This window comes from Rhineura floridana, chromosome 3, assembly GCF_030035675.1.
Source record: "Rhineura floridana isolate rRhiFlo1 chromosome 3, rRhiFlo1.hap2, whole genome shotgun sequence".
Classification (NCBI taxonomy): domain Eukaryota; kingdom Metazoa; phylum Chordata; class Lepidosauria; order Squamata; family Rhineuridae; genus Rhineura; species Rhineura floridana.
The window spans coordinates 127,425,508-127,558,299 of NC_084482.1; the positions used below are offsets into that span (position 1 = coordinate 127,425,508).

General features: G+C 42.9%; 3 protein-coding genes across 8 annotated transcripts; 1 reads left to right on the top strand and 2 right to left on the bottom strand.

Moving 5' to 3' along the window:
- Positions 1 to 37,477: 37,477 nt before the first annotated feature.
- TUSC2 (tumor suppressor 2, mitochondrial calcium regulator) lies at positions 37,478 to 48,277 on the bottom strand. Its single transcript, XM_061617857.1, has 3 exons — positions 47,973 to 48,277; positions 44,379 to 44,499; positions 37,478 to 40,712 (listed from the first exon to the last, which is right to left on the bottom strand). Exons 1-3 carry the CDS (start codon positions 48,110 to 48,112, stop codon positions 40,647 to 40,649), a joined length of 327 nt encoding a protein of 108 aa, XP_061473841.1. The 5' UTR covers positions 48,113 to 48,277; the 3' UTR covers positions 37,478 to 40,646.
- On the top strand, positions 47,469 to 54,469 carry LOC133380494 (uncharacterized). Of its 5 annotated transcripts, none has more exons than XR_009761452.1 (2): positions 47,469 to 47,903; positions 54,200 to 54,469. XR_009761452.1 is itself a non-coding variant. In XM_061617854.1 (2 exons), exon 2 carries the CDS (start codon positions 50,466 to 50,468, stop codon positions 51,159 to 51,161), a length of 696 nt encoding a protein of 231 aa, XP_061473838.1. In that variant the 5' UTR covers positions 47,472 to 47,903; positions 48,657 to 50,465; the 3' UTR covers positions 51,162 to 51,355. The 5 variants fall into 5 exon arrangements, 4 of the variants coding, with proteins under 4 accessions (XP_061473838.1, XP_061473837.1, XP_061473836.1 ...); XM_061617854.1 differs by lacking the exon at positions 54,200 to 54,469 and adding an exon at positions 48,657 to 51,355 and having other exon boundaries at positions 47,472 to 47,903; XM_061617853.1 differs by lacking the exons at positions 47,469 to 47,903; positions 54,200 to 54,469 and adding exons at positions 48,234 to 48,553; positions 48,657 to 51,355.
- A 3,889-nt stretch (positions 54,470 to 58,358) lies between these two features.
- RASSF1 (Ras association domain family member 1) lies at positions 58,359 to 116,110 on the bottom strand. Of its 2 annotated transcripts, XM_061617850.1 has the most exons (6): positions 115,271 to 116,110; positions 97,793 to 97,917; positions 69,972 to 70,076; positions 69,303 to 69,600; positions 68,409 to 68,524; positions 58,359 to 59,991 (listed from the first exon to the last, which is right to left on the bottom strand). In XM_061617850.1, exons 1-6 carry the CDS (start codon positions 115,599 to 115,601, stop codon positions 59,845 to 59,847), a joined length of 1,122 nt encoding a protein of 373 aa, XP_061473834.1. In that variant the 5' UTR covers positions 115,602 to 116,110; the 3' UTR covers positions 58,359 to 59,844. The 2 variants fall into 2 exon arrangements, with proteins under 2 accessions (XP_061473834.1, XP_061473835.1); XM_061617851.1 differs by lacking the exons at positions 97,793 to 97,917; positions 115,271 to 116,110 and adding an exon at positions 83,675 to 84,479.
- Positions 116,111 to 132,792: the final 16,682 nt, after the last annotated feature.

A 132,792-nucleotide genomic window follows, 5' to 3' on the forward strand; every position in this document is an offset into this window, starting at 1 on the left:
CCACATGCACAACAGGATGCCCAACCAGCACGGTGCTGAGCATGAGCAAGCGATATCTGGTTAATAGTGAGAGGATTCAAAGCTCTAAGGCTTACTACACAGAAAGAGAATTACAATACAGCTCTATGTATGTTTACTCTGAAGTAAGTCACATTGGGTTCAGCATTTACTCCCTAGTAAATACATTTAGGAATGCAACTTTAACATCTTTTTTTAGTATGCAAAATATTCAGAATTTTTGCAGACTGAGAGCAGCATGATGCATAGTAATCAGAGAAAAGAAGCAAACCTTAAGCATGGTGCAGGCCATAGTTTGGACTGCAGATTGTGATCCCATGGGCTTGAATGGAACATGCTGTTGTGAAGAGTCAGTCCCAGCCTGGCTTCTCCAGAGCCTGGATCAGCAGAAGAGGAAACTGGCAACAGAGCACAGCTCTCTGGAGCAGTTGTGGGGCTCAACTGCATGGTTCAAAGGCAGGTCTGTCTTCTGGGTTTGGTAGGGGAGGGGGGAAGCAACTGTTCCAGGAAGAGCTAAATTAAGGATTTTCTACTGGGAGCTGGAGAAAAATCTCCTTCATATATCTCCTTTGCACATGATCGCCAGGATCCAAAGAACCATGCACAACTAGTTCTGCACACCTACGAGTCTTTCTCAAACTGCAGAAACCCCCCCCCATGCCATCTCACTGGCAAACCACATTCAGGACTGACAGGGCTATAAAAAGCAACTTGGGATAGAGCATGAGGGTCTGTGGTTCCAAGAAAAGCAGACAAAAGTCAAAAGAATATGAGAAGAGTCCTACTTAATCAGACCAACGTCCAATCTAGTGCAGCATCCTGTTTCCCATAGTGGCCAACCAGATGCTTATGGGGAGCCTGCAAGCAGGTTGTGAGGATAACAGCAAGCTTTCACAGTTGTTCCCCCCACGACTGGTATTTAGAGGCATGCTGCCTTTGATTCTGGAGGTATCACATAGCCGCCATGATAAGTAGGCATTGATACTCTTCTCCCCCATGAATCTAACCCCCTTTTAAATCCAATACTTGAATTACAAGAAGAAAGCAGAGATGATCCAGCCCCCTTAGGCTGAAATCCAATACATGTCTACTCAAGCTCCATTGGGTTCAATAGGACTTACTCCCAGGTAAGTGATTGCAGCCTTAGCTACTGTTTTTGGAAGGTTATGGGGGACTAAAATTGGGGGTGTCAAGGGGTGGATCTTCTAGATATGAGTTCCCTACCTCTTCCCCCCCCACACACACACTAAGTTTCAAACATATGAGTGCCTACGGAATAAAAAAAAATTCTCATGGGAAGCTGGGTTTGAGAAAGGCCGTTTAGGAGATCTGGCTCTTTGATGGCCCAGCAGCAGAAGGCAGGGTGAGAGGAAGACAGAATCAGAGCTCGGAAGTAACTAGTTACAAGTAATGAATTACTTGTAATTTATTACTTTTTTGAGTAACGAGTGGGTAACTTCATTACATTTTGCTGGTAATAGAATGAGTACTAACTTCAGTACTTTTGAGGAGTAATTGTAATGTTTCCAGCATTACTTTTGCGCATTACTTGGGGGGGGGAGCCGGGGAAGTCTTCTGCTCCTCTGATTTGTGAATAAAAATCATGTGCTTCAAATGGGGCTTCTGTGCAGCATTGTTCTTCCTTCATGCTCTATGGGTGCTTAGGAGGCGACAAGGGAGGAGGTGGAGAGCGAGACGGCGTGGAGAAAACAATTGTTTAAAAATGGAAAGGAGTGGAAGGAAAAAAGAGCTGGAGGCAATATATATATATACAAAAATATGTGTGTCATAATTGCTGGGGGTGGGGTGAGATTCTGTTATGCCATTCTGTTAATCTTACGGATAAAAAAATTTATTCTACTACCCTCTGTGTGTGCAAACTTATTTTTAATGTTGTTTTAGGCTACTTAGATGTGCAGCAGCCAAGGCCAACACCCTGTAGGCAATTTTTTTAAAAAAAGTAACTAAAATGTGATTGTAGCAATTACTTTTGAGTAAAAGTAAAGTAATCAGTTACTTTCAGAGCGATTGTAATTGTAACAGTAATTACTACTTTTTTGGGGCCATATAACTGTAACTTATTATTTTTTAAAAGTAATCTTCCAAGCTCTGGACAGAATGCATCTAAAGGGCAGGGGCAAGTGCCCCACATTTGGACCTTGCCTGATGCCAGAGTATCTGAATGGCAAGGTGGTTATATAGGACTGGAATGGTGTTCAGGAAAAGAAATAGCCAGTGAGTCACCCCTTCAGAAGGTCCAAGAAGGAACAGAAGGAACAGCTGTTCAAACTCAGTTCCATGCCAGCGCTGTGGGTAATGTGGAGTGGCAACACTGGACAACATATAGTCAAACAAGGCATAAAGTCAAGGAGCAGAAAATTTGCTGAGGCCATATTACATCTTTATTAGGACTAACCAAATCTGAAAATGTGGTACACACTTTTTGAGTTACACAGAACTTTCCCTTAAACTGTTTTTTTTAACTTTTACAGAAAGACAGGGGAAAACATGCTTCTGGGAATAGGGATGATGTTAAACCCTGGCTTTCAATTTGTTTCATTCTGTCTTATTTATTTTGGAGTAGTTAGACTGCAGCTACAAACCAAAGGTCTGGAAGCAGCTAACCATTAAATAGAATAAAATAGACAATGGTACTAGATAGGGCCAAAGGTGTATATAATTCATACACACACACCCCAGTTCTCTAATTTTCCAGCAAACACTACTCTGCAGCTGAATCTCCTGGCCAGGAACTGATGGTTGAAGCAGCTAGATATTGTCCCTTACAGCCTCGGGTCAGGTTTCCTCACTGGGTGCTGATGTCTCTCAGTCTCTGGCTCTGGTGGCAAGTGCAGGAGGTGCTGGGGAAGCCAAGTTGTGAGAAGCCTCCCTTATATCTTCCAACTGCTACTGTGGCAATTGATGGTTATGAAGGAAGTTCTTGAAGGGTGCCTTGTGGAGGAAGTGGTGCACTGCTATGTCATTCTTCTTTATTATCAGAAGCTGCATCTGGGTGCATTGTCCAGGCAGCTGAAGACAATGACTGCAAGTATGTTGTAAGAGTTGATAATTCCCCAAATATTCCAATAGGAAAAAAACCCCTTTCTGTGGGAACCAGTTATGCAGGTCCTCTAGCTTCCTACCGTCTCCTGAAGATGAAAGGTCAATTCCGGCACACAGTCAGCAAGTGACATATTTGCCTTCCTGACAACACAGAACAGGACAGCACAGGACACAAAGATGACAAGGAAACACCCACCCAACTCTCTCTCCCCAAACTCCACCTCTCTCAAAATGGGTCAATATGAAATTTACCAATGGCACTGCCTGCAAAAGCTCAGACTATGATGGGTTGTAGAAAATCTCTGATCTGGCCCAAAAATTGTTTGTTTGTTATTCCTTTCATCACACAGCAATCCAAACGAGTAGGTTTAGGCCACATTTCACTGTGTCCTGAATTGCGCTAACCCCCCCCCCCACCACCAATGGGCCCTAGATCATTTTCAAAGAAGTGCATATGTTTACTTTATAATGTATATTATAAGCAAATCCATTTAAGTCATATGATGTTGCTACTTAAAAGGCTCTAATGGTAGATGTGTCTTTTTATCTACCTCTTTGCAAATCCCAGTCTGAATTTGAAATGCAGCTGACATCTTCTAGGTATTATTTTCCTTGTTGTATTTAACTTGCAGATTACTTCCTGTAAAAGACCCTTGTTTGAAGCTCAACTCTTACAAGTAGATTGTTCAAGAAACACTTATTAAAGAAAAATAAAATTCTGCATAGCACTTGGAATAGATTGGGATGAAAGAAAATTGGGAATTCACAGATAACATTCAAAAGCTGTAAATGTCCTAAACTTAGTAGCCTGTCCCCTGAAAGAGCTGAAGTTGACTACTGTTGTGCTGGGTGCAGATCTAATATCTCACCTTCAAAGTGTGAGTCAGTGATGCAGAAGCCATAGCAGCATGCTAATATATAGATGAAAACAGATTAGCACTTGTAACATTTATGGGTACTTGCCTGATCCACTGTAGTGTATTGTGGACCTTGTAGTCTTTGGGGGGGAAAAACCATCTACATCTCTCATTTTATCTCTATTCAGTAATAAGAAGACAAATGTTTGATGAGCCCCCAAATAAACAAGAAATGTATTCAAACTATGAAGTGAGGCCTGAATATTGAAGAGGGGAAAACAATGAGTCAAACAGCAGTGGTAATGCAGTCTTCGGTATAATGGACTCAAGAGGCTTTTATACATTATGCTAAACAATATCTTTGAGCCTTTCATTATTTATGCCACGCACAAATATTGTTTGCTGTTGTTTTTCACACTGAGATTTATTTTTTACTGTTACACCCATCGCCATCATCACAAATGAGGAACAATCTCATGGTCTGCCCTCTGGTCCAAAAAGAGCAGATGTGAACTGCAGCCCTGAGGAATGGAAGTCAAGAGGGGAGTTACATTCCTCTTTTTTGGTTTACAGAAAAGACTTGGCCTTGTGGGAAGAACCATACCTTCATTCTATTCCATGACAATTGTGGCAGGCGGGGGGGGGGAGTCAAGTACAAAGTTTGTTTGTCTGCTCAGAGATGCAGTGAAGCCATTGAAAAAATATTTTGATTTTATGAAGAATCAAGGTATGTTGTCTCAGCCCTCTCTCTCCTCTCAGGAACCAAAGGAAGATGCAAAAGTTGAGAATCAAAGTAACTGCATACAAATATTGTTAATGCTGGATAGATCTTGGAAGAGAAATCAGACATACATTCTAGACAACATAGGTGATCCATAAAGGAAGCCACAGACCCGAACTTAAAAGATCTGAGCAGGGTGGTTCATGACAGTTGCTGTTGGAGGTCGCTGATTCATAGGGTCGCCATAAGTTGTAATCGACTGAAAGGCACATAACAAAAAAAGACTGGTCTGAACCTCACATGACAACACATTTTCTTTATTATTTACTTCTTTAATACATTTGTATTTTCTCTAAGGAGCTCAAAGTGGTGTGCATGGCTCCTTCCCTTTCCATTTCATCACAACAGGTAGGTTAAGCTGAGAGATAGTGACTGACGCACAGTCACCCAGGGTAGAAACACTCACTGTTCTGCCAGTTTCAGTGTGTCTCCACCCGTTTCTTCTGACAACAAAGGCACATGGTGCTGGTCAAACCCCACCCCTTTTTACTGAAAAACCTAGTGGGATCAGCTTGAGTGTTTTCTTTACTATTCAGTTTCAAATACATTTCACAACAGATCAACTCTTTCCCCCTCCAGATTATTTATTTATTTATTTATGAATTGCTTTCCATGAGGCATCTCAAATTAGAATATTCTCGGATATTAGATTAGCTAATAGAAACACTTTGATATGGCCTCTAATGTGTTTAAGCCCCAGTGAGCCTCATAGCTGAGTGAGGATTTGAACCCTGGTCTCCCAGGTCATAGTCCAACACCCTACCCATTATACCACATGGGGTTTCACTTGCATTATGAATCCTTGTCCTCTCTGCCCCCAGCATCCCACCAAAGGGAGCTCAGAGCAGCACACACATATTTTCCCTCACTTCATTCTGATAACAATTGCTGGTTGTAACAAAAGCTGAGAACTAGTCCTCCCTGATCCAACACCAATCTTCTAGCCACTACACCACACTGTCTTTAACAAGGAACAGAACAGGTTGGAGCTTTGGATTTGCTAGCAGTTATTGACACAAGCATGACATCATACATATCCAATGAGGAAATGTGACCTTTAGAAATTTAAAAAACGTCAACAGCCAAGTCAAAGTAGCCTGGAGAGAAACAGTAGGGAGAGATGGGGAAGGAAGGGAGGAAGGAAGGAAATGAGCTCAGGAGGGGTGAGATGGGGGACGAGGAGCAAGCTAATTAAAGCGGATGGGGAGCAGGAGTGGTGCCAGGGGAGCCCCGGCCTGACTTTTATTGTTCAGAGGTCATCACAGATGGAATAACCAGAAAGGGGGAAATAACATAAGATGAACAAATTGGAGATTGGTTGAAAAAACAGATCCTTGCTCAGCATGTTCCAGCACTGCCCAACCCCCATCCCAACCATAAGCATTCCACTGCTCGTGTCTTCCACTGGCCTCCTCCTTTTACAGGGTCCTGGGTTACCTTCCTAAGGCTCAACTCACATAAAAATAAGAGCAAGGAAACAGCAGGAATTAATAACCCAAGCAAGGAACTGTAACAAGTAGGCAGCACAGAGGTTGGCGTGGAAATGAGGAATGGAGGCTGACTGAGATTTTATGACCATGTGTGCAAATGCACTTGGCAAGGTATATTCAGTTCAAAACTTGACATCTGCATTAGGCAACACACATGACTGACTATAGAGGCAGCCAGGCTCCTCTCAGTATTGCTGTAGCTCCACACACATCCTGCAGAAATGGACTATAAATGAATAACGTGATCCTCAGAGTAAATGCAAAACTCACTTCGGCAAACTAATCTTTTAAGTGTCTTGTCAGTATACATAAAAACATATCCCTGGGCTACGTCATATTGGGGTGTCACACTACAGTGTGACAAAGTAACAGAACCCACACAGACAGGTGATGGTTCAATTTTCAATGGCTCCCACTGTTTTTTATGGATAAAGGTAGTCTGCAATTTCAGACACTTGGGAGTGCAAAAGCTGTCTGTGCCCCAGGCACTGGAGTAACTAGGGACAGTCACCCAGTACAGTTTCCATCCACTTCAGTGGTGTCCCAAAGTGCGGCCTTACCTTTACCTATATGGAAAAAAGAAAGTGCTTTGCTTGGGGGCAGTGCCATTGTTCAGTGAGAGTAAACCTGCTCGCCAATCATCCTTGACACAGGGACTCCATGGTGTGTGTGGGTGTGTGTGCACTGTGATTTTGTGAACAAGAGCACAAAGAGATACATTGCACTTCCCCAAGGATCCCTGTATGCAGGCTCTCCCACTACATACATGTCCATCCTATTCATCATGCTGGATTTTGCAAGTACATAAAAGATATTGGTCAGACCTTGCTGGTTAGAAGGTGGATTTGTAATCTGAGAGTGACCTTGTTATTTCATCTTATGTTATTACTGGACATATTCTCATATGCTATCCATCACTCAGCAGCACATTTTCTGCCTTGCTCCAATAATACTGCTTGCGCGGACAGTCCCTGTGCAAGGGAATGGACACAAATCTTGGCTTAATATGTGCTCAGGGAAGCCATGGCCATCTGTCTCTCTGCAAAAAAAATGTATGTATTAGTGGTAATGAGACCATTTCCCTGAGCCCCCGTTTGGGAAAACCAGAAGGGAGGATGCTACACAAAAAGGGGAAAAATTCACATGAGAGTTTGTAAAGGAAGCAGGTGTGTGGCCCTCAAAAGGAGCCTGGAAATGTATCTGAGAAAAGACAGGAGGGGGACAAGACCTCCTGGGTTATGAAAGGTTGCTACAGTTGCTGTTGAGACAGAGCCATGGCAAGAATAAGGGATTCAGGCCTGGCAGTTGAAGTAGCCAGACATTTTGGACGGGTTCCAAGAAAAAGGATCAGAAGCGATCAGGGGCTTGGCAGGACGGACATAAAAGGCAAGAATGGGAAGGGAATGTGCATCATGCCTCTGAACAATGGCCAAAGGGCCTAAAAGTTGGGTGGGTAGGAAGGAGGAGGGTTGATGATTGCAAGTGCCTTCTGAGTGTAAATACCACAGAAGCAAAGGAAGTACATAAGGGAGGGACCCAGTGGGTAGAATTGGACATGACACGGAGACAAAAATAAAAGCTCAATCTCAGGAAGACCAACTAGACAATAAAGCCCAGGAGGCAATGGAGGCAACACCACCCCACAGGAAAGTGGTGGTGGGGAACGATAAGAACAACCCTCCAGAAAATGGAAGGGTAACAATGGCTGTAATTGGGTATCTTATAGACCCCCTAAGCCAAGACTAAAGCCTTGTTATGCCAAATTTGTAATAGACAGTCTCTGTCCAAAGAACCAAGACAGATGGTAATAAGTACAGTCTGGCTTCTCCCATCAGTCAAAGGATCAAAGGTCACTGAGAGTCAGCACCCCTTGCCTTCCAGGAAGAACATCATAGCAGCGGGAAGAGCAACCAGGTCCATCCATCACTGAGAGAAGGTTGCTTCCCATTCCCTGCCAGAAAGAACAGTTGGCTCCAAATGCCTACTGTCCTGGGACTACAGAGCTGAAAGGAAGCACATATGCTGGACTCAGCCACCAGACAGGGAATGAAGGCTGCTGGATCAGTCCAAGCAAGACCTTCTCAGCAATGGAAAATCAACTGGCTCCAAGTGGACGTAAATGACAACTCACTACTTTGCCAAACGGATCTCTTTCCTCTAGCTTTCCTTCAACTTCCATTCCCTTGTAGGCATAAGCGGTTCATGAAGTTTTGGGATCATGAACTGTGCTAAGTTTAATAGATCAAACAAACACTTTTAATTGGGTTTCAGAAACAAATGGGGCAGTCAGAAGTGATGTTATATGTTTACAATGCCTCCTGGTCAGCTGCAGTTTTCAAACAGTCTTCAGATATTGCCCAACATTCAATATATTGCAGTAATCTAGCCTAGAGGTTACCAGGGCTTAGATCACTGAAATTGTGCTATCCTAATCCAGATAGGATTGCAGAGGGTCACCAGCTGAAGGTGAATGATGGCACCTCACACCACAGACCACTGGTGCCACTAATGACAGTTCCAAGATCCCAGAGTACTCCTAAGTTGTGTGCCTGCTTCTTCAGGACCCTGTCTAGAATAGGATGCACTTCACCTATCTGGACTGGGGAACCACTCACTAATAATGCCTCTGGTTTAACTGGATTGAGCGTCAGTTTATTGACTGCCATGCAGTCCATTACCGAGGTGTAGTATCAGTTCAGGACATCCACCACATCTGCTTGTGATGCGAGAAACAGAGTTGCATTTCATCAACATACTGATGACAATGCACTCTAAATCTCCAGATGACCCCACTCAGTGGTTTTATGTTGATGTTAAACAGGGATAAGCAGGGCTGGCTCCAAAGGGCAGCTAGGTGGAGCCCTGACTGAGGGCCCCTGGGGTTACAAGAGCCCCTGAGGGGCCCCTTCCACAATCCACGGAGCTTCTGAGCCGCCCGCCATTCCCGCGCTCCACCTACCTTTCTCTGCTGACTTCTTTTGCCGCTGCCATTAACCAAGATGGCGGCTGCAATTTCCCTAAGGTGCTAATGCCCCTACTGCCATCTTGGTTGATGGCAGAGATGCGAGCTGTGATGCGTCCTTCCCTGGCTCTCCCTGTCAGGTTCCTACCTGCTCATGGTTACTGCCTGTCACTAGGCACCACCAGGGACTCCACCAGTCCGGACCGCACTCTCTTATGGTTTCTCTCCCCGCTCTAGCACAGATCTCAACAGATCCCCCTGCTAGGCAACCACCAGTAACGTCCCAATACTAGTATTCCCAGAGACTCTGAATACTGGTATTGTTATTCTCCTCACCGCTGCCACCATTTGTTACAGTTCCCCTTCAGCCTTGGTCATTACCTTACCCTCCCTTCTGGTCTGTGAAACCCCAGCCAAGGATCAGGCCTTTGGTAAACCAAATTAAGTATTTATTACAGATAACAAAGCTAACAAGATTAACAAGATTTCTTCTTAAGGCACATAAGCATATGGTTTTACTCAATACTAATCCGAACTCCACCTCCCTCCTGGTAAACAACTCTCTAAACCCCACCAAGCAATCCACTCTTTCTCTTCTCCCCCCAGATTCCACTCTCACTCTTCCTTTTATACATTCAGCCATTTTAAACACTCAGCCAATCATCTCGCATTCTACTGCCCAGTCACTCCCCCTCTTTCACTCCACTTACCATGTATCTTCTAAAACAACAACACTTACCATATATACATTAATATAGGAACATCACATTTCCCCCCCCCCTTAAACAACAGCAGAGTATTATTCCTGTTCCAGGATTTATACGTCGCGTTAACAAATAAAAGTTTCTATGGGGAAAATGTCTTTCTTTGTTCCTCTGTCTGGTCACGTCACTGCAGTCCCAGCCACTTGCCTGGAAAGTCCATCGGCCAGTACATTGTCCTTGCCTTTGATGAACTGGAAGTCCACTTAGGGCCCAGGACCACCTCTGCAGCATAGTGTTATGGTTTTTCATAGTCTGCAACCATAACAAGGCCCGATGATCCGTAGTCACTGTGAATCTTCGTCCCCACACGTATGGGCGCAACTTGTTCAGTCCCCACACGACTGCTAGGCACTCCTTCTGGACCGACGAATAGTTTTTCTCCCTCGGCGTCAGCTTGCGACTCAGGTACGCCACTGGATGTCTAGTGCCTTCTCTCTCCTGTAGCAAGACGACTCCCAGCGCCAGGTCCGACGCATCTGTAGCCACGATGAATGGTTTCTCATAGTCTGGTGCTATTAATATGGGTCCTTGGCACAAGGCTTGCTTCAGTAGATCAAAAGCCTTCTGACATTCATCCGTCCATACCACACGCTCAGAACACTTCTTCTTTGTTAATTCATGCAAGGGGGTTGCTATTTCCCCAAAATTTCTCACAAACTTCCTATAAAATCCAGCCACACCCAGAAATGCCCTTACTTGTTTTTTGGTTAAGGGGATCGGCCACGCTTGTATTGCCTCCACCTTGCTCCATAAGGGGGTGATTTTCCCACTCCCCACCTTATGTCCTAAATAGATTACTTCCTTTAGTCCAAACTGGCATTTCTTAGCTTTTATTGTGAGGCCTGCTTTTCTTAAGGCCTCCAATACTGTTGTCAGGTGTTGGACATGCTCAGGCACCGACTTGCTAAAAATGGCCACGTCATCAATATAGGCCACTGCAAAATCTGCCATGCCTCGCAACACAGTATTGATTAGCCTCTGAAATGAACTTGGTGAGTTCCTTAGTCCCATGGGTAAGGTCACAAACTCATATAACCCATCTGGTGTACTGAAGGCAGTTTTGGCTCTGGATTGCTCGTCTAGTTCCATTTGCCAAAATCCTTTACAGAGATCTAGTGTAGAGATAATGGTTGCTGCCCCCAATAACTCTAACATTGCGTCTACCCTAGGCATAGGATACGCATCTGGGACAGTAATTTTATTGATTAGCCGATAATCAATGCAAAACCTTGTCGTTCCATCTTTTTTCGGAACCAGGACAATACTTGAGGCCCAGGGACTGATGGATTCCCTGATCACTCCGAATTCCAGCATATCTTCCACCTCCTTTTTGATCTCATTCAAAACTTTCCCATTCACACGGTACGGAACAGATCTGATTGGGGCATGGTCTCCAGTATCAATGGAATGTATAACTATACTGGTTCGGCCAGGTTTGTTGCTAAAGAGATTCCTATAGGTTTTCAAAACTCTCAGAATCTCTTCTTTTACTTCCTCCTCTACCTCCTCTGACCATTCCACTTGATCTACCCCTCCTTTGTCTTTGCTTTCCTGTACCAAATCTGGAAGTTCAGGCCCACTTCCCTCAGGGAATAAGGTAACTTGCAACACCTTTGCATCCCTGGTATGGTAAGGCTTTAACATATTTACATGAACCACTTTGCTTTTGTTTAATTGGTCTGTGGTGATTACATATGTCACTGTGTCAAGCCTTTCTCTGATGGTATATGGTCCTTCCCAGTTAGCCTGTAATTTGTCATGTTTCCTGGGTATGAACGCCATAACCATATCTCCCACATCATACACACGTTCCCTGGCTGTTCTGTCATACCAGTAACGTTGCTTCTGCTGAGCTTGACTCAAATTCTCTTTCACTACTTCCATCATTGATGTTAATTTATTGCGGAATTCCAATACAAAATCTACTACAGAAGTTTTGTACTCTCCCAGAGTTCCTTCCCATGAATTTTTTAGCAGTTCCAAAGGTCCCCTCACTTTTCTAGTAAACATTAGTTCAAAGGGTGAGAAGCCTGTTGACTCCTGAGGGACTTCTCGGTATGCAAATAAGAAGCATCCCAAACGTTCATCCCAGTCTTGTGGGTGATCTTGAACATAGCTTCTTATCATGCCCTTCAAAACTCCATTGAATCTCTCAGTTAGCCGATTAGTGGCGGGATGGTAAGTAGTGGTCTTTAGATGTTTTAGACCACAACATTTCCACATACATTGCATCACTTCTCCCATGAATACACTGCCTTGATCCGTCAGCACTTCATGAGGGAAACCCAGCCTCATAAAGATTTTTAATAAAGCCTCTGCCACTACAGGGGCTTCTACAGATCTCAGTGCTTCTGCGTCTGGGTACCTGGTGGCAAAATCCACCACCACCACCAGATATTTCTTGCCATGCCTTGTGAGTTTGGAAAAAGGGCCCACCAAATCTATTCCCACTCTATAAAAGGGTTGTCCAATTATAGGAAGGGGCTTTAAGGGTGCCTTGGTCTTTACTCCACTCTTTCCCACCTTTTGGCATATTCCACAAGATAGACAATGTTGTTTTACATCCTTCGAGATATTTGGCCAATAATAATGTGCAGCCAATCTCCTCTTGGTCTTTTTTATTCCCAGATGTCCTGCACATGGGACATCGTGGGCTACCTCTAGCAATCTGGTTCTGTATTTGCTAGGTACTATCAATTGCTTCACTGGTTCACATTCATCCTTTCTCTCAGCAGGCATCCACAGTCTATATAAAATCCCATTCTCACACACAACTTGATTCCTCAGTTTGTCAGTGAAAGGAATCTGTTGGGTCAGGGTTTGTTCCTTTATCTGCTTCAAACTGATATCTTTATGCAGCTCTTCCCTGAATTGATCTGCTTCTTCCCCAGAGACCACTTGATACAGTTTGTCTTCTTCAGCAGGCCTGCTTGTGGTTGCTATGGTGACCTGAGGCTGGTTAACAGATTCCACCCTGTTTGTTTCAGCCCCCCTTAATATGGCTTCTTTTTCTGTGCCAATTTGCTGTCTGGTCACTACATAGATCTTTCCTTGGGCGCCCATTACATCCCTTCCCAGTATTACTGGTTCTTGTTGCTGGGCATTAATGCCTACTTTATATCGGCCCTCTCGGCCTCTCCAAGTCATATCCACTAGGGCCACAGGCAAACTTTCTGGTTGACCTCTCACTCCTTGGATAGTCACAGTTTCCTGAGGTAATATTACCTCAGATTTTATTAAATCTGGCCTCAGTAATGTCTGAGCGGCACCAGTATCAAGCAATGCCCAATAAGTTGCCCCTTGTACACTCACTTCCTCTCTCAGACTTGAATCAAGGTCTGTTACTTCTGTCCAGTTTATCTGGCAAAACTGAACCTTTTTCGCTGTTTCTAAAGCCTTGGGCTCTGTTTTCACTGCCCTTGTCTGAGCAGGATTACTACTGGGGTTGGCAACCTCACATTGAAAACGTAGGTGCCCCGGTCTACCACATTTGTAGCATAATTTCTCCTCACTTTTAGGGTACACAGATCCACTCTGGGGTGTCCTGTGCCCTTCAGATTTTAATGGAGGACTCACTCGCTGTGGTACCACATCCCTTCTGCCAGCACTATATGGTCTGGGTTTAAACTCTCTTGATGTTTTCCCCACCCAGCCAGTTCTATTGGAGGTGAAGTGATCCGCCATCTCTGCGGCCTCCTGCACAGATGTAGGGGAACGGTCTTTGACCAGGAGCCTTATTTCTGGTGGTAACTGATGGTATAATTGATCCAGTATCATGAGGCTTTTCACCTCTTCCACTGACTGAGCTTTGGCACTACTCATCCACTTTCCAAATATATCCATCAACTTTGCTCCCAGTTCCACAAAAGACCTCCCTGTCTGTATCTGGCAGTTTCTGAAAAGCTTTCTAAAATAATCAGGCCCCAGTCTGAATCTTTTAAACACTGCTTCTTTGAATTCAGCATAGGTGACGGGCCTGTCTGAGGGGAAATATTGGTATACCTCAGCCAATTCCCCTTTAATCAGGTTTGATAAATACTGCATGTATTTATCTTCAGGTAGCCCCCACAACTGAGCTGCTTTTTCAAAGGTGCTGAGGTAAATTTGAGGATCTTGACCAGGCTCATAGACAGCAAAGTCCTTTGGAGTAATTTTTATTTTTGCTCCATCTCTGTCTTTCCTTGTCTCCTCAGAGTGAAATTTCTCTCTATCAAATTTTAACTTTTCTACTTGTAATTCAGCATCCAATGCTCGTTGCTTCTCCCTCTCCTCAAACCCCAATCTCATTCTCTCAATTTCCAACTCCCTCTGTTTTTCCTTCTCTGCACCTTCCATCCTCAATCTCTCAGCTTCCAACTCTGCTGTTTATCTTTTTCCTCAGCCTCAAAGACCCGCTGCTTTTCTTTCTCATCAGCCTCCCATCTTAACTTCTCTCTCAAGTACTCTATATAAGCGGGATTGCTTAAATATCCTTCTGGGGTCTCTTCTCTGACAGGTTGTTTTTGCTGGGCAGTTGCAAATCCTATAAGTGCTACCCTCAATTCATCTACCCCTTTACCCTCGTGAGGTAAATTGAATGTTATGCACTTCTCCACCAGCTCCTCTCTTTTCATTTTTATGTATTCAGCCATGGTGTTTGAGTTCACTCACTCTTTGCCACACACTCTTTGCCAGTCACTCTCACAAGAAATCTTGTTTTGTTATTTCTGTTTGCCACACCACTGTTAGGGATTCTCTAGTATTCGTATCTGGATTCTCTGTTGTTCGTATCCCACCGCTACTGACACCACATGTGAGGCGTCCTTCCCTGGCTCTCCCTGTCAGGTTCCTACCTGCACGTGGCTACTGCCTGTCACTAGGCACCACCAGGGACTCCACCAGTCCGGACCGCTCTCTCTTATGGTTTACCTATCCGCTCTAGCACAGATCTCAACAGATCCCCCTGCTAGGCAACCACCAGTAACGTCCCAATACTAGTATTCCCAGAGACTCTGAATACTGGTATTGTTATTCTCTTCACCGCTGCCACCATTTGTTACAGTTCCCCTTCAGCCTTGGTCATTACCTTACCCTCCCTTCTGGTCTGTGAAACCCCAGCCAAGGATCAGGCCTTTGGTAAACCAAATTAAGTATTGATTACAGATAACAAAGCTAACAAGATTAACAAGATTTCTTCTTAAGGCACATAAGCATATGGTTTTACTCAATACTAATCCGAACTCCACCTCCCTCCTGGTAAACAACTCTCTAAACCCCACCAAGCAATCCACTCTTTCTCTTCTCCCCCCCCAGATTCCACTCTCACTCTTCCTTTTATACATTCAGCCATTTTAAACACTCAGCCAATCATCTCGCATTCTACTGCCCAGTCACTCCCCCTCTTTCACTCCACTTACCATGTATCTTCTAAAACAACAACACTTACCATATATACATTAATATAGGAACATCACACGAGCGCATAGCATGCATGAGTGCCATCAATCAAAATGGCGGCGGGGGCTTCAGCCCCTTAGGGAAACCTTGCCCGCCATCTTGGTTAATGGTAGTGCTGCGCATGCAGCCTACATAGCTGCAAAAGACAAGAGACAGGTAGGTGGGGTGCATGAGTGGCTGCACATGCCGGTGCCCACGGGCCCCAGCATGCCCGGGGCCGGCCCTGGGGATAAGATTCCTGTGAAACCCTACACTGGAGGCTCTATAGGGCTGAATGAAGCACCACCTTTTGGAGCTGACCATTCATGTAAGAGTTGAACCACTGCAAAGCAGTGCCCCCTTTTCCAACTAGACAGATGCTCTAGATGTTAAAAACTACGGAGAAGTCAAGGAGTATCAATAAGAATACATTCCTCTGACTCTCTCCTGACATAGATAATCATAAACCAAGGTTCTCTCTGTGCCAAAACTGAAATGCTAAAATAACTTGGCAGCCTTGGTTTGGGTACTATGTAACTTGGCAGCCTTGTGTCAAAACTTGCAAAGATGCAATTTGCTGTCCTGCCTCAGGCAGGAAATGTCTTGGGCTGGCCCTGATGCCTTCTCTTTATGAAATCAGCCCTGGCCCTAATTTATATCTCTTTGGTAGCAACTTTTGTTCTACAACACAGCTCTGCCATGATCACATGTAGTTATACCTCAAGAGCACTCTAAGCAGTACCTTCTGAAAACTACCCAAGAGGCAAGAACAGAATCACTACAGAACAGTGTCATGTATTTCCAATCCTGCCTGGTGGTCCAGAAAAATGCCATGGTCAAGGGTATTAACAGCCACTGAAAAACCTTAGAGAATCTTAGAGAATACTCTCTTTCCCTTCCCATCTCCCAGCAAAGATAATCCACCACCAGCATGACCAATGTAGTTTCTGTCCCAAAACCAGGCCTGAAATCACTCTGAAGTGTCCCAAAAAAACAGTCTCTTCATAAAGAACCTTGAACTGGTCTATAACTACCCTGTCACCTTTCCAAAAACAACAACAGCAGCAGCAGCAGCAGCATATTTGAAAGAAACTGGCTAGAAATCTCCTGGGTTCAGATGGCGGGCTATTTTAGAAATGGCTGCACTATAGCCTCTTTAAGAGACAACTCCTTTTCTCAAAGAGGAGTTAATCATATACCTAATGTCCCTGGTCAGCCTCTCCAAGTTAGCTGAAAGAAGCAGGAACACAGAGTACATATAGGTGGCTGGACCTCAGCTTTATAGGAAGTAATTGAAGCTATTTAAAATATATTAATATGATTGTACCTTCAGAAAGGGGAGAGGGAGAGACAAAATGATGCAACATGCTCCAGAGTTTTTACCTTTACCTGAAAATAAAAGGAAAAAGTGAGCTAGAAGTCAATGAAGAATTATAACTACTACTCTGAGAATTATTTGTTAGAGTCCATCAAACGCCTCTGCACACAGGAGTATAACTAGATGTTTGTTATTATATAGTCATGATGTACCACTGATGCTAGAATGGGATACCATTTCTACTCCTATAATATCTGACATTTTATGGAAACAACTGCTAGAGGAAAATTCAAATATCAGATCAAACCTGCATGAAATGCAGGTGTGAGAAAGGCAGTCTGTACTGCATGGTGCAGAATGGGGCATGAAGGCGGCAGCCATGGAAGGACCTGGGTGAGGAACAGGAGTGGCCAAAATATAGGAGGGAACAGTATCTGTATCCAATAGAAATGCAAACTCATTCCTGAGGGCCTGTTGTCCACATTTAGGAGCTGAGTGTGTAAGTAGTCTTTCATGTAAGATTGCTGTGATGAGGAGGGATCTTCTAGAGGAAGGAACTGATCAGGTATGGAAGGGCCTAAGCTCAGGGGCTGAACACATGCATCCCATGTGCAATGTCTATGTTCACAGATTTTAGGTAGGAGGTCTGAAAAAGACCCTTCTCTGCCTAAAATCTTGAAGAGTCACACAACCAACCAGTAGACAACACTGGCCTAGCTGGACTATCTAACAATATAAGGCAGCTACATACATTCAGCATTGGGGGACATCAGGAAACTGGAGCTACGTGACCTCTACCCATGCTATGTTTTATTAGTTTCCAGCTCTGCACTTCTGTTGTGAAGCAGCTTCACTGTCCATAATATGCTTCAACAACCACCACCAAACCTATGCAACTTCATAGCATCAGTGCCCTTTCACCAATATGAACTCCTTTCTGGTACTGACAAGGGATCTTGTGCTGGCAAATTTCAGGAGGAAATCAGCCTTGATTTATTTTTGTTAAGCTTCATTCTCAGCTGTTCCATTCTCTCCTGGGCGTAGACATCCTCTACTTTGTGATTCCACATACATGACTCCTTCTTTCTAGCCTGATGGCAGTGATAAGGCACTGAAGTTTACAGAGGGCACTGCCCCTTCTTTCTTTTATATTAAGCAGTGCCTGTGCTAAGGCATGGCACATGGCCAGGTGAAATCCATCACACTACTTTCAGAGTTTATCTCTGAATAGCATGTGCATATTTAATTGGAGCTGACCCGGTAAGGCAATCATTAAGAACTTTTCCACATCACAGGGTAGCGGTGTGCTTTTTGAGTGTAGTAAATGGGCATTTTTTTTCCTTTTGCTATACACAGAATGCATGTGTTTTTACAAGGCTGTGCACTAGTTGCAGGGCTATTGCATTTTCCAAGCACTAAAAACTGTTTTTTTGTACTGGGGATACCAAGATACTACCTCCAAGAGAAAATGAGTTCTTGAAGTACTAGTTCCCCTCTATTTGGCACTGGTTAGGCCTCATCTTGAATACTGTGTTCCGTTCTGGACACTGCACTTTAAGAAGGCACAGACAAACTGGAACAGGCTCAGAGGAGGGCAACAAGGATGATCAGGGGACTGGAAACAAAGTCTTATAAGTAGAGACTGAAAGTAATGGGCATGTTTAGCCTTGAGAAGACTGGGGGGAGATATGGTAGCACTCTCCAAGTGCTTGAAAGGTTGCCACACAGAGGAGGGCCAGGATCTTTTCTTGATCATCCTCTTTCAACAAGCCTTTTAAGTTGAGACCTGTCCCAGCCTGCATCTGTGTTGGAATTGCTTTTTAATATGTTCTTAAACGTTCTTTTTTAAAATGTTTTTAATCTTAGCAGATGTTTTCATAGCTTTTTTTAAGTAACATTTTTGAAGATGTTTTCTTTTAATGTGTTTTAAAGTTTGTTTTTATGATGTTTTAATATTTTTAGTGCTTTAGTTTGCCACCCTTGGCTCCTGCTGGGAGGGTGGGATATAAATCAATAATAATAATAATAATAATAATAATAATAATAATAATAATAATAATAATAATAATAATAATAATAATAATAAAAGTGCAGGACACGGAATAATTGGCTCAAGTTGCAGGAAGCCAGATTTTGGCTCAACATCTGGAAACCTTCCTAACTGTTAGAGCAGTATGACAGTGGAACCGATTACCTAGGGAGGTGGAGGGCTCTCCAACACTGGAGACATTCAAGAGGCAGCTGGACAGCCACCTGTCAGGTATAATTTAAGTTGGTTTCCTGCACTCAACAGAGGGTTGGACTTGATGGCCTTATAGTCCCCTTCCAACTCTACTATTCTATGATTCTAATATTGTATGTGGAACATGATTGCGTGACCCGATAGTACTACCCACAGTAATGGAACATTTGCTGCTGAAAATTTTTGCAAAGTTATACCCAGAGAGACAGGACAAGACAATGAATCTTTTAACAATAACAAGGCTATTGTTCTATATTTTGTTCCCAGAACCATTCCCCCTATACAACAACTTAGTTACATTTAGGTTCCTGTCATATATCATATTTATAAAACCATTTATTTATTATTGCATTTATATTCAACCTTTCCTCCAAGGTGCTCAAGGTGGCACACATGTTTCTCCCCATCTTCATTTTATCCTCACAACAACCCTGTGAGGCAGATTAGGTTGAGAAGCAGTGACTGGCCCAAGTAGGGTTGCCATATTGCCCGGTTAGCCAGGTTTTACCTGGAATCTTTGCATGCCACCTGGCGCCCGGTTAGCCCCTTAGGTGGCCCGGATTCTCAGCTTTAATTTTTTAAAAAAATTAAGTTTCTAGGTGGTCCGGTTCTCGAGATATACATAAAACGTCAGCCCCCCCAACTATTAAATCTTTCTTTAAACAGTATTGTATAGCTCTTTGTAGCTTTAACCCCGCCCATTCAGGATTGCAGCCAATCAGTGAAGCCAGGGTTGTGTTTCAGTTTGATTGACCTGAGCAGCGTCTAGAAAACGTCATTGCAATGCCAGAAAATTGTGGTTTCCCCCCGTTTATCTGAAAAGCTCATAAATTGGGTAAGTATATACATTTCAGTTTTTTCCCCTCTTGTGTGCAGGAGTCAGATCCTGGGCAGTGTTTTGAAAACCTTCCCAATACTTGCTTTTGTAAAAGCAATGTTAATCCCATATGCCCAGAGTAAATCCCATTGAATTCAATAGGATTTACTTTTGAGTAGACATGGTTATGAATGTGCTGAAAATCAATGGGACTTTGGAGTGAATGTAAAAAAGAATTGTGTTTGTGTTCTAACTTTTTCTGTCCCCCCCTCCAGTCCTATTTTAAAGCAAGTAGGCGGGGCTTATGTAGGTATTACAATTTTTATTCTGTAAGAAACTAATACTGATTTTTTAAAAACTAATACTGATTTTTCTGCAATGACCAACTGGTTTGACAATAAACTATTATATGGGCTGTATGTATTTATACATCTGCAGTGTGTGCATGTGCGTGTATGGAGTATTTCCAACAACCCTGTGAGGTAGGGTTGGAAACCAAAGCAGCTCACAAGAAGAAATAAAGCCATTTAAAATCCAATAACCATAAAAACAAGTATAAACAGTTGCAAAACAGCGTAAAGTGGCATGATTCGGAATTTTGGGTTGTGTGAATGAAGTTGCTTATCACTTGAGGTTGCATTTCTGTCCCTGTTTGAGTAAGCCCCACTGAATACACTGGGACTTGCTTCTGAATAAATAAACCTAGGATTGCACTATAAATATCTTTACAGTTTGCGTAAATAATAAATATATTTGATAGTCATGCTTATATAAATATTTCTTCATTTATCATATTTTTGGTTTTTGGTTAGGAATCCTGACTGGTTGTGAGATGCTTCGTTTTCTGCCTTACTCATAGGAATCTTGTTGTGGTTAGTATGGTATTGTATATAAGAAATCATGGTACGAAATGGCCTGAATCAGTATAAGGCAGATTCCTTGGTTCCTAAAAGTGGGAAGAGACTCAAGGGCCACAGTGACTCCAACATTTATTTATGTATTTTTATTTACAACATTTATATACCACTTTATTGTAAAAAATCTCAAAGCAGTTTACAGAAAGAATTAAAACAATAAAATTATTGGCAAAAGCATTAAGGACAGATACTTAAAAACATTCAAAGTAATAAAACCAACAAAGAGTTAAAAACAGATTTAAAAACACAATAGCTTCCACATGCCTGGAGAGGCTGGCCTCAAGAAAACTGATTTTAGCAGGTGCTGAAAAGAGGCATCTGCTTAATGTCAATAGGCAAGGAGTTCCAAAGCGTAGGTGCTGCCACTTTACAGGACTGAATTCTTACAAGAGCAGAACAAGTACTATGTGGCACCCATAACATGGAAAGCACAGCTTGAACTTGGCCTGGTAGCAAATCAGCAGCCAATGCAGATTTCAGAGCAGAGGTATTATGTGCTGATAGGATCTCACTCATGTCAGCAATTGTGCTGCAGCATTGTGCATTAACTGCAGTCCCCAGGTCAGGTTGTGCTGCATGGGGATTTCTGTGACCTTGGCTGACTGGCTGGTAGGATTTTTTTAGTTTGGGTTTTTGGTTATGAATCCTGACTGGTTATGGGATGCTGAGTTTTCTGCCTTACTCATAGGAATCTTGTTGTGGTTGGTATGGTATTACATTTAGGAAAGTGTTACTGCCTTTTGTGTTTTTTTTTCCTATTTGCATTTCACTTATCTTTAACCTCACTCAGTTACAGCCATAGAAGCAACAACAGCATATGCAAGATAATTAACTCCTATTAGTGATAAGAGCAAGCATATATAATTATTATTTTAATTAAAACAAGAGGCTTATCAGTACTTTGAAGGGGACCAGATATTTATTTTCTTTCTGAGCCCAGGACTGGGTCTTTCATGATGCCCGGTGGGGGGGGGAGCGCAGAAGAGAAATCGATAAGACAGACATCCTGGCATTGGTAATCTAATTAGCAAGGTATGTGTGGGGTTGTTGCACACTTCCAGGCCCAGTGGAACCTGTGTAGATGTGGTTGATCAAAGGGAGAATAAATTTTGAGTTAAGCAAAGGTCTGCTTTTATAAAACCTAAGAAACATACAGATACTTTGAATGTCTGAGTGCCTGCACCAGTGGAATACTGGAGGAACTTGTAAAACTTGCTGCAACAGTATTTAGAACTGAGTGTGTCGTATGAAAGACTCCTTTTCCTAACATTTTGGCTTCTTGTTTTTCTCCACCCACCACATCTCTGAAATATATTGTATATGTAATGGTTAACCGTACTGCTGCCCTCTTACTTTATGTTTGTTGCTATTTTGTGTTTTTATTATGTTTTATATTGATTGTGTATTTTTATTGTTTTTATTATATTTGTAAGCTGTGCTGAACTCTGTTTTTAACAGCAGAAGGGCAGGATATAAATCCTCTTAATCAATCAATAAATATTCCATAGTGTTGGAAACTAGTCTAGGCATTTAAGGCTAAAAATGTTGCTTTTTAAAAAAAGATTTCTCACATCTTTCCCAAGTTCTTGGTGGTAATTCCTAGGCACAAAAAGAAAACAACTGGACAATCCAAATATTAATATGCAAATAATATGCATAATATGCAAATTAGCCTGCCCGGATTTGTGGAACTGGAATATGGCAACCCTAGGCCCAAGGTCACCCAATGAACTTCATAGCCAAGTGGAGTGGGGCCAAGTGGGGGGACCTGAGCTCCACTTTCTGATTGAAGGCAGAATAGCACTGTTCAGTTTTTCAAAAGTCTTCTAGCTTCCCCTTAGCTTTAGGGAACAGTTTTTTTCTGCCTTCATCAACTTTGATTGACCACTTGCATTCCTCCTCAGATCTTCATGCGGTTGCTAGAGATAGGGCAGTTAAGGCAACGTCTAGATCTACTCAAAGGAACCCATCAGGCAGAGCTGGAGACACTGATCCAGATGTAATTGCTCTTGATGAGGAGTGGGGTGGAGACTCACAGACTGAAGAGATCACTTCCAATTGCAAGTTCACATCTCTGTGGCCCCTGTGAATGTAAAGATTACAGCAATGGCAGTTGGTGCCAACCCCTCTTCCTCTAAACCCTATTCATAGGGTTGCCATAAGTCAGAATCGACTTGAAGGCAGTATATTTACACCACAGTCAGGGGGAGGGATTTTGAAATTTCTTGAATGGTTCCTGGAATGCCTTGCCCTTTCACCTTGGCTAGCTCTGGAGCAGCCTTTTCAATGTTTAAATGGTCTTGGGGGCAAAGACAGCTGTAAACATCAAGAATCTAAAGCCAATATTATAGGCTTTTGTTTTACTACTGAAGCAAAGAAAGCATTTTGGGAAAAGAGCGAAAATTTTCTTACATATCCAGAGTGCTGTATCTAAGGCTATTTATAGTTGGCTAATGATAAAACCATACAACTAAGCCCCCCCCCCCACAATCTTGGACTTTGTATTAAATGAATCAAAATCCTAAAAAAAGGCATAGTGTCATTATGTCTTAAAGAAATTGGCTTAAGCCCAAGCAGCTGCAAGCCAGGTCAGAAACTGAGTTTTTGCCTCTGAAAACCAAGGGCCTATTGAGTAGGTTTGCCAGGTCAGAAGCATCCAAACTCCTGAGTTTTTAGGAGTGGGCCCTAGTGATGTCACAGGGACGGGCCCTCGTGATGTCATTAAGCATGATACATTAAGCATCAACCAAAGTTGCTTGGAGCATACTATTCAAACAAAAGAAATTCTCTGATTGGAAGTTAAGATAGAAATCTTAGCTAAAAGAGGGTGTTCCCAGGTCCAGCTGAAGTGATGGGATCATTTCTTCTTACTTAGGGAGCTGGATAGGGAACATTTAATCTAGTCTACTTGCTTCTGACAAGAAGAGTTTAAGTGCCCTAAGGCCAGGCTTTAAAAGAAATGGGGGTGCCACAGCATCTGATTGTCCTGATGCGCAACCTATACTCTGGACAAGAGGCTACTGTAAGGACAGAATATGGAGAAACTGATTGATTCCCAGTCAGAAAGGGTGTGAGACAGGGGTGTATTTTATCACCCTATTTGTTTAATCTGCACACAGAACATATCATACGGAAAGCGGGATTGGACGAAGATGAAGGAGGCATGAAAACTGGAGGGAGAAATATCAATAATTTAAGATATGCAGACAATACCATACTATTAGCAGAAACCAGTAATGATTTGAAAAGAATGCTGATGAAAGTTAAAGAGGAAAGCACAAAAGCAGGACTACAACTGAACATCAAGAAGACTAAAGTAATGGCAACAGAAGATTTATGTAACTTTAAAGTTGACAATGAGGACATTGAACTTGTCAAGGATTATCAATACCTCGGCACAGTCCTTAACCCAAATGGAGACAATAGTCAAGAAATCAGAAGAAGGCTAGGACTGGGGAGGGCAGCTATGAGAGAACTAGAAAAGATCCTCAAATGCAAAGATGTATCACTGAATGCTAAAGTCAGGATCATTCAGACCATGGTATTCCCGCTCTCTATGTATGGATGTGAAAGTTGGACAGTGAAAAAGCAGATAAGAGAAAAATCAACTCGTTTGAAATGTGGTGTTGGAGGAGAGCTTTGCGCATACCATGGATTGAGAAAAAGACCAATAATTGGGTGTTAGAACAAATTAAACCAGATCTGTTACTAGAAGCTAAAATGATGAAACGGAGGTTATCATACTTTGGACACATAATGAGAAGACCTGATTCACTAGAAAATACAATAATGCTGGGAAAAACAGCAGGGGATAGAAAAAGAGGAAGGCCAAACAAGAGATAGATTGATTCCATAAAGGAAGCCACAGACCTGAACTTACAATATCTGAACAGGGTAGTACATGACAGATGCTCTTGGAGGTCACTGATTCATAGGGTTGTAATCGACTTGAAGGCACATAACAACAAGAAAGGCCAGGCCAATCACCAGAAGACCATTGTAGGAAGAAAGGGGCCTAGTGTTGTGGAGATGTTTGATGGGAGCACTCAGGAGTAAAGATGGATGCCCCTGAAGGCTGCAATTCTAAACACACTTACTAAGGGATCAAGCCCCATAGAACTCAATAGGACTTCTGAGTAGATATGGTTAGGATTGTGCTGTTGGTAAGGCTTGACTAGGGATCCTCTTCAAAGATATCCATATCAAATCTGGGTTGGCTACTCCCTACCTGGAATGTTCTGCCTGCCTTTTAAAGTGGCTGCTCCAAACTTCTTTACAGATGTGACCCTTCACTGAAGAGAGAGGTTTGAGAAGTGAGTAAAAAGATTCTCTGCCCTTTCCTGCCTACCCTGTTGGCTGCTATAAACTCACTTTGACATGCCAACCCAATTCCAGTGTGTAATAATTGACAGAGAAAACATACATGTTTTGGTCTCCCTTCACAAACAGTAGCTTGGGAACAGCAGCAATTGAAGCCACACTTCCCACTATGTGAATTCTCTATTGGACAAGAAACAAACCATCATGCAATCAATAAGGTGCATGATCAGTGGATTTAAGGGGGCTGGACTGAGCGCATGAAACCATGTTGTTGCTTCTGTGGATGTAAGGGAGTGAGGTCAGAGGTAAAGGAAATGCAAACAGAAAAAGAAAAACAAAAGACAGTGATGATTTCCTAAATGCAATACTATACCAATCACAACAAGATTCCTATGAATAAGCCAGAAAGCTCAAGCCATCCCACAACCAGTCAGGGTTCCTAACCAAGAACCAAAACTAAAAGAATCCTGGCAGCCAGTCAGGTCACAGAAATTCCCACAGCACAACCTGACCCAGGGACTGCAGTTTGTGCAAAATGCTGCATCATGACTGCTGACATGAGTGAGACCCTAATAATAGATAATATCTCTGCTCTGAAATCTGCACTGGTTGCCGATTTGCTACTAGGTCAAGTTGAAGGTGTGTTTTCCATGTTACAGGTGCCACATAGTACTTGTTCTGCTCTTGTAAGACATTGATCTTTTAGTGTGGCAGCACCTACACTTTGGAATTCCCTGCATATTGACTTTAGGCAAGTGCCTTCATTGTACTCTTTTTGGCACCTGCTAAAAATATTTTGTTTAGGCAAGCCTGTCCAGGCATGTAGAGGCTATTATGTTTGTTACCTGTTTTTACTCATTGATTTTATTATTTTGAATGTTTTTAAATATTTGTCTAACTGCTTTTGCCAATAATTTTATTTTTTAAATTCCTTCCGTAAACCACCTTGAGGGTTTTTTTTACAATAAAGCGGTATATAAATGTTGTAAATAAAATACATAAATAAGTTTCAGAGTCACTGTGGCCCTTGGGTCTCTTTTTTATTTTAGAAACAAAGAAATCTGCTTTATACTGACTCAGGTATATCAGGTATTACACTGTCATTTAGTACCATCTAGCTCAGTACTGATGACATGGACTAGCATTGGCTTCTCCAGGATTCCAGGCAACAGTCTTTTCTAGAGATTGGATTTTGGACTTTTGCATGGAAAGCATGTGCCCTGCCATTGAACTACAGCCCTTCTCGTTTAAAAATTATATTTTAGAATTGTTCTTTTCAGTTCACTAATGAATACACAGCATACCTAGGACAGATCCACACCATGCATTTAAAGCACATTCAACACACTTTGAAGCACATGAATTCCACCACAGAATCATGGGAACTATAGTTTGTTAAGGGTGGTGGGAACTATAACTGCGAGGGGGAAACAACACTTCTCAGGATTCTTTGAGGGAAGTCATGTGCTTTAAATGCAAGCTGGATGTGCTTTAAATGTATTGTGTAGATCTGCATTACTTCATAACCTTTGCCTGAATATAAATCATTTGAAATAATTAAAAAAAAATCAGCTACAACGTTTACTGGGTGACCATGGGCTACTCACATCTCTCAGCCTATTTTGCCCCTCAGAGTGAAAACAATAAAAGGCGACCATGTCCACCCGAAGAAAAAAGGGCACACTTAAAATTGCTTCAAAATTAGGATTGGAAGGAGAAAGATTTATAGCACAATCCTTTGCTATGTTAACTCAAAGGCCATTGATTTACAGCACAATCCTAACCATGTCTACTCAAAAGTAAGTCCTATTGAAGTCAATGGGGTTGACTCCCAGGGATGTGGGATTAGCATTGCAGTTTTACTCCCAGAAAAGCGAGTATAAGATTAAAGCTTCATATTGGGAAGGTTTTCAAAAGAGGCTATGAATTAGACAAATAAACTGCCCTCTTCAACGGCCCAGGAAAATTTAAACTTGTTTGACTCCTTATAATTAGAAAAGTATAACACATTATAATGGCATCATAAGATGCATGCACACTTTTTAAAATTTCTGTTCAAAAATTATTTGAAAGATAAAATGTATGATATACTATTTTTGCACGTAATTAAAAACTGTACATGTACACTTTTATTATAATCATAACTGAAATTGTTTTCTGTGCATGCCTACCAAGATCCTGCTGTGATCTTCTGTTCTAGATTTCCTGAAAAAGGTACTCTTGCTGCTGCTGAAAGCTGTAAACTTAATCAACTAGTGATATGAGATAAGCAGGAAAAGGTCACCATTTTCAGGACTTGCAATGGCTTCTAAGCTATTGCCTGGAGGTCAACAAATCCCTCGTCGATCACAACCCTGACTTTGGCTAAAAACCTGAAAGGGCGGGGATTAGATCAGCCGGGCATTTAACAGAAGTTGTGGAATAGGAGTGGCTGACATTTTGGTGTATATCTCTTGAACCAGACCACCAAGGAACTTAATTTTTTTTAAGTGAAAGTGAAGAGTCCAGAAATTGGGGTGACTCACCCAGAGACCTGGAGAGTGCCCCCCAAAATATCTGGGTGAAAACCGGAGACCTGGCAATCCTACTGTTGAACCATCCTACAATTAGTAAAAGATCATAAGACACATAAGAACAGGAATACAAAAGCAAGTATTAAATCATAGAACTGTCACGTGATTAAAAAATTTTTAATCAATCACGACTTTAAAATTTTCAATTAAAATATTTTCCTACGCTGTTATGCCATGTCACGGGGGGGCAGGAGTAAGGGGAGGGCATGAGGGAATCAAGGATGGCTGGGAGAAGACTGAGCAGGCGGGGTGGCCAGGTGTTGGGCGAGGCAAGTGAGTGGCTGTGGAGTGGGTTGACGAGGTGAGGGGGCAGGTGTGGAGCTAGCAGCCAGGTGGCCAGGGGGGACAGCAAGCAGTCAGGGGGCAAGTGGTGGCGGTGGCACCTTGGGTGGGAGACAAATGCCCGAGATGGAGAGGTGGCCTTAGCACACTGTGTGTAGCTGTGCAGCAGTCAAGGGGGAAGTGGCAGTGCACGGACAAGTGGTGGGGGCAGTGACGCAGTGCAGGAAAAGCAAGGAATGTTAGTGGGCTCATGATAGCTGGCGCATGACAACACTTGGAGGCACTGAGGGGAATTGTGAGGGGGTGAGGGTAGTGGGGTGTTTAGGGTTATTTGTGAGTGCCTGAGGGGCGTTTGCGAGTGCCTGGGGGACGCATTTGTCAGAGAGAGAGAGAGACAGAGAGTCTGTGTGTGTTTTTGTCTGAGAGTGTCTAGTGTGTGTGTTTGGGGGTGGAGGTTGGCAAGCAAAGCAAGCAGGTGGGCAGAGCCCCCCTCGTATTTACATAAGAATAAAGTGTTTTGAAGAAAAAAAGCATTCTGCTTTTAGACGATGCATTCATGTATTACAGCAAGCACCATATCAGCATTCCTTCCTTTGTGTGAGAGAAATTCCTCTTAAAGCATCTGTTACCCATGGATTTATAAGTAGGTGTCTGTGTGCAAATCAGGGTCACCTTTTTAATTGACCAAAAATAAAATAAAATCAGTTGAATAAATGTTGCAGCTGTATAAAGGGATAAGAATCATAGTCATAGAATCATAGAGTTGGAAGGGGCCTTGTAGGCCATTGAGTCCAACCCCCTGCTCACAACAGGAAATCCACAGCTAGAGCATCTCCCGCAGATAGCTGTCCAGCCTCTGCTTGAAGACATCCAGCGAAGGGGATCCCACCACCTCCCTAGGCAGTCGGTTCCATTGCCGAACTGCCCTTACTGTCAAGAAATTCCTTCTAATGTCCAATCTGAATCTACGCTCCTGCAACTTAAAACCATTAGACCTAGTCCTACCCTCTGGGGCAGCAGTGAACAAATCTGTACCCTCCTCTATGTGACAGCCCTTCTGGTACTTAAAGAGTGCAATCATGTCACCCCTCAGCCTTCTCTTCACCAGACTGAACATGCCAAGTTCCTTCAACCTTTCCTCATAAGACTTGTTCTCCATACCGGCTATCATCCTCGTCGCCCTCTTCTGAACCCGCTCTAACTTGTCTATATCTTTCTTAAAATGAGGCGCCCAGAACTGAACGCAGTATTCCAGATGAGGCCTGACTAATGCAGAATATAGTGGGACTATTACTTCCCTCGACCTGGAAACTATAGCTCTGTTTATGCAGCCGAAAACCGTGTTTGCCTTTTTTGCCGCAGCATCACACTGCTGGGTCATGTTCAACTTGCGATCCACTACAATTCCAAGGTCCTTCTCACATGCACACTGCTAAGCCGGGTATTTCCCATCCTGTACCCATGCATTTTGTTTTTGTGGCCTAAATGCAGAATCCTGCATTTGTCTTTATTGAATGTCATTTTATTAATTTCAGCCCAATTTTCTAGTCTATCCAGGTCTCTTTGGATTTTATTCCTGTCTTCCATTGTGTTAGCTATCCCTCCCAGTTTCGTATCATCCGGAAACTTCATAAGGCTTCCCTCCACTCCATCATCTAAGTCATTGATAAAAATGTTGAAGAGTATCGGCCCCAGGACAGAACCCTGTGGCACTCCACTCGAGACCTCCTTCCAGTCCGAAGCAGAGCCACCGACGACCACTCTTTGAGTACGGTTTTCCAACCAGTTGTGAATCCACCTGACAGTATTTCCATGTAGTCTGCATTTGACTAGTTTGCTAATCAAAAGGTCGTGGGGGACATTGTCAAACGCCTTGCTGAAATCTAGATAGATGACATCTACAGCATTTCCAACATCTACTAAGCTAGTGACCCGATCAAAAAAAGAGATGAGATTAGTTTGACAGGATTTTTTCTTGACAAACCCATGCTGGCTCCTTCTAATCACAGCATTGTCATCTAGATAGTTGCCAATGGACTCTTTTATTATCCGTTCTAATATCTTTCCCGGTATTGAAGTCAAACTGACCGGCCTGTAATTCCCCGGATCTTCTTTTTTACCCTTTTTAAAGAGCGGGATGACGTTTGCCCGTCTCCAATCCTCCGGCACCTCTCCCTGATTTTCCATGATTTCTCAAAGATGATGGCAAGAGGTTCTGAGAGTACATCTGCAAGTTCCTTCAATACTCTGGGATGCAGTTCATCAGGCCCTGGAGATTTGAACTCATTTAGGTTAACTAGGTATTTCCTGACTATCTCCTTATCAATCTTGAACTGCAATCCCGACCCCTTACTGAGATTGCTACCGATGCAAGGTTGCACACTGTTCCCTTTTGGGGAGAAAACGGAGGCAAAATAGGCGTTGAGCAGTTCTGCTTTTTCCTCATTATCTGTCAACATTTTGCCATCCTCATTGAGCAGCAGTCCCACCGTTTCCTTGGTCTTTCTCTTGCAGTGTAGTGGTTAGAGTGGTGGACCTGGAGTTCAGTTGGGTGACCCTGGGCCAGTCAGTCTCTCAGCCTAATCTACTTTACAGGGCTGTTAAGGATATAATGGAGAGGGGGAGAACCATATATGCCAGCTTGAGGTACTTAGAGGAAAGACAAGACATTAATGTAATAGCAGTAATGATAACTATAATAATATAGTAGCAGTCACTCATTAAGCTTACTCCTAGTGAAATGGAAATGGACTGCCTTCAAGTCGATCCCAACTTATGGCAACCCTATGAATAGAGTTTTCATGGTAAGTGGTATTCAGAGGTGGTTTACCATTGCCTTCCTCTGAGGCAGTGACTGGCCCAAGGTCACCCAGTGAGCTTCATGGCTGTGTGGGGATTTGAACCCTGGTCTTCCAGGTAGCAGTCCAACACCGTAACCACTACACAACACTGGCTCCTAGTAGATGGTGGTAAATGTTTTGAAGTTAGACTGTCTACCTAAATTAACTGACTTTGCACAAACATTGCTTAGTATTTTATCAGGAAACAACTGCCCTCTGCATGATAAAGAATCCTATTTACATGTAAAAGCTTGCACAAAAAAGTTTTAAAAAAAGAAAAAAAAGAATAGCTAAGTTGTCTCCTAATTCGCTGGGACCAGTATGGCAACAGTAGCTTACATCAAAATAACAAACATTTTGCTGGGCTACTGAAATCTAAATGTGCTTCAGACTACTTGATTAATGACAAAGCAGAATGGAAGCTACCTCAACAGCTGTCCCATTTGTAATGCCGAGTGAAAGCTTTTAATAGACATAGTAGTAACTTAGAAGGTACTGTTGTTGTTTTGACAAGAGTACTCTCCTGATCATAACTGTGTTTTGCTCTTGAGTAGTGAGCCCACAACTTGATTATAGAGCTACCCTGGCCACAGCAGCCAGAAACTGATGGGTTTGGTTAGCAGAAGCTGGTCATATTTCACAATTCCAAGGAAACCTCTCAGCAGAGGGTGAAATACCACAGGACACAGCAAAGTTGGAACAAATCGCTCATTGTCTGGGCTGGGTGGGCCAAACCACAATCCTCACTCCTTCACATAACCCAGAAATTAAACTGAAAATCTAAACAGCAGCAGCCTGGGTTGTTTGAAGTTGGAAGAGCACATTCAGAGCAGCTGAAGACTGCCCTCTCATGGACAGCAGTAGCATTTTAGCATGATGCGCTGCAGCTATTTTAGATGTTAATTTTTCACACTTGCAGATGCTTCCACAAATCATCTCCCCAGAGGAATTTATGCAAACACACACACACTGTACCATAAGTCTTGGAGTGCCTTCATATACTGGCATCACCTCACAAGATACTATTGCTCGCATTAAAATAACCTCTGTAAGGAAACTGCATGAATTGTTTGTAGTTCATGTGTGACAAATGAACACAGCGTTTTTTGTGTAGGTACATAAAACAGGTAAGTGTATTTGCCATTCATGATAAACCACATAAAAAATTAAGTTTCATATATTGAGGTTACATCCCCAGAGAAACTGTCTTATGAAACAGATTGACTTATTAACTTGTAAGTGTATCCATTTCTCAGACTGACCTTACTCATGACCTGCAGCACATGAGTATGCAGCACACACGATACTGGAAGCAGTTTTAAGGTAGCATGCTGTTTACCATCATTATGTGATATCAAGTCTTAAAAACCCATATTGGCATAAGTCAGATGTCATCCTAAGAATCCTAGCAATTTGAGGTGTGGGATATAATAAATAAGAGTTGGAACATTGCAGGAATGTGAGTAGCTGATGGAGACTATTTAATTTATTTATTATTTGATTTATATCCCGCACAGCAGGAGCCCAGGGTGGCAAACAAATATCATAAAAACAAACTTTAAAGCACATTAAAACAAAACATCTTTAAAAACGTTTCTTAAAAAAAGCTTTCAAAACATCTTATAAGATTAAAAACATTTTTAAAAAGGTTTAAGAACGTATTAAAAAGCAACTGGTGGTTGGAGATTTACTAACTGATTGGCCAAGGGGCACTCTTGTCCACTGGTTTGCATTTAACATAGCTTCTGGGTTATTTATTACTTCCAGCCTTTCAGAATTTTAATTAAAAGCACTGCACATGCTACAATTCAGTAGCACCAGCTTGTTTATTTTCAAGATACTGAACTGCTATCCTCAGGTTCATTGATAGGAGCAGCTCTGACATACAGACGTTCTTTCAGTGTCTCCAGACCCAGCACGGCAGGTTCTTGGTTTTCTATTGGGTCAATCATAGGAATTAAATAATTCAGCATAAAGTATTCTTCAGTGCAAAAACGAAAGAGGTGGCAGAGCTGCAGTTTATCTGATGTATTATGCTTCCTGGCCCAAGAGTACAGCAGCTCCAATTACCCATCTCTATTCCAGATAAAAACAAGAACACCTGATGAACTCAGGTCTTGATTTTAATTTCTAGTCCGATCTCTTTGGGTTGTATTCAATATAGCGCTAAGCTGAATGTCCTAGTAATCAAGTTTTCCCCCCTCGCCTCCTCCCATGCACCCCTAAACCTATTCTGGGTTTTCCCCCTATCATCCAAGGCAATTTGGGGATGGTACAGCGGGTGGGAAGTCCCACTGTGCATGTGGAAGTCATTTTGCTCACACATTTATTTAGCTGAATAGGCTATAATTCTCCTAAAATACTGTCTGTCTGTCTCTGTCTGTCTGTCTCTCTCTCTCTCTGTGTGTGTGTGTGTGTGTGTGTAAAACCCACAAATATCCTCATAGTTTTAACACATCATTGCTTTCCTCTTCGCAATTTTAGAATATATAACTGAAGTCCTTATTTAGAACTTTCAGGCCTTTTGATTAAGTACCATCATTAGCACTGATGAATTTCCATCTAGCTATATTTCAGTATTTCATGATTTTAAACTTCAATATGTCTACATATAGTGCCATTTTATGGATATTTTTATTTTATATTTTTAACAAAGTTTATATACTGTTTGTATAGTTAAAAACAGAAAATTAAAACATTTGAAAGATAATTAAAATCTTAACAGTAGACTAAAAAGATTAAAATACATCAACATGTATGTGTCTGAATAGGCTTGCCTAAACAAAAATGTTAAAGGAGTACAGCGGAGGCTCTTGACTGGTGTCAATAGGCAGGGAGTTTCTAAGTGTAGGTGCTGCCACACTAAAAGACTGATTTCTTACAAGTATGGGTTATTATGTGGCAACTGTAATAGTGCCAGTTCCAAAGATGGAAGCAGTTGAGTGGGCACGTATGGGGTAAAGGAATCCTGCAAGTAAACTGGTCCCACACTGTTGTGGGTTTTATGTATCAATAGTAACACCTTAAACTTAGCCCGGTAACAAATTAGCAACCAGTGCAGGTCTTTAAGCAGAGGTGTTATATGCTGACAGGGTCTCAGTAAGCTACTGTGCTGCAGCATTCTGGGTTAAGGGCAACCTTACAGAGTGCACTATAGTAATCTAGTCTTGAAGTCACCAATGCCTGAACCACCATGGTCAAGCTTTCCTGGTCCAGAAACAGTCACAGCACAGCTGTGAAAAGGTGCTTCTAGCCAGTAAGGCTACCTGGGCCTGCAGTGACAAAGCTGGATCCAGAAGCACCCCCAGGCTGACTAGCTACTCCTTCAAGGGGAGTGCAACCCCATCCAGGGCAGGCAATTGACCAATTTCTCAGATGCGGGAACCACTCACCCATAGTGCCTCCATCTTGCCAGAATTCAAGCTCAGTTTATTTTCCTTCATCCATCCCACCACTTATCCATGTACTGGTCCAAAGCCCACTTGGCACCTCCTGATTCTTCTGTTACAGAGAAATAGAGCCGAGTATCATCATCGTACTGATGGAACCTTGCTCCCGAATTCCTAATGACTGCTCCAGTGGTTTCATATATTAAATAGCATTGGAAATAAAATAGTGCCCAGCAACACCCCATAACATTATTGCCACGGGGCTGAAAAGCAATGTTACTCTCTAGACTTGGTCCTATAGGTAGGACTGGAACCACTGTTACACAGTGCCCCCAATTCCCATTCCACAGAGCAAGTCCAGGACAATACCACAACCAATGATAATGAAAGCAGCAGAGAAACAAGAGCAGAGTTGCGCTCACCTTGTCCTGCTCTCTATAAAGGGCATCCATCAGGGTAACCAAGGCCAACTCAGCCCCATGGCCAGATCTGAGCCCTGATTGGAATGGATCTAAATAATCAGTGACATCCACGAATACTAGCAAGTGCCCCACCACAGCTACCATACTACCTTCCTTAAGAAGCAGGTATTTATGACTGGACGAGTGATTCCGTGCCACCTCTTTCAAGGTAGCAGGGTCCACCCGCTCACACAATGAAATATTAACCAGGCTCTGGACCAAAGCAATCAAACTGCCTCTGCTAGCTTTAATAAGCCAGGAGGGGCAGGGATCAAGAGAGCACGTGGTTGGGTATTTAGCCACCAGCATGTTGTTGACATCAGCTGACTGCATAAACTGAAACCGATCACACATTACATCACTAGCTCTGCATTCAGTTTTTCATTATGGGCTCATCACTGATACAGTGAATATTTATTTTCACCTTAGCTAATCTAATGCAAATTCTAATGGTGCATGTTTTTGTACACAATCAAAAATGGGTGACATTTATTAATGTATGACCTTGTACGGTAAGTAGGGAGTGGAGGGGGAAAATGGAATGTTAGGAGTGTTTGGCGTGAATGTTTCTGATTGGGTGATGGCTTCTCTGGTTGGGTGGAAGGAATGAGTGAGGAATCTTTTTAAAATTTTACGTTTTCTCAGTTAAAGGGAGTTCCATTTGGTTGTGTTCCAGGGTTTAGATGAGAGTGGCTGTATACTATAACCCCCCATAAGCTAATTTCAAAACACAATCTTACAAAACTTAGTCCTGAACTCAGGAACACTTGCATAACAACCCTCTAAGTTTTCATGGTGATACACAAAACACCCAGAGAGAATCTAGACTTTAAACACAAGTAAAAACATGCAGACTCCTGCTGGATATTTTTCTGTCAGTGGTCTCATAATTTGCTGAAATTAATTAAAGATCAGCCATGTTCACAGAGTACCTGTAATCCTATTACTGACCTTGCTCCATACTCTGATCTTCATCTTCTGCAGTTTAAAAGTTAAAAGAAAAAGGAATGGCTGATTTTAATTAATTGAAGAAAATTAACATTGGAGTCTATGATAGCACAGGCATACTCTGTAAGAACCAACTGTTAGGTGTTCTAAAAATCAGACTAACAGCTGTTTGGCTTGGCTAATCAGGGGGCCACACCCACACCAGACATTTAAGCCACTTTAAACAGTCATGGCGTCCCCTAAAGAAACGTGGGAAGTGTAGTTTGAGAAGGGTGCTGAGAGTTGTTAGGAGGCTCCTATTCTCCTGACAGAGCTCCAGTGGCCAGAGTGGTTTAACAACTAGCCCTTCTTCCCAGACAATTCTGGTGATTGTAGCTCTGTGAAGGGAATAGTGGAAATATTGCACATAAAGATTGAGAGGTAGTGTACATGTGTAAAGAGTAAGAGACAGGCAACTCCCTCATCTGCTGCAGGAAGGCAGGGATAGGTGGGTGGGTGAGTCATGTCCACATATTACAGTTCCAGGCAATTACTATCTACAGGAGAAGACTGAAAGATAAATATTCATTGAAGCCAGATAAAAGATAGTATCTTTGAATTCCATCAGAAGTAAGATTGCCTTCATATTTCAACAAACCACATGAATTGTATGACCTATGTTGTACACCTAAAATCCAGAATGGTTGTAGTATAAGGCTATGTACATACCATACATTTAAACCATACCCCTCCCCAGATTCTTGAGGAGATGTGCTTTAAAAGTATGGGGTGGTATTCAGTACTAGTCCTACTCACACATACATCCACTGAAGTCAATAAACATGACTAACTTAGGTCTATTAATTTCAATGGGTTTACTCTGAGTAGGACTTAGTTGAATACAACCCATGGTGTGTATGCAGCCTTATTCTGTTGCAGCAAACACAAAGAATCCTACAGCATTTTAAAGACCTACAAATTTATTACAGCATAAGCTTTTGTGGACTACTGGATTCTAGATTACACATTTATATGAACAGTTTCATCCTAGAGACAAGTTTGGATCAAGGAGACTGATACCCCTATGAACTGTTTAGGCTGATAAGTTCTTTTATTTGGTTTTCGGTACTGCAACTCAGTTTTCTGCAAAACCATTGAAAGCATTTGCAGACTGCAGTAATCAACAGGTTACAGCCAAGGTTTGTGACTGGATGTTTTGATTTCAGCACTGAGCACTGATCCAGCCTATTACACTTAATTGTTCAGTATAACTGAATGCCTGCTTTTCTAACATTCCACTACATTCTGTTTGAGACCAGTAATTAGCTACTCCAAGTTAGGGATGGAAAATTGTCTGGCAATTATCTGGAAAATTAGAGTAAACCCCATTTACAGGTTTGTACATTGAGATAAAATATGTATTTAAATAGGCATTTTTTATCATATATATAAAAATGATTTTTGTACTGATTTTTTAAAATAAAATTCACAGATTTTCAGAAATGGGACAGAATGGATTTATGAACACATGTGAAACCAACATGGACCAGAAATAGACTGATTTGTCCATTGCTACTGCAAATGGAACTAGGAGGACATTTGTCTTTAGAATGAGAGTACAAGCAGCTGCTTCTTATGCACTGGTAGCACAGTTGTGTAACGCTCAAATTTGCAGAAAAGCTGAAGGAGAACTAAGTTACTGGCTGTTCTATTTACAAGCTGGTTTTTAAGCACAACTCAGTGGGGCTTGAACTTAAACTCCTAAATGTTCAAGAGACAATTTTCACCAATAGAAAAATCAGTTCAGAGTCTTTGAAATTGGTTTATCCTCAGAGCCACAAACCAACCATTTAAGGATACTTGTTATCAGAAAAAATAAGGTCAAGCCTCAGGGAAGATTGCTCACGTTAGCTTCCTTGGCGCAGCAGTGCAAAAAAAGCCAAGATTTACACCCATTTAGACCCATATGTCTACCAGTCTTTTATTTTAGCAGGTAATGATCCACTACTGATCCACAATTAAAAAAAACAGAGAAATTAAATTTCCAGGACTTATAAATCATTTTATTGAAATTTAACAAAATTCAACAAATGCACTTCAAGGAAGAGAAACGGACCATAAATATTTTACACATTTGCCTTCAGGATTCCTATCCATATACTACAGGAGCAGGAAGTGTAGTGCTAGTGGGTTCAGGTCTTCTACACAACCACTTCCGCACAGAAGAGTAATAAAAAAGGAAATAGAACTTTTTGCTTGTTTCAATAGTGATAATATATAATTATTTACATCAACTTTCACATTATCAGCATCCCATATAAAGCAGTCTCCACGAGCTTGACGCTACTCTCAAGAGAAATGGGGCTGCCAGAATGCACAATGATAGGGACAGCATCAATGGGATCATAAAATCCATGCAGTCTAATTGCACAGCTACTGTCCCAGTGGGCAAGCCAGTCTTTCAGAGAAATGCATTGAAAGCAGCTGCCAGTAGCTCCAGGGAGTCTGCTACATCTTAAAGAGATTTCAAGCTAGGCAGAAATGAAGTTTCCTCTGGGTAGAGGCTCCATTTAGATTCCAGTGGGAGTGAAATCCCCAGGAGGATATATACAAGCACTAGAAGCAGCAGGGGAAAATGAAAGCCGACATTGCACAGTACTTTTCTGATCAGAGGGTATTTGCTTGCTCAAAAACAGGATAGTTAATGAAAGAACATAAACTGGGTATTTTAAGAAACATATCGGGTGTTAACAATGAGCCTTTGAGCCCCAATACCTCTTATGACTATCAAGTCCTATGCAATGGAGAACAGAACACTCCAGTATGAAGAAGCAGTAAACAGCCTTTGCACACAGCAAAGTGCTTCCTCTGAACTAGCTATGGTGCAAACTTTTAAACAGCAAGCCTGATATGCAGCCTCCTCTGTTCTCAACTATATTGCTCAAGAATAAGCAAGTTTTATCCCACAACTCATTATGCACAATAATGTCAAGATGGAGCTTTGCTTGCCAAGAAGTGTTGCAAACACACCTCTATCTCCAGTATGCTCTTGTCTCAGAAGTGGATATTTCCTTCCCCAATGAAGGGTAAAGATGTCAGCTTCCTGTCATTACCTAGATGAAACTTAACAAAGGTAAGCTACACATGGGGGGAAACGAGGATGGAAATATGACATACAGTAGGGTTTATGTCAACAGTTTACGCACTTTCCTTTTTACAGGTAACTATAATTCTATTACTGTAGATTCATAACACAAGTTCAGCAGGGAAAAGCAGTTGAAACTTAGGAAGCCACCAGGGACAGAATTACTTCCTATGTTCTAAGGAATGATCCTAGCATACAACCCTAGACATACAACTGAGAGGCCGATAAGAGAGGCAAATGTGACAGTCACTGAATAGAGACCTCTGTCAACATTGCCACTGACTCTGCACACTCTTACTAGCCTGGTTCATAATGCTTTAAAAGGATTCCCTTGTAGGTGCAGAGATGACACAAACATATTGATGCTGCTGGCAGGTACCAGCTGATTTAAACTAAACATTTGAGGTAGCAAATGCTTGAAGTGCTCAGAAAGGCAATGACACACACTGGGAAGGAAAAGGCAGTGTGCAATGAACCAACTCTTACAGCTAACCCACCCACAATCTGGTTTTAAAGCTTTATATAAATTCTGAGAGTTGGAAGAAAAGGCAGGCAGGCAGACTCAAGTCTCCTGGTTGTGCATTGCATATGAAACCATCTTCAAAAATTAAGTGTGCTTCTGATAGGGTTTTGCCTTTTCAGTTCTCAGCAGCATGTAGCTCTAAATCTAAAAAGCAAAAACCTGGGAAGAGGCAGGTGTACCACTTCAGTATATACAGCTAAAGGGCTGCTCAGGTCAAGTTTTGGAAGTGGCTCTACTAATCAAACATTTCACATTCACTCATTGGGGGAAATGGTAGGGCTATCCCCAAACAGGAGATATAGCCTTCCTTTCAAGTGTGCTGTATTCTCCCACAAGAGGTACTACCTGGCCCAATGCAAAGTGTTAAGGAAACTGCCAAAGGAAGATCACAGTACATTATTGTTTTAGTGGGGAAGGGGGAGAGCACACAGCTACAGGAGTAAAGATCAGGCTGGTAAACAGCTTGATCAAAGCAATAAAAATTGCCTTAGTGCCAACTCATACCCAAAGAGATCAAGAGGACAGTGTTCCCTATTTCCGTTTGGGGGGGAACCTTTTTACAGTAAGAATGGAGGGGGGAGAGTATGACAATTTGCCTTGCATTCTATACATCAATAAGATGTAGATGCTCAAGGGGGAAGTCTACTTTGGAATGAAACCACTGCCTACCAAGACAAATGCCTTCTAAGATGCTTAGCAGATAGCTGCATGCTTAGATATTGCTGCTGCTACAACAGCTTCTACTGATGTGCCACATAACAGGAACTACTCAGTGGAATTTTCCAAGTAGTGAAGTTGAAAAAAACACTGTCTGCAAAGAAAATAGTGCAACTCGCTAGGGAGATATTACAAGGAGAGCAAGGCCTGCACATCATTCTGTTTCAATGGGAAACCCTATCTTGAACAACTTCAGCTGTCCTCTGTTAAGTGCAGCTTGGTTATAACTTCCTTGCATCCTTTCCATCCTACAAGGATACAGTACAGCATTAGATTATTCAGTTATATTGGGGAAAGGGATGGAGAAGCATAAGAAGTTTACTGCTCACCTTTACTCTCATATACAGCATATAAACTGAAACGTTGCTGTCAACTTTTGTAGAAAACTGACAGGGGATTCAAAAAGCAGATCATCTGGTCAGAAAAAAGTGCAAGGTGGTTTTCCATGGTCTCAAGACACTTGAAATCTGTACCACATAAATGTCAATTAGTGGCTGATGAAAGGATTTTCAATTCAGCAAGGACAATTTTGAGCAGGCCACGTAACAAGGCCAGACAACTCATGTGACACAGGTCCTATCAAAATACACCCCTAGCTAATGCTATTTCTGATTATTACACGATTCCAAGATGCTCCCAGTGCTGTAGCCACTGTTGCCTCCTCCTAGCAGACAAGCTTCAAAGCTAACCATGCATCTGTGCTCCAAATCCATCACTCTGAAGGGACCCATGGCTGCCTAGCTTTGTTTACGTGAGGTACAGTAAAACTGGGCAAATAAGGTGCATCGATAGCACATAGTGACTGTTCATACTGCCCTCCATTGCTCAGACCTCACAGATGATAACAGGGAAGTCCACATGTATCCGAGGGTGCTCCAGTTTCACTATGCCCTGTAAAGAGAAGGATGCAACAAAGATGAGATAATGTCACATAAAAATACACAAGAATCAGGCTAAAAATGACCTACTCATTATGCATGAGGCTGAAAAAAGGGACATGATGCCAACTGAGTTAATATAGTTCCTTGCTTAAGAACCACTGGTCCAAAAACCATATAAAAGCAACTAGGCTAAAGTGGTGGAGTATGGGGATCAACTCTGCCGAGAAACTAGACATTTTATTGCACAAAAAACCTGAGAAGCAGGATCAGAAAATAGCATGATCACATTGCCTTCACATGAAATTTGTGGCCGGACAACTTCTGCGGCAAGGTTGTTCAAATCAGATGTGACAAGAGAGATCAAAGTAGTGTTAGGGCCCCCCGATTCAGATCAGGACCATGCCACTGGGAAAGGAAGGGCCCAACTTTTCCAACCATGACATTTTCCAGCTGAAGCCCTCCCCACTGCTATGTGACTCATGAAGAACATTATTAGGTCCCTGCATGTTTTGCCTATAGGATAGATAGCAGTTGGTGGGAGAGGGAGAGAGTTAAACAGGAAATGGTTCAGAGGAAAGGGCTGATATTCCCTCCTTCTCGGCATCATGGCATTTACTTAGTTTAACCTCACACCCCTTACAACAGTATGTATCGTTTCCCAAAATTACAGGAATCCAATTATCTTCCATGTGGCATCTACTATGCCCCTAAGTAATTTGGATGTTTTCCATTCTTAAAAAAAAAATCTTTTCCATTTTTATTGAATGTCAGTGAAACAGAGAAAGCTGCCAAGCTTCCAGGAGACTAGACAGGAAATTCATCTGAGTAAAGCAAGGCTAATAAGTGAGTTTATATGAATTTGGCCAAGTGACAAATCCCAGAAAATGCCAGTGTTCAGATGATCAGGTCTTGGCTTAATAAGTTGAGATATGAATGAGCTTCCTACATCTGTTTTGCCCCTCCCTTCACATGAGCAGTCAAACAAGTCAGGAGCTGTTATAAACCATGGCTTACAAACAAGTCAGGAGATGAAGCCATGGTTTAAAGTTAGCATCATGGGAAGGCATTTCTCAGTTTGGACATTAATGAACAGTTATGTTTACTGTGACCTCCTTGCTGTTTGCATAAAGGGAGGAATGAAGTGGATGTATACAAATGCATGACCTACTCTTAAGTCAAGATGTAATCATCTGAATGCAGACAGCACGTCCCAGATTCTTCAACAATAAATTGAGGGGAAGGTATAGTACCTGCAAGTGCTGCCTCAAAAATTTAATTGGTCATGCATTCGCAGCATTTCACAAACCTGGTTCAGTACAGGAATTAGAACTATATTTCTCAGGAGAATTATATCCCACAAACAATATTCAGCGCCAGAGCTGAAGATACTTCATAACTACTTTTATTTGAAAAATGACAATTGCACAAAATTCTGTAAGCCTCCTAGCAAAGATGAAGGGAATTTTCAATGTGTATAGAAACAGTACCCAGACAAAAGTCTTAATAGTTTTTTTGGGCTGTCACCAGGGAACGCTGTTGCTAGGTATGCATGGTTCATTGGAAAATACAAGTCTAGTTATCTCGTCTACACATCCTATCTTCAGTGTAGATTTTACACTAACTGTTATACCATCAGTTACTTACACAGTGTTCTTATACTTGGAATTTTAGTGCTCATGAAAAGGTACCAGAAACATCTGAGATAGGAATACAGGATAGACAATGGAAGAACAAACCTCCTTTATCCTTATCTTTTGAAGTGCCTGAACATCATTAATAGTTTCATTCAAGAGAGTCCAACACCAACAGAACTTTACACATCATGTTTCCAGCATGAGATTATACCATAGAATAACCAGAGGCATCTACAATTTTATTGAGGCAGTCATCAGAAGCTGGATTGAGTTCTGCTAAAGAACAATTGCACCAATAAGTGATTAAGCTGCAATCCAATGCATGCCTACTCAAGAGTAAGCTCAATTTGGTTCAATGGGACTTACTCCCAGTTAAGTGTGTATTGGACTGCAACCTTAGCCCAGTTCTCACAAGCATTGCCTTACCATCTCTATCATGATATCCACTTGAGTTCCCCATTTGTAACTTCTAAAAATTTGATGTTGTTGTTGTTGACAGAACATTATCCATTACTACTGCACTTTTCTTTTCCACTAGCATGTTTTATTTTCTCCTCTTATTCTCACAACTATTTTGCTTGGTTTTAACCAGGAGCAGAATTTCACTAGCCTCTAAACGCATCAATTCATGCCAGAAAAAAAACTTCTTGCTTTTTTAGCCTCTTCACATTCTCACTGTGCAGTGAACTCTCAGTCAAACTCTGCCCATGATTTTAACATGGGCTGGGATCCAATGAATGGCTTTACCCAATGACAGGTTCGATTTTCCCCTCCAAACAGCAGTCACCCTCTCAAGCCATTTGAAATAAATTCAAACTCTTGGGAGTATTGAAATAGTTACACAGTTCTATGGATCAAGACCATAGCATTTACTTCCATTAAGGAATCCTACAAGAAGAGCATTCATATTTAACAGACATTTTAACATATTATGTTATTAATATATATTTGGCACATCATATGAGTGCAGTTTGTCATATGAATTACTGCCCAAGGCTGTGGAACTACCTCCTTAAGGAGGTATGGTATGGTTTTCCCCCTAAATTCATACAGAGTGCAAAACTCATCTATGTTGCAAATAATTTGCCTACTAATTTATGTCATAACACATCATTTTTTTATTAAAATGCCTGACTGATTGCTTTGTCTCAAGATTTTGTTCAAAATGACTGATGTACTTGATCTATGAAGCCATGAGGTTGAGAAAGGCAGGACAAAATTATTTAAAACAAAAATAAAATATTTATATAATTTATTAATTAGGAAATCCTCAAAAAAACAATATGGAATGTTAGGAAAGTGAGCTGGTGTTCATATTTACTGTAATCAAGTTCCAAAAATGAGGCATCTGGATCCTCTGTAACTAGCTCAACAGATGGAAATTCAGGATGTTCTAACAAAGGTGTCACAGTTATTGAACATCGGAGCTTGAACAAGCATTTTAAAACTATGTGGGCTTCAGTCACTATCAAAAAATCCAACAGAACAAAGAGGTTGATTCAGATTCCTAGAATAGTATCTGCAGTTACTTCAGGATGGCCGCTATCATTAACCCAGATGATGAAGGCTGGGGAGAAAAGCAATCCCACAAACAATAAAGTCCCATAGTCCAGAAAACAAGATTATACAGTTTGCCAGATATGCAACCATCCCTACAAAATCTATAAGCATCTGCTGGTAATGGTATAAACCAGGAATGGCTCATCTGTGGGCCTCCAGATCTTGCAGGATCACAGCTCCCATCATTCCTGACCAGAGCTTGGAAAAGTTACTTTTTTGAACTGCAACTCCCATCAGCCCAATCCAGTGACCATGCTGGCTGGGGCTGATGGGAGTTGTAGTTCAAAAAAGTAACTTTTCCAAGCTCTGTTCCTGACCATTACCCAAGCTGGCTGGGGCTGATGGGAATTGAGTTCAACAACAGTTGAAGAGCCACAGGTTAATCATTCCTGGTATAAACTCAGATTCTCTTACTTGCTCAATATCCTTACGTGTTAGCTTTACACATTACAACAGCCACATTTTTTTTCTGATTGTGTTACCTGAGGTATCAGGTTCTTGTGGATTCTTTTCAGCTTGGCACGCTTTCTCCCATTTTTGGTGACTACTGTCTCCTCATAAAACTCATGGGCAAGGTCACCGTCCTCATCATAATACATGGAGCTGTGAAGAAATGAAAAAAAAATCAGAAAAGTATCAGTCAGAAAAAGCACAAGCAATTGTCTTTCAGATCTGCAGCTGATGGTTAGTAGTAAGTCAGCTAGCTGGCGGCTATTGTTGGCACCCATTTGCTAAATCCCCATTACACTACAATACCATAAGGAGAAAGTTCATTTAGGAAGTCTACAGGACAGTTGCCTAATAGGAGCAGAAACTTTATTTCCTAAACAGACCTCTGCTATGAAATTACAATTAAACTCCACACACTAAAAATACACTGAGGTCAACGAAGTCCATACAGGTGAGCCTCAAATTTATTTTGACACTAGTACTCCCAGTAAGTATGAATGGCCATAAAGATAGCACTTCGCCCAGTTTAGATGCTCCATGTCCACTTGAATCTGTTCTTCCCTTCCCCTACTGCTACTTACCTACAAGCAACAAAATAGTGCCTCACCATTTCCTGTACCTGTGACTTCAATAACTTTCTTGCTAATTTCTGAAATGTTGTGTTATAAAGACTTACAGATTGTGCATGCAGTTTACAACATCCCCAGGGGGACACACAGTACTCCAAAACTGATTAGCAATCATTGGATGAGTCTCACTGAGCTCATCCCAAGTTTATCCAATAGCAAGCAAACAAAAAGATTCAAGTGGGCAATGTGAATACTTGCATGTCAGAAGACAACCAACATACTTCTATATTTCATTTGCACATTTGAATCACTACAGCAGTGGTGGGAAATCTGTGACCCTTCGGATGTTGTCGGACTTCAGTTTGCACCATTCCGGACCATTGGCCATGCTGACTGGCTGATGGGAGTTGAAATCAACATCAGGAAGGTCTTAAGTTTCTTACCCTTGCACTAATGGTTCACGCAGAGCAAATGAACGTTTTCACAAACATGGAAAAACACAGGTCATATTATGTAACGGTAGTAACATAGAAAGCTGCTTTATAGTAAGTCAGACCATCTAGCTCAGAATTGTCTGCACTGACTGGCAGTAACTCTCCAGGGTTTCTGGCTGGGACCTTTCCCAGCCCTATCTGGAGATGTCGGGGATTGAATCTGGGACCTTATATACACAAAGCATGTCCTCTACCACTGACTTTCAGTATCTCAGGGTAAGCGTCTGCACATATTGAACAGCAGTTACCTTATGAAGCCTTTCCAATGTTTGCTAAGAGTATAAAAAGCTTGGTAGAACTACTGAAGTGAGATGATATGAGGTACACACTTTCTATTCATAACCAGTTTACATTATAGCAAAACAAAAGTATCATGGTTGCATTTAAGCAGAATGGGCATTTAACTAGGATTTAGAGCCAGTGTGGTGTAGTGTTTTAAGGTGTTGGACTACAATCTGGGAGACCAGGGTTTGAATCCCCACATAGCCATGAAGCTCACTGGGTGACCTTGGGCCAGTCACTGACTCTCAGCCTCATGAAAACCCTATTCATAGGGTCGCCATAAGTTGGAATCGACTTGAAGGCAGTACATTTACATTTAACGATATGAAATTGCTTTCCTGGCATATTTCTTGGAGATGAGATGTTGGAAGGATTGAATAATCACATCTGCTATATAAATGTCAACAACTCTCACTAGCAAGTGAATGTTTAAAGTGGCACTTTTGCCACTTTTAAGCAACTACCCAAAGCTTATAAAATCAGAATTCTGCCAAGTCTAAATATAGGCATTCCTCACTAACAGCCTCAGCTTCTTCAGCAAAGCAGCACTCAGAATCCAAAAACTGAAGACTTTTACTTTTGGGGGGCTATTTCTACATTTACAGCAAACTGCATGAAGCCTCACAGACATTCTCAGGATACATACTACTTCCAGACTTTCCCTGCATTTCTTATATTTAACGAACAGTAGCATAATATGGGGAGGCAGAACAGGCAAGAACATGCAACTCAAAATTAAAATTACACATTCACTTCCATAATACAGAAGTCTTACAGTCAGTCTGATAACAATGGCACTTGATTCAACAACTATTTGGCCAGTTGCCTAGCAAAAATGGAGATACCAATGCCAGTCATTACTTTGGAAGAAGACAGGCATTTTGGCACAAGTAAGAGTTTAAGAACTCATGATGGAGAGAGTGTTTCTCAGGCACTAAGATGCATAAGCTCTTATCATATTTCTTCCTATGGCAGTATCTTGGCTGAAAATGGAAATGGACTGCCTTCAAGTTGATTCCGACTTATGGCGACCCTATGAATAGGGTTTTCATGGTAAGCAGTATTCAGAGGTGGTTTACCATTGCCTTTCTCTGAGGCTGAGAGGCAGTAATTGGCCCAAGGTCACCCAGTGAGCTTCATGGCTGTGTGGGGATTCGAACCCTGGTCTCCCAGGGTGTAGTTCAACAGTCAAACCACTACGCCACACTAGCCTGGGATAAATATAGGTTTCTCCACACAAACTGGATAAAAAATTTACAAATTATTAAGGCACTGCTAGAAGGTCTTACAGAGTGGGCTGTTGTAGCCAAATACTTCAGATATGGATTCATCTACATAAAAACAGTATCACTTGGTATCAAGCACAGTATCAAACAGTAAGGAAGGAATACTATAAACCAGAGTATCCCAAAGTCAGGAAACAAGGACAACAGACACCCCGTTCAAAGATGCTACCAAGCAAGTACTGCCCATGAATACACACAACGAGTTACCCCCACCTTGGAACAAATATTAAGGCACTAAACAGTGTCCTTACCCCACTGAAACCTTACACTACCATTATTTTCCATATTTGCTACTGCACAGAAAATAAAACTACGGCCCTTAGCCTAAAACAAACCATCTGGTCATTACAGTCTCCTAGCGCGAGCGTGGTAGCACCTTGAATATCAAGCTGAACCTGCGTCGCCGAGACTTTTTACAGGAGAGAGAGAGAGAGAGAGAGAGAGAGAGAGAGAGAGAGACGCGGCCGCCACCACTGGGGGGAGCTATGCTACTGCTTAAATGTCGGGGAGCCTTAAGTCGCAGAGAGCAACGGCAATGAACTTATCCGGGAACCGCTGGCTCACAGTATCGCACAAGGCTTCAGAAAGTGCCCTCAGAAGTGGGCACTAGAAACTCCCAAACGCCCGACACGACCGCGAGCTTTTCCTGTGGAAAAGAAAGCCCATTTACGAAATGCTTATTATTGTATTGTATTATTTATTGTAAAAAAAATGCTAAATCTACATCCTACGGAAAAAAGACCCAGATATGGGGATGTCTTTCAGTCACGGCGACGCTAGCAACCAACGAGGTCACAGGACGGGAAGAGAAGGAAAACGCGAGGGCGCAACCAGGAGTCAGGCTAGGAAAGCGAAAGAGCATCGCGGTGGCGGCAGCAGGAGACTGACAGAGAGCCCAGGCGCCCTCCTCAAGGTCCACTAAACAGGTCAGTCCGTCCGTCCCCCTCCCTTCATTCCTTTCCCGCAGCTGTTAAAGGAGACAGCTTTACTCTTACCCACGGCGGGTGAAGACGAAAGGGGTGGCCGAACAGAGCCCCCGCGCCCGGGTCTGATCCCCACCCGGCCCCTCGGACCCGCCTGGCCCACCCGAGCCAAAGGGCCAGAGGCCCCGGGACTTGGAGCCGCTGGCGCCCATGGCTCAGAGAAGCGGCATGACCGGGGAGGGAAGGGGCAGTGGAGAAAGAGAGAGGCAAGAAAGAGCCACCCACTGCCTCCGGGGAGACTAACAGCACTTTCTCTGCACCGGGAAGCTCCGCCCCTCCCGTGTGCGCAACTTCCAGGTCTGCCGCCTCCGGAAGCCCGCTTTAATGAGTGAAAGTACCTCCCTGGAGCTTAGCGGCGTTGCGACGCAACTTCCTGTTTCCTCCGGAGGTGCTTGTATACTCCACGCGGAGGGCAAGAGCGGTAAAAATACATGAGAAACAATATTAAAAGAAAAACAAATAAAAGAAAGAACACGGGCAAGGTTAAAGGTTTCACATGGCGTCCTATGAATAGGGTTGTCATGGTAAGTGGTGGGGATTCGTAGTCCGATTCTCTAACGTCTCACCACTACGTCACACTGGCTCTCAAGTAAGTAAGTAGCAAGCAAACAAAAAAGTAGATAAGGATGAGGGGTTTTTTCCTACCAAGACGTCTGCATTTTTAAATTTTTTTTTTTTTTTTGCTGTGGTCTATAGGAACTCCATCTTCCTCTGCAAGCACTCTGACCATGTGACTGTCCGAACAAATAAAACCGATTCTGGCCCACTTGCATTGGCTGCCTGTATGTTTCTGAACTGAATTCACGGTGCTGGTTTTGACCTATAAAGCCTTACACGGCTTAGGACCACAGTACTGATGGAACACCTCTCCCGATATGAACCCACCCGTACACTACGTTCAAGATCAAAGGGCCTCCTCCAGGTGCTTATTCTGAGGGAAGCTGGGAGTCTGGCAACAAGGGAGAGGGCCTTCTCAGTGGTGGCCCCCAAATTATGGAATGATCTTCTTGACAAGGTGCACCTGGCGCCAACACTTATCTTTTTGGCGCCAGGTCAAGACTTTCCTCTTCTCCCAGGAATTTTAGCATTTGTTTTAAATTGTGTTTTAAATTGTTTTTAAAATATTATGTTTTTAAATTTGTATATTTGTTTTAATGTTTTTAGTTACTGTAAACCGCCCAGAGAGCTTCGGCTATGGGGTGGTATATAAGTACAATAAATAAAATAAAATCAATAACATAAATAAATAGACTTGTGAGAGGCAGAAGTTCAACTGATAAAGTGATAAGGATTTGCCTGTTAAACTTATAACTTGCCTAGGTTGAAACGACACAGCCATTTAACGTACAAGCTGCCTTTTGCTTTTCAACTAGTATCCCTTCCCCAATAGAAAATAAACTATATGGGGTTTAAATATTTTTGAGGACCAAGATGCCTATGGCTTTGACAGATTCTAAAGCAGAGATAGATATTCAACAAGAGCACCATTCCTCTCGTGCAAATAAGGCTGTGCCGGTTGAATTTCTACCTGTCATAAGGTCTTTTAAAGGCACAGCAGATACAGTGCTAGACATCACGGGGAATCTGATGTTGGAAAATGCACGGAGGCAATGTAACAGCCAGAACAGAATGGGCCCTTTTAAAAAAGAAATTCATGCCAGAAACACAGGGATGTGTTGGAGACACTTGAGAACAATATTTAAGAACTAAAACCCTTCCGACTTCCCAGGAGGATCCCTACGCCTGTGCAGCCTCTGAGACGAGCTCCGTCTTGGATGAAACTTACCCAGTTTAAATTCAGTCAGAAGGCTCTTTTCTAACTGGGAATAATTTCTTCCGGTTAAAGAAGAAACGTGAGATTTCCCACATAGCTTTGTTTTGATTGTTGGAGTCTGGAATTCGTCAGAATTGTCTGTCTTCCAGCAGCTCAGACAGAGCGAGGATTTTTATGCTAGCTCAGCTGGATAAGTGACCCGTTTTTTTTTATACGGATTAACAGGCAAACATCCTCCTGTCTACATTCATCATTTTCTTATCTATACAGCTAAAGACATTTGTCAAAGTAACAGCAATTGAGATAACCTAGGTGAGGTAAGACTTTCCTTTTTTTTTATTTACGGAACTAAGGGGGAAGAAAATATAAATAGCTTATCTTTTTTTTTTATTGCAAAAAGCTGACATGGAAAATAGCATTTTAAAGATTACAACGGACGAGAGATTTCTGATTGGAAGAGATAAGAAATCTTTTTGATTTATGGCTTGGGACTATTTTTCCTGATCTACTTTTTTTTTGACGAATCTGCTCATTCTCTCTGCTACTAGCTATTTCGACGCTGTGAACTAAAGCCGTTCTTACACTTCCGGACAGATAAGAGATAAGGGCTGTCTAGCGTGTGACGTTAGTTTGTTGGAAAGATTAACTCCTTTGTAACTGGTTAAAGAAATAAGCTGCTCTTTGTTTGGGACATTGAAAATTGAAGGAGTTTTGTTCCTTTGGCTTTAAGAATGACAATTAAGAAGATCATGGATGTACAAGAAGGGACTTTATCTCTAGACATGTTTCAGAAAATAATGAATGGGATTAACTCAATAAAACAAGAACTGAGAAATAATAGACAAGCGTGGAGAATTGAATTTCACGAAATGAGACAGGAGCTGAAAGAAACTCAGGATTCTATGAGAAAGGAGAATAAAGATAGATCTGGAAAACAAAAAAAGGATGAAAGAGAAATTAAAGGCAAGGTTCAAACTATGGAGATTGGCTTAATTATGGACATGAAAAAAGATTTGGATTTCCTGGCTGTGATGGATCCTGGAGACAAATATTACAGTTTGGAATTCAGCGCTGTCCCTGAAGGAATTGAAGAGATTGGAGATAAAGATACTATCGGTTCAAAAAAATTCTTGGACTGGAAGGATTTGATGGAACTTGAAATGGAGAAAGTTAACAGAATTAATCCCTGTTTTGTGTCAATGGAAAAACCTTCAAGAGATGTACTAGTGTATCATGTGGAAAAGAGGAACAGAGATGCGGCTTTGCAACAATACTTCAGTGATACGTTTGGATTTGATGGCAAGAAAATATCTGTGATGGAGGAAATTCCTATCAGACTTTTATTATATGACTATGACAGCAAGATTTTTGGGTGCGTAAAGATGGAAGATGGAACCAATATGGATAATGACAGAAGAGCGATTTAAAATTACTGGACTTAGTAGATTTGATGAGTTGGATTAATTGGCATGTTTATTTAGAAAAAAAAATTGATTGACATATATCTCAAGGATTGGAAACTTCTCTTTGACTTTTTGTGGAAGATTAAAATGATATGATGTTAATGTGATTTGAAACCAACTAAGATAACCGTTGGAGGAAGGTGATTTTATAATCTATTAAGAGATAGGTTTGTTATATATTATAGATTTATAGCTGAACTATGACAAATCGGAAGTCAATATTCTTTCTTTTTATATATATATATATCTTTTTGTATTGTACTAGTTATTGATTTGTGTTGTTTTCTTTTTGTATTGTTTTGGTTTTGAAAATTGGAATAAAAATTAATTAAAAAAAAAAGAACTAAAACCCTTCCAATATTTTATTTTATTAACCCTTTAATAACCAGAATACCATCCAGAATGGAACAGCAACTTCCCAGTTTCCATTTACTTAAAAAAACCCACCCAACTTTTCAGAGCCCCCTCCCAACAGCCAACGAAGGAGGAGAGGCCATTGTTTCCAAGCACAACAATATCTAATTTTGCCTGAGTTTTACATCAGTCTCTAGAATTCTTGCTGCATGTGAGGGAAAGGTTGAATAGAAATCTCACTTATTTCTTTGAGTCAGTGAAGACAACAGATGAGGTAGATCAGGGGTGGATAAACTTTGGCTTCTGGGGTCTTTTTTTGTTTTATTAGACCCCCCCCCTCCTTAGCTCCACAACTCGAGCCTGCAAAATAGTGGGGGGAGAGGAGATACATACTTTCCAAATTAAGAAATAGGGTGCCTCTGAGCATACACTCAGGCCACACACTCTGTTTGCTTAACTGCACTGAAATGGTAAAACTCTTATGTTCTCACAAAGGGTTTGTTTAAAACACCAAAACCCCACAGTAGAGCTGGAAAACGTTTGGCCCTCCAGATGCCATTGGACTCCCAATTCCCATAAGCCTAGCCAGCACAGCCAGTGGTTAGGAATTATGGGAGTTGTAGTTTAGCAACATCTGGCAGGCCAAAGGTTCTCTGCTCCATAGTAACAACCCTTTTCCATGTGTACTCATTATGCTTGCGAGTGCACCCCTTCTGAAAATGGAACATCCACCTGTGCAAAGTTCACCCAACAGAGAATCCTCAGGGAATAGGTATGCACTAAAATATAAGGTGAATAGCAGTAATACAGAGTGGATTAGCTTTCCACTAATCCAGCCTTTCGCAACCTTTGTGATCCCAGATTATGTTGGACTATAGTTCCCATAGTTCCTTACCATTGCCCATGCTGAATGAGCCTGACAGGAGCTGCAGTCCAGCAACATCTAGGGACCCAAAGGTTGGGGAAGGCTGCACTAACCAGAGAAGTTTCTGAATCAGTTCACATTGTGGCAAAATGTTCTAGACTGGAACCTTTCCTCCTCTCACCCCCTTGATTCCAGAAGGGGATTTTCAAGCATTTGTACGATGCTGTCATGTCTCCATCCTAGACCTTCACAAAAGATACCATCTTATCAGGAGGTTTCTTTCGGCACAATATAGGAAACGGACCTTAAGTGTGGCGGCACCTACCCTGTGGAATTCCCTCCCCTTAAATATTAGGCAGGTGCCATCTCTGCTATCTTTTCGGTGCCTTTTGAACTTTCCTCTTTCAACAAGCCTTTTAAGTTGAGACCGATCCCAGTCTGCATCTGTGTTAGAATTGCTTGTTAATATGTTTTTTTAAATAAGTTTTAAACCTTTTTTTAAATAAGTTTTAAACCTTTTTTTAAAGATTTTTTAAAGCTTTTTTAAAAATGTTTTTAATGTTTTGTTTTAATGTATTTTAAGGTCTTTTTATGATGTTTTAAAGTGTTTTTAGTGTTTGTTTGCTGCCCTGGGCTCCTGCTGGGAGGAAGGGCGGGATATAAATCAAATAATAAATAAATAAATAAGAGGCCAACTCTTATCTAAAAGTTTCTTCTGCTGAAGTTCTGTCCCTGACCAAGAGATAGTATCCAGCCTTCTTCTGTGTGATTTCCAATGACCATTTGAATTGAACTCTAGCAGAAGAATGAGAGGGTTGAGGAGCCCAAGCATGTGCTCACCTTGCAGCCAGGATTCTCTTGCATCTGAACATAGCTCCAACTGTAAGACACATTTTAAAGCACTTAGCACAGTTGTTCCACCAGGCTAAAGTCCCCTCAGCTACTGTACAAGGCAACTACAACCCTTGGGCTGGGTCAGGAGACTCTTGACAGAAAAGGGTATTTGACCAAACAAATTGCATAAAGGGGACAAGCAGGCTGCCAGCGAGTGATCCAAGTAAACAAAGCAGTGCAGAGTTAAACATCATACAGCCCTCAGGCAGGTATCTAGCCTGAGAAACATGGCGAGATCTGGCATGTGTGTGATTGAACAGAGGTAGGGGGACCACATCATGCCCCTCATAGTATCTGTTTTAGAAAGGTAGCAGCTGCTGGCCCTAATATAATTCAAGCACTGGACAAGTATGAACAGTTAAAACATTTAGTGGTGAAGGGGGATAGTGAACTACAGCAGTTGTGGTAAAGCTTCCTACAAAGAGCCTGTACAGTTCTCTTCTCTACACTGAGCCCACGGCTGCATGTTTATATAAACCTAAAAATCCCATGGAGCGCTGTATAACATAATTAAGCAGTAAGCAAATGTACGACTGTTTCACAGAGGCTAACCCCAGACCTCAGAGGATTACCTTTTCCTTGTGCCACCAGAATTGTGACGAGTAGTTTGCAGTATGAGCAGCTACTAGTCTGCACCATAAACATTGAATATTATTTGGAAGTAGTTTGATCTTCCAACTGACTAAATATCCATGGAGAATAGAAGAGTTCACAAAAGAAGGAACTACTAGTAATAAGGAATTTTACAATCTGATTTAAACTAAAAACATCAAATGTGTTTTAGAGAGCTGTGGGTCTGCTTATGCCAACTAGTTTCCATCTTCATAACATGGGCAATCAGGCAGCCGAGCCAAGCTTCAGTTACCTCCTTTCCTCTCTCTCCCTGCAGTGGCAATCTTTCCTCTGAAGGGTAAGGAGTCACCACTGGAATGGAGTATTTGCAGTCTCAGAAGCCCAACCTCATCTGAGTCACAACCGTTTCTTAGTTCTCTAGTTTTTACCATTAAACAGCAATCATTGTTTCGACACCAAAGACCTTTGTGTTTTCCTGGCATTTGGGCAGCTCCAATGATGTATTTATACTGTTAAATCTGTTTTTAATGTTTGTGCGGTTTTTAAAATTTACTTTGGCTGTAAATTGCTTCAGGACTTTAGTGGAATGCAATCACTTTAATAAATCACATAATTTTATAAATGTGATTCTTTTGTACCAATGCAGTAATGGAGAACTGACCAACCATGCTGGTAAAGTTGCTGTCGCTTTCTCAACGCAGCTGTGAGACAGCAGGTAGAGGCAGGATTCATGCTGTCTCACCAGCACCAATGAGACCTACAGCTATATTACTTCCATCAGAACCCAGTGGACAAGGCCAAAGTCCAAACACACCAGTATTGGGTAGCAATAGGAAACCGATGGGCTTGCATTATTGCAAATGTTGCTAATAAGCACACTGATGCAAGCAACAAGAACATCAGGATGTGAGCTGGTTTCCAAAAACTGACCCTTCTTGGAAAAAATGCAATAAATACATATTTCCATGTAAATATATTTAAGATGTGTAAACAAGGATAGTCACAGCAGCTGTTCTCTCCTCATTGTTTAATGGGGGATGCTGAAAATTTACCTCTGTTGATCCTTTAGCCCAAAGCTGATACTTTCAGAGGGGCCAGAATTTCTCCCCTAAATTATGCAAGCATTCCTATTTGCTGCCATTGTTTCCTTGATCTTTTGCACCTACCTCCCTATAATTACTGGGTTGTCATCTTTTTTTTTTTTTACAATAATTTTTATTCAAATTTTCATAAAACATAGAAAACAAAATCATAAAACATTCAAAGACAAAAAACAAAACAAAACAAAAATGATTAAACAAAAAAAAATAAAATGTTGACTTCCCATTTGTCACATATCAAATCAGTTATAGGTCTACAATATATAACAATCCTGTCTCTTAAATCATATTATAAAATCACTTTCCTCCAGTAGTTATCTTAATTAATCATCAAATCTCATAAACATTACTTTATTCTTTCCACAAAAAGTCAAAGAGAGGTTTCAATTCTTTAAGAAATATATCTATCAATTTTTCTCCAAATAAACATGTCAATTAATCCATCTCGTTAATAATTATAATAATCTTATTGTCATAACCATAGTCCAAATAAACATTTCGATTAATCCATCTCATCAGAATCTGTTAGGTCCAATAATTTCAATAGCCATTATTCCATTATCCCTATTAGTTCCATCTTCCATCTTCAATAGTCCTGTTAAGTCCAGTAATTTCAGTGTCCAATCTTCCATTATCAGTATTCCATAATAATCTTGCTGTTGTAGCCATAGTCATATAATAAGAGTCTGATGGGAATTTCCTCTATCCCAAATATTTTCTTGCCATCCATTCTGAATAAGTTGCTGAAATACTGTTGTAAAGTCATATCTGTGTTCTTTTTTACAAAATGCACTGGCTCATCTCTTAAGAGTTTTTCCATTGTCACATGGCTGCAGTTAATTCCATAGATTTTCTCTATATCAAGCTCCATCACATCATTCCAGTCCAGAAGATTATCCAAGCCATTGATAACTTTATCTCTAATATCTTCATTAATTTCTTCAGAGATAACGTTAAATTCCAAACAGTAGATTTTATTTCTAAAATCCATAAACTCCAGATCTTTTTCCAATTCCACATTTGTTCCAATCTCCAGGACTTGTATCTTCCCTTTATTTTTTCTTTTCTCATCTCTGATCTCATTCTCCTCTCTCACAGGATCCCCTAATTCTTTAAGCTCCTGCGTCATTTTGCTCAGTTCAATTTTCAGCTCCTTACTACCCTGTCGCAGGGTTTGTTTCGTTATCTCAATCTCATCCATTATTTTCTGAAACATAATTACTTCCAGATTCTCAGCCACTTTCTTGATTGCCATTTTTAAAACCACGAAAACAAAGCAAAACAAAAATAAAGAAGAACCACTTCTTATTTCAGCAACAATTGGGTTAATATTCCAGGCTTGATGACATCACAGTATAAACAGAGCAACCTGCCTTATCTCTCTATGTTCAAGAATGCAAAACAAATTTAGTTCCCAGCATCAAAACAGTTAGTGGCGTCGTGAAGAAGCAGATTCGTCAAAATAAAATAGACCAAAAAGAGAACAGTCCCAGACAATATAATATTCCTCGGAATAGAAATCAGGAATAGAAATCCCTCTTCTGTTTATTATCTTTAGAATGCACTTCCAGGACAGCTTTTTGCGACAGAAACAGAGATAAGCTGTTAATTTCGTGAATAACAGAGAAGAGCTATATCTCACCCAGAAGTTGTCCAAAGCCGATCAATCTGACAAATCTCCTTTTGCTGCAACAATTTAAACCAAGTAAAAAAAATAATAGAAAGAAGGGTGCTTGCCTGTTAGTCCGTTCTCTCTTTAAAGAAAAGATAAACGTATCGCTTAAGCAGATAGAGCTTGTTCGGAAGTCCGTCCGGCATTGTTGGCTGGACCTTATCTCATAAATTAATGAAATCCAGTCCTCCCAACAAAAACAGGCTTTTGAGGTTGATCTCTATGTTTCTCCCTGCCCGGGAGAAATTTCATCAGTCAAAAAAAAAATGTTCTGACTGATTTATATCTGAATAAGCTTCTTTTGAGGCGGGAGCCCATCCCAAAAGCAGGCACAAGCGAAGTCACCCTTCCCGGAAGTCCCAATTACTGGGTTGTCATCTTGATGCTAATAATCACATGAGGAAACCCATCTAAAATGGGGACCACATAATGAATTGGATGTCATGACACTATATAGCCTGATTTGACTATGACAGCACTAGTAAGGACAAACAGAGCCAGTCTAGTATGGTTCTTGGAGTTGGAGAACACTTTTAAGCCCTTTCAGTGCAAAGCTATTGAAAGTGGAGGAGCACAGAATTATTTGTGAGAGGTACACACAGAATCCTATTCTTTGGCTATAAAAATCTAGTCCACACTAGTTACTGCATTGAAGAATTGTTTGACCAACAGATGGCACCCATCCCACAAACCTGATAAAGAACAAACAGAGGATAGAGGGGGGTAAGAAGTTTGGCAAGAAAGAGACAAGTGCCTTTGCAGCACTCAGGTATAAATGGCAGCATCTCTGGTCTTCAGGCAGCTTCTACAATATGCTGGGATTTACATGCAGTCTGGTGTTGCTTTAGCAGTAAACTCTGACATGCAGCATGTATAGAGGAAGATTTCCTCTAGCAGTTGACATCTGTTGAGTACAGTACATGTTGCTGACTAGCCTGAACTGCAAGACAAGAAGAAAGTCTTACAGTTGTACAACTGTAGCAATGGTTTTGTTATTAGATTCTGTAGCTGTAGCTTTGGCTGTGAAGTGGTTTATATATCTATTAAGAAATGGCTTGCTGGAGAGCATTGGTGGAAGCAGCAGGTGCCAAAATTGTTGTGTTAGTAACTATTATGCAAGATGTTCTGCATCAACATTTTTCTTCCCCACTCATTAAGGCCCACTGTTCATGACAAAGCAACACACTTTTTTATCTACAGTATAGAAATCCAGCTCCCATTCTTTACAGCACAAGTTCCTAGTTCAAGTGTGATGTCCTATAGGATCTTTAGCATGCCCCCACAACTGGCTTCAGTTTTAGTCAATAGTCACCTTAATACAAATTAATTCTTGCTTTGAAATGCACAATTTAGGTATCAGAAGGGTCAGTTAGCATAATCTGAAACACGTGAAGGATTGCATTTAAGAGATTTGCTCCTGGGTATGTACACCAACTGAAACCAATTTAGGCTGCTGTATTTCAGAGTTGTAGTGAATGTTGAAATGATCCCAATTATCATGTATATCTGGACTTGGTACCAACCCTATCTTTGCCACTAAACTCTCAGATTTCAACAAAGAGCCAAGATTAGAAAACATGAGTAGGGTCTCAGTAGGAGAACTATAGTTTCTGCATAAACAAGTTCCACTAGCTTATGGGATGTGGAATGGGCATATTGTCCCAGCAAGCAACTGGTTCACAAGCACATACATACACCAACCATTTCTCACTCCTGAATCTTTTATTGATTGGTATACAAGCAGCACCATTCATAACCTGAGCCCCCAAGACTTTTTAATCCATTGGATCCTCAACAGACAATCCTGATTGTAAATACTTCTCCCTAGAGGGGGATCAGCCATGACTAGTAGGCCCATTTTCTTTTGGGTGCCTGCATCTGTAGAGTGTACTCGATTTTAAAAACAACAGAACACCTACTGTAGCAGTACACATGTCCCCTCCACCAAGGAAGTTCAAGTACTACTCAGACAGATAGGCAGGACCTGGCAGGAAATAACCCAAGTCAAGGATGCCTCTCAGACATACACCAATGCTTATCTCATGCATATACATGAGATATTAGAATATATAAAAGAGGGTGGCCAAAGCCACGGTTGTCTTCAGCAGAAGAAAAACCTGAATCCTGATGTTCCATCCCTGGTCTTCAGATTTTAATACCAAGGGCTAAATAAAGGATGTGTCTGAGCAAGAAAAGGCATCTCTCTATTCCGTCCTCCATGGAGTATTCTGGCCCTTGATCATTGCTCTTACAATGCTGTTATATGATACTGACTTTTACTGCCCTTTTTTCTTAAGGATCAACCATAGCCCAAATATCAATTCTAGTGTAACTGATGGAATTGCAATAATGATGTGTTTACATGTTCTTCCCTGTGTTATCAGAAAAACTATCGGAAACTGTCCTGCCATTTCTTTGGGTTCTGTTATTGGGTTTCCTTTGGCATTTTTTGAACACATACTACCCAAGGACACTGTTCAATTACTCTTCATCCCCATTCAGATACATCTGAGATAGGAGTTAACAGACTTTGCTTTGTATTACCACAGTCTAAGCAAAGCCTCTAGGCAGATTGTTCCACTCTGCTAGCAGTCTTACTATTATGTGGATCAATATCAAACCAAGAAAGACAAAGACACAGTTGAATAGATTAGATCCATGGGCCCCCACAGTTAGACTCCCCACAGAAATACACCCCCCCAAAAATGGTATTTTGAAGAAAGGTGTTTGCTAAGGCCACCTCACAAGAATACATCAGTTTGAGGCCACTTTGATTTTGTCAAACCTTAAGTCATTTCTACACCAAGTCCAGATAAACAGCACTTGGACAGTCTGTAGGTATAAAAGTGGCATTTGCATCCTGGCACTTGGAAAGTAGCTGCTGTAGTAACGCTACTCAAGTTTGCTACTCTTCACACACATCCCACAGGCATTTCTTTACTTCTCTAACTGATCCCATTGCATCATGCATGCAACATCCCTATTAACCACTCACTTCATGGGGAGCATACACACATGCACCAGTCATGAGCTCACAAATTCCCGTTCTCCCTTCCCCACCCTATGCCCCTCCAGAGATACATTCAGCCCACACAGTCCCAGGATTGCTTCACTCGTAGTCCACTTGGCTTCACCACTTCTCTGCATCTTGCATTTACTGGAGTGCTGGGTCTGGGATGAGGCACTTTGTCAACCTGGTGTACGGGTGGCAAGAGCCTCTTGCATCTTTTGGCGGCAATAGGTGTATTTCTGCAGGATCTGCCGAACATGTTCGTCCTCTTCACGCTGCAAGATACGCAGGAAGTTCTGTAGCTCAGGCATACTAAAGGCATCCCACTGCAGAAAAATGTAAAAAAAGAAGTAGTGACCATAGTGCTGATGACAAGTGAGTTTGCATTACAGTCATGAGCTCAACGTTAGTCCAGATAAGAGAACCACAGCTTTAATGGTAGTGAGGGATGTGATGTTCCTATATTAATGTATATATGGTAAGTGTTGTTGTTTTAGAAGATACATGGTAAGTGGAGTGAAAGAGGAGGAGGAGTGAATGGGCAGTAGAATGCGAGATGATTGGCTGAGTGTTTAAAATGGCTGAATGTATAAAAGGAAGAGTGAGAGTGGAATCGGGGGGGGAGAAGAGAAAGAGTGGATTGCTTGGTGGGGTTTGAGAGAGTTGTTTGCCAGGAGAGAGTGAAGAAGGAGGGAGGTGGAGTTCGGATTAGTATTGAGTAAAACCATATGCTTATGTGCCTTAAGAAGAAATCTTGTTAATCTTGTTAGCTTTGTTATCTGAAATAAATACTTAATTTGGTTTACCAAAGGCCTGATCCTTGGCTGGGGTTTCACAGACCAGAAGGGAGGGTAAGGTAATGACCAAGGCTGAAGGGGAACTGTAACAAATGGTGGCAGCGGTGAAGAGAATAACAATACCAGTATACAGAGTCTCTGGGAATACTAGTATTGGGATGTTACTGGTGGTTGCCTAGCAGGGGGATCTGTTGAGATCTGTGCTAGAGCGGATAGGTAAACCAGAAGAGAGTGCGGTCCGGACTGGTGGAGTCCCTGGTGGTGCCTAGAGACAGGCAGTAACCACGAGCAGGTAGGAACCTGACAGGGAGAGCCAGGGAAGGACGCATCACATGTGGTGGCAGTAGCGGTGGGATACGAACAACAGAGAATCCAGATACAGTGCTGTGGCAAACAGAAATAACAAAACAAGATTTCTTGTGAGAGTGACTGGCAAAGAGTGTGTGGCAAAGAGTGAGTGAACTCAAACACCATGGCTGAATACATAAAAATGAAAAGAGAGGAGCTGGTGGAGAAGTGCATAACATTCAATTTACCTCACGAGGGTAAAGGGGTAGATGAATTGAGGGTAGCACTTATAGGATTTGCAACTGCCCAGCAAAAACAACCTGTCAGAGAAGAGACCCCAGAAGGATATTTAAGCAATCCCGCTTACATAGAGTACTTGAGAGAGAAGTTAAGATGGGAGCTGAGAGATTGAGGATGGAAGCTGATGGGAAAGACAAGCAGAGGGAGTTGGAAGCTGAGAGATTGAGGATGGAAGGTGCAGAGAAGGAAAAACAGAGGGAGTTGGAAATTGAGAGAATGAGATTGGGGTTTGAGGAGAGGGAGAAGCAACGAGCATTGGATGCTGAATTACAAGTAGAAAAGTTAAAATTTGATAGAGAGAAATTTCACTCTGAGGAGACAAGGAAAGACAGAGATGGAGCAAAAATAAAAATTACTCCAAAGGACTTTGCTGTCTATGAGCCTGGTCAAGATCCTCAAATTTACCTCAGCACCTTTGAAAAAGCAGCTCAGTTGTGGGGGCTACCTGAAGATAAATACATGCAGTATTTATCAAACCTGATTAAAGGGGAATTGGCTGAGGTATACCAATATTTCCCCTCAGACAGGCCCGTCACCTATGCTGAATTCAAAGAAGCAGTGTTTAAAAGATTCAGACTGGGGCCTGATTATTTTAGAAAGCTTTTCAGAAACTGCCAGATACAGACAGGGAGGTCTTTTGTGGAACTGGGAGCAAAGTTGATGGATATATTTGGAAAGTGGATGAGTAGTGCCAAAGCTCAGTCAGTGGAAGAGGTGAAAAGCCTCATGATACTGGATCAATTATACCATCAGTTACCACCAGAAATAAGGCTCCTGGTCAAAGACCGTTCCCCTACATCTGTGCAGGAGGCCGCAGAGATGGCGGATCACTTCCCCTCCAATAGAACTGGCTGGGTGGGGAAAACATCGAGAGTTTAAACCCAGACCATATAGTGCTGGCAGAAGGGATGTGGTACCACAGCGAGTGAGTCCTCCATTAAAATCTGAAGGGCACAGGACACCCCAGAGTGGATCTGTGTACCCTAAAAGTGAGGAGAAATTATGCTACAAATGTGGTAGACCGGGGCACCTACGTTTTCAATGTGAGGTTGCCAACCCCAGTAGTAATCCTGCTCAGACAAGGACAGTGAAAACAGAGCCCAAGGCTTTAGAAGCAGCAAAAAAGGTTCAGTTTTGCCAGATAAACTGGACAGAAGTAACAGACCTTGAGTCAAGTCTGAGAGAGGAAGTGAGTGTACAAGGGGCAACTTATTGGGCATTGCTTGACACTGGTGCCGCTCAGACGTTACTGAGGCCAGATTTAATAAAATCTGAAGAAATATTACCTCAGGAAATAGTGACTATCCAAGGAGTGAGGGGTCAACCAGAGAGTTTGCCTGTGGCCCTAGTGAAAATGGAATGGAGAGGCCGAAAGGGCCAATATAAAGTTGGTATTAATGCCCAGCAACAAGAACCAGTAATACTGGGAAGAGATGTTATGGGGGCACAGGGGAAAATATATGTAGTGACCAGACAGCAAATTGGCAGAGAAAAAGAAGCCATATTAAGGGGGGCTGAAACAAACAGGGTGGAATCTGTTAACCAGCCTCAGGTCACCACAGCAACCACTAGCAGGCCTGCTGAAGGAGACAAATTGTATCAAGTGGTCTCTGGGGAAGAAGCAGATCAATTCAGGGAAGAGCTGCATAAAGATATAAGTTTGAAGCAGATAAAGGAACAAGCCCTGACCCAACAGATTCCTTTCACTGACAAACTGAGGAATCAAGTTGTGTGTGAGAATGGGATTTTATATAGACTGTGGATGAATGCTGAGAGAAAGGATGAATGTGAACCAGTGAAGCAATTGATAGTACCTAGCAAATACAGAACCAGATTGCTAGAGGTAGCCCACGATGTCCCATGTGCAGGACATCTGGGAATAAAAAAGACCAAGAGGAGATTGGCTGCACATTATTATTGGCCAAATATCTCGAAGGATGTAAAACAACATTGTCTATCTTGTGGAATATGCCAAAAGGTGGGAAAGAGTGGAGTAAAGACCAAGGCACCCTTAAAGCCCCTTCCTATAATTGGACAACCCTTTTATAGAGTGGGAATAGATTTGGTGGGCCCTTTTTCCAAACTCACAAGGCATGGCAAGAAATATCTGGTGGTGGTGGTGGATTTTGCCACCAGGTACCCAGACGCAGAAGCACTGAGATCTGTAGAAGCCCCTGTAGTGGCAGAGGCTTTATTAAAAATCTTTATGAGGCTGGGTTTCCCTCATGAAGTGCTGACAGATCAAGGCAGTGTATTCATGGGAGAAGTGATGCAATGTATGTGGAAATGTTGTGGTCTAAAACATCTAAAGACCACTACTTACCATCCCGCCACTAATGGGCTAACTGAGAGATTCAATGGAGTTTTGAAGGGCATGATAAGAAGCTATGTTCAAGATCACCCACAAGACTGGGATGAACGTTTGGGATGCTTCTTATTTGCATACCGAGAAGTCCCTCAGGAGTCAACAGGCTTCTCACCCTTTGAACTAATGTTTACTAGAAAAGTGAGGGGACCTTTGGAACTGCTAAAAAATTCATGGGAAGGAACTCTGGGAGAGTACAAAACTTCTGTAGTAGATTTTATATTGGAATTCCGCAATAAATTAACATCAATGATGGAAGTAGTGAAAGAGAATTTGAGTCAAGCTCAGCAGAAGCAACGTTACTGGTATGACAGAACAGCCAGGGAACGTGTGTATGATGTGGGAGATATGGTTATGGCGTTCATACCCAGGAAACATGACAAATTACAGGCTAACTGGGAAGGACCATATACCATCAGAGAAAGGCTTGACACAGTGATGTATGTAATTACCACAGACCAATTAAACAAAAGCAAAGTGGTTCATGTAAATATGTTGAAGCCTTACCATACCAGGGATGCACAGGTGTTGCAAGTTACCTTATTCCCTGAGGGAAGTGGGCCTGAACTTCCAGATTTGGTACAGGAAAGCAAAGACAAAGGAGGGGTAGATCAAGTGGAATGGTCAGAGGAGGTGAAGGAGGAAGTAAAAGAGGAGATTCTGAGAGTTTTGAAAACCTATAGGAATCTCTTTAGCAACAAACCTGGCCGAACCAGTATAGTTATACATTCCATTGATACTGGAGATCATGCCCCAATCAGATCTGTTCCGTACCATGCGAATGGGAAAGTTTTGAATGAGATCAAAAAGGAGGTGGAAGATATGCTGGAATTCGGAGTGATCAGGGAATCCATCAGTCCCTGGGCCTCAAGTATTGTCCTGGTTCCGAAAAAAGATGGAACAACAAGGTTTTGCATTGATTATCGGCTAATCAATAAAATTACTGTCCCAGATGCGTATCCTATGCCTAGGGTAGACGCAATGTTAGAGTTATTGGGGGCAGCAACCATTATCTCTACACTAGATCTCTGTAAAGGATTTTGGCAAATGGAACTAGACGAGCAATCCAGAGCCAAAACTGCCTTCAGTACACCAGATGGGTTATATGAGTTTGTGACCTTACCCATGGGACTAAGGAACTCACCAAGTTCATTTCAGAGGCTAATCAATACTGTGTTGCGAGGCATGTCAGATTTTGCAGTGGCCTATATCGATAACGTGGCCATTTTTAGCAAGTCGGTGCCTGAGCATGTCCAACACCTGACAACAATATTGGAGGCCTTAAGAAAAGCAGGCCTCACAATAAAAGCTAAGAAATGCTATGGACTTTAGAAATAAAATCTATTGTTTGGAACTCAATGTTATCTCTGAAGAAATTAATGAAGATTCTAGAGATAAAGTTATCAATGGCATGGATAATCTTCTGGACTGGAATGATGTGATGGAGCCCAATATAGAGAAAATCTATGGAATTAACTGCAGCCATGTGACAATGGAAAAACTTTCAAGAGATGACCCAGTGTATTTTGAAAAAAAGAACAGAGATTTGATTTTACAGCAGTATTTCAGCAACCTATTTAGAATGGATGGCAAGAAAATATTTGGGATAGAGGTAATTCCCATCAGACTCTTACTATATGACTATGGCTTTGACAGCAAGATTATTATGGAATACTGATAATGGAAGATTGGATACTGAAATTACTGGACTTAACAAGACTACTGAAGATGGAAGATGGAAAATGGAACTAATAGGGATAATAGAACAATGGCTACTGAAATTACTGAACCTAACAGATTCTGATGTGATGGATTAATTGAAATGTTTATTTTGACTATGGTTATGACAATAAGATTATCATAATTAGTAATGAGATGGATTAATCGATATGCTTATCTGGAAAAAAAAATTGATAGATATATTTCTTAAAGAATTGAAACCTCTCTTTGACTTTTTGTGGAAAGAAAGTAATGTTTATGGGATTTGATGATTAAGTAAGATAACTACTGGAGGAAAGTGATTTTATAATATGACTTAAGAGACAGGATTGTTATATATCATAGACTTATAACTGATTTGATCTTTGACAAATGGGAAGTCAATATTTTACTCTTTATTTTTTATTTTTATTTTATTTTTTTTGTTTGTTTGTTTTTGTTTAACTATTTTTGATTTTGTTTTTTGTCTTTGAATGTTTTATGATTTCGCCTTGTATGTTTTATGAAAATCTGAATAAAAATTATTGAAAAAAAAAGAAAAGAAAAGCAGGCCTCACAATAAAAGCTAAGAAATGCCAGTTTGGACTAAAGGAAGTAATCTATTTAGGACATAAGGTGGGGAGCGGGAAAATCACCCCCTTATGGAGCAAGGTGGAGGCAATACAAGCGTGGCCGATCCCCTTAACCAAAAAACAAGTAAGGGCATTTCTGGGTGTGGCTGGATTTTATAGGAAGTTTGTGAGAAATTTTGGGGAAATAGCAACCCCCTTGCATGAATTAACAAAGAAGAAGTGTTCTAAGCGTGTGGTATGGACGGATGAATGTCAGAAGGCTTTTGATCTACTGAAGCAAGCCTTGTACCAAGGACCCATATTAATAGCACCAGACTATGAGAAACCATTCATCGTGGCTACAGATGCGTCGGACCTGGCGCTGGGAGTCGTCTTGCTGCAGGAGAGAGAAGGCACCAGACATCCAGTGGCGTACCTGAGTCGCAAGCTGACACCGAGGGAGAAAAACTATTCGTCGGTCCAGAAGGAGTGCCTAGCGGTCATGTGGGGACTGAACAAGTTGCGCCCATACGTGTGGGGACGAAGATTCACAGTGACTACGGATCATCGGGCCTTGTTATGGTTGCAGACTATGAAAAACCATAACACTATGCTGCAGAGGTGGTCCTGGGCCCTACAGGACTATCAAGTGGACTTCCAGTTCATCAAAGGCAAGGACAATGTACTGGCCGATGGACTTTCCAGGCAAGTGGCTGGGACTGCAGTGACGTGACCAGACAGAGGAACAAAGAAAGACATTTTCCCCATAGAAACTTTTATTTGTTAACGCGACGTATAAATCCTGGAACAGGAATAATACTCTGCTGTTGTTTAAGGGGGGGGGGAAATGTGATGTTCCTATATTAATGTATATATGGTAAGTGTTGTTGTTTTAGAAGATACATGGTAAGTGGAGTGAAAGAGGGGGAGTGAATGGGCAGTAGAATGCGAGATGATTGGCTGAGTGTTTAAAATGGCTGAATGTATAAAAGGAAGAGTGAGAGTGGAATCTGGGGGGAGAAGAGAAAGAGTGGATTGCTTGGTGGGGTTTAGAGAGTTGTTTACCAGGAGGGAGGTGGAGTTCGGATTAGTATTGAGTAAAACCATATGCTTATGTGCCTTAAGAAGAAATCTTGTTAATCTTGTTAGCTTTGTTATCTGAAATAAATACTTAATTTGGTTTACCAAAGGCCTGATCCTTGGCTGTGGTTTCACAGACCAGAAGGGAGGGTAAGGTAATGACCAAGGCTGAAGGGGAACTGTAACAAATGGTGGCAGCGGTGAAGAGAATAACAATACCAGTATTCAGAGTCTCTGGGAATACTAGTATTGGGATGTTACTGGTGGTTGCCTAGCAGGGGGATCTGTTGAGATCTGTGCTAGAGCGGATAGGTAAACCAGAAGAGAGTGCGGTCCGGACTGGTGGAGTCCCTGGTGGTGCCTAGAGACAGGCAGTAACCACGAGCAGGTAGGAACCTGACAGGGAGAGCCAGGGAAGGACGCATCACAAGGGAGCCTAACCGTGAGGCAAGAGGTTGATGCTACACATTTGTAGGATAATGCAAGGGAAAAAAGCCAGGTATTATGCAAGGGTGGCACATTATCCCACAGCACTCAAGACTCATGAACTGAAAACATTTGCACAGGTAACAAGCATTTTCTGCTTTCAGAAAAGGTTTTATTCTAAAGTGCACATTTGGTATTACAAATTCTGGAACATTCCTACTGCCAGGCCAGTGCAGAATGGGCCCTTCTGAAAGTCATTCTGCCTTATTACATACTTTTGACCACTGGCATTAATCAGAATCAAGAGTATCCATGAGAAGGCCAGGCACTATGTTGTACCACATTAATGCCCATTGTGTTTTTTTCTCCTTACCAAAGCTCTGCTCTGTAATAAATCCATGTTCTATAATCAAGTACCTGGGCCTTTTCAACTTTTAGGCTCTAGTCTAGAGACTACTTTACTGAAGGCTCAGCCCTTATCTTAATATATATATATATATACTGGGATGCATCAGATGTAGATATTAAACAAGAAGTGTCTGCATGTGCTCTTGCATCCTGGCCCTTTAGTTCACAGTTTTAAAGTAGCAATTGTCTTTTTTCCAGAAAATATTATTCTCAACATTGATTCAGAAAATGTTATAAATCAGAAAATACTATGATTCTCAACATTGACTGGTATCTAGTTTAGCATGTTTGACTTCACGTTTCTGCAGCAGTGGAACTCAAATTTTTATTTTTAAAAAACTGTTTTATAGATGTAGTACATATTTCCCACTTTTTTTCTTTTTTACAAGAAATCAAACAGAAAAATGTGGTACTGGAAACTTATTAATTGTACTTGCAAGCCCATAATGCTGGGCATACTGTGTGTGCATATTTCCAAGGAACAGTCATGTAAAAGTGGTGGAGTACAACTCTGAAACTACCGAGTTTGTATTGTATTCACTCTTTATGTTAAACAATACATCTTTAGAAATTGAATGTATTCTGCATAAAAAAATTGTAGTGGAAAGATTTCTACTCAGCATTACTTATAAGCCAACCACAAGAGTGGAGCTAGGAGCATGAAGGGCCATCTTTTATCTTGGTGAGATCAAGACAAAAGCAAGCTCAATAGCAACCAAATAGCTTGCCTTACTGTTAGATAAGTCAGTAACCAGCTCCACAATAACTTGACAAGGAGCCTCAGATACACCATCAATACCCATACTCACATTGACTTCTCCAGTCTCATTTTCCTTCAGGACAAAGCTCAGTGCCTTTTCACTAGGGCCAGCTAGCAGTCGGAGACGCAGAGGCTGCTCCTCATCAGAAAGCTTGCGGAGATATACTAACACACAAGAACATCACAAATGGAATTAAATGAAGAACTCAATCACACCAATGCTTTGTAACAGTCACCATCCTGGACAGATCAGACTGACCCTTATCTATTTTAGGCAGTCTATTCTTTCAGGGGAGGGTGCTGTTCATATACTAGTTTTCAATTTCCAATTTATCTTAGTAAGGAGTGTTGCAAGGAACAGTTCAGGAACAAAGGATGTATGGCAGATTCAGCTAGTCTTCCTTCTAGCCTGTCTCAGTAAGAGGCAATATAAAATGATGAGACAGACTTTAATAAAAACCTGTAATTAACAATAATGAGAATACACACTTATACACAGCTTCTCTTCTAAGTCAGCAGATGCTTCAAAACTGAAGTCTGTTATGTACTTATAAGCTTCAAGAGAAAGTGAACAAACTTGCCCTGGGTGATTTATGGACAACTTTCTCTCGACCTCTTATTCTAGAGGCTGTAATTGTTAGATTACTTCACTTGGCTACTGACAATGTATTAATACATTAGCCTCACACATAACTTTGCAAAAGTTAGGGGCCCACAAAATTTTACTAGCTGGTTTGCTTATAAACATTCGTGCTGGTTATTCATTGCACTCTGACAACCTAAACAAAAAAGAAATTTCTTCCAGTTGGATAAAACCTTCCTTTCCTGTTCAATTGGAACTAATCTCACTTGCTGCAGGTTACTAGGCAAGTTGCTGTCTAAAATCCTGCAGTAAGTTACATGCTGGTTTCTCAAGGAATTGGGAAGGGGAAAAATCAGGTACCTTGGTCATCCTTTTCTGTTCTCTCAAAGAGAGCAAACTTGCGGGGGTTGTCTACTACCATGAATTTTTTTAGCAGAGCCTCAATGACCTCGCTGGCATGTGTACGAGAAATTATGTGCAAGTGTTTGATGGTGTCCTTTGGTAGGTAGAATGAGGTGCGGCGCTTTACTGCCTGGCTGCGTGAGGAGCTCTTCCTGGTGTCTTGAATGGAGGGTGCCTTCTTACTGGCAGGTACCGAGACAGGCCGTACCAGCTTTAATTGCACCTTGATGAAGCCTGTATAGGAACCATCTTTGTTCTGTGGGAGTAGAAGTACAGTGAGCTCTGAGCAGGGGCAACATGGCAGTATAACTAAAGTAAGAATCCAAACAGGCGGTAGGCCACAGCTTCTCTGAGTGACAAAGAAGCCAAAGCGAATTCCCACAAACCCTGGAGAAAGCTTTATGTACAGCTTCTGGGAAGGAAGTACCTGGACTGCGTTTTTCTACTTGTTAGAACAATTGCAAGATGCCACCAAGCTAAGGAGGGAATACCGCTTGCGATTGTTACTATATAGTACTTTTCATTTTAAGCATCATAGTGGTGGGGGAGGGAGGACAGACACAGGCCCTTGAAGCTCAGTGTCCAAGTTGTTCCAGGTCCCTAAGTTATGATGCTCCTGAAACTTACCAAGCTCATGAAGAGGTTGCCGTTGATCTGACTGTTGTATTCTTTTATCTTTTGCTCAATCTCAGTTTGAGATAGCACTGGCTTATCCCAGTCGATTTGCTCATCCTGCAGAAGAGTAGGTAATCTGTAGTTAGTTTACAACCAAGCCTCAAAAATGCTTCTACAGCTCATTTCCCTTCATGCTCTTTTCTCGATTCCTGAGGTTCAAAGAAAGGAGAAGACATACAATTCACTGTCATACCCTTTTAGGCAGCTATGATCCCGTTTAACAACATTGTGAGGCTATTGCCCCTTGCCATACACCATTTTGTTCCATAAATTCCCTAGCTTGCTTACCAATGGTGGGTGAGCATAGGAAGCTGCTTTATACAGACCATTCAATGGACCATCTAAGCTCCGTATTGTCTACACTGACTCTCTGGGGTTTCAAATAGGATTCCTTCCCATCCCAGGAAATGCCAAGGATTAAACCAGGGACCTTCTTCTGTATGCAAAGCATGTAGTCTGCCACTATGCCACAGTCTTCTCACATCTCACTTCCAGCAAAAAGCCCAGTTCTTGAGAGAGAAGCCACCCCATCTTGAGAGCAGGGCTGTGGAGTCGGTATGCCAAACCTTCGACTCTGACTCCTTCATAAATGGCAAATGTATATTAACTAGTAATAACAAATTTACTGTACTAAAATGGTAGCACAAGGCATTTCATCACCACCATGTGAATCAGGCTAATTGATAGAACATAAAATATATTTATTTGATTAAAATTTCTGAACAAGAAAACTTTCCTAAATTCCTATGAAAGTTTTTATTTTGAAGTCGGAGTCGGTACATTTCTACCGACTCCACCCAAAATGGCTTCCGACTCCACGACTCCAGCACCATAGCCCTGCTTGAGAGAGAAGCCACCCCATCTTTCTCCCCCACCACAATTTTTTTCATGAAGGAGAGAAGGCATGATCTCTCCATAGCAGCAGCTCACTGATGTTGCTACTGTCACCACCAGCCAGCGCAAGGGAAAGAAGTCATCCCTACTTTTCTCCACAAAGAAGAGGGGAGGAAAAGGGAATGGTTTTTCTCTCTCACACTAAGCTTCTACAAAATCCCAGCACAAGGAAAAACACTGTTACCCAGGTTTTCTACACATATCATGCTGCTCTGGGAAGGGAGGGACTTGTTGCAGCCACAAATAAGTCAAGTCAGAATATATAGCTGTTTTCTATACATAAGTCTATAGGACTGTTTGTGACAGAGTATACTATAATCCATCAGGTAAAGCCAGAATTGTAATTTCAAAAAGGCAGGCAGCTGGCCTTTGATGGCTCAAGTCTTAACAACCAAACCTCTTTTCAGATTTCCCCAACTACAGCTTCCTCAACTCTGCTAAATCGTAACAAAAATTATACTTGCAACCTGAAGAGGCATGGCAGCCCTGATACACATACACCTCAAACTCTCAGAAGGTGTCCCTGCTGAAGGCCAAAACTGCTCTTCAAAATGATGTTGTGGCACAAGTGCTGTTTGGAGTGAAAATAGCATGTGCACATCAGAGGCATTTCCCTGTAAGCAGGAGTGTTGTTAGAGAGTGGCCTAGGGGGACCAAGACTCAAACCATGGATCTCCTACCCCTTTCCTCTTAAAAAAAAAAAAAACTCGCTTCTTCTTTGCTTATAAGGCAAATATGCAAACTGCAAAACAGCCACCCACCAACTTAATGGAAATTTGTGTCATGGGTGGGCCTGTGCCCCAAGTCCTTTTAACTACCTAGCAATGCACCAGCCCATTCCACAGCTCTTACACCAGTCTCCAAACAGCTTTTTGAATTCAGAAAAATTTAACACTTAAGTGTTCTGCAGTAAGCTGTTCTTGAAAGGTAATCCTAAACTGCACATGCATTCTCTTTTCAACATTAGCACAAGACTGTGCTTCTCATCTAATGTAGTAGTATGAATTCACAGCATAACCAACACTTGCTTAGCTATGTCATCAAATGATGCAGTAGACCAGCCCTTGAATAATATGGAGGACATGCCAAGAGAAACTACAGGTTTCAGGTGAAGCCCTCATTCTACATTCCATTACATTCCACTCCTTTGCGTGCCTTGAAGTTGAGTGAACTGACTATACCAAGCCACAATACTTGAACAGCTTCCCGAGTACTGTGCAGAGCTGTGAATGGTAGACAGATGACAATTCTTGTGTATAAACAACACAGATGTGGATGAGACAAGAGAAGCTAATAATCGCATCATGCAAACTGTAGCATCTAACCACACCTTGAATTCTCAGAAGCTGCAAGCAAAATAGGTATTCAATACAGTGGGGATTGCCAATGTGGCATCCATCTGCCTGCAGTGACCTTCCCATGCGCCCATACTTGAAAGAAGTATTCTATTTTAGCCAATAAAATAGGCTGTGGTGTGTACTTGGTTATGGTGTTTGTGTGTGTGTAGTGCCCATGACAGTTTCTCAGGTTAGCAAATATGTCCATGGGCCCAAAGAGGTTGGCAGCCCCTGAAGTACAAAATGACCACAATGAGAAGAGAGGTTCCTGTTTGCAACAGAATCAGTTGTGGCCATTTCAATAAATCATAAATCAATTCACTATTTCAGTTACTAGTTTAGGACACTAGCTCTTCCTATTTCTCTGATGATTAAAGAGGGAACATATCACTCAGGACCACCCCACACAAAACTGAGGATCCCAAAATTTCTACACTCATATGGCTTCACGTTATTGCTGATATATAGCAGGATGCTTGCAAAGACAATGCCGTGAATGTTTACACTAGTATCCCAATATAACAATTTTTTAAAAAACAAAATAGAATTTAAATTTCTGCAGGCTTTCGCGGTATTGTAAACAGGATTTTTATTTTTGGTAGGATACAAACATGATGCCCTGGCATCAAGGAAAACAATTGTGCACCAATTCTGTTTCAGTGTACAGAAAAGGTGGCTACCTTTCTTATAAGATACTTGCTGTACTAATGCAGACCCCAGGGCTTTCTATTTAGAACCAAGCACCCATTCCCAATCATGCAGAAATGGAAGGAGCACCTTAAAAACCTTTTAGAGGTGCAACCTGTGCTTCAGCAATTGTCAACTATGAAGTATAGCCTTGCTTTGCACTTCAGACACAATCATAGCAAATGAGATAACAGTTTTGCATTGCTCCAAGGACCTAGAGTTACCTCAAAATAGATACAGTTGCATCATGCACTGTGGTGGCATTTCCAAACGGTACCTGGGTATTCTCAACTCTCTATGTTTTACTTTGCTAATTCTGTACATGTAAAAGGTAACAGGATCTCAAAACAGCAAGGCTCCACAGGCCCAGCTTCTTAAAGTCATTCAATCTTGACATTAAGAACTTAATTTATTCCTCATGGAGCTGAAAGCCAGAAATCTATGCAGTAAAAAAAAAGTCAGATGTATTATGTACACTGTAGCTCTCTCGACTTATTTCCTCTAGAATTACATGCACAAAATGAGCACCCTCCTACATGCACACCCATCTCCTAGTTTCTCTTTCGCAGATTTTCAGCAGAAGTGAATTGCTCCTGGTTGCATCAGCCTCCTTTCCTGTTGACATCACTATTTTTGGTGGGGGAAGGGAGATTATGGGGAATTCCAGATGAGCTCATCAAAAACCAATCAGAAATCTCCAGGGATTACTGGGAACCACTTCCTTTCCCACTGCAAGAGTAACCACAAGGGCAAGGAGAAGTGGGAGAGATCATTCCCATTTCCCAGAGTCTCCTTCACTGATGAGACATACAAATACAGCAATATGCAATCATCTGCACAGTATACATAGGAGCTTCATACAGTTCTGACTTTCAAAAAAATTATCAAATAGTACAAATTCATTTAGCTGGAGACATGGGGCCCAAGCAATCCATAAATATGAATTAGTGAAGCACTGATCATGTTTGTTTAATAAACGTATATACCTCTCAAAAGAAATCAGGGCAATATTAGTAAAAGATTTATATGCCATAAAAATACAAATAAAAATGAACACACACATCCGCTACAATAGCAGGGGGGAAAAGCCTAAAGATAAAATATCAAAAGAGGTACTAAAGTTTCATGAGATTTTAAAAGCATGAGAAAATAAAAGGGTCTTCAACTGGTACTAAAAAAATTAATAAATGCAGGCCCCAGGAAAGAGGCCCTCTCATTACCAGCATTCTTACCTCATTTGGTGGAGGCAACCTGAGGAAAGTCTCCAGAGTAGATCACAGCACAAAACGAAGTAAATCACATACAAAGCAGCTCACAGGTTGGCAAGGAAGGGAGAGCAAAAGGTGTTTCTGTGGGTAACCTGGGTCCACGTTGCATGGAGCTTTAGAAGAAAAACACCTGAATTGTGGACAGAACTGAACTAAGAGCTACTGCAGATCTTTAAGCATTAGCATGCCATAATGCATCCCTTCACATGGCCTATTAGCTGCCCTCAGCTGCTTCTGGGAGGAAGGGCAGGATATAAATTTAATAAAATAATAAATAAAACCTAATGGCTGTATTTTGCACTAGCTTGACAAAGCTTATGCCACAGGAGGAATTGCGAGTAATTTCCAGGAAACAGTTCTCTTTTCCAAATCTTGATTTCAGAGGCTTGAGAGATTCTATGCAAAGGAAAATAGACTGGCATTTCTTGGATGTACCCCATCTCAGTAAGTGCCATCTTCAGTATTATAGTTTAGAGTTGGGTGGAATAGTCATCTTTCTAAACACATCAAATTAGATATGCTTCTAGAGCCTTAGGTAATGCCTGAAGAATGGGTGTTTGGCCTAGAAAACCTGGCTGTAGTACAGCTCAAGTCATCACTTCTGGCTTGTCTCCTAGCAGGTCAATCTAGAGACAAGTTATTCACCTCCTAACTGAAATGGAAAACTTTGTTGTGATTCTCAATGTTTAAAACGGGCAGGGAACCTTTGGGCTGCAGGCTAAATTCAGCCTGGCACAGATCCCAATTTGTTTTATGAGGCCATTTCCCCAAATCATGGCCACCTATCCCACATTTGATGTCATATATGGTATCAGGAGTGGGGTGACACACCTATCCCAGCGGAAAGCAGGGTTGATTGAAGTGAAGCCTGCTGGATTAGCTCCCCCATGGGAAACTTGATCACACAGTCAATGACTGAGTTCCCCCACGGGAAACTTGATCACACAGTCAATGACTGAGTTCCCCCACGGGAAACTTGATCACACAGTCAATGACTGAGTTCCCCCACGGGAAACTTGATCACACAGTCAATGACTGAGTTCCCCCACGGGAAACTTGATCACACAGTCAATGACTGAGTTCCCCCACGGGAAACTTGGTCACACAGTCAATACTTGCAGAAAACAGATTTGCCAGACTTAGGCTTGATGCTGGCAAGCGTAGGGCTGGCAAACCCCCTTGCTGGCTGGTGGCACTTTGGAAATGATCTGCAAGGTCCTTTGACAGGTGGGTGGGGCAACCCCATCTCAATCATCTGACAGCATGACATCAGGTGATTGACATCTGGGCTGTCCTGACCACCCATCAAAGTGAGCCTTTGGGGATGGGGACAGATACAGATCCGATTCACTGGGTCAAAAAGGTACCCCACCCCTGGTTTAAAATATGAACTCTCAGGCCCCCCTTTCTCAATCCTCTTATTCTCTTTAGGCAGGTAGAAGCAAAGTTGTAGCCTAGGTAGGTTTTATCTGTTTCTTTCCATTAATTTTGATATTACTAAGACAGTCATTAAGCTTTGGCCCACTAAGCCATATTCATAGGTGTGGTGAAACAAAGTTATTTCTGTGCAACCTATAACCAGTGACCACTATGAAGAACAGAATTTATTGTCTGTAGCTACTTGGTTCAAACAGAGTATGGCTGGCAAAAAACCCCATATCCTCTAAATCAAGAAGAGTTGTAAGTGGGGAACATATATGCCATTTGCTAGAATCAATCTACATTATGCATTTTTCACTGTCAACTTAATCTGCTTTGTTTCTATCCATATTGTTTATGTGAATTTCCTACTGCCACTATAGATTGTATACTCCAGACTGGAAAGGAAGAAGTCCTCATTGCCTACTCCAACCGGACTGCCTCTCCTTGCCCACCAGGGCTAACTACCACCAATTGTCCTGTGGGAAGGATCCCAGGAAAGTGGGTAAGGCAGGTGAAAATAAATCTGCTCCTGCTTCAGCTAGAGCCATCTACTACCAGCTGCCTTGCTAATATAGCTTATTAATACTGCTTATTGTGCTTTGAACAAACATACATTGTTGTTATTTGTAAGCCACCATGGAAGGATTTCTGTCCTGAAAGGTGCGAAATAAATAACCCACAACACTCTCACAAAATTCAAAACGTGCCCACTGGTCCCAGAAGGTTGGCAACCTCTGCTCTGCTGGATTGTGGAAAGCTGGGTGTGTCAGGGTGGGGAGCATTTCCCATGGACAAAGTTTTGACCTAAGGAACAAAATGGGAAGTTGTTGTATCCTGTGGAAAAGAGCAAGAGGAAATCTGCAAGGGTGGAACAAACAAAGGGAAGATGGTTCTGGATAGGATGGGAAGGGCAGCCCCCACCCCCCACAAGCAGGGCAAGACAAATTAGGGACACAGGCATCCTGTTTACAAGACAAAAAATCTCTAGAACTCAATCCCGTTATAAAATTCATAGCATTCTGTTTTTCATTAAGGCATCAATGGCAGGCATTACAATAGTATCTACGTAGCTCAGAATTACCCTGACAGATCCTGTACTGGCAGCCTCTATATTGGACTTCTCCCATTTTGAAGGCCCCTTTGAAATTTTAGCATTTTAGCAGCTGCTAGGCTACTAACTGGGACTGGCTCAGGGAAATTTTGAAACAGCCACATTAGTGACTGGCCTATTTCTGAGCACAATTCAAAATCCCAGAGCTTACTTTTAAAGTACTATATGGTTTGGGACCTGTGATACCTGAAGGGCCACCTTATTTTACGTAAGACCTTGTCCATGTTCTGAGGTCACTGTCAGAGGCCATTATCTGGGTGCCCTGCTCTCTGAAGTGAAGGCATGAGGCAGTAGCCGGTAACCAAACAGAGGGTCTTCTTAGCTATAGTATTCTATCTTTGGAATGCTCTCCCTGGGGAGGCCCTTTGTGATTTAGTAGACTAAATCTACTACATCTTTTGTAGAAAAAGAAATTGGGCTACAGTATTTGTATAATCTGCAATTGCAATTGTTTTTTCAAAAACACACTCATGCCACCCTGGGCTCCTGCTGGGAGGAAGGGCAGGATATAAATCAAATAATAAATAAATAAAGCTTCTCCAAAAACTTCCTCTACAAATGTCAGAACTGAGTGATTAGCAATGCTGAAATAAAAGCCATAACTTGAATTAATTTAAAATCTGTAGCCAACAACTGTTTGTGAGGCTAACCTGAAACTGACTATGAAAAGTTTGTTTGTATTCATAGGACCCTGGGCAGTCAAGCATCCAGGGATTTTTCTCAACCTTTTTTGGTATCTAAAATGTAGCTGAACACTGGAAATTTTCCTATTGCACTTTGTTATTAAGACACATTAGGTAAGATTTCTTCACCACCTGCATACTTCCAATTAAGATAAGAGTCCTTCTAAAACACATTATTTAGAAAGACAGTAACTCATCATGGGCTTGATTGTGCCATACGCTGAAGCAGCTGAATAGATTACCCTATGAATAAAGGCAAGCTATGCAATCTTTATGATCAGTTCGGACCTCAGAAATGCTCTCATATCAACAGATACCCTCGGAAGTTACTTAGCAGGAAGTAAATCTCTCAGCATGAGTGATGCAGGAGTGCTTGGTTGTGACATTCTTTGCTGATAAGGGGCATAGTATTACTACCAAATTCCCTGAGGGCTCTCTCTCTCAAAAAAGTCCCTACCCAATCACACCAGAAATGTTAGCTCTGGATAGCGGCTGGATTTCAATGCAATAAGAAACCTTTGCTGCATTGCTCAGGCTAGGGTTGTTTTGTTTTTGCTGCACTTTTGCCTAGAGCAGTTTTGTGGTATATATGTGGCTATTCTGCAAAACAACAATAAAGACAGCCTGTGCTTATAGCACTCAGTGACACAGTACACATGTGGACAGGATAAGCAGGTACCCAGAAAAAAAGACCAAACATCAAGTAAAAAAAGAAAGAAAAAGTCTTCTATTGGTTAAGGGGTTTTTAAGGATCAGAAGGAAAGAAAGGCTATTATGCTGATGGAACATAATGCCATAAAAAGTGCTAGCTATGTACAACCCATGACAATTCCAGGGTTCTGCACCCCTTTGACCCTAAAGTATTCAGCAAGGAAAAATGGAGCTTCATTCTTACTGAAATAAGAAGCAGCAGAAGAGCAGTCCTGCTGGATCATATCAAAGGTTATCTAGAAAGACAAGCATTTCACTAGATCCTTCCCCCCCCTCACTGTGGGCAACACAGACTCCCAGAATCAAATGTCTCACAAGGCAAGTTACAGTCAATATGCCACTTCCTATTTGTCTCACTCCACAGTAGAGCCTCCCCTCCACCCACATATATAAATGAACTGAGGCATATCCTGGTGCCCAGGAGAATGTGGATATAGACATAGCATAAGTCATCAGTAGACAGCAAGCTGACTAGTTGGGAGCAAGGAAAATTTCAGTTTACTCTTTCATTTGATCTGGTGTGGCTGGGGCAAGAGAGCTGTTTACGTATTTGGGAAATTTAAGGTTGCTGGATCTTAGCAAAAGATTAACTGTGTACTAGCGACAATCCCTGGTTAAAGAACACCTCCAGTTGTATATTCCTTTCCTCTGTCAAACTGCACTTTGTGGGCTCATTGCAGGGATTCCAGATTTATCTCCTGTATCCTATGCTGGTCAGAAAAGATGCACACATCTCTTCTGGACTTCAGGAATTTTGCAATACGAAACTTCAAACAAAGGCCAAGAGAGTGCTTATTATATTTGTTATGTCACTGTTTTATTATTTTTTGTTATTAGGAAATTGTTTTTGCAATTGTTTTTGAGATGTATTTTTGTTCCCCTTGCTGTAAGCCGCCTTGAGCACAATTTTATGTGGAAAGGCAGCGTACAAATAAAATGATGATGATGATGATGATGAAAATGTTTCAGTACATTTTATGCCTTGTAAATCACATCGTGCTGAACACGTACAGGATTAATGGGTTCATAGTTGCCTTCAGGTCTGAGTAGCTGTTAGTTCTGGACATTAATGGATGCATCTCTGATGATCTGCCAACTTCCACCCCCATTCCATTCTTTTCTTCCTCCTATCCTTCTCCTCATATGATGCAAAGGGGCTGTATTTCAACCCTGATTTATCATAATCACAGATGACTAACATCTCCCAATCAAACATGCTTCCCCAAAGAGGCGTGCTGACTCAACATCAGGGGTAGCCAACCTGTCACCTGTGGGTGCCATGACACATACAAAGGCCTTTGGTGACACCCCCAGCAGGTAGCCCAGAACCCGAGTTTTTGCTTTTGTTTTAAAAAGTTAAGTTTCTAGCCTTCCTGGAAGGAAAGGTATGAAGCAAAACATGCAAGTACCTTTCTAAGTGATTTCTGTGAAATTAGCCAGCTTGGCTGCTCCTGGCTGTCAGTGTTATTAGCCAATGTGTAAAATCAGAGCTGCAATTGATAAATGACTTGTTTGGACAGCAGGCAATAGCAATCCCTGGGGTCCTGAAGAGATGCTGTTTCCCCTCCCTTTTAGTCCACTTTTCCTGTTTCTGTTCCCCTCCCTCCCTTTTTTAAGTACTTGGAATCTCCATATTTAGCCCTTTTTTTCTACTAACCAGGATGCATCTTTCCTGTGCTGGGTTTGCCTAAGATCATGTAGCACCTAGAAGTTTATTTATTATTTATTTATTATTTCAATTTATATACCGCCCTTAGCAGAATAGCTCTCAGGGCGGTGAACAAACAAGATAAAATACAATATATCATAATAAAAATCATAAAAACATATACAAACAAACAACAAAAACACTACAAAAACACAATACGACAAAAATTTAAAATACGGATTAAAAGATTAAAATGGTTAAGAAATTTTCTGCCAATTCTACTACACAATAGGCATGGATGAATGTTTAAGAATCTCCCTGCCTCCAAAAGGCAAATGTGAACATATTGCAAAGAAACCTAGGCATGTCTCCTGTTTTGCAGGAGAATTAAGAATTCTCTGTATAATTAACTGATAGCATATACAGTAGGGCCCCACTTTACAGCGCTTCGCTTTACAGCATTCCACTAATACAGCGGTTGTCAATTGCAGAAAGGCCCTGCTCCTACGGCGCTTGTTCTGCTTTTACGGCATTTTTTGCCCATCGGGCGCCATTTTGGTCAATGTTAGTCAATGCGTTCCGCTTTACAGCAGGGGTCCAGAACGTAACCCGCTGTATGAGTGGGGCCCTACTGTATTTCTATTCAGAAGTCTGTTTAATGGGGCTTACTTCCAGGTAAGTGAGTAGAGGCTGGCAGCCTAAGCTTTGGTTTAGGGTTGACATTGGGAAAAACAGGGTTATTGTGCCTTTAACAGCTGGTTGGCAGGCAGAAATTCAACAGGTCAAGCATTTTCTAATATGGAAATACAAAAAGAGAAAAAGAAAAAGGTTATACCTTCTTCTGGAAAGGACTGCCTGAACAAGAATGACAAATACATGGAGTTGGCTTTGCTATTAAAAATAATCTTGTGAAGCTCTTGTCAGAAGTTCCTATTGGCATTAATGAACGACTCTCAACTCTCCCAAAAACCAGCAGGCAACTATTGTAAGTGCTTATGCACCAACATTAGATGCTGTTGAAAACATCAACGAAAATTTCAAAAGCTTGGGCTCTCACTTAATATTAAAAAACCCAAAGTGCTTCAACAACAGGTGCGAACTAGTCCCTCTGTAGCACCATCAATCCAGCTTAATGGTGTGATGTTGGAGAACATTGACCACTTCCCCTATCTCGGCAGCTATCTCTCTGTAAAAGCTGACGATGCAGAAATTCAACATTGTCTGAGCTCTGTGAGTGCTGCATTCTCCCGAGTGTTCGAGGATCGGAATATTCGCAGGGAGACCAAAATGCTTATTTACAAAGCCATTGTACTACCGACCTTACTGTATACCTGTGAAACATGGACCATTTATAAAAGCTACTCCCAACTTCTTGAAAGATTCCACCAACGCTGCCTCTGGAAAATTCTGCAAATTACTTGGGAAGACAGATGGACTAATGTTAGCATTTTGGAAGAACCAAAGACTACCCGTGTTGAAACAATGATCCTTCAACATCAACTTCGCTGGACTGGCCATGTTGTTCGAATGCCTAATCACAGTCTTCCAAAGCAGCTACTTTACTCCCAACTTAAGGATGGAAAATGGAACATCCACATTCACTTACGGACCCACTGTTAAAGACCTTATCTTGGAAGACAATCTTACTCAGCCACGAGTGATCGCCAATGAAATGAATGACAAAAAGGAAAAGCTTCATTGTGACTACTCCCTAATTTTGTGTTATGCCACACTGCCAGCTGTTCCTGGTTACACAATAACAACCAGGCTGTCTTCTTTCCTGGCATACTGGCAAGGAGCATCAGGTAGCATGAACAAAGTGCTTTGAAGGATTTGCTTTTTCTGTAATACCCCTCCCTGATACTAATAATAGAGAACCACTTTTCATATGGTTCCAGTCTATATCTTCTTAGTGTTAATGTCCTAAAGGAAATTTAACAAGAATGTTCACTTCTTTGTTTTAAGCGGTCATATGAATATACTCCATCCTATCAGAGACCAGTCTAAAGACGTTCATAGCGCATTTCAACATCACAAAATTATACCTTATCTGGCTTTTTATATGAAGATATAGGCATCAGGTTGCTAGCGTTACCTTTAAGGAATTAAGTATTGTTTCTTCTAAGCATAATATTTCTCCAGCATAATAAAAAGAGATGCTAGTATTTGAGAAATTTTTCAGGAGACTGATTGGCAGATATGAGAAACGTATTCTTTTAAGTAGCTATAAAATGCACTGGTAATGTGACTGCACTAAGCTTTGAGTGAAGCAGCAGAGATTCATTCCAGGATTACTGGCATCTTATTTAGATCTCTAGACAATGCTCTTCTCTGCCAACTGAGATAAGCAGGTTCCCATTTGGGGACGACCATGGACAATATCTTAAACAACTTACTGGCATGGCTTTGATAAATAAGATATTTTTCAATATCTCCACATGGACAGCCATACCAAGGTCAAGGCCTTTTTACATGATTCCATGCCTGAGTTGTGATGTTCTAAAACTGGTGTAACAAGATGCTACATATTTTGATGCGAACACTCAAAAGAGTAAGAAAGCAGCTCTCTGAAAGCTAGGCCTAAGCTAGAGGAAAAATGTTTGGGACTTTCATTTGATTATGTATCCAAGGGTATTGTCATCCCAGCATAACTTATCACACAAACCGAGAGGAGGGAACAATTTATAACTAACTGGCTGATCTTTCTACCCATACACACACTAGGGCTTGGCCCATGTAAAATGAAAATGGACAATAGTTATATCAGCTGTCTTTTCATCACACTGTAGCACCAGGTGCCAAGAGTTTGTTAAACTGCCATGATGGCTTAAGGCATTCCAGATGTAGACCCTTTTAACACATAATCCCACACCTGTCATTACTGGTCATTCTCCTCCCCACAGAAAGTGTGTTTCCTTTTTTCCATGATGTCTGAGGCAATATCCCATGAAGCAGCAGAACAATTTTACTAGCATGGTCAGGCAAAACCCCCAAAGTGTCCTCTTTTCAGTTTATTGTCATACACACATGCTACAGGGAGGGAAAAACTATTAGTCAAAAAAAGAGAGAAATGATAATACATTCATCCATGTACGACAAACTGCATAGTACCACCAAAGGCAACATCAATTTATATCTCTGTGTACCCATGTTATCCCCATCTTATACGCTTAAGAGAACCACTACCTCAGTGAAGCTCAGCCAACAGTAATAGCAGATATAGAATAGTCTTCTCTCCCCCTCCCACATGTATCTAATCCTTCCTTACTCAAAAGGCCTTCAGTGTTCAAAATGTGGAACACCCCACCTCGCAGCACAATTCTGTTCCTTGCTATCCACTCCTCTGGCAATCTCTGGAGCAATAAACCAGCGACCTACCATTGTATACGATATTATTGTATGCAAACCAATTCTCCGCCCCTCCCCCAAAAGGTGTCTGGCGCTTTAAAGAGGAAACACGCCAAACCTACCATTTTCGAGCTAGTTTAGGGAGACGGAAAAATGAAGGCATTTCTCCTGTCCCACCGGCCTTACTCGCTCCTGCTTGGTTTCATTTCCTTGGATTGTTCTCCAGGGAAGTTACAAGCAGAAACTCGCTATATTAATGGCGGCTACTTTCGCGGTTTTGAAATCCCCACCAAGCGTAGTTCAACTGCTTTTGGTTTCTGGAAAGCCTGATATAGGGACGAGAGAAAAATGGGCTGATAAAAAATACAATGCCTGCTCCCCCCCCCGAACCCTAATCGACTAGATTCGGGAGCTGCGAAGGAGATCCTGCGTGGGATTCACAGTAGACGTACGTGGGATAGAAGCGGCCTGAGCATTTTACAATACCAGCCTAGAATAATCACATGGGAGATCAACAGGCGCAGAGTGTGGGTGCTCGAGTCTCACCTTTTCCTTGTGGGGCTTGCGGATGAAAGAGGTTCGGGCTGTGAAATACTGCTCTAGCTCTGAGTCAGAGTCCTCTTGGCTACAGTAGCCGCTGCTAGTGGTGCTGCTCCAGGTCATCTCGAAAGACGGGGTGGTCGCCGCGTCACACTCGCTCATACCCAGCTCAGCCCGAGAAGAGAGGAGCGCGGATGACTTCTCTCTCTCGGCTTCACAAAAGAACCCCAGTCCCCTAATCTCCTTCGCCCCGTATCAGAGGACCCGGGATCACCACACAAGAGACAAAAATGCAAAGAAAGCAACGCAGAGTTAGAGAGCCTACCACTACTTCCACCGCCTCCTAATAGGAGGGCAACAAAGCAACTGGCTCCTTAATGCCAAATAATGCCTAAAAGGGCAACTCCCTATTTGGTTCCGTTTATGCGGCAGCCCCTCCTGTAACTAAAACAACACCGGACGGTAGCCACCTAGTGAAAGGGGTGCGCGCTTTCCGAGTTCTGCCAGGCGCGAGCTGCTAGTGTGGCAAAAACCTTCGCGGCTTTGAAGGCGGAGACGCCCCCTTTCCCCCCTTCCTCCTGGCAGCCGTTGGGATTGAAACGTATACAGTCCCGCACGCGCCTGCCTGATTGGGCGAGAGGAGGGGGCTATGTGGGAGCGGCCTCTTTCCCGGCGAAAACCTCGCTGTTACTCGTCCCGTCCGTTTCCTCTTCGGGGGAGCGGCTGCAGTGATTTCATCCCCAAACTAGCCGCGCGGGGTGGAGTCATGCTTACTGGCTTTCTCTTCAGCACGCCCTTCAAGTCCGCCCGGAATAGCAAGCCCTAGTGGCACTGACTCACCTTCCGCCCCACATTGGCAATAAAAGCTTAAAGGGTTGCCGGCTGCATCCCTATGCATTCCTTCTGAGTATACCTTCAAGGGTAGACGGCTGCATTAGTAAACTTACTTACTCAGGTCGGAAATAGGTCTCACAGAAACATTTTAAAAATTGGGTTGTTCACTTTAAAAACTAGAATAATTTCCTCTTTGGCTGTGTTTCCTCATACACACTGAGGGGGAGCATAGAGGGATCTCTTGCCTTCAGCATTTGTGTAGCAGTCAGAAATTCAACATGTAAGCTTCACATGTATCGCCAGGCTAGGACGACTAGTACTTGTTGAATTTCTGCCTTGTGTGTAGCTATTTAGGGCTGCTGGAGCAACAGATAGCAAAATCCTGCTTGAAAGTTGGGAAAGACCTTTTAAAGAGGGCATTGACAATAATATATCCAGAAAAGGGTGTTCCTGACTGTGAGGAGTCTCACAATCAAGTCCTATAAGGAAAAGGCGAAAGAGCTCAGTATATTTAGGTGGGAGAAGAGAAGATTAAGGGGAGGCAAGATAGTTGTCTTCAAATATCCGAAGAGCCCTCACACAGGAGGTATGCTTTAATTTGTATTCCTGCACTGAGCAGGGGTTGGACTCAATGGCCTATAGGCCCCTTCCAACTCCACTATTCTGTAATTCTATAAGATTAAGTGGGTTGTTATCTGTTTCTCTAGAAGACAGGAGGAGAAAGAATGGGTGGAAATTGCAAGGAAGCAGGCTGTTTCTCCTAATAAAAGCTGTTCAGAAATGGAATAGACTGCCCCTGGAGGTAGTAGGCTCTCTTAATGCAGGTATTCAAAGCAGAGGCTAGATAACAATCTGGTTAGGGATGCTATAGATGCATCCTGCAATGCAGATCCTGCACTATGCAATGAATTGATCTCCAAGGATCCTTCTAATGCTTAAAATGCTATGATTTTATTAAGCCAGACAAAATAATCCAGTGCTACAGGGTTCAAAACAAAGTACACAGTCAGCATTTACAAATGGAGAAGCATCTTGGAGCCTAAGACAAGGTACTTGCCTTATCTCTGCTAATTAGATCTGTCACGTTATCTTGCCCAGTAATAATATACACAAAGTATACTCTTTCATTTTTGAAATTTCAGTCTTTCTCTCTTTTAATAACTCTTGATGTGCTTACTTTCTGACTGGTATCTGTTCCTTGGGATGAGCAAATGAAACTCTAAAGAATAATAATTAGCACTTCCTAATCTGGCCCCAAACTCAGTCATCTCTTTGAACCTCTATTAAAATATAAACCAACTTACCTCACAATCTAATGTACAAGCCAAATCTGGGTTTATTATGTAAAAAAGATACAATAATCTTATGTCCCACCATATTCTTGGGCCCACACCCTTCTGTAACCACAACTACAGTAAAGACAGAAATCCTATACTTCTCTCTCGAAGGTTAGTCATGTCAGCCTGCCAGATGCAGCAATATGCTTGTCTTGCTTTTAAAATCCAATAGATTTTTTTCTGCTCATGAGAGACATAGGGCAAGGATCCAAGGCATCAAGGAACCCTCTTTCTATTTTCAGTAGCATTCAGATGACAACTAGAAAACAACCAATTTCCTAACTTGTTCTGTACAATTGTATGGAGACTATAGAACTTCATCATTTAGCATTGTAAAAAAAGAAAAGAGAAGAAATATAGTACTTAATAACCTTGTTGCTGCAGCATATAAATATACCCTAACAGCCTTTCAACATACTTACTCTAGGAAGCAGACCTACTTTGCCATCATTCCCTGACTGGAAGCTTAGGAAAATAACTTGTCCAAATTCACCAAGCCTTGATTGGTCTACATATTCAGAGAATGAAGCAGGAAAAGAGTCTTAGGGTGGAAAACGCTCGCTATTTTGCCAGTTCAAGTGCGTCTCCGCTTCTCACTTCTGAAAACGGGGGCACATGATGCTAGACAAACCCTGCCCTTTTTTACTGTAAAACCTGGTGGGAGCAGCTTGATTGCATTTTTTAAAATTAAGCTTTAAAGAGATTTTGCAACTGATTGACAGATCAACCCATTTCCCCTCCAGCTGTGGCTAATGGAAATGCTCTGGTCTGGCGACTAGTGTGTTTACAGCCTTGAAGTGGTAGGGTGGGGTGCATTCAGACTGTAGCTAAGGGGATACCAATTTTAATGCTCTTCCTTGTAATCAAATTCCTGCAAAAAAAAATTAATACATCAGGGACAAATGATCTAGCCCATGCCCATCCCTCTCCCTGCTGTGCTAGTTTTCTATGTACAAGGAGGGCTTAAGCAAGAGAGCATTTAAAAATGTAATCCCAAACCTGAAGTGGCTCTCTGTATTGTATTGTGAATGTTCCACCATTCTTCTGTACCTGGCTGTGGCTCTCAGAGCTCCCCATGGAAACATTACGGATTCTGAACAGAAGGGCTTTTAAGGTATTAGGTAGCTTAAATTACATGAAAGGGCATAGCAAGAGGTCAAAAAGATGGAGGAGCATACAAGCTATGTCTCTTTGAGGCAAAACCAGGGATTCCTCCCCCACCAACTTCCCTTGTATGGGCATGCCTGCATGCTCCTGTCTTTCTTGGGAATAGCTTACAAATGCTGTCGCTAAGCAATGTGGTTCCATGGCAGAAGTGTTTCCTCCAGCACGTGGCAAAGTGTTAATTGGCAATGAGGAATGCTCAGCTGGGCTGACAGGCCTTGCATATCCAAGTACCTGCACTTTTGGTCCTCCCTGCCCCCAAGGACATGTTAGCAGCATCTTGTCCCAGCTGCAGCGAACAGTACTGCCATAACAGACTGGAACTGGATTATGATGAAATTTATGAACCCCTCCCTTCTTCTGCGAAGGCTAAGCTTGTTTTGAAAATGCAAGCTAACTGCTGCGTTTGTTGAGAAAACATATATATCAGAGGCTTCCCACATATCCCAATAACAAGATTCTCTGAAGCAGACCAGACAGACAAGAGGATAAAATCCTTTTCCATTGTTTACAATGTGTTTAGTGCTATGCTAAACATAGAAGAAGATTCACTAATAGGCAAAAAACCTTGTGGTTTAAGAACGTACCTATAGCCAACAGATATTTCTATCAAACTTTAAAAAACAGGGAAATTGGGCAGCTACAGTGAATGCATCAGGGGAGCAGGAGAACTGACCTCCTCTCTGAAATATTGACTGCCCTACAAATTTGTCAAAATGCAAACACAATTTGGGTTGGTCTTTCACAGTCCAATCCACTTGCTGTGTAGCTTGGAAGAATTTGGTAACATGTGCCTCTGAACATATGGTGAGTGGTGGCAACACCTGCCATCTCCTAACATGGAGAATTACATTTTTTGTATGTTTGTTGGTGTTCTTCTTACTTTGCTTCTTTTCTGTGTTACTATTGTTTCTACAGAGAATCTAACCTAGAAAATTATATTTCTCTCATTATTCATCCTAGAAATCTGTGACAAATTTATTTTTATTAATTTCAAAGCCTTTTTATTGGTCAACATCATATGATGGTGAAGACAGCCTTTTGTGTTTGAAATTGGAGGTTATGCTCTATTTCTATTTTGGGCATATTAACAGTTGAATCTGAAACTGCAGTTTGATGAAAAATCAGACTGATTACTATATGTTGCTACTTAAGCAATGACATTGGAAAAAACGAACTTGGCCTGCCCAGGATGCATGTTTTCAGCCTGCTATGCATAAACTACTCCACTTAAGAAAAGGTGGGCATGGTCAATTAAAAGCATAGAGCACACCTAGAATTTTGCTAGAATATATTTCACCTCCCACTGTTTTATCTTGTACAAACTGAGACACTCCTCATGTCCACTGGAAACTATTCTGCAGAACAGCCAGTGCCATTATTCCACAATTGTTTTTGAAGCTTTTTTGTTTAGTGTTGCAAAGTGTTGCTGTACTTCATATATTCAAAGAAACAGAAGCAAAAGAGAATAATTTCCTATAGGAAACGTCACTAAAACTGCAAAGTAAATCAAAGATATTTAAAGTGACTATCTGAACTATATGAACTGTTTTAATATTGTTGCTTCCACCCTGCTAAAACAAGATCAGCAGAGCACGTATATTGTTTCTGTTCTTTGGGCTGATTACAGGTGTTGCCACCACTCAACCATATGCTCAGAAGCACATGTTACCAAATTCTTCCAAGCTACACAGCAAGTGGATTGAACTGTGAAAGACCAACCCAAATTGTGTTGGCATTTTGACAGATTTGTAGGGCAGTACAATATCTCAGAGAGGAGGTCAGTTCTCCTGCTCCCCTGGTGCATTCACTATAGCTGCCCAATTTCCCTGCTTTTTAAAGTTTGATACAAATATCTGTTGGCTATAGGTACGTTCTTAAACTGCAAGGTTTTTTGCCTATTAGTGAATTTCTCTGCTTTTTAATCTGGGAGGTAAGAAATGGGATCCTGTGCAAGTTTGCTGAGAATGGATTGATCATTTGCATGCTTATTGAGTTCAGTGGGAACTCCCCTGCAATCATGCTTAGGATAGGTGAAACTGACTAGAGGGGAGGAGGGGAAGGGGACCAGGCAGGAGGGGGAGGAAGAGGGGAGGTTTGATCATTTGCATGTTTACAGTAGGGCCCCACTCATATGGGGGGTTACATTTCAGACCCCCACCTAAAAGCAGAACTCATTCAATAGAATGGTGCCTGACGCCCTCAAAACATCATAAAAGCGGAACAAGCGCCATATGAGTGGGGCCTTACTCTAATTGAAAGCCGCCGTATTAGAAGAACACTGAAAAGTAGGGCCCTACTGTATTGAGTTCAGTGGGATTTACTCACATGCAGTCATGCTTAGGATAGGTAAAACTGAACATGGGGAGGAAAGCCTGAGTGGGCAGGGGAGGAGGAAGAAGGGAAGAGGAAGGAAGAGGACAGGGGAAGGAGGGAAAAGGCAGGTGTGATCATTTATTTATTTATTATTTAAAATATTTCTATCCCACCCTTCTACCCTATAATAGGGCACTCAGGGTGGCTTACAATAAAATAAAACATAAAAAATTCTACGCAATAAAGATCACAAAAACATTAAAATACAATTAAAATACATACAATACACACACACACACACACATATATGTACATATATCAGCAGACCACCTGTTGTAGCATTTCGCCAGCCTCCTAATTTGTGCAGACTGTTAGTGAGAGCTGTGCTTAAGCCACCTATCACCAATCCTGGGTCTCATCCTTGTCACTCCAAACGCTGTATCACTTGTGTGTACCTCAGGGAGACAGCTACTTTCACAAGCACTAGGACAGGCAGGACATATTACATCAAACAGAACATCACCTGCAAGTCCTGCAATATAAATTATGTCATCAAATGCAAAAGACCAGGATGTCATCTCCAGTACATAGGAAAAAACTACAACTGACCTAAGCACACGCTTCAGAAACCACAAATCGGCAGCTGATGAAGGCGGAAGCCGAAACATGTTGGTAATACAATAAAACCACACAAACGCATGCACACATGGATGGACAGACGGACAGATGGAAGGACGGACGGTAGTGAAGGGACTAAAGAGGCAAGATTAAAATAGAACGCTAAAATCAGTGTCAGGCTCTACCTTCAGTTTCTCCCCCAGGCCCTCTGGAACAAGATGGTTTTCAGAAGTCTCAGGAAAACCATCAGGGAGGGAGCAGAGCAGGCTTCTTTGGATATGGTATTCCAAAGCTTGGGGGCCACAGCTGAAAAGGCTCTCTCCTGCATGCTTATTGAATCAATGGGACTAACTCCTGAGCAATCATGGTTAGGATAGGCAAAACTGACCATGGGGGAGGGGAGGGGAGAGGGAATGAGGAAGGTTGGGGAGAAGGGAGAAGGAGGAGGATGAGGGGAAAAGGATGGGATTGGAAGGAGAGGGGGAGAGGTGAAGGAGGGAGGAAGTAAGGGGCAAAAGGGAGGTGATGGAAGGGAGGAGGAGGGGAGGACAGGTTCAATCATTTGCAGGCTTATTGAGTTCAATTGGATTTACTCCCATGCAAACATGGTTAGGATAGGTAAAAGTGACCATGGGGGGGAGGAGGAGGGGGAGGGGAGAGTAGAGGGAAGGAAGAAGCGGGGAGAGGGGAGCAGAAGGAGTGGGAGGGGGAAGGAGAGGGAGAGGGGTGAAGGAAGAGGGAGGGAAGGGACAAAAAGGAGGTGATAGGAGGGAGGAGGGAACTGCCTTCAAGTCAATCCCGACTTATGGTGACCCTATGAATAGGGTTTTCATGGTAAGCAGTATTCAGAGGGGGGTTGCCAGTGCCTTCCTCTGAGGCTGAGAGGCAGTGACTGGCCCAAAGTGTGGGGATTTGAACTCTGGTCTCCTAGGTCATAGTCCTAGGGTAGGTAAAACTTACCATGGGGGAGGGCGGAGGGGCAGGGGGGAGGGGATTGGAAGGAGGTGGGGGAGGAGAACTGCAAGAACTACTAATTCTTCTTATACAGCGCACCACATACCAGTGGGACTCTCAAGTTTACCCTGTAGTAGGACAGGACAAAGCACAGGCCACTCCAAAACAAGTAGTTAGAAAAAAACAAAAGGCAGAAGAGAGTATGAACGGGAAGGATACTCCAGTGGTTGTGACCTGTACACGTGCAACAAGTGCAAGCTCATGGCACTGTTGGAAGAAAAAGTGAGAGGCCTAGAACAGTGGGTGGCCACACTGAGGACTATAAGAGAAGATGAAGAGTTCTTAGACAATGCTGGAACAACAGCAAAGAGAAGTGGAGATGGAAGAGCAACAGCATGTGGTAGCAGAAGATGAGACTGCTTTGGAGAGGAACAACAAAGTGGAAGAAACTCCGAGGTAAAGGGTGACAGGAGCAGAACAGCTAGAAGACACCCTTCACCAGTGGAACTATGGAACCGCTTTCACCCACTCGAGGATGAGACTGGAGGGCAGCCTGTGGTGAAAGAATTACAGGAGACCCCATGTGACAACGAGCGAGAGGCTGAAGCTCAATCAAGCAGGGCCAATGAAACCACACCCCACAACAAGAAAAGTACTAGTAGTGGGAGATTCCCTACTGCGTGGGGTTGAAACCCAAGTATGCCGAGAAGATCCGTGGACTCGCCAGGGATGCTGTCTACCAGGAGGACGGATTAGAGATGTGACGGAAGGGTTGCCATCACTCATCAAGCCCACCGACAGGTATCCCTTTCTCCTTATCCATGTGGGAACAAATGATACTGCCAAACAGAGCTATGAAGAAATCACATCAGACTTTGAAGCTCTGGGAAGGAAACTCAAGGGCTTTGGGGCCCAGATAGTTTTTTCATCCATCCTTCCAGTACTTCTTCTGAGGAGTAGAAAGGGAAAGAAAAATACTCTGTGTAAATAAATGGCTACGAAGGTGGTGCCGACGTGAGAGATTTGGATTCTGGGACCACGGGCTACGCTTCCTGGAAGATGGACTGCTGGCAAGTGATGGGTTGCATCTCACAAGGACTGGAAAGAATGTGTTTGGCCACAGCATGGAGAAGTTCATCAGGAGGGCTTTAAACTGAATCCTAATGGGGAGGGAGACGTAAACTTGGTGGTAACGACTGATGAAGGCTTGTGCACAGTAATGGGAACAGAGAGATTGGCTCTAATAGGGCCCAGTAACAGTCCTCAGAAAAGTTTAGTAAGTAAGCCAAGCCATAAATCACATGGTCTTCGATGTCTGTATACTAATGCGCAGAGCATGGGAAACAAGCAGGATGAACTTGAACTCTTAATACAGGAGAGTAATTATGACTTGAAAGGTATAACTGAAACTTGGTGGGATGACTCCCAGGACTGGAATACAGCAGTTGAAGGATATAACTTGTTAAAAAAACACAGAAGGAATAAAAAGGGAGGTGGAGTCATGCCATATGTTAAAAATATATATCCCTGCACAGAAATACAAGAAGATGAGCTTGGTAGGTCCACCAAGAGTATCTGGATTAAAATTAATGGGGCAAGTAATAAAAGGAATGTGGTGCTTGGAGTCTACTACCGACCACCCAATCAAGGAGAAGATGAGAATGTAAATTTTGAAAAGCAAATTGCCAATGTTTCAAGGAGGCATGATGTAGTAGTAATGGGGGACTTTAATTATCCTGATATCTGTTGAGAGACAAACTCTGCCAAACACGGCCCCTCCAAGAATTTTCTGACTTGTGTTGGAGATAACTTTCTCCTATCGAAAGTGGAGGAAGCAACCAGAGGATCAGCTATCCTGGACTTGATCTAATCAATAGAGATGATTTGGTGGATGAAGAGTTAGGGGGACCTCTGGGGGAAAGTGACCACACCATACTTAAATTCTCTATTTTAACAGAAGCAAAAGCTGACAGTAGCCATATGCGCACCCTGGACTTCAGGAAAGCTGATTTTAATAAACTCAGAACAATTGTAAGTACGGTTCCATGGCAAGCCACCCTAATGAGAAAAGGAGTCGAAGATGGGTGGGAGTTCCTAAAAAAGGAAATTCTAAAAGCGCAATGGCAAGCAATTCCAACAAGGAAAAAAGGGGGGAAACAGCTGAAGAAGCCAATGTGGCTTCACAAAAAGCTTAGAGATGACCTGAAAACAAAAAAGGACACATACAGGAATTGGAAAGAAGACCAGGCCACAAAGGAAGAGTACAGGCAGGTATCACGGAATTGCAGGGATGGCGTCAGGAAGGCTAAAGCTGAGAATGAACTGAAGTTAGGGAGGGATGCTAAAAGCAACAAAAAAGCTTTCTTAAGTTACATCCATAGTAAAAGACAGAGAAAAGAAATGGTGGCACAGCTACTCAATGAGTATGGCAAAATGATAACAGATGACAAAGAAAAGGCAGAAGTGCTCAATTCCTACTTTGGCTCAGTCTTCTCCCCCCAAAAAGGGTCTACGACCCTCCCTGGAAACATGAAGTAGAAGGGGCAGGATTGCAGCTTGAGATTGATAGACAAACGGTCAACCAATACCTAATCATTTTGAATGAGTTCAAATCAGCAGGGCCCGATAAACTGTATCCTAGAGTATTGAAGGAACTGGCTGAAGAACTCTCAGAACCTATTGCGAAATCATGGAGGAGTGGTGAAGCGCTAGATGAGCGGAGGAGAGCTAATGTTGGCCCTATCTTCAAAAAGGGCAAAAAGGAGGAACCAGGGAACTACTGATAAATCAGCCTAACATCAATCCCTGGAAAAACTCTGGAGCAGATTATAAAGCAGTTAATCTGTAAGCAACTTGAAAACAATGCAGTGATTACTAGGAGCCAACATGGATTTATGAAGAACAAATCCTGCCAAACTAATCTTATCTCATTTTTTGATTGGGTAACTTCCCTTGTAGACCGTGGGAATGCTGTGGACCTAATATATCTTGACTTCAGCAAAGCATCTGACAAAGCGCCCCATGATATTCTGATTAGCAAGCTAGCTAAATGTGGGCTGGATGGAACAACTATCATGTGGATGCAAAGTTGGCTCGAGAATCGTACTCAAAGAGTGTTTATCAATGGTTCCTTATCAAACTGGGCGGAAGTAACGAGTGGGGTACCACAGGGCTCGGTCCTGGGCCAGTGCTCTTCAACGTTTTTATTAAAGACTTGGATTAGGAGGTAGAGAGCATGCTTAACAAATTTGCAGATGATACAAAATTGGGGGGCAGAGCTAATATCAAGGAAGATAGAAACAAAATTCAAGGGGCCTTTGATAGACTGAAGCATTGGGCTGAAAACAAAGAAGGGGGAGGGAGGGGAAGAGATTGGATGGGTGGGCACTGGGCAGAAGGGAAGGCCCTTTCCTTTCCAAAAGGAAAACACTGTGAACAGTATCATTCTTCTTCAGGGTTTCCCCCACCTTTTTATTCTATAGCAAGCACATGTAGCCTCTCACCCAAATTTAAACCAAACTGTCCGTGGCCACATCCACAACAGACCTTTATTTCACTTTAGACAGTCATGGCTTCTCCCAAAGAATCCGGGGAAGTGTAGTTAGTGAAGGGTTCTGAGAGTTGCCGGGAGAGGCCCGTTCCCCTCACACACAAAACTTCAATCAGCGGCTGACTGTTAAACCACTCTGGCCACTGGAGCTCTGTCAGCAGAACAGGAGTCTCCTCTCAGCACCCTTCACAAACTACACTTCCCAGGATTATTTGGGGGAAGCCATGACTGTCTCAAGTGAAATCAAAGTCTGGTGTGGGCGTGGCCCCCTGATTAGCCAAGCCATGCAGCTGCGAGTCTGGCTTTTAGAACACTGACAGTTGGTTCTTACTGAGCATGCCAGACATTATTCCAAATTATGGAATGATGTTCTTGACGAGGTGCACCTGGCACCAACACTATTATCTTTTCGGCGCCAGATCAAGACTTTCCTCTTCTCCCAGGCATTTTAGCATGTGTTTTTAAATTGTTTTTTAAAAATGTGTTTTTAAATTTGTATACAGTAGGGCCCCGCTTTACAGCGGTTCGCTTTACAGCGTTCCGCTAATGCAGCGGTTGTCAATTGCAGAAAGGCCCCGCTCTTACAGTGCTTGTTCTGCTTTTACGGTGTTTTTTTGCCATCAGGTGCCATTTTGGTCAATGTTAGTCAATGGGTTCCGCTTTACAGCGGTTTTTGCTTTACAGCGGGGGTCCGGAACGTAACCCGCTGTATGAGTGGGGCCCTACTGTATTTGTATATATATTTTTAATGTTTTTAATTGTTGTAAACTGCCCAGAGAGCTTCGGCTATGGGGCGGTATACAGATGTAATATATAATAATAATAATAATTTTTATTATCATTCAGTTCAACCCAAAATTTCATAATTAAAAATCAGCCAGGCATTTTTTTTTAACTTTTAAACTACAGAAGATGAAGGTCAGAGTATGGGGCAAGGTCAGTAATAGGATTACAGGTACTCTGTGAACATGGCTGATTTTTAATGAATTTCAACAGATATGAGAACTCTTTCAGAAAAAAAGTCCAAAAGGGGTCTGGTTTTTCTCTCTCTCTTTTTACATTTTGAACTCTCGATTCTCTCTGACTGTTTTGTGTATCACCATGAAAATTTAGAGGTTTATTAAGCAAGTGTTTCTGTTTCTGGGTTCAGGACTGTAAGGTTTGTAAGGTTTTGTTTTGAAATGAGCTTATGGGAAGCATCAGAATGGCATGGGGGTATTTTCAATTTAACATTGCAGAATGCGAAAAATCCATGCTGACTATAGTATACAGCCACTCCCTTGGCTGTATCATAATAGAAACATGGCAGTGCTGATTTCACAAAGGAACTAGAGTAATTAGTGTAGAGAGCTCCTGAACATCTTTGGGGGGTTAGGGAAAGATATATATAGTTATATAGAGGGGTGTAGTCATCCAGGGTCTCAGGAGCTGTTGGACCCCTTACTTTTTTGAGAGCAGGGTCTCAATGTCTCCAACATTCTATGGATGAGCATGAAAGGGGAATATGTTAGCCACTAAGAAGAGTCTTCTAACATGCTTCTTTGTCCCTTCATGCTGACATGAGCCAATAAGAGTGAAATGGGGTGAGTCAGCTACTGAGAAGACTCTTTTCAGTAGCTCTCCCCTTTCATGCTCAGTGGCTCCTGGGGACAACTGTTACTGTGGGAAAAGGCATTAACAAGGTCTCATTCTCAACCCAGCAGCAAAAAAAGGGGTGTGGCTTTGACTATCATGAAGGGACCCTGCAGTTCTGAATTTACTACTACACTATTGCTTATATACTACATCAAAAGTCCACAGCTCGTGCTGTGTGTGTGTGTGTGTGTGTGTGTGTGTGTGTGTGAGAGAGAGAGAGAGAGAGAGAGAGAGAGAGAGAGAGAGAAAGAGAGAGAGAGAGAGAGAGAGAGTGTCTCCCTGCCTCATTACAGGCAGATACATCCTAAAGAGTAATAGGTTACATGTTTAGTACCACACCATCAAAAAGTACCCCTGATTTTCAGTAATTAGGTGAACATGAGGTGTTGATTGTTAGCAGGGGGGGAGGGAACACTGACTTGATTACCTGCCTTAATCTGCTCTGCAATGCACTTGAAAAGGCATGTAAACAGGCAATAATTACAGAGTTCAGAATAAAGACTGATATCAGTGGAGACTAATAAATAAATATTGATTATAATATTGAAATATCTCTGCAAAGCAAAAAATATCAGATCGGAAAAGTAAAAAGATATAGGAGGAAAAAGGAATCCAATTGTTAATGACCACTAGGGAGCCACACTTAAAAATGAAACAAAAAAAGGGAGAGGATTCCATCCCTAATGCATATTGGGGAGCACCAGACCAATATCCCACCACCTTTGGCAAACAAAGAGTCCCAACAGCAAAAATTATTATAGAACTGAGGTTGGGAGACTCAGACCAAGGTCCAAATGTAGCCCTCCAGGCCCTTGAGACTCTCACTTGGCTACACCCCTCAATGGCATTACTGTGTTCTCCTTGAGTGCTTTTGCCTGGCTGGAATGTGTCCTTCAGCTGTGATAATGCATCTTGCTTGTCTGGAAAGAGAGGGGTGTGTGTGTGTCTGTCTGAATTTCTTGGAATAAAGCCTACTGTAGAATGGTAGAAGTCACATCCAATGCCCCATCTACCTCTTGACATTGGCCTTGCCCAGCACTGGTGCACAGCCCCAGGAAGGTTACGTATAAGGGAATGTGGCCCTTGAGCTGAAAGAAGTTCCTCACCCCTGCTACAGAAAGAAGGAAGCATAGCTTGTAGTTACAGCTGTTCCAATCTCTATGACATCCAGCATTTTCACTTCGTACATGATTACATTTGAACATAAAAAGCCATCTTACTGAGTCAAACCACTGACCAATCTACCTACTATTCTCAACTTTGATCGGCACTGGCTCTCATGGGTGTTTCCCAGCCCTGATACTGGAGATTGCTTATCTGGAAATACTAGGGACTAAACCTTGGAACAAGGGCCAGCCCAAGATGTTTTGCTGCTTGAAGCAGGGCAGCAAATCCCCGTCAAGATTCATGGTATCCAAAGTCCGCCATGTTATTCTGGCACCTCTCCTTCTCTCCAACAATAAAAATATAATCATAATAAATTAAATACTGTTTGCTGTCCTTTCACCACTCCCCATATCAGCTTTGTGAGGTAGCCACCTCACCCTGCCTAATGGTGGGGTTGGCCCTACTTGGATCTTTTCTAAGGACCTACATTCATCTCATGCACGTTCTTGTAATGGAGTGTTTGCTGCTATTCTAGATGTGTTTTCTCCAGTGCAAAGAAGCTCATTGCATGTTTACAGTCCTGTATATGACTCAGAGCTAGTTTCTTACCACGTTGGTGTCTTTTTCCACTGTCTGCTCATTGCCTTCATTCTGATCACAGTCTTGGTATCGGGGGCTACTGCAGTCAAGCCGGATCAGGGCACGGCATCGGTAATGACAAATGAATTTACAGTCTAAGAAAGATAAAAGGAAGAGAGACCATAAGGCAAGCGAACAAAGCTCAGGCAGAAAAGGAACCCACAGGTTTTTTCTGTGAAAGGAAATGCACCACGTGTCAGATCTCCAGAGTATGGAAAAGAGCAGATCAGCTGTCATTGCACATTTTGCAACTGTGAATAGTCAGGAAGGGGTTTGGGGGTGGGAGGAAATGGTACTTGAATCTCAGTAGCAATATGTCAGTTAGGTCTCAAACTGTTCAGGACCTTCTTTTATCTAACACTCAGGAAAAGGCTTGCTTTTTATAAGCAGCGAAATATCTTGTAACATAGATTAGTATTCAAGATTTCTATTCTGCCTTTCTTCTTCCGCACCCCGCCAAAAGAAAGCACTAAAGGCAGCTTATGTAACCTACTGATCACACCAGAATGCTGGTTAGCATTTCATTTCCACAATCTCTACAATTTTTATTTTAAACTTCTGCCTTTTGTTCTTACTATGCAATGCAGGCCTAGTTTCATTGCTTTAAAGCGTTGCTTTAACAGGTCCCACTCCCTGCCCAGCATGGCCATTGTAGCCTCTTGGCAGAAAGACAGAACAGATAAGAACATAAGAACATAAGAAGAGCCTGCTGGATCAGGCCAGTGGCCCATCTAGTCCAGCATTCTGTTCTCACAGCGGCCAACCAGGTGCCTGGGGGAAGCCCGCAAGCAGGACCCGAGTGCAAGAACACTCTCCCCTCCTGAGGCTTCCGGCAACTGGTTTTCAGAAGCATGCTGCCTCTGACTAGGGTGGCACAGCACAGCCATCATGGCTAGTAGACATTGATAGCCCTGTCCTCCATGAATTTGTCTAATCTTCTTTTAAAGCCATCCAAGCTGGTGGCCATTACTGCATCTTGTGGGAGCAAATTCCATAGTTTAACTATGCGCTGAGTAAAGAAGTACTTCCTTTTGTCTGTCCTGAATCTTCCAACATTCAGCTTCTTTGAATGTCCACGAGTTCTAGTATTATGAGAGAGGGAGAAGAACCTTTCTCTATCCACTTTCTCAATGCCATGCATAATTTTATACACTTCTATCATGTCTCCTCTGACCCGCCTTTTCTCTAAACTAAAAAGCCCCAAATGCTGCAACCTTTCCTCGTAAGGGAGTCGCTCCATCCCCTTGATCATTCTGGTTGCCCTCTTCTGAACCTTTTCCAACTCTAGAATATCCTTTTTGAGATGAGGCGACCAGAACTGTACACAGTATTCCAAATGCGGCCGCACCATAGATTTATACAACGGCATTATGATATCGGCTGTTTTATTTTCAATACCTTTCCTAATTATTGCTAGCATGGAATTTGCCTTTTTCACAGCTGCCGCACACTGGGTCGACATTTTCATCGTGCTGTCCACTACAACCCCGAGGTCTCTCTCCTGGTCGGTCACCGCCAGTTCAGACCCCATGAGCGTATATGTGAAATTCAGATTTTTTGCTCCAATATGCATAATTTTACACTTGTTTATATTGAATTGCATTTGCCATTTTTCTGCCCATTCACTCAGTTTGGAAAGGTCTTTTTGGAGCTCTTCGCAATCCCTTTTTGTTTTAACAACCCTGAACAATTTAGTGTCGTCAGCAAACTTGGCCACCTCACTGCTCACTCCTAATTCTAGGTCATTAATGAACAAGTTGAAAAGTACAGGTCCCAATACCGATCCTTGAGGGACTCCACTTTCTACAGCCCTCCATTGGGAGAACTGTCCGTTTATTCCTACTCTCTGCTTTCTGCTTCTTAACCAATTCCTTATCCACAAGAGGACCTCTCCTCTTATTCCATGACTGCTAAGCTTCCTCAGAAGCCTTTGGTGAGGTACCTTGTCAAACGCTTTTTGAAAGTCTAAGTACACTGTGTCCACTGGATCACCTCTATCTATATGCTTGTTGACACTCTCAAAGAATTCTAACAGGTTACTGAGACAGGACTTTCCCTTGCAGAAGCCATGCTGGCTCTGCTTCAGCAAGGCTTGTTCTTCTATGTGCTTAGTTAATCTAGCTTTAATAATACTTTCTACCAGTTTTCCAGGGACAGAAGTTAAGCTAACTGGCCTGTAATTTCCGGGATCCCCTCTGGATCCCTTTTTGAAGATTGGCGTTACATTTGCCACTTTCCAGTCCTCAGGCACGGAGGAGGACCCGAGGGACAAGTTACATATTTTAGTTAGCAGATCAGCAATTTCACCTTTGAGTTCTTTGAGAACTCTCGGGTGGATGCCATCTGGGCCCGGTGATTTGTCAGTTTTTATATTGTCCATTAAGCTTAGAACTTCCTCTCTCGTTACCACTATTTGTCTCAGTTCCTCAGAATCCCTTCCTGCAAATGTTAGTTCAGGTTCAGGGATCTGCCCTATATCTTCCACTGTGAAGACAGATGCAAAGAATTCATTTAGCTTCTCTGCAATCTCCTTATCGTTCTTTAGTACACCTTTGACTCCCTTATCATCCAAGGGTCCAATTGTCTCCCTAGATGGTCTCCTGCTTTGAATGTATTTATAGAATTTTTTGTTGTTGGTTTTTATGTTCTTAGCAATGTGCTCCTCAAATTCTTTTTTAGCATCCCTTATTGTCTTCTTGCATTTCTTTTGCCAGAGTTTGTGTTCTTTTTTATTTTCTTCATTCGGACAAGACTTCCATTTTCTGAAGGAAGACTTTTTGCCTCTAAGAGCTTCCTTGACTTTGCTCGTTAACCATGCTGGCATCTTCTTGGCCCTGGCGGTACCTTTTCTGATCTGCGGTATGCACTCCAGTTGAGCTTCTAATATAGTGTTTTTAAACAACTTCCAAGCATTTTCGAGTGATGTGACCCTCTGGACTTTGTTTTTCAGCTTTCTTTTTACCAATCCCCTCATTTTTGTGAAGTTTCCTCTTTTGAAGTCAAATGTGACCGTGTTGGATTTTCTTGGCAATTGGCCAGTTACATGTATGTTTAATTTAATAGTACTGTGGTCACTGCTCCCAATCGGTTCAACAACACTTACATCTCGCACCAGGTCCCGGTCCCCACTGAGGATTAAGTCCAGGGTTGCCGTCCCTCTGGTCGGTTCCATGGCCAACTGATCTAGGGAATAGTCATTTAGAATATCTAGAAACTTTGCTTCTTTGTCATGACTGGAACACATATGCAGCCAGTCTGTGTCCGGGTAGTTGAAGTCACCCATTACTACCACATTTCCTAGTTTGGATGCTTCCTCAATTTCATATCTCATCTCAAGGTCTCCCTGAGCATTTTGATCAGGGGGACGATAGATCGTTCCCAGTATTAAGTCCCTCCTGGGGCACGGTATCACCACCCACAACGATTCTGTGGAGGAGTCTGCCTCTTTTGGGATTTCGAGCTTGCTGGATTCAATGCCTTCTTTCACGTATAGAGCGACTCCGCCACCAATACGTCCTTCCCTGTCCTTCCGATATAGTTTATATCCAGGGATAACCGTATCCCACTGGTTTTCTCCATTCCACCAGGTCTCGGTTATGCTCACTATATCAATGCTCTTCTCTAAGACCAAGCACTCCAGTTCTCCCATCTTGGTTCGGAGGCTCCTAGCATTAGCGTACAGGCACTTGTAAGCAGTGTCTCTCTTCAAGTGTCTTTGGCACTTGTGGTTAGGCCTGTGGTAATTTTGCTCTTCTGAATTTATATCCTGTGCCCCTGCTCTCACAATGCCTACTTCTAGGCCTACCCCTTTTAAAATTTCATCATTTCTTTGGTTTTTATCCCAGGGGGGAGGTTTATTCCGAACCGGACCTTTCTCAGCTCCTGTCGGGTTTCCCCCCTCAGTCAGTTTAAAAGCTGCTCTGCTACCTTTTTAATTTTAAGTGCCAGCAGTCTGGTTCCATTCTGGTTCAAGTGGAGCCCGTCCCTTTTGTACAGGCCCGGCTTGTCCCAAAATGTTCCCCAGTGCCTAACAAATCCGAACCCTTCCACCCGACACCATCGTCTCATCCACGCATTGAGACTGCGAAGCTGGGCCTGTCTAGCTGGTCCTGCGCGTGGAACCGGTAGCATTTCAGAGAAAGCCACGTTGGAGGTCCTGGCTTTCAGCATCCTACCTAGCAACCTAAATTTTGCTTCCAGGACCTCACGGCTGCATTTCCCCATGTCGTTGGTGCCAACGTGCACCACGACCACTGACTCCTTCCCAGCACTGTCTACCAAACTATCTAAATGACGGGCGATATCCGCAACCTTCGCACCAGGCAGGCAAAACACCTTGCGGTCTACACGCCCATCACACACCCCACTGTCTATGTTCCTAATGATTGAATCACCCACTACAAGGATCCCTCCACCCCCTGGAGATATATCCTCGGCACGAGAGGATAGCTGCTCATCCCCCAAGGAATGGGTCCCTTCTAAGGGATCATTTCCCTCTTCCTCAGCTGGATGCTCTCCTTCCCCGAGACCATCGTTCTCCATGATAGCAGGAGAGCTATCATCGTTGGAGTGGGACACAGCTATAACGTCCCTGAAGGCCTCCTCCACACACCTCTCTGCCTCTCTCAGCTTTTCCAGGTCCGCCACCTTGGCCTCAAGGAAATGAAGTCGTTCCTGGAGAGCCAGGAGCTCATTGCACCGAGAGCACACCCACGACTTCTGTCCAACAGGCAGATAGTCGTACATGCTGCAGGCGGTGCAAAACACTGGAAAGCCCCCACACCCCTGCTGGCTTCTTACCTGCATAGTTTTGTTTAAGGTTTATTACGTCAATGGGTTGGAGACTGCGGTTTAGTTGAGGTCAGGGAACAGACGGGCAGAGTGGGGGGCCCTGGCCTCCTCGCCCTGCTGCTTAACTCGCCTTGACGCTTGTCAGCTGGGGCTCCCTCTAGCTCCTGATCTAGCTTTCTAGATCTAGCTTTCTGATCTAGCTTTCTAGATCAGAAAAAGAGAATGACTGCCCCCTCAACAAACACACACTTCAAAGACAGAGGCATGAAAGAACCTCTCTGTCCCAAGGCATCACCTTTCCCTAACAGCTACTCTGCGGCCTGCCAGGATAAAGGCCTCATTTTAAGAGGCAGCCTGCACTGATTATGTTCTGCTTGGATGGGCTGAAACTGCTGCATGGGAGATGTGCTCATGTGAGAGGAATGCCTAATGCCAGTCACATGGTGTCAAGGTACAATGTCACCATCAGCAAAGAGAATGCCCTGCTTGTCTAGGACTCAGACAGTCTGGATAGTCTTGTACTAGCCAAACATTCATGCAAATGCGCCTGTGCAATTTCTCACATTTTTTCTTGTGGCCTCTTCAAACACCACAAGCTAAAAATTGTAGAAAGATTGGCAGTTTAAAATATAGTAAGTTTGTTGCCCTTTTAAAAAAAAAGACACTGGTACACACACTTGTAAGACATCTTCAGTTCTAATGAGGAAAGGGCAACAAACTTTTCAAGGATGACACGTCTGGCTACACTATGGAAGCAAGCCGTAGATTTGCCACAGTCTACATATTGTATAAAAGATGGCTCTAGAAAATAAACATAGTATGTTCATATATATCTTGTGACAATGCATGTCCTCAAAAATATTTCCAATCTTTGTCTGGGCACTTGAATTATCTCTATATATGTTGCTAAAACAGATAATGCTAAAAATGCAAAACCTTTCAGTATCTGCAATTTAAGCAGGGCTTAATTAAACATTATTCTACATGCAGATTGGAGCCTTTCGTATAGTGTGATGATCAGATGTGGTTTTTATGCAGGAACAGCATAACTATTGCTAAGCAGCTCAGCACAATCCAGATAGCACCCCTGTAATAAGCTCTTTCTGTTGCAGAGGAATTGTGCTTTCTAAGCATTTGATCACTCCATCAGGTTGCTGGAAAAATGCAATTATTTCCCTAGAAAGCACATTCCTTAGGGGCCCCTCCAGACAACAAGTTTATTGAGCATTCTTCCTGATTTGTTTGCGTAAAGCTTTCATGGAGTTAGCCTGCAATCCAATACACACTTACCTGGGAGTAAGTCCCACTGAATCCAATAGAGTTTATTTCTGAGTAGACATGTATTGGATTGCAGCCTTAGAGGCGTATATCCGGTCTTCATTGAGCATTTGTTATGGTTTGTTTGCAGAGTGGTTATACAATAAGCATTTGTTCTGCAGTCATCTTGATTTGCTTGCAGAGTGCTTATAAAACTTCTTGTTAGTGATTCACTCATCCCATACTTTTCAATGCATTTTCCTGTCACCCAAACCTAGCACCATTTTATATTATTTTTAAAAGGAATGCTGTATTTTTTTCACCCCACAATCAACCTGAATCCTAGACAAATTCACCTAAGATGTCCTTTCTAGACACTACTATGCAACTACATAATGGACATGCCCTTTAGAGGAAACCCACCAACTACTACACATACAGGCTTCTAGCATCCACTCAGAACACACCACAAAATCCACTGTCTTTGGCCAAGTCCTATGATACAACCACATCTGTTCAGATTTGGACAGAACCCCCTCAAAAAATTTAAATCAGGCATTTCTCAAACGATAATACCCAACAAACTAAAAACAACAACAGATGAATAAGACCTGGTTGCTACCCAGGAACAACATACTACAGGACACACCTAGACAGTGATAGACTGCCACGTGTTAGCACTTGCAGCTTGCAGTTGAAAACACTCAAATGCATCATCAATGATCCTGGACCATGTCACTCCCCTTTCACAGGTATTGGATTACAGACAACCCCCAACCTAAAATAGGTGATGAACAGTAGGAGTGTGCCTTGATCAAGGAGGGGGAAATGGTTTCCATTCAATGGAAATCACTTTCCCCTCTCAGTTCTGCTCTTTGAAGCTGCTTCACACGCTCCTTTCCACTTCTGACATCGGGGATGGAAAGGAGAATTACAAGGAGACTCACAAGGGACAAAGAATTTTGACAGCTGGGTGTGGAACCCACCTGCCAATCATGTGATGTTGCAATGATGTCATGTGAGTGACAGGTGAGTGGCCCCTGCACTAGAACAACAGACCACATAACAGTTATATGAACACAGGAACCAGATCCTGTGGTAGACCTGTATGACAACTGAGTTGCCATATCTACAATGGCAACACCATTACAGGACCTAACATGTCATCAGCAACATCAGTGGTTGATTCACCTACTCATCTTCTAATGTGTTACATGTCATCATCTGCCAACAATCCATTCTACACAGAACAAATAGGCCAGTCTCTACACAAAAGAGTAAATGGACACAAATTTGACATTAGAAATTGCAATGTTAAAAAAGAACAACCCTGTGCGGAAACATTTCAACTTGTCAGGACTCTCTAACTGACCTTAAGGTGGGTATACTGGAACCATAATTTCAAAGGGAGGCTGCAACATGAAACTGCTGAATTATTCATCAAGAGCTTAATACTATCACTTGTGGACTTAATCTGCACAATGGGCTTTTATCACACTACATATCTAATTGACTTATTAATGCCAGGATATCTGTGTGATCAACACAACTGTTTTTTGTGAATGGGCACTGCTAAAAATGCAACTTTCACGGTCTGTACTTTTTTGCATTTTGCTTTCTTTTGAACTTACTGTTTACAGTTCACCCATTTCAAACCATATATCTTACTATATAATATTTGTCCAAGGCTGTCATCATGCTGCATGATGACAGACTTCCATGGTGGCGGGAGAGGCTAGTGAGGGATGAGCGAGGTGAATAGGAGGCAGAAAAGCGAGGTGGTGGAAATGCTGTGGGGTTATGGTGGGCAGCCATGGTGGTAAGCAAGTGAGGCAGACAAGCAGGTGAGGTGACATTGATGCTGTGGAGCCATGGTGAGCATGCAAATGAGCGAGATGGTGGCCTGGGTGAGCAATATAGGAACAGTCAGGACAGGCTGGTGCAGCTTCTCAGCAACCATCTTGCTCTGCTGCTGGCACAGCCCCCCACCTTACGGACAACAGTGGAGGGCAAAGAGGAGGGAAGCTGTGGGAAAGCAGGAAGCTTGCTGAGGTGCTGCCCTGTCCTCAGTTGGCCACCTCCCCCCTCTGCTTCTCCTTCTTCCTACGCGAGAAGGTCTAAAGTAGAGCGGGGGGAGTACGATGCTTGGCAGCCTGTAGTGAGGAGGAGATGTGGCTTGGTGACCCAAAGGGGAGAGGAGAGTTGTCAACCTGTAGAGGGGAGGAGGAGATTTGGCCAGGTCTAACGAGAGAGCGTCTTTGGCAAGGGCCTGGGGGTAAAATGAAGCGTTTGCCTAGAGAGGCAGCAGATAGGTGGTGGTTTGGGTGAGCTCTAAGTGGAGGGGGGTGGTTTGGGTGAGGGGGTGGTGGGGTGAGCAGTGAGCAGTGGCGACAGCCTATACACACACACACACCCCCCTCAGAATAACGCAATGCATTTGATGAAGTGGATTGTAGCCCATGACAGTTTATGCCATAATAAATTTGTTAAGGATGCCACAAGATGCTTCATGTTGTTTTTGCTGTAGAATCATAGAGTTGGAAGGAGCCTTGTAGGCCATCGAGTCCAACCCCCTGCTCACAGCAGGAAATCCACAGCTAGAGCATCTCCCGCAGATAGCTGTCCAGCCTCTGCTTGAAGACATCCAGTGAAGGGGATCCCACCACCTCCCTAGGCAGTCGGTTCCATTGCCGAACCGCCCTTACTGTCAAGAAGTTCCTTCTAATTTCTAGACCTCTCTAGATATATTAAGTTACTTTTTAATAGTGTATAGAAAATTTCAAAATTAGGTAGCTGCTGCTCTCAACTTTGATATAGGAGCAAGGTCCATGTTGTGATAAATATTTTTATAATGCTGGTGGCTTGCTCAGTTTATGTGGAGAGTTCAGGGTAAGGGTGATAGCTCAGTGGTAGAGCATTTGCTTTGCATGCTTTAGGTCCCTGATCTCTCTGGGTAGAACTGGAAATGTCTCCTGTCTAAAACCCTGGAGAGTCACTGCCAGGCAGTGCAGGCTGAGCTAGAAGGACCAATAGCCTGACTCAGTTTAGGGCAGCTTCCTACGTCCCAGTGATCAGACACTGTTCAGGAGTGATCTCCCAACAAAACTGAAGGCAACTGCAACTGCAGTCCTGGAAGAGAAGAGACACAGTAGAACAAGCATCCTATCATGCAAAGCAGTATTTATCACCAGATCAGGAATAGACAGTGCTGAACCATGTATACAAAGAACTAATCTTTAGCCATGTTTGATTTGTTTACTACTACTACTACTACTACTACTACTACTACTACTACTACTACTACTACTACCCTTTTTAAATGTATTGCCCACTCTTCATCCAAAGGTCCCAGGGTAGGTCACAACAGATTTAAAATACATAATTAAAAACAGTTAAAAACAACCTAAAATCACACATACAAAAAATTAGGATGGATCCAAAAATATGCATCAGGTGTCACAGGTCAGGGTAAAGAAGTCCATTTTCAGTGTTTGCTGAAAACTGCATAGTGATGGTGCCAGATGCATCTCTGTAGGGAGGAAGTTCCACAACTTACGGGCAGCCACAGAGAATGCCCTCTCCCGGGCCACCACTCCCTGAGCTTCTGAGGGTGGTGGAACTACTGAAAGGGCCTCTTCTACTGATCTCAGTACCCTAGAGGGGCTCTAGAGAAGGAGGTGGCCTTTTATATATTTGTGACTTAAGTCTAATGTGAGCACTTTGAAATGAGCCCAGAAACAAACTGGCAACCAATGCAGTTGTTTTAAAAAAGGGTTATATGAGATCTTAAGGGAACCCCAGCCAGTAATTTGGATGGTGCATTCTGGACCAGCTGAAGCTTCCAAGTCATCTTCAAGGGCACCCCAAGGTCAAGCACATTGCAATAATCCAGATGCTACCAGAGCATGGAGTACTGTGGCCAAGTCATCTCTATTCAAAAAGGGCTAAAGCTGGTGAACCAGCTGGAGCTGTAAGAAGGCACTCCTAGCCACTGAGGCCACCTGAGCCTCCAGTGACAATGTTGGATCCAGGAGTACCCCAAAGCTGTAGACCAGCTCCTTTCAGGGAAGAGATACTCCATCCATAACAGGCCGTCTCCCCACCTCCTAAACATGAGAACTCTGGACACGTTACCTCTGTCTTTTCAGGATTCAGCCTCAATTTTTTGACCCACATCCAGCCCATCATGTTTCCCAGCACCGATTCAACACCTCAACTATCTCTCCTGATTCAGGTGGAATAAAAAGACAGAGCTGGGTGTCATCTGCATATTGATGGCACTTCACTCCAAATCTCCTGATGACAGCTTCCAGTGGCTTCATATAGATGTAAAATTGCATAGGTGACTAGATGGAATGCTGTGGAACACCATAGGACATGAACAATGGCCTCCCATACTACTTTTTGGAAACTGATCTGGAGGTTACATCTTGAGGCATGAGTAGCACCTTCTTCCATTCCCTGGAAGATTCCAAAAGGATTTGTCCTTTACATAAGCTTGATCACATTTATGTAGTCTCTTGTTCCAATACATTTTCGTTTAGAGCAGCCTTTCCCAACCAGTGTGCCTCCAGATGTTGTTGGACCACAACTCCCATCAGCCTCAGCCATTGGCAATGCTGGCTGAGGCTGATGGGAGCTGTGGTCCAACAACATCTGGAGGCACACTGGTTGGGAAAGGCTGGTTTAGAGGAAGGGGGAGGATGTCTGTATATTTACTTCTGCCAGAAGGGAAAGTATGGCATATTGGTAAAAGAGTCTCCTCTCCTTCAATCTAGCACTGAATTAGGGTTTGCCTTTTAAAGTAAAATTAACAGTTTAAAGTGATCAGTACAGTCATTCTCACCCGAGAGATTACTTCCTCTCTTTCTTCTTGCCTTTTCTCCATATTGCTCATTCATGATCTAAATAAAGTGAGAGAGTGAACAAATGGGGAATGTAGGAGAGTGGATCTAGATTATATTTCATAAATAAAATATTTGTTACTTCTTTGAACTAAGTGTCCTAGCCAGAAGCTTTTAGCTTTGTTTGTTAAAAGGTTTATTGGAACCTTCTCTCAAAAACATGAAGTCTATTGTTTAATCAATTCTTATTGATTAATCAATGTTGGAGGTGATATCTCATGGACAAAATTCCACTGCCACTTAAAGGGAGGGGAAATCCTAACTGGTCTTGCAGAAGTTTTTATATAACACTGAACTTGGAAATTGCTATTGATAAGGCTGATCAGGACTATAGGAAAAGAGTTTTGATTAAAAAAAAGCTTTTGGAACTCATTTAAAATTTAAAATAGCATGGTCAACACTGAATATTTCTTGCTTATGATAGTGCTTGTGAAGAAAGAGGCAAATACATTGTGTCTTTCCAAATTCTTATTAACCCAGGGCAGAAGAAATTAAGAGTACAGAAAGGATTTAGTTCTTAGGCAAATTAGTTAACTTTTTGCATCACCTGGAATCCATTATTCCCCCCAGAGACCATGACCAGCCATCATGTACTGATATCTGGATGGACCCCCACAACTGTTTCTATGTGTGTGATTATTTATTGTAACTACCTCAGTGAATCTAAATCTGTATCTATCTGAAGCAGTAACTAGACAGATCTGTTTTTTCATGAACTACTAAAATTGCAGATATGAAGATCTGGGACATAACTGGTTCCACCTAAAAAAAATTAACACTAATAAATGAATGCCTTTCTCACCTACATATTTTGTAAAACCCACCTTTATTTTCCACCAATATTACCAGCACAAATTCTGACTGCAAGGCTGTCAGCTCTTTGGTTTTATACATTTCTGAAAATTAAATCATGGTTAAGTTTCCTTTTATAAATAATGTTCTGGCCCTAGGATGGAGAAGAAAATAATTAAAAGTGAAAGCAATATGTGCCTTCAAGTCTCCTTAGCAAGGACGCAAAAATAGTTTAATGAGTTTAGACAAAACATGACTTTAGGGGCTTGACCTAATTTATGAACATCAAATAGCAGGCCTGTCACTAGCCACAAATCTCACAGGGCTGGGGACAGAAAAAAGGAATCATACTGAGCAAAACAAAACCACAGATGTGTCAAGCCTATCTCAGGGTGACAACAGGATGCCAACCGTCTTTAACAGCAGAAGTAGCCTCCTTACATGCAATGGGATTGAGTTTCCAGCATGCTTTTTCAAGGAATTCTCTAAATAAGCTCCTCAGCAGCAAAAATGAAGATCCAATAAAGCCTGTAACAATTGCATTATTCAAGAAAAGTGAAGCCCAATTCCGCACTGCAAACTGTAAAATTTCTCTCAGATTTCTTTATCTTGTGTTCCTTTCTAGAAAAAAGGACTTTAAACACTCTGACACCCTCTAGTGACTTCTGCTCTGATTTACAGGCACTAGAAGAATGTACTTGCATTATCATACAAATTTCCTGCTCAATAAAGTACACAAAATTAGGCCAATTTATTCTCAATTAATTAATCTGGAATAATTTCATTCCCTGAATCCATAGTGATTTAGTTTTAATCACTAACAGATCAGACTTGAAATGAACTGCCTACACCATAAATCTAGTTTACATGGGAGTATTTAATATTCAATCAAGTATATATCTTACCTGAATGTTAGAATCAGAACTGCTCTTGACTGTAGGCCTGTCTCATACAATTAGGACCAAGTACCTCAAAGTATCCCATGCAATCTCTGTTCTTGTGTGAATTTGGAATTGACCTTCTCGATCCCAAATCAATTTTTTGAAACGATCAAAACCAGCAAGGATGCAAGAAAAAAACAAACCGAGAAAGTTCAACTGTAGCCATTCTGTAATTTGGTCCAACTTGGCAATTACAGGATGACATTTTGTAGGAGGTGGAAAGTGTGTTGGGGTAGGCAAAATGGAGTTTCCCTTGCCAAATCTGCTACTAATATTACTAAACATTATTTAGCACTAACAGAGTACTGAATGATATACAGAATTGTTAGCCAATAAGCAATCTTGCAGGATTTGGGGGAGGATCAAATGTAGGGACACAAGGCAGGGGACACAGACAAGGCGGTGACTTGAAAAGGAAGCCAGAACCAACAGGGTAAAAAAAAAAGTTCACAGGATATATGGCAGAGACAAAGTTCTGGGCTCAGGGATACAGAGTTTGTTATCAGGCATAGTTAAGCAGCTATAAGCAAGATGCACTGACAGGGCTTCCAGTAGCTGCACCCCTCCAGCCACTGGTACTGAAAGGATGAGAACAATTAGGGCAGAACAATCAACTTAGTCTCAGCCATTTCTTGGGTTGTGTGCAGCAGAATGAGTTTGGAAGAGAGTTCTAACTAGATCATACAAAATGCTGTTCATGCTCAGAAGACTAATTATGTACAATAAACTGACAAGACAGAAAAGATGCCATCTTTTTTTTGGCCAAGCCTCTGTGCCAGTAACAGTTGCTTATCAGGCAGAAATTCAACAAGAGCAGCCTTCTCTGCTCTTGATGCTCCACAAACATGCACAAACTGGGCAGACCTGCTTTTGCAGCAAGTGTTGAGTTCATATTCACATTGACTGCAGTCACTAGCAGAGCATTTCCTTGTCACTAGTAATAAGCCACAAATCATGATGTCCTGGGTCTGCCTGGTCCTGGCCTCTCTATCAGAAGAAGCAAGAGATCTAATAAACAAGTAGTTGTTCACCATCCTGCACTCTCCGCCCCTCCAATCTGTGTGCATGCCTCAGTGAAAGTTACAGCATAGCTTTCCCATGGCTTTCTATAACTCACATACAACTCTGGGTGGAATTCTCCTTTTGGAAAGGGGAAGTTAGCAAGAATTTGCAAAGGGGGTTAGTAAGAATTGCAGTCTGATGCAAAGCCATTGGGATACAGAAAGCATTAAGACTTTAATGTTAGCTAGCAAGAAACTGGTGAAGCCGGCTAGTTTCAAAGACCCTGTTTTGTTCTTACATAGAGCTTCTTAAAAACATCTATTGTCACCCTTGGCAATAATTCTGGCACCATCAGAAGAAAGGGAACACACCTAGGATTGACAAAAACCTTAAAGCTTTCTAAAGTACCCAACAGCGTGGACTTAAATAGATGGGATTCCAGCGAATAAGGTTGAAGAGAGCCATACCACACCTGTTTTCACAATAAACACAAGTCCCCTCATGCATTTTCTCAATATAAATGTTTCAATTGCAAAGAAGAAGAGCCAACGTACTTTGAGTGATCTCTGCCCAAGTAAATGTCATTCCATTAGCTCTTTTTCCCTATATGTCCTCTGATGAGCAAAATGCAAGGAAATTTAAGGAGCTCCCCCACCCCTCCTCAATGCTACTAATTCACATTAGGCTCAGTTGCACTAGACCATTGAAAGAGCTTCTACATTCATAGCAGCTCCAATTTAATGATGCCATGATAACTGCCATGAGATCCGTGGCTGGGTGCTATCCTTGACCTTGACCATTATTCCTCCTCCCTTTTGGCTGGATTGACATTGGATGAAGGTCCTCTGCAGCCTCCCAACTGGTAATAACTGTGACTGCAGTGCAAGCTAATTCACATATGCATGTTCATCATCCCTCAAGGTAATGGTACATCAAGAAACGAGATGACCTGCTTATAGTTGAACAACCACCATGGATCAGTCACTTCATTTCAAATCAGCACCAACAGAGTTTTTCAGTGTGGCAGTTCAGGTATTCAGATGGAAGTAACTGAATGATGAGATTCTTGAGACACGCACATACATATGTGTGTGTGAATCAGCCCCAAGACCATGTATTACAAGGTTCCACCAACAAATGATAGAGTTGTGGAAGCCGTTTGGGAAAGTGCAGAGTATTGGTGTCCAAGCCACTTGAATCCCCCCCCACTTCCCCCCCCCTATCCATCATATGCCCTTTTAAAGAGGAACTTGTAGACCAACTATCAGAAACCACATTTGCTCTTTGGAGTACATGCGAGACTTTATATAGCCAAAGTTTACAAGGTGCCACCACAATATGATGATCAGAAGCTGCTAGTTAAACTGCAATGAGCACCAACTCTCCTTCGGGATGTTCTGCGCTGCTATTAATCAGAGGCACCCCTGGAAATAGATCATGAAAAACTATGGAATGCCTTAAAATAAATGGGGGTGCCACAGCATCTGATTGTTCTGATGTGCAACCTATATACTGGACAAGAGGCTACTGTAAGGACAGAATATGGAGAAACCGATTGGTTCCCAATCTGGAAGGGTGTGAGACAGGGGTGTATTTTATCACCCTACTTGTTTAATCTATACACAGAACATATCATATGGAAAGCGGGATTGGACCAAGATGAAGGAGGTGTGAAAATTGGAGGGAGAAATATCAATAATTTAAGATATGCAGACGATACCATATTCTTAGTAGAAACCAGTAATGATTTGAAATGAATGCTGATGAAAGTTAAGAGAAAAGCACAAAAGCAGGACTACAGCTGAACATCAAGAAGACTAAGGTAATGACAACAGAAGATTTATGTAACATTAAAGTAGACAATGAGGACATTCAACTTGTCAAGGATTATCAATACCTTGGCACAGTCAGGGCCGGCTCCAGGAATGCCAGGGCCCTTCGGCATCAGCCTGCCCCTGGCCCCTCCGCTCCCCTACCGTGATCCGGTGCACGAGCTGTGCCGCGGATCGCAAGACAAGAGCTTCCGAGCCACCCACCGCCGCTGCCCGCCACCATCCCCCCGCTTCACCTACCTTTCTCTGCTGTTTTTTGCGGCTGCATGCATTGCATGCGCAGAGTTGCCATCAATCAAGATGGCGGCAGAGGCTTCAGTCCCTTACGGAAACCTTGGCCACCATCTTGATTGATGGCAACCCTGCACGTGCAATGCATGCAGCCGCAAAAAACAGCAGAGAAAGGTAGGTGAAGCGGGGGGATGGTGGCGGGCAGCAGCGGTGGGTGGCTCGGAAGCTCTTGTCTTGCGATCCGCAGCACAGCTTGTGCCACGGATCACGGTAGGGGAGCGGAGGGCCCCTCAGGGGGCCCCCAAGGGCTCCTGTAGCTGCGGGGCCCTCGGGCCAGTGCCCAACCTGGCCACCCTTTGGAACCGGCCCTGGGCACAGTCATTAACTAAAATGAAGACAATAGTCAAGAAATCAGAAGAAGGCTAGGACTGGGGAGGGCAGCTATGACAGAACTAGAAAAGGTCCTCAAATGCAAAGATGTATCACTGAACACTAAAGTCAGGATCGTTCAGACCATGGTATTCCCGATCTCTGTGTATGGATGGGAAAATTGGACAGTGAAAAAAGCGGATAAGAGAAAAATAGACTCGTTTAAAATGTGGTGTTGGAGGAGAGCTTTGCGCATACCATGGACTGCAAAAAAGGACAAATAATTGGGTGTTAGAACAAATTAAACCAGAACTATCACTAAAAGCTAAAATGATGAAACTGAGGTTATCATACTTTGGACACATAATGAGAAGGCATGATTCACTAGAAAAGGCAATAGTGGTGGGAAAAACAGAAGGGAGTAGAAAAAGAGGAAGGCCAAACAAGAGATGGATTAATTCCGTAAAGGAAGCCACAGACCTGAACTTACAAGATCTGAACAGGGTGGTTCACGACAAATGATATCGGAGGTCATCGATTCATAGGGTCACCATAAGTCATAATCGACTTGAAGGCACATAACAACCACCACCACCACCTTTGGATAGTGCTAATCAGTACCAAACAAAGAAACGGAAGAGGACTTCCAGTTCTGCCATGGGCTGCACATGAAAAATGGAAATGGACTGCCTTCAAGTTGATCCTGACTTATGGCGACCCTATGAATAGGGTTTTCATGGTAAGCGGCATTCAGAAGGGTGTTTACCATTGCCTTCCTCTGAGGCTGAGAGGCAGTGACTGGCCCAAGATCACCCAGTGAGCTTCATGGCTGTGTGGGGAGTCGAACCCTGGTCTCCCAGGTCATAGTCCAGCACCTTAACCACTACAGATGATCAAAACGGTAGTAAAGAATGAACATATTGCCTTTGCCTGTTCTCTCTCTCTCTCTGTCGCAGGCTTGTCTCTTTTAAAAATGTTATTTAATGGCTCTTTTGCCTTTTAATTGCTGCAGAACAGATGGTGCAGCTTTTCTCAGCAGTGAGAGGAGCGACTAGGAAGCTTTCCCTGTTGAATTTCGACATGTAATACCAGCTGTTACAGGAACCCAGACTTGCCTAGCCTGGGCTGGACTGGTAAGGTGGGAGGCGAACAAGACTACGGCATTTTGAGCTGCCCATTTTATTTTTATTACTCCTAGTTCTCCTCCATTTCGTACACTACTACTCTGTCTGTACCCGTCACTATCTGCCCTTCTATTTATTCCAGAACATCCCGCGAGGATTGAAGGCTGGCAAAGGCCGCCACGTGCGGCTGGAGGCTGGTACTCACGGATGCACTGCAGACGCTTCTTGTACACGCCCCAGATGAACTCCCCGCACAGATCGCACCAGGTGGGCTGGCTTTGAGTGCAGGGCCTGAAGATATGGCCCTCGCCCAGTTCCTCAGTCAGTTTGGGGTCGCTCTGGCCGCCCAGCAGGCGGATCTGGCGCACACGGCTCAAGATCTCGGGCACTTTCCCCGGAGAGATTCTCAGGGCGTTGGCCCGCTCCAACCGGACAGGGCGTTCGGACGTGCTTCGCAGGCCTCGAGTCAGGTCCAGCTGCTTCTCCAAGCCCAGGTTCTTTAGCTCGATCATCTCCCGGTCCATCGGTTGGTTCATGGCCACTTCTTAGGGCACTGAGGTTGGAGGAGGAAAAAAGGGCCTGACAAAACATCTCATTAGGAGCTGAGAAACGTTTCCATCCTGACCGCGTTGTTCGAGCACCTCTTTACCCCCCTTTCCGTCTATCAGAATTTCACTTTTTCCTCTTTTCTCCTCATGTTTGCTCCCCCCGCCGCTTTTCACCCATTAGTTTTAAAGCAGCAGTCAGAAACGTCACAGGCGATCTTTGTTGAAAAGAGCTCGAAGGAGTCGCATCCCACCCCCGATCGAGCGGGACAGTTTTTTTTGCTTCACAGCATCAGCCTTCCTTGGTTTATAATCCCGCTCTATAAGAGAGGAAGCCGGAGAGGGTTATATTAGTTTCAAGCTCTGTCTGCCTCAAAAGTGTTACTAGTTGTTTGCTGCTGTTTCTCTTTTTCTTTTTTTGTGAAAGGTTCCAGCTCCCCTCCTCTTCATTCATGTCTTTCCTCCTCCTCCTCCTCCGGGGGGGACGGGGACCCAGCAGGCGGTGCCTAGCCCTGCACGTCTTGGGGCTGCCGCTTCTCTCCTCCTCCCCCCCCCCCGATAAGATACGAAGAAGCACAAGTTCAAAGAAAACGACAGCGGGACGCACAGCAGCGCCCCCTCGCCAGTCGTGCGGTATTATTTTGGGGATGTGTGTGTAGAATGACAGGCTGATGGTGGAATGGGAAATGTTCAGGGGAAATAAAAAGGCGGGAGAAAAAGACACAGCTGTACTGGGGTAGCGGAAAGTTTAGCAAAGAGCTGAGGGAGTTTTAAGGTGCCAGAACTCTAGAGTTTCAGGAAAACAGCGGAACCTCCAAACTTCCCTCAAAATTCCAAGCACTATATCAGGAGGAAAGACGCCGCCAGGGCCTGAACAGCAGTTCTCCACGGTTTCTTAAGCATCCCGAGCAAGAGGACCCCCCTCTCCTGTTTGTTCGTCGGTCGGTCTCAGCTCACAGACAACGAGGTTCTTTGGCTCACCCTCAGCAGCCGTGTTTCTATAGCGATACTGCTGGTTTTGAAGTAGGCAACCGCAGCGCTTCAAGAGGCCAGAGCGTGACGTCAAGTCTGGGGAGAAGATGGAGCATGCAGAGTGCGCAGGCGACTCTGAAAGGAAGCAAAGGGTGCTCCATCTCAGGATTTTAGCCAGGCTGAACACTATCACTGAACACTAAGGCAGTCAAATGCAAAGATGTATCACTGAACACTAAAGTCAGGATCATTCAGACCATGGTATTCCTGATCTCTACGTATGGATGTGAAAGTTGGACAGTGAAAAAGGCAGAAATTAAACTAGAACTATCACTAGAAGCTAAAATGATGAAACTGAGGTTATCATACTTTGGACACATAGTGAGAAGACACGATTCACTAGAACATACAATAATGCTGGGAAAAACAGAAGGGAGTAGAAAAATTGGAAGACCAAAGAAGAGATGGATGAATTCCATAAAGGAAGCCACAGACCTGAACTTACAAGATCTGAACAGGGTGGTTTATAACATGCTATTGGAGGTCACTGATTCATAGGGTTGCCATAACTCGTAATCGATTTGAAGGCACATAACAACAAAAAGTTAAGGGGGATTTCTGGAACATAAATTTAATTACGTTTTTGTAAAAAAAAAAAAAAGGAGGCAACATTTTGGGGGGCTGCCCCCCTTGACCCCTCCTGGCTGCAGGCCTGGCCTGCCTATCATCAAAGCATGGCTTATTGGGCTGCGGGCATGTGTTAAACTCTTCTGGTTATCCATAGGTCTTCAGCTGGCAAGAACAAGGGCTCTCTACCTAGGATTGCTGCCTAGCCATTTGCTAGGGCACCAAAACTGGAAAAGGGTTCGCCACTTGGACAACCATCATTTTCACTCTGCAGGGTGAAGGCAGGATGAAAGAATGCATGGTTTGCACATATTCTAGGTGTAGGGACCGTAAAGACTGCCTTGCCTGTGAGGATCTGCCAAATTGTGGGGCTGGCACTATTACCATAACTTACTGTGCCTTTAATAGTTCTTTAATAAAATATGCTGAGAAAAAAGGAAAGTTTTCTATATCTAGAGATACAAAATTACAATGCACATTCTAATGTGCAGTAAATAGCATCCATTGTGCATTCAGTGACAAGTGAGCATATCTCAGTTCTTCTCTAAACAGTCCATTATTTGTCCATTTTAGTTGTCACAGAAGATTAAGTAAGATGTTCCTTTGTTTTTTCATAAAAGCCATGGCACCGTATTTCCAGTGCCAAGCAAAACATATTTTGAAGCAGTTCTTAAAATATACAACAAATTTAGCTTAACAGCTCTTTTAATGTTATACCAACTTTAACGAAATCAAAACTTTTGAGAATTTTCCACTCATTCCTGTTGATCACTTTCTTGAGACAACCTTATGGTTTGGGAAACAGCTAAATGCTAAGTGTTGCTCCCAACCAAGTAAAGCAACAACTTAGCAGGGAAATCAACTTGTATATACATCAGGATCTTTTCAAGTACTGTTTATGCTCACATCTTAATGAAATGTACTGTCTGACCAGCCTCCTGTTTGGCTGTGTTAATTTGCTGCAGTTGGACTACTGAATTTCTAGTTTTTGCTTGTGTAATTGTTTACCTATTTCTTCATATAGCTTATTTGCAACAGTTGGACTACTGAATTTCTAGTTTTACATTATTATGTATTGTAATTTAGAGGGTGCTCTCTTTTTCTTCTGTTGTGGATTTGTTCTTGTTTGTGAGCACTCCTTCCTCCACTTACTTTTTTCAGATAAATTGTAATTGACAACACTTTGATGTTGGGGATGGGTAGAGGCAAATAGCTCTTGCCTAGTGCCCAAAGAAAGCCCTCTGTCTTCAACCTGCACAGTCAAACAGCAGGGGGACTAGCATCAAAATGGCTGTTGGCTAGCTCTCTGGACGGACACATTCTCATAGATGTAGCTATCTGAAAATATTCTGCTTTTGCTGTTTGCATTCTAATGACGTCAGGGATCACAAGCAATGCATGGAGGTTATGGTCAATGCCTGCATTCCCTCCCCTAGCATTTCCTGCCTCTAAAACTTCACAAAGTAAACAGATTGTCATCCTTCGTCTTTGCTTAAAATTATTGTCTCAAAAATGTTTTCATTTGTGTAATCATAATACTCTGGCCTCCCTTAAGTCTTTAGGGTCTCTGTGGTTTCTACAGATACCATTTCCTATTGACTTCCTGAAGGCAGGGATGCATCCCAGAGTTAACATTCTCCGCTAAAGAATGTAACACTTTATACCTAAGCAGGATTACTAAGGACTGTTCTCCATTGTTTCTTGTTTTGTTTTTTGAGTGAATTAATTCAGCAGACCAAACCATAAAGTGGTTATATACAGCCTACTTTTAGTGTGGTTCTTCACAATATTTCACTAAATTAATAATCCTAAACCCATTTTTGCCAAGATAATGCAAATGAAGGTGGCATTTGTAAAAGTGAATTGGCAGTTTACTATCCATCCTCAAATTTGTATTGGTTTCAAAATCTGACTGTGTCAAGTATTTAGTAATAGCTTAGGGAGGCATTTTCTCACATTTCCTGTATGTTCCTCCCTTTCAGGCCTGGTGCCAGAGGGTGGCCAGATTGGGCACTGCCTGAGGGCCTCTGTTGCTGAGAGAGGCCCTTGCTGCTGGAGATGGGTAGATGTAGCTCCCATTCTGTGATCCATGCTAGCATCGGGTCATGGACCATGCACCCCGCAACACGATGCTGGCATGGATCACGGAATGAGAGACACCTTCCCAGGCAACATCCTCCTGCCGGCACGGCCTTAAAATATGCCTGGTCATACCACTTCCCGTGTTGCCACATTAGCGTGTCAGCATGCTGTGCTGCTGCTGCCAAGGACCCACTGCAATCTGGTGCCCAAAGGCCTTCTACAGTCTGAAAACACAGGACTGGGACCATTATGTTTTCCAGGTGATGTGCAGTTCCATCATTAGGTTGTGAATGATTACACAGAAAGGCTTCAGAGATGAGCTGCTACTCCCCTCCCCCCTTTCTTGTTCATAGTGAGCTGAGTGAATTATACTGTGGAACAGAAGGGGAAAGTGATGGAGAGAAAATAATTGGCTTGGGTTCCCCTACCCCTCCACATTCCTACAGCTTAGTATGAGAACAGCTAAGGGTCTACATATTTGGGCTGGCATCAATCAAAGTAGTGATTGATAATAACTGTGCTCCTTCCCATTTTTTTAGGTGTTGCTTCGGTGGCATTGCACTGGGCTTCAGAGGCACGCAGAAAGAGCAAGGCCATGTTGTGCCTTTGGGAGTGCTCAGAAGAAGTAAGCACTTCCACAGTACAGTCTGGAGGGAGGAGATTTAGCCCTTTGTCCAGGTGTGCTGTTCGGAGCACCTCCAAAGTCCAGAGTGAATGCAGGGACAAGCATCCACACCTTTCTTCCAAGCCTGGTTGAAGGGTTGAATCTCTTATTCCTTTTAACAATGTACTGCAGCCTTGTTGCCAGGTGTAAATGATGGCATAGCTTTTCCCACATAGCCTCTTGATAGATGAAATCACTCTAGTTCTGATCTTTATGCTGCTTACACAAGCATTTGGCAAGTTTCCTGCAAGGCCCTATTGCTGGAGGTGTTGACTGCATCTCAAGTCCACAACTGATTGTTGTTGCTGGTTACCATGGAACTGTATTGTTTGGTTTGCTTCTTTTCCTAAAATCATCTCCCAGATTGGAATGGAAAAAAAAAGCCAAGGAGAACATTACAGGGCTCTTTTGCTTGCTCCAGGGCACTGCATTCTGAACTCTTGCAAGAAATATCCATGTGAATAAATCCAAAAATACTCTTGATAGAGTCTAGAAATTGGTCTATTTTTGCCATTTCCTGGGAGTAAACATCTACTAGGGAAAGGTTAAATTTAGAAAGATTTAAGAAGTAGACTGTGTAGTATTTTATGCTTGGGTGTTTCAGACTTTTTCTTGACAGTTCCAGGATGTTGAGATTATTATTTATTTTTAAGTCATGCATCAATCTCTATTGCTCACATTCTTGTTACATGTTATTAGATGTTCAGGGATCTGCCCAGAATCACAACAGTTGTCTTGATTGTAATAGGCAATCTGATGACTTATATTACATTGTATAATAATAAAAATTACACTTTGAAATTATGGATTTCTTTCTTCTCTGTTTTATATTCATACCCAGGAAAGAGTAAAAATCCAATATACAAATTTATTTTCTCTTGTACTGCTGAGCTTCCACTTCCTCTCATCAAAATGTTTGTGAATTTAAATGTTTACAAAACTCAAGCTGCAATGCTTACACTTATAAATGAAAATGTTTATTAAAAAAAGATGCAAAGGTGAGGAAAACTATTACAAAGACTACTGTGAGTTCTAGCAAATCAGAAAACAAATAGCCTTTGTTTGTACTAACTGGGCTAAGCTGGGCTGGTATTTCCAAATCAGATATATGAAATTCAAGTTATGGGATTCTCAAGCTAGTGCAGATTTGAAGACATTATACTAATTGAGGCAGACTCCTTATTTGTCCTCTTCTACACAATCAGAGCTTTTCTGACATATCCATGTGGTTCAAAATTGCTTGGATGTGGGGAAACTTTTTCAGCCCAAGTGCCACATTCCCTCATAGGCAAGTTTTTTGGGGGGCAAAAGTGGGTGGAGCAACAGATATGACTCCTACCTCTCCATCCAGGAAAATGGAAATGACTGCCTTCAAGTCGATCCTGACTTATGGCTACCCTATGAATAGGGATTTCGTGGTATGTGGTATTCAGAGGGGGTTTACCATTGCCTCCCTCTGAGGCTAGTCCTCTGCAGCCGGCTAGGACATGCTCAGCTTGCCACAGTTGCACAAGCCAGCCCCTTCCTTGTCCGCAACTGCCAGCTGGGGGGCAACTGGGCTCCTTGGGGCTATGCAGCTTGCTCACGGCTGCACAGGTGGCAGGGCACGTAACCCCTGAGCCACTCACTGTGGGGGTGATCTTTAGCTGGCCCTTGACACCCAGGAGACATGAGTGGGGATTTGAACTCACAGACTCTGGACTCCCAGCCAGGCTTTCCTCCCCACTGTGCTATACCAGCTGTAAAGCAAGAGACATTATCACGGTTCAAGGACATATTCAAACCAAGTAAAAGCTCTTGAGAAGGGCGTGGAGCAGGGATGGTGATGGGGGAGGGAGTGTGGTCCTGAGAGAGTGCTGGAGGCTGGATAGAGAGGCCTAGAGAACTGCATTGGCACCCACCCACCCCCATTTTAAATGTAAAGCCCTGTTTTAAAGTCTGTCTGTGAGGCATGTCGTGGTTCTTAGTGCTTAGCATGCTTGGTTATGTACAGCTAAGCTTCAGGACTCTAGTTGGATCCAGGCCTAGCCATACTTAAAGTACATTGAAATCAATAAAACTTAAATTAGTCATAACTAGTTTAAGTGCCTTTGATTTTGATGTGTCTACTCTAAGCATGACTAATGCTGCAATCCAATACTCGCATACCTGGAAGCAAGTCCCATTGAACCCAATGGACCTTACTTCTGAGTACACATGTATTAGATTGCAGCCTAAGTCTGGAACCAATTCTCTGTCTTGATCAAGTTGGAGCAACTTCCTTACAAGGAAAGTTTACAGCTTTGGGGGCTTTTTAGTTTAGGGGAAAAGTGAGAAAGGGACGGCACATGGCATGATAGAGGTGCACAAGATTATGTGTGGTGTGAATAAGTGAATAAGAATCTGGGGCCATTTAATAAAGCTGAATGTTGGAAGATTCAGGACAGAGAAAGAAAGTACACAGACACCGCATAATTAAACTATGGAATTTGCTCCTAGTAAATGTAGTGATGGCTACCAACTCAGATAGCTTTAAAAGAGGATTAGACAAATTCATGGAGGATAAGGCTATTAGTGGCTACTGGTCATGATGACTAGTTCTGCCTCCACTGTTGGAGGCAATATGCTTCTGAACGTTAGTTGCTGGTATCACAAGATGGGAGAGCACTGCTATACTCAGGTCAAGTTTACAGGCCTCCCATAAGCATCTGGTTGGCCTCTGCTGGATGCTGGATTAGGCAAGCCTCTGGCCTGATGCAGCAGGGCTTTTCTTGTGTTTTTGTGTCCAGGCTACCCAGACAAATGGTGTTGCTAGTAGTTGAATTCACACTGCTTCTATACATAATGAGGGCTGGTTGTGTTTACTCAGTTATGGCCATATTTGAGTGAAGGAACTTCAGACGGAGACTGCAGCTTGAAATTGCTGAACTACAATTCATACGGCTTAGTACTATCACTTCTGGGTTGACCTGAGACACTGCATGTGTTACCAATGCCAGGGTGTCTGTATTATCAACAACTATTTAGTGAATTACCACGGTTAATTAAGTAATTATCACTGTCTCTGTACTTTGCATTTCATTTTCCTCTTGACTTCACTGTTTACAACCCCTTTCCAAACTATACATACATATCACATACGTACCATACATATCACAAAACCCCTCTCTTGGAAGAAGAGTTCCACAAATAGATTATGTTGACACCAGTGATATTGCCAATGTGTAGTAGCAACAAATGATCTGTGAAACCTCTTGTTATGGGAGTAGCAACACTTTAAATTTTCATTCATATATATGCTAAGCCAGTCTACTCCCAACTCAGCTAGGAAGAATGGAGACTTCTAACATGAACACAACTGCTGGAACATTTTCCCCCTCTTGTGGCTTGTAGTTTGTCCTCTTCCTTCCTTCTAGCTGGCTAATCAGTTAAAGACCTATTTACAAGACAATAACCTCTGATTTGCTATTCTTTACTTAAATGTTCACAGGATACATGGAAGCAAAGCGGAAATTGATAAAGGAAGAGATTTATGTTCTACATAATATTATGTACATGTGTGCATGTTGCTGCTTATTTCTCTGCAAGAAAAAAGTGCTTGTTTGTTTACACAGATATCGTCTAAAGACCTTAAACTGTTTCATAATTGAACAATGAGTTATGCAAGTAATTTTAATGAAGAAAACTGAGGTCCAGAAAAATAATCTTGAACCTTATGATTCCCAAATGAGTCCATCTTCTAGACAAGGGGTTCTTACTTACTTTTGTTTACATTACTTTCTCCATAAGCTTTTAATCCCATAAGCTTTGATTTTTACTCCCCCAAAACAACTGAGTCTTGGGCTGTAGAACTGAGGCAGGGAAAAGAGCAAGTTAAATAGCTTGACTCCCTAGAGAAACTACAACTCCATAACCTTTATCCCCCACCCCCCATGTAGATAAGATATTGGAGCAAAAAATCGTAATTTCACATATACGCTCATGGGGTCTGAACTGGCGGTGACCGACCAGGAGAGAGACCTCGGGGTTGTAGTGGACAGCACAATGAAAATGTCGACCCAGTGTGCGGCAGCTGTGAAAAAGGCAAATTCCATGCTAGCGATAATTAGGAAAGGTATTGAAAATAAAACAGCCGATATCATCATGCCGTTGTATAAATCTATGGTGCGGCCGCATTTGGAATACTGTGTACAGTTCTGGTCGCCTCATCTCAAAAAGGATATTATAGAGTTGGAAAAGGTTCAGAAGAGGGCAACCAGAATGATCAAGGGGATGGAGCGACTCCCTTACGAGGAAAGGTTGCAGCATTTGGGGCTTTTTAGTTTAGAGAAAAGGTGGGTCAGAGGAGACATGATAGAAGTGTATAAAATTATGCATGGCATTGAGAAAGTGGATAGAGAAAAGTTCTTCTCCCTCTCTCATAATACTAGAACTCGTGGACATTCAAAGAAGCTGAATGTTGGAAGATTCAGGACAGACAAAAGGAAGTACTTCTTTACTCAGCGCATAGTTAAACTATGGAATTTGCTCCCACAAGATGCAGTAATGGCCACCAGCTTGGACAGCTTTAAAAGAAGATTAGACAAATTCATGGAGGACAGGGCTATCAATGGCTACTAGCCGTGATGGCTGTGCTGTGCCACCCTAGTCAGAGGCAGCATGCTTCTGAAAACCAGTTGCCGGAAGCCTCAGGAGGGGAGAGTGTTCTTGCACTCGGGTCCTGCTTGCAGGCTTCCCCCAGGCACCTGGTTGGCCACTGTGAGAACAGGATGCTGGACTAGATGGGCCACTGGCCTGATCCAGCAGGCTCTTCTTATGTTCTTATGTTCTTATGAGTAAATGTAAATGTACTGCCTTCAAGTTGATTCTGATTTATGGCGACCCTATGAATAGGGTTTTCACGAGGCTGAGAGGCAATGATTGGCCCAAGGTCACCCAGTGAGCTTCATGGGTATGTGGGGATTCGAACCCTGGTCTCCCAGGTTGTAGTCCAACACCTTAACAACTACACCACACTGGCTCTCTCAAGATGTGAGTAGTCTCTCTCAAATGAAGGCCTCTAGAGAATGAGTTTCAACTTATTTACAAAATAAATGTATGAGATTAAACAAAGGCATTATTTTCCTATTTCATCCTCTGGAGCACTGATCTAGAAACATCTGAGGGAGAAAGGTGCTTCCCAGTGTATGGACCGTTTGTAAAACACATTGGAAACTAAAGAAGCTATGGAATAATTAGAGAGATTAATTTTTGCTTAATTCATTAAATGCTTAGATTATACAATCACATCATGGTTGGCTGCAACCCTAACTTAATTTACCTGGGAGTAAGCCCCACTGAATTCAACAGAACTTACTTCTGAGTAGACATCGTTAGGATGGGATTGTGCTGAGTCAAGCAGTTCAGAACCAACTTTGGAATTAGTTTAATAGTCAACTGCTTTCTTTGCTCCTCACTTCAGTATAATTTAATCCTACTTCAACTAAAATCTACAATCAGATAGTCAGGAATTTCTAAATTCGGTCTTACCGTATTTGAAGTGTATATCTACTAAACTTCACTGTGTTCAATAGGGCCTAGTCTCTCCTAGGTAAAATGCCATAGGATTGCAGCCTAAAAACCCTTGGGACAGCAGTGATACTTATGAAGAGCTAACTGGTGAGTGAGAAAGTTACTAGAATGTGGGAGGTTGACAGATAATATTTTTTGAAAATTTGGCTGAGCCACAGCTGGGTCCTGTTTATTTTTGTTACTAGAAGCCATCAAAGAAAATATTGAAGTGTACATCATAGGCCTGGTTGTTGTGCTCATGTCTTATACAGTAGACATCCACTTCAATAGTGTCTGGCCCAAAAGAAGTACCTTTACAGATATGATGACTGGCAACATTTGTTGTAGGAGTTTTAATTAATTGCTGACAAGACATAGTGAAGGGGAGGAGCCATTACATAGGTTTTCAACTACAACCCTAATTGTCATATGGATTTTTCCTTACAAAACCAATTGTCAAGGCCTGAATGTATACATTTTATTGGGGGTGGGGGGTATTTAAACATTTTTGGTATCTGTTATATATTTAGCTAAACCCAGTCACTCACCTCCAATTTTAAAATTAATTTGATAAGTTCAGACTTGTCACTAAATCCCCAAACAAGATTTCATTAAAAAAATCCTTTCAACTTCCTTTCCCAGATATGATTCTCTAGGCAAGATTACTATAAAATAATGAAAACTGGACAGAGTGGCAACTGTGGTCAAGAGACCATGAAGCAGTGCTTTGAACACTTGTTCGCCTTATGTGTGTTGTAACATAACACTAGTCTAAATTTCCATGGGCAAGGACACCATTGAATGCAGAGAATCAGAGTAAATGACCCAAAACGTCATTTCGTCCAACCCCCAACCAGAAGCCATTCACTGACTAGTCCTTCCCAACCTACCAATACATCTGTAGTCCCAGTATGCTTAGAGTTATATGTGACATGTTTGCAGAGCAAATAGAGTCAAGCAACACTCTGAGGTAAGACAGCATCGCTACTTAATCAGTAGAAGAAAATGGAAAGTTGGACTTACTGTGAAGTATCTGGTCAGCAGGGAGTGGAGCATACAGGAATGGGTTAACTCCTCCTGTAGGCAGAGTCAAACTATAACAAAGTGCTAGATGTTGGCCAGCCGGGAGGGTAGGGAACCATCCTCTAACAGCCAGTCCTGATAAAGCTGAACTGGCAAGGCCGGCCACCTAAACCTCGTAAAAAACTAACGCAACATGCGAAACATGGACAGTAAAAAAATACTGAACAATAGTAGACAGTGCAGGAGAATTTCATGGGAGGTCCTCCCTACACTATCCAGGTTACTGCGCAAACACAATTAGCCTATGGACCTCAAAGAGAGATCCTTTCCTCCCATTGGCCTAGCCACCCTGCAGGGTGGGACTGTATGCTCCACTCCCCGATAACCAGAAGGACACTTCATGGCATGTCCAATTTTCCGTTCTCAATCAGCAGGGTCATGGAGCATACAGGAATGGGATGTACCGAAGCAGTGAACCCCACATCCGTGGGGGGGGGGATGCAGGGCTAGGCCACTACTCTCTGAAGAACCCTCCTGCCAACGGCTGCATCGGCAGAGGTGAACTTATCCACCTTATAGTGTCTGATGAAGGTGGATGGCTGTGTCCATGTAGCTGCCTTACAGATCTCCTCCAGTGGAGCCTCCCTCTGGAGCACAGCCATGGCAGCTGCTCCTCTTAAGTGAGCAGTAATGCCACTCGGTGGAGACCTGTCGGCCGCCTGATAGGCCATGGCCACACACTCCCTGACCCATCTGCTGATGGTGGTGTGTGACACCTTCCATCCCTGTACACCCTTTTTGAAGGAAACAAAGAGGGACTCCATCTTACGGAATGACTCAGTCCTATCTAGTTGGATCTTGAGTATCTGCTTGATGTCCAGCTTGTGCCATTCCTCTTCCCTAGGATGTATAGGGTGTGGACAGAAGTTAGGCAAGGAAATGTCCTGCCCCCTGTGGAACACTGAATTCACCTTGGGCAGAAAAGCGGGATCTGACTGGAGCACTACTTTATCAAGGTGAAATGTGCAAGCTCCTCTTGGGCTGAGAGCACTCCAATCTCTCCCACTCTCCGAGCCGACGTCACTGCCACCAAAAACACTGTCTTAAGAGTAAATAACTTAATAGACAATGTTTGAGCTGGTTCAAAAGGCGAAGAGCAGAGGCTCTGAGAACCAAAGGGAGATCCCAGAGGGAAATCTGTGCAGAGTGGGGGGAGATACGATGGACACCCCACTCAGAAAGTGTTTAACCCTGGGGTGGGATGCTAAAGAGCAGCCTCCCACCGGGAAAAGCACACTACTCAATGCCACAGCCTGCCGCTTCAGCGTGTTAGGGACTAACCCCTGATCCAAACCATCCTGCAGGAAATCCAGGACGATCTTAAGATGACACTCACTGTGCATCAGGCACTTACGCCTGCACCACTGATTGAAAGCCCTCCACATGGTCTCATAAATCCTGTGTGGAGGACCTGCGCGAGGCCAAAATGGTGCCTATGACTCTATCAGAAAAACCCTCTCCTTTCAATGATTGCAGTTCAATCTCCACACATGAAGCTGTAGCCAGTCTGGATCTGGGTGGAGCAAGGTTCCCTGGGAGAGAAGGCCTTGTCTCTGGGGGAGCCTCCAGGGGGGTTCCAAGCTGAGGTCCACCAGATCGAAGAACCATGGACGTCTGGGCCAGCGGGGAGCTATAACCACTGCCTGCGCTTGAAGGGCCCTGAGCCTGCATATGAACCTGGTCAGGAGGGGCAGAGGGGGAAACACACACAGGAGACCCCGGGGCCAGGGCGCAGAGAGGGTGTCTGCTTCCTGAGCCTTGGGCTCCCAGTACCATGACATGAACCTGTCGACCTGCACGTTAGTCTCAGAAACAAAGAGATCTATACCCAGGGTCCCCCATCTCTGTACCAGCTGACAAAAGTCCTCCCTGTGGAGAGCCCATTCGCCCTGCTGCACCTGTTCTCTGCTGAGCCAATCTGCCTGGGTGTTCAGGGTCCCCTTCAAATGAACCACTGCAATGGATACCAGGTGCTGCTCCACCCACCTGAAGATGAGGCTGGTTTCCTTCTGCAGAGAACCTGACCCCGTTCTCCCTGTCGGTTCAAATGAACCATCGTGGATAAGTTGTTGGTTCGGATCAGCACTTGGGCTGTGCCAGGATGGATAGGAAGTGCTGGAGAGCCAGTCTGACTGCCCTGAGCTCCAGCCAATTGATTGACTGCGCTCTCTCCTGTATCTGCCATGTTCCCTGTGCAAATTGATTCGGGCACATAGCCCTCCATCCCGTAAGGCTGTCATCCATGGTAACAATTGTGGCTGAAGGAATCCTGAGTGACAGTCCCTTCCGTAGATTGGGCAGATGGTGCCACCAAAGCAGAGAGTCCCTCACCTCTCTGCTGACTAGAACTGAGCCCGTCCACCGACGAGCAATTTTGTCCTGGAAAGGCAGTAGAAGCCACTGTAACACCCTGGAGTGAAATCTTGCCCAGGGTACTGAGTCGATTGCTGCTATCATTGAGCCCTGGAGCTTGGCTAGGCTGCTCAGCAGGACCCGTTTGCTGCTGAGACAGATAAGTAGTTGACACTGAAGTTTGGATATTCTGTCCTCCGACAGAAACAACTTAGCCTGCTCCATGTCTATCACTACCCCGAGATGTTGAAGGCACTGTGTTGGTAGCAGATGACTCTTGGATGTGTTGACAACGAAGCCATGGGCTTCTAGACAGCAGATAGTACTCTCCACACCCCGTCTCACTCCATGAAGAGACAGGGCCTGGATAAGAAGGTTGTCTAGGTAGGGGTACACGTGTATCCCCTGAGTGTACAGATGCCCCACCACCATTGACATGAGTTTCATGAAAACTCTGGGAGCGGAAGAGAGACTGAACGGCAGGGGTTTGTACTGGTATTGCTGCCCTCCGTGAGCAAAACACAGATACCAACGATGCTGGGGCAGAATCGGGACTTGCAGATACGCCTCCGTAAGGTCTGTAGAGACGAGAAAATCTCCAGGCTGAATTGCCTCCGCAATTGACCAGAGTGTCTCTGTTTTGAATTTCCTGGGCCGGATGAGCCGATTCAGAAACTTCAAGACCTGTTGGCACCTGTTCGATGGCGCCTATGTCGAAGAGATGAATGAAGGTGTCTAGGGTTTTTCCTGGGTCATTTTTCCTGGGTCATGCACTGTGGAGGCTGAACTCCACCTGTCTCTGGGAATGGTTGAGAATTCCAGGGAATACCCCTTCATCACTGTGTCCAATACCCATTTGTTGGTTGTGGATGCTGCCCATGCCTCTACAAAGAACTGCAGCCTACCCTCCCCAGATACCCCGTGGCGTTATGATTGAGCCGGCTTGGAACTAGGCTTGGACTGACATTGTCTGCCAAATCTACCCCCCGTGGAAGAGGTACAGTGCTGCTGTTGAACTGAGCTCCAGGAAGAGTTCCAGGAACCCCTAATCAGACTGTTGTTCCTATATGTGGAGGTATAACCTTTCGGACGAAAGGACTGCCTTGCTCTATTATGAAACTACCCTCGTCCTTTTTCTTAGTCAAGGGCAAGGCCTTCTTCTTGACCTTGGTCTCCACCAAGTGGCGATCCAAGAACTTGCCAAACAGGTGCCCTCCCGCATAAGGGAGAATGGACAGACTGGCTTCGGAATGGTGATCCACCTTCCATTGTTTAGGCCAAATATTTTGTCTCGCAACCACTGCATATCCTAGAGCCCGCGCCAAGTACTGCAGACTATCCATGGAGGAGTTGGCCAAGAATTCAGCTGTCTTGGCTAACTTATTAAGTCCCTCCTGACATGCCTGGTGTCTGATGGGACTTCCTCCATCAATGCTCTGAGCCATTTAACCGCTGCACTGGCCAGAAAGGAGTTAGCTGTCGACGCCCTGATGGACAGAGCCGAGGCCTCATGCACATGTTGAAGGGCTGCGTCACTGGGCCTGTCACTAGGGTCAGACAAAGTGTCCCCTACTTTGGGGATAGCTGTCTTGGCTCCTAAGCCAATACCAACTCGTCTATGGGCGGAACTTTCCGGCTATCCATTACCACTGGAGGGAAGCTGTATAGCTTTCTGGACAACACATGGGTCTTTTTTGGTTTGACTGGCTGCCCCCATTCCTCCTTGACTATGTCCTCAAATAGCTTCGGAAAAGGAATGCTAGGGAAGAAATCTGAAGAGCCTTGCTGCCCTTCGTCGCCCATCTCTGCATGAGAGGTGACCTCCTTGGGCCACTCCAGCTGCAGGCAAGCTATAGCGTTGGTAACCAGGACCAAATACGTATCGGGCAAATAAAGCCTCTTGTGTATTGGGGTGGGTGGGGAATGGAGCATCATCCCTTAACAATTCTCTAAGGAATCTGGAGTAAAGGCCTGTCCACTGGAGGAAAAGGACGTCCCTTGCCATGCCCCCTGGACCTGTGGGGGCCTTTGCGTCTGGTCCTACCACTGACCATGAGGCTGAACTAGAGGAAGAGGATGGAGAGTGCGCCCGGCCATGTCAGGGTCGTTTCCTCCTGTGAGAGCAAGCTAGGTGCTTAGCTAATGAAGCCCCCGCTTCCCTCATCATAGCCTTGCTAATCCACGCCATCATGGAGAAGGAAGACTCTTCCTCAGACTGGTGATGACTCCTGGAGCTTGTGGCAATCGCCCCCCCACCCGCTGCGAAGATGCAGGCTGAGCCAGGGCCCTACCTGCCGCCACTGAGGCCAATCTGCTGAGAGGAATCTGCTCTTGGCCCTGCTCCCCTCCACTGAGAGACATGACATCATCCCCCGTAGAGGATTGGCGCTCTGCTGCCTCAGCCATTGTGAAACTTTTTTTGGGGGGGGGAACTACGTTGAACTTCCCCACGAAGACCCGTCAGGTCACGTCATGCCGCTGCAATCAACTGATAGGGAACACTGGCTGCTGTCTACAACTACAACCTGCCTGTTCCCACCAAAAACATGAGAGGTTTTCCCACCACTGAAGGCCTCACCAAGGCGGGGAAAAATCCCTTCCTCTCAGCTATGGTTACTACTGAGGAAAGCCAGGCAGGATGGAAGAGAACAAATACCCTCCACGAGAGGCCGAGGACAGATCCTGGTGCCTCAAGAGGAGCAAGGTGCGTCTGCCACTTCACGGTGCAACTCACCCCTATGAAATCCTGTGCTGCAACCTGGTGCTATGTGGCGCACTGGCCCACGGCTGATTGCTGCCGCTCCAGGGCAATGTGCGGGGGGGGGGAATAGAACACCTCCCAGCTACCACCCATCCTCCAGTCCCACAGAAGGGCTGGCGCGGTGCTGGTTGCGACCGGTCTGCAACGATGGAGGGGCCTGGGACGCTTCCTGGTTACCTCCTTCCTGGCAAAAACGAGGTCTTTGCTTCTCCCCCCTCCGCTCTTCTGTGCTGAGGGGAAAATATGAGTGGAACGATAGTTGCTGCTGCCCACCACTGTTGGGGAGCTGCGAAGGGGCCTGCGACGCTTCCCGGCTACCTCCCACCGAAACCAATCACCATTCTTACCTCTCCCGCTCTTCAGACGCGGGAAGAAAAAATCCCTTAGAAGTGGAGGTGTGCGCTCCATCCTCCACCGCCTCAGGGAAGCGCAGAGGGGCCAGGGACAGATCCCCTCCCTCCCCACTCTGAGGCCGAAGGCAATCAAGCCCCGTGCAGCGGGGAAGGGGCCTGGGATGATTCCGGGCTTACCCCCCCCCCCCCACTAAGGGTGGATCGAAGACAGCCAAAAAATGAAAAATAGTTCTCTTCCCCCTTTGTCGCCTACCTAAACACTGATGGGTGGGGAAAACGAAATCCGAAGAAAAAACACTTTCCTCCCTGTACCCCTGAGCAAGGTACAGGAGCATACGGTTGACTCTGTTAACTCTCTGGAGGCAGAGTCAAGACTGGCAGTTAGAGGGTAGTTCCCTCCCCTTCTGGCTGGCCACCATCTAACACTTTGTTATAGTTTGACTCTGCTTACAGGAGGAGTTAACCCATTCCTGTATGCTCCACGACCCCGCTGACCAAGAACTTTGCTTCTGTTTTCAATTAACTGTCAAATGAACAGTGTAGATGCACATATTTTATGAACATATAATGCTGTTGGCTGGGTCTACTTTTTAAACAAAAAGGCAGGGGCAGAGAAGTTTGAAACCCATCCTCCTCCACCTTACCTAGCTTTGCAATTTTCTTCTTGCCTGGCTGACCTCTGATATCAGAACAAGACTCAGTGAAAACTGCCTAAAGTAACAGAGCACAGCAAGCTAAGGCAAGGAAGGGACTGGTTCT

What these genes read in the sequence shown, in the direction of transcription:
- TUSC2 (XM_061617857.1), bottom strand. Translation starts at nt 48,112, where the DNA reads ATGGGCGCCAGCGGCTCCAAGTCCCGGGGCCTCTGGCCCTTTGGCTCG. An exon ending in TTCGTCTTCACCCGCCGTGG is followed by an intron (nt 44,500 to 47,972) that starts GTAAGAGTAAAG and finishes ATTTCTTCACAG; the next exon opens with CTCCATGTATTATGATGAGG. An exon ending in ACAAGAACCTGATACCTCAG is followed by an intron (nt 40,713 to 44,378) that starts GTAACACAATCA and finishes TTCTCTTTACAG; the next exon opens with GGCATAGTGAAACTGGAGCA.
- LOC133380494 (XM_061617854.1), top strand. Translation starts at nt 50,466, where the DNA reads ATGACAATTAAGAAGATCATGGATGTACAAGAAGGGACTTTATCTCTA.
- RASSF1 (XM_061617850.1), bottom strand. Translation starts at nt 115,601, where the DNA reads ATGAACCAACCGATGGACCGGGAGATGATCGAGCTAAAGAACCTGGGC. An exon ending in TGGAAAAAGACACCAACGTG is followed by an intron (nt 70,077 to 97,792) that starts GTAAGAAACTAG and finishes ACTCTTCTGCAG; the next exon opens with GATGAGCAAATCGACTGGGA. An exon ending in GCAACCTCTTCATGAGCTTG is followed by an intron (nt 69,601 to 69,971) that starts GTAAGTTTCAGG and finishes CTACTCCCACAG; the next exon opens with AACAAAGATGGTTCCTATAC.